The sequence below is a fragment of the Nelumbo nucifera genome, chromosome 4 (assembly GCF_055504915.1).
Source record: "Nelumbo nucifera cultivar China Antique chromosome 4, China Antique-T2T, whole genome shotgun sequence".
NCBI lineage: Eukaryota > Viridiplantae > Streptophyta > Magnoliopsida > Proteales > Nelumbonaceae > Nelumbo > Nelumbo nucifera.
Genome location: NC_142652.1, coordinates 93114486 through 93258664, shown reverse-complemented (window position 1 = coordinate 93258664; position 144179 = coordinate 93114486). Strand labels below are relative to the sequence as shown.

The 144179-nt window shown below is 37.3% G+C and overlaps 3 protein-coding genes, 5 long non-coding RNA genes, 1 other non-coding gene and 1 pseudogene across 14 annotated transcripts; 5 read left to right on the top strand and 5 right to left on the bottom strand.

Moving 5' to 3' along the window:
* The first annotated feature begins 23655 nt into the window (after positions 1 to 23655).
* LOC104586537 (uncharacterized) lies at positions 23656 to 25448 on the top strand. Its single transcript, XM_010243805.3, has one exon. It carries the CDS (start codon positions 24191 to 24193, stop codon positions 25076 to 25078), a length of 888 nt encoding a protein of 295 aa, XP_010242107.2. The 5' UTR covers positions 23656 to 24190; the 3' UTR covers positions 25079 to 25448.
* Positions 25449 to 34024: 8576 nt separating this feature from the next.
* On the bottom strand, positions 34025 to 36806 carry LOC104610790 (glycerol-3-phosphate acyltransferase 1-like). Its single transcript, XM_010277580.3, has 2 exons — positions 35378 to 36806; positions 34025 to 35106 (listed from the first exon to the last, which is right to left on the bottom strand). Exons 1-2 carry the CDS (start codon positions 36089 to 36091, stop codon positions 34168 to 34170), a joined length of 1653 nt encoding a protein of 550 aa, XP_010275882.1. The 5' UTR covers positions 36092 to 36806; the 3' UTR covers positions 34025 to 34167.
* A 5007-nt stretch (positions 36807 to 41813) lies between these two features.
* On the bottom strand, positions 41814 to 41919 carry LOC148800862 (small nucleolar RNA R71). The gene has a single exon (XR_016071080.1). It is a non-coding gene; the product is annotated as a small nucleolar RNA R71 (small nucleolar RNA).
* An 880-nt stretch (positions 41920 to 42799) lies between these two features.
* LOC109115953 (uncharacterized) lies at positions 42800 to 50696 on the top strand. Its single transcript, XM_088903853.1, has 10 exons — positions 42800 to 43099; positions 43297 to 43602; positions 43686 to 43944; positions 44336 to 44434; positions 44583 to 44641; positions 45045 to 45284; positions 45327 to 45456; positions 45686 to 45752; positions 45831 to 46123; positions 50422 to 50696. Exons 1-10 carry the CDS (start codon positions 42800 to 42802, stop codon positions 50694 to 50696), a joined length of 2028 nt encoding a protein of 675 aa, XP_088759979.1.
* Positions 50697 to 62646: 11950 nt separating this feature from the next.
* LOC148800861 (uncharacterized) lies at positions 62647 to 69366 on the bottom strand. Of its 2 annotated transcripts, none has more exons than XR_016085833.1 (3): positions 69016 to 69366; positions 65829 to 65922; positions 62647 to 63495 (listed from the first exon to the last, which is right to left on the bottom strand). It is a non-coding gene; the product is annotated as an uncharacterized LOC148800861 (long non-coding RNA). The 2 variants fall into 2 exon arrangements; XR_016085832.1 differs by having other exon boundaries at positions 62648 to 63636; positions 69016 to 69365.
* Positions 69367 to 72837: 3471 nt separating this feature from the next.
* Positions 72838 to 82340, top strand: LOC148800860 (uncharacterized). 2 transcript variants are annotated; one of them, XR_016085732.1, is made up of 7 exons: positions 72838 to 73049; positions 73216 to 73520; positions 74538 to 74700; positions 74957 to 75164; positions 75327 to 75393; positions 81484 to 81516; positions 81627 to 82340. It is a non-coding gene; the product is annotated as an uncharacterized LOC148800860 (long non-coding RNA). The 2 variants fall into 2 exon arrangements; XR_016085731.1 differs by having other exon boundaries at positions 81584 to 81722.
* A 479-nt stretch (positions 82341 to 82819) lies between these two features.
* On the bottom strand, positions 82820 to 89028 carry LOC148800859 (uncharacterized). Its single transcript, XR_016085730.1, has 4 exons — positions 88599 to 89028; positions 85091 to 85148; positions 84682 to 84997; positions 82820 to 84591 (listed from the first exon to the last, which is right to left on the bottom strand). It is a non-coding gene; the product is annotated as an uncharacterized LOC148800859 (long non-coding RNA).
* Positions 89029 to 89245: 217 nt separating this feature from the next.
* On the top strand, positions 89246 to 95098 carry LOC104610813 (uncharacterized). Its single transcript, XR_737501.2, has 2 exons — positions 89246 to 89495; positions 94489 to 95098. It is a non-coding gene; the product is annotated as an uncharacterized LOC104610813 (long non-coding RNA).
* A 21881-nt stretch (positions 95099 to 116979) lies between these two features.
* LOC104610817 (lycopene epsilon cyclase, chloroplastic-like) lies at positions 116980 to 128352 on the bottom strand (annotated as a pseudogene). Its single transcript, XR_016085678.1, has 7 exons — positions 128302 to 128352; positions 126810 to 126953; positions 126604 to 126711; positions 122283 to 122375; positions 122062 to 122193; positions 120720 to 120854; positions 116980 to 118077 (listed from the first exon to the last, which is right to left on the bottom strand). The product of XR_016085678.1 is annotated as a lycopene epsilon cyclase, chloroplastic-like (transcript).
* A 2578-nt stretch (positions 128353 to 130930) lies between these two features.
* Positions 130931 to 138989, top strand: LOC104610826 (uncharacterized). 3 transcript variants are annotated; one of them, XR_016086000.1, is made up of 4 exons: positions 130931 to 131260; positions 132575 to 132884; positions 137564 to 137636; positions 137713 to 138989. It is a non-coding gene; the product is annotated as an uncharacterized LOC104610826 (long non-coding RNA). The 3 variants fall into 3 exon arrangements; XR_737508.3 differs by lacking the exon at positions 130931 to 131260 and having other exon boundaries at positions 132411 to 132884; XR_737509.3 differs by lacking the exon at positions 130931 to 131260 and having other exon boundaries at positions 132412 to 132832.
* Positions 138990 to 144179: the final 5190 nt, after the last annotated feature.

The window sequence follows — 144179 nt, the reverse complement described above, 5'->3', positions numbered from 1 at the left end:
TCTGTATTGCAGTTTTCACAAAGATCACGGTCACAGTACGGAGAGTTGTAAAAATCTCCGCGACGAGATAGAGGAGCTCATCCGTCGCGGATATTTGAGAAACTTTGTACAAAATAATAATAACAGTAGTAATAGAGCAGGTCGGCAAGGGGAGCACGGTAAGGATGCTCCCGAGTCCAGCAGTAGGCCGGCCGAACAACCGCAGAGGCAGCCTCCGGAGGAGAGGCCAGTTCGGGGGATCATCCACATGATAGTGGGAGGTTCGATCGTTGCGGGTTGCACTTCAGTAGCAGCTCGGACGTCAGTTCGTGAGGCCACCCGGGAAGAGCAGAACCCCCCAAAGCGACCGAAGGCGGGAGACCTAATTTTCTTCACAGAAGACGATGCGCGAGGGGTCCACTATCCCCACGGTGATGCGCTCGTAATAAAGCTAAGAATCAACGACTTCGAGGTCAGGCGCGTACTCGTTGACTCATGCAGCTCAACCGACATCCTTTTCAAAGCTGCGTTCGACCAGCTTCAGTTCCAGAGAAGCGACCTGAGGCCTACAAACACTCCTTTGGTGGGCTTCAGCGGAGAAGAAGTCTGTCCCCTTGGGAAAATAACAGTACCTGTGGAGGTCGACACATGGCCTTGTGTGGTCAGATTCAAACACGACTTCCTGGTTGTCGCGACCCCCTCCCCCTACAATGCCATAATAGGTCGACCGATCACCCATGTCTTATGGGCGGTGGTCTCCACTTACCATTTGGCTATGAAGTTCCCGACAGACTATGGTGTGGGGGTAGCACGGGGCGACCAGCTCGAGTCTCGCAAGTGCTATGTTGCTGCCCTGAAGGGGAAAACCAAGGTGGCCGATGACCTTGAACTAGAGCGGCCCACGGAGCAAGGCAAAGAGCGAGCCGTGCCCACAGAAGAAACAATCGTGGTTCTGACCTCAGCAGCAGACCCAGCTCGGACGCTTCAGATCGGCACTTTCGTCCAAGAGCCCCTACGATCCGAACTGGTAAGCTTCTTACTTAAAAATTTAGATATTTTTGCATGGTCTGCGGCAGAGATGCCTGGTATAGACCCCGACCTTATAACTCACAAGCTGAATACTGACCCTGTAGTTAGGCCCATTAGGCAGAAGAAACACAACCTAGCCCCAGAGCGGTGGAATGCGGTCGATGAGGAGGTCGAGAAGCTCCTCGCAGCTGACTTCATAAGAGAAGTCCACTACCCGAGTTGGGTAGCCAACCCCGTCGTGGTAAAGAAGGCCAATGGCAAGTGGTGCATGTGCGTCGACTACACCGGCCTGAACCAGGCTTGCCCAAAAGACTGCTTCCCGCTCCCCAGAATCAACCGTTTGGTGGACGCGACCTTAGGGCATGAGTTGCTAAGTTTCTTGGACGCCTATTCGGGTTATAACCAAATCAAGATGGACCCCGCGGATGAATAAAAGACTGCCTTCATCACGGAATTTGGCCTGTATTGTTACAAGGTTATGCCCTTTCGGTTTGAAAAACACAGGGGCAACCTTTCAAAGTCTTGTAAATAAATTGTTTGTGCCGATAATCGGCAGAAAAGTAGAATGCTATGTAGACGACATGGTCATCAAAACTCAATTCTCACATGAATTAATACAAGACTTGCATTTTGTTTTTGAAAAGTTGCGTAAGTTTAATATGAGACTGAACCCAAACAAATGTGAATTTGGTGTGACCTCGGGCAAATTCCTAGGATACATCGTTAACCGATGCGGCATTGAAGCCAACCCGGATAAGATTAAGGCCATTTTAGATATGAGACCACCCCGTAAGTTGAAGGTGGTTTAGAGGTTGAATGGCCGCATAGCCGCCCTGAGCCGCTTCATGTCCAAATCGACGGACCGCTGCCTGCCGTTCTTTAAGGCAATCAAAAGCAAAGGGTTCGAGTGGACCCAAGACTGTCAGCTCGCGTTTGGCGAGCTCAAGAAATACCTCGCTAGTGTGTCGATCTTAACCCTGCCCGAGGATGGCGATGTTTTAGGACTGTACCTCTCGGCAAGCGACGAAGTGGTCAGTTTGGTACTAATAAAAGAGGTAGATCGGGTTCAATGACCCATCTATTATGTCAGTAAGGTATTGCAGGGAGCAGAGACGAGATACCAGAGATAGAAAAGCTTGCATACGCACTGGTAATTGCAGCTCGGAAGCTCCGCCCGTACTTCCAAGCTCACACTGTTATCGTTTCACCGACAAACCTTTGAGGCAAGTCTTACTTAAGCCTCTCTGGTCGGCTAACGAAGTGGGCCGTTGAGCTCAACGAGTATGATCTCCAGTACAAGCCACGAATTGCCATTAAGGCCCAAGCCTTAGCAGATTTCATCGCCGAGTGCACATTCAGCTCCAAAGCCCCCAGGCCGGTCGAGCACGAGGCTCCCAACTCGGGTGAGCCCGAAGCTCCCAGGCCGGTCGAGTCCAAGCCCCGTGAGGTAGCAACCAGTGTGGCATCTCTCCTAGTTCGGCCAAGCCCGAGCTGGGATGATGAGCCCTGGATCCTTCATGTAGATGGCTCCTCGAACCAGCAGGGCAGCGGAGCCGGAATAGTTCTACACGGCCCAAGTGGCATGAAACTGGAGTACGCGCTACGTTTCGAGTTCGCGACATCTAACAATGAAGCGGAGTACGAGGCGTTGATAGCTGTACTGGCTCTAGCTAGAGAAGTAAAATCCAAGCACATCGTTATCTGCAGCGACTCCCAGCTTGTGGTCAACCAGGTCACCGGCGAGTACGAAGCTCGCGAGCCAACCCTGATCGCCTACTTAGCCAAAGTCAAAGAGGCCCTGTTCAACTTCCAATCACACTTTATAAGGCAAATCCCAAGGTCGGAGAACGCTGAGGCCGATGCCCTGTCCAGATTAGCCAGTGCCAGCGACATCACCATGAGAACCATGTACATAGAGGACTTGCCTCGGCCTAGCAATCCCAGAGGGGCAGAGGAGGTCGCTCCCGTCATTCAAGCAGAGCCGAGCTGGATTGACCCGCTTGCGAGCTTCTTGCTACACGGGACCCGCTTGCGGCTATACCGGAGATCTTACACGCTCCCCTACCTGCGTTGCTTGTGACCCACCGAAGTCGAGCTTGTACTCCGTGACAGTCATGAGGGGTTGTGCGGCGAACACTTGGGGGGCAGAGTCCTCGCCCAGAAGGCATTTCGACAGGGGTATTATTGGCCAACAATGAAAGCATATGCTATTGAGCTTGTTAGAAAATGCGACAAATGCCAGAGGCATGCCAATATTCACCACCAACCCGCTACCAACCTCAAGTATCTCACCAGCCCGTGGCCCTTTGCAAAATGGGGCATCGATCTACTCGGGCCATTCCCGCCAGCAACGGGTGGGAGGAAGTTCTTAGTAGTAGCAGTGGACTACTTCACCAAGTGGGTAGAAGCTGAACCCCTTGTAACGATCACAACCCGGAACATCCAAAACTTCTTTTGGAAGAAAATCGTGTGCCATTTCGGGTTACCTTGGGTATTGATTTCTGACAACGGCAAGCAGTTCGAGGACATTAAATTCCAAGACTGATCCCAAGACATGGGAATCCAACAGAATTTTACTTTAGTCGCACACCCTCAAGCAAACGGTCAGGCAGAAGTCACGAACAGAGCCATCCTCCGCGGACCGAAGGCTCGGCTGGACCGAGCTAAAGGGTTGTGGGCAGATGAGCTACCCAACGTTCTATGGGCATACCGGACCATGGAGAAGACCGCCACGGGATAAACACCCTTCAATCTCACCTACGGCACCGAAGCAGTGATCCCTTCAGAGATCGAAGTACCTACGCTACGATTAGAAGCATACAATGATCAGACAAACGAAGATGAGCTACGTACCAACCTCGATCTACTCGACGAAGTAAGGGACTTCGCGTACATCAGGATTGCAGCCTACCAGTAGAGAGTAGCTCGGTACTATAACGCCAGGGTCAGGAGGCGGAACCTCCGCGTTGGCGACCTGGTCATTCGTAAAGTTATGGTACTTGAGCCCGGCGCTGGCAAGCTCGGGTCCAACTAGGAAGGTCCCTACCGAGTGAAGCGAGTGCTCGGGGAAGGAACTTACGAGCTCGAGTCCCTCGAAGGGAAACAAGTACCTCGGGCATGGAATATTGTCAACCTAAGACAATATTATCTGTGAGAATTGAGTAGGCCATGAGCCACTCTCAAAGCCTAAGGGCCAGAATACCGAGCTAATATGACCTCGGCACAACAGGACCCAGTTGTCTCTATGGCGTGGGCAGACTCCAAGAGTGGGCCACGAGCCACTCCTCTAGCCTAAGGGCTGAAACGCCAAGCCAATGAAGGAACCTCGACAGCATACAAAGTTAAGTTGCCCCATTAGCACGAACTAAGTACCTGCAGCACCTGAGGTGCAGGCGGCTCGGGCACGAACCTTACGACAAATAGCCTGCCCTGGCATGCGAAGTGTTAAACCCGTAAGGACAACTGACAGCAGGCTACCTCGGATGCAGACAGGTCGGGCATGCGCCCTACTATTTCCCTTACCCCGGCATACACAAGGCTACCCCTACTAAATAGTTCGGGGCCACGATGGCCGATTAAGGAACACCCACTTCGGAAGTTCAATACGGTAGGCTAACAGCTCGGAGTGAATGACCACTTCAACAAAATAAATTGCACAAACTTTTGGCAAAAAGAAAATATCTTTTCATTGCAGAAGATCCATTACATAAACTCCATTAAGGAACGTCTTGGTTACAAGAAAGAAAAAGGGGGAAGATTAAGTTTACAAATACGGGAGCAAACTACTTTGGAAGCTCGTCGCCTCTGTTAGGGACCTCCTTGGGGGCAGTAACTGGGCCGGCATCCTCTGCCTCATCTTCGACGTCCTCATCTTCAGAATCTGGATCATCTTTGGATTGACACACGATGTCATTTGTGATCCGCGAAGTGGTGATGTCGCTTGTATCCAGGTTAGGGTAGAGATGCCTGATCAGCCACCGACTAAGCTTGAAGCCCTTACGGTAGGCCTCCGTCATCACGTCGTCGAACCTTGAGGAATTGACGTAGTCAATGACGGCCTGAGTCTTGGCCTCCTCGAGAGCACCCTCGAAGATTGCAGTCTTCTCTCTTATGTCTTCCTGGAGGTACTCCACTTCATGTTCCAGCTTACCCTTCGCCTCCTTGAGGCCTTGCACTTCAAGCTTCAAGGCATCCCACTCAGCCTTGAGGCTGTCCACCTCGAGCCCTAAGGACTCCTGATCGACCTTGAGGCCGTTCACCTCGGCCCTTAGCTTGTCCTTGTCTCGGGCCAACTCCCCCTTCTCTGCCATTAACACCTCGATGAAGCTCTTTTGAGCCGAGGCGTCACTCTCCAGGCGGTGCACCTGGCAGCGAGCTGCCCTCAACTCGGTATGGGCTGCGCGAGATGACTCCTCAGCCTCAAGAGCCCACCTCAGGTGCCGATCTGATTGAAGAGTCAAGGCGCAAATGGCAGTGTTCACCTGCAAAATAAAAAAGAAAAGAAAAGAGACACTCACCACCATAGTATGAGTGGCAGCTCGGGCACCGAGCTGACCAGGAGTGAGTTGGGCCCACTCGCTGACCTCCCGCGGGTATGTAGCCAGCTTGCTCTTACCCAGGCTGCACTGGGGGTTCAGAACAGTTTGACTCCCCTGGCCCTCTGAGCTGGATGCCGTCATCTCCACGTCGTGAGTGAAACTCTCAGAGGCCTCGGCGGCCACCTCGGCAGGACAAGCCCTAATAGCAGCCTCTGCAGCACAAGCCTCGGCAGCGCTCTCGGCAGCAGGCTCAGTAGGCTTGGTAGCAGGTTCGGTGGGCATAGCAGAAGGCTCCGCTACCACCTCGGGCCCCCGAGGCACTGCCTCTCCTTCCAAATCGATGACAGGCTTCGCTGCCACCTCGGGCCCCGGAGCTGAAGTCTGTGGAGGTTGGGCCTCGGCTGAAGCTCACGAGGACTCAACGCGTGCCTTCTTGGCTACAAGTTTCTTTCTCTTCATCTGGTGGAAGAGCTTCTGGTTGTCTATTCTCTCTGCCTCCATGGGACCTGCAGCAAAACATGACATCAGTAACCTGAAGTAAACATACGAACAGAAAGCCGAAGTGAAGGAAAACCTACCCGGGCTCAAGCTCGCCTGGACGAGCTTCTCCTTAGAAGTGAAATCTTTATAATCCAACCCAAGTTGAGCTAGTGACTGGAGCACCTTCTTGGTCTTCCCGTCTAGGATGACACCAGGGTCTTGAACGGCTATCCTCCAATCGGTGGGGAAGGGCCACCTCGTACTGCTCCGGACTATGAAGTAGTCCCGCTTCCAAGTTGGAACTTTGCTCGGGAGCTTGTGCATGAGTTTAAAACCCGGGCGGGGGGACAGGTAGTAGAATCGCCTATGCCCGGGGAAAGCACCCGAAGCGCTCTTCTTTATGGCCAAAATGGTGCTGAGAATATCTAAATCTAGGGAGAGGGAACGGTCAAAACAAAGAGAGATGGACCCCACCACATTCCATATGGAGTTTGGGTGGAGTTGGTCCAGGTTAATGTTGAAGTGTACCAACACCTCAACGATCAAAGGGTGAAGAGGAAGTTAGAGCTCGGCTATCAATTGCTCCCTGAAGATCACGTTCTCGTTAGGACCGTGCTCCCATGGGAAGTTGCCTGTGGGAAGGCTATACGAATATTCCTTAGGGAGGCGGAACCTCTGTATGAGGTCCTGAAGCCTCTCCGAGGTCATTGTGGAAGGGCCAAACTGATCTGGCTCCCGACCTCGGTGGGAGGCGGACGCCAGATGATCCGAAGCCACCCAAACTTCGGATGGCTGAGCAGCAAAGGAGCCACCTCGAGCCGAGGTGCCTACCTCGGGCTCGTCGATAAGGTTGTCTACGCTAGACGACATAGCAGACTAGAGGGAAGAAACAAATTGAAAAAGGGAAGGAAGCTCGGGAGGACTCACCAAAAGAAACGCAACCGAACTAGGAGAAGAAGACGAATTGGAAGACCCGAGCTATGAGACCCCCGACGCGAGCTCAAACACTGATGACAAGAACTTTGTGGCAAAGAAAATGGCCAAGGGTCTCCCTATTTATAGCCATAGCTGTGGGTTCCTCGAGGCGAAAGCGGTTTAGCGCATTTTTGACGTCCGTGAAGTCCAAATCACGTGAGATCCGCGCGTAATCTAGGCGCGACTCGGGACCTTTTTTGGTCAAACCGGGCACTAAACCGGTCTAGTTGGACGGAGCGCGCGACAAAGAGGCATGAAGACCAACGCCAAATCCACCCTGCGTGTCATGACTTCCCCGCGCTGGGTCATCGCCGCCAGCGTAGGGAGTGGGGGACAATTGATGGAGGGTGATTTGGCCCGACCTCGCAGCAGGGGTACACGTGGGCGTGACCTTGCTCAAACAGTGACTCAGCATGATAGCGCAACGAGCATGAACACAACTCGGAGGGAAAGTCCCACCAAGTACAGCTCGGCAACTCGGCGAGTAAACTACTCGCTGGGAGCCGCCTTACCCACACCTCCTCCCCGGGGTTAAGGCACTTCGGGACATCCCGAGTTTGGGACGTCCTGACCTCTCTTAAGGCTCGAGCTCCCCCCAATGGACCTCGGGCCACTCCCAAGCAAGAACGCACCGATCCATCTCTGGACACCCCGAGGCATGGACACCTCGGGTCAGCCAGGTCGGCATAACCTGCTACAGGTAGCTCGTCACTCAATAGACAGCCCAACTCAGGGTGATTCGCGGAAGGGCAGTTTGGTATACCACAGGAAAGCTTCCTGCTCGACCGCCGTACCCGACAAATATGTGGATAGCAAACATGTCCCTCGTCAGATAGCGTCACGCCTGTCACCATCAGAAAGGTGTCTCACGCCTGACAGGCACGTACCCTGCAACGATGGCCCCGCGCGTGCCACCTCAGCCTTGCCTGTAACGGCTGTGGCAGGCTGACAGTGGCGGTTACACCTGCCCTGTCAGAAGTCAGAGGGCCTGAAGCAATGGAATTCGGTTATAAGGGAAACATTCTCTAGGAACAAGGTATCTTGGAATCACTTGCGCAACTTTCACTCTTAGCCTTCCGTTTCCCTTCTCTTCTTGCACACAGTATTGACTTAATCATCGGAGTGTTCCCGCCGAAAAACCCCCCGGGAGTTCTTCCTCTTTCCTCCCATCTCAAATACCTCTCAGGAGCCACACGAGTGCTAGATAGGAGTGATCGGATTGCGCTACATCAAATTCCAATCAACAATGAAAACAAAACAAAACTGACATGGAAAGTTTGATATCTAGACATTTAAATCTAAGTCCTAAAAAAGACATAGCTTGATGAAAGACAAAGGAAAATATGCATTAAAGAATAAAGAATACCTGTATAAATGGATACTTTTGCAAATACTCTCTTGTATTTATGAGATGCTGGGAATTGAGGTCCACAAAAGAGCACACGGGTCATTTGGTTGTCACTCTTCTCAACCTTCCTTAACTGTTGTTTCCTGTATACATAATACTTTGTGATGTCAGGTTCATGCGTCAAAATCCCATGAATTAATTCAGTATTAATAAGGGATTTTATTAGGAAAAAGATCTATGAATCAAGTGATTATCAATTTCCAAGTATTTTAGATGAAACCAAGTGAAACAGCACTTTTGCAACAGTTACTTAGGGGGTGTTTGCCAATGCATATATAACTGTTTTTGAAGCTTCTAAGTGACATCTCCTCGGAGTGAAATGATGGAATGTAGTTTAATACAACCATTAAAGTCAAAGTCATTAAGTGGCACCCACAGATTTGATTAAAAGTTAGGTGAAGCAACAATACTAATTCTGTTATGTGGGTTGGGCTGGAATGTTTGAACCTACATGTGTTTCATCATTGGATGCCATACAATTTGACAGGTTCCCAATCCTAATCTAACATAGGCTCATTGCAACAAACTTTACCCGGTCCTATTTTGCATACAACAACCATTTTTTTTTGGGAGAGGCAGTGGTGCAACTGTGCTAAAGCTCCTATTATTGTTTTCCTACCCCAAAATTTATCCCCCCATTCTAAATTTACTTCCTTTTATTGATTCATTCAATAAAGAGAAGATGGTAATGATGGTGAAATAGAATTTAGAGAGATGGTAATTTTTCAAGCATTATAATTTACAAATCTCTCTGTTTGGATGTTCATCATCATACCAACCAATGGCCTTAACCAAGGGTGAAATCCATATCAGATTGACTAGGGAACTTGATGGTAAACAAGAAGAATAAAAATGGTGGCTAGGAAATAAATAAAAATAGCTGAACCATAAAGTACAAGACTACCATTTGCAGATTTTCATATATAAAATAAATAGGAAAAGTTGAACCATAATCAAACAAAAAGAATCCAACTTAAAAACAGCTAAAAATCTGATATGATTCTTTGTTAATTTAAGCATGGCTTAAGAGAGCTCAAAGAAGGGATACCTGGTTCACAATCTTTGTCATCTTGTTCAACTGGTGGTTCATGCAATTTTGAAGGGTCCCTTCCATAGAAAACTCTCTCCCTCTCTTTGTTGTAGAGGGGTTCCAAGCTGAAAACAATAAAAAGATTAGAAAAAAAAATAGAAAAAACAAAAAAAGACACTTGAATATGAGATGGATAAGTTGAGAATTACCTGTTTTTCTAAGCTTCTCAACTTATGCAAGCATCCAATAATTACAACAAATAATTTAAGAATATCTAATTGCCAAATCAACAAAACTAAGACAATCCAATTAAAAAAGAATGCCAATTGTAAGTATATGTAGTTCATTATCACTGGGACTATGATGGAGATGTTTAAAGAAAAATGGAGATATCCTGAATGGGACACCTTTGTAATGGCACGACGATACTATCAAAGTAATGTAAGGCCCACACATATGCGATGAGCACAGACTATCATCCGACACTTGCGATGAGCATGAAGTGCCATCCAAGACCTACGATGAACATAAAACACCTCCCTAGACTTGTGATAAGCAATCAACGTCACTTGAGACTTGTGATGAACATAAAATGATATCGCAAGTCCGAAATAAGCCCACTGCATTATAAACACTTTGCGAAGAGCATGAAATAACAACTCCCGTTGTAAGGAACGGAGGATAGACCCTAAGGCCAGTGACACACGCCTATGGGAGATTGGCATTCCTTCTATTCAAAGCCAATCATGATGAGGCGCCTCAAAGGCAGAACACTCGCACACACCAGTCAAATCTAGGTCTTGCTCTTGACACCTATCAACAGAGAAACCTGTAAGGGGATGTAGTCTACATGTGCCATGCAAGAATCCTTAGGAGGATGGAAACTTTGTCTTTAAAGAATCTCGTTGGACACGTAGCGAAATCCCAATGATGATCCCTTAATAGCTGACATAAAGATAAAGATCCCCTTTCCTAATAGGAAATGCCTCCTTTTAGATCCTTCTTTTTATAACCTTGGGGTCCTCTCTATAAAAAGGAGAATAACTCTCCCCCACGTCAGAATACAATGAAACCCTGACCTAAGGCTTCTCATAGGAGATCTCTCACACACTCTCTTTCTTCCTTCTCTTATCTTCTCCCACCGTCCTCTGCAATCAATATTCCTCCTAACATTCTTTCTTTCCTATTGTTTTCTTCAGAGACTTGACCAACCTCCATCGCCTTACTACCGCACCAACACTAACTAAATTTCCAACTACTAGAAAAAAGGGTTAACAAACCATCAAATAAATTCAATAGTTCAAAAAAAGTAATAAGTTTAATAGTTTGATCCACTTATCAATCAATAGTTCATTCTTCAACTTTTAACCATAAAACAACTCAAAAAATCCATAACCTAAATATTCTCATACTTGAAACCACATCTAATGATTAACACGACCACATATCCTTGACTTGGCATCAAAACAATCTACCTAAATTTAGAAGAGTCATTAAGAAATGGGTAAAATTATCTCAATTTGCTTTTTGTTCACCTACAAATATGCAAAAGTACTAGAATTAAATCATTGATAAACAAATCAAAGCATAAATAACAAGAGTACCACTAAGCAATAATAAATAGAAGTTAAGTGTAATATACCTTTTGTTTTTTCTTCATCCCATGAAGAACACGAATCCAATCCCCTCCAAAAATAAGAGCTTGAACAGTTTTTGGAGCTAAAGATGCACGATAAGGATCAATTACCCTACCACCAGCACTAAATTTAGATTCTGAAGGTACTATGGATATTGGAATGGCTTGAACAATTTTATCCTCACAAATATATACACCCTCACAAGGTACATATCCAACTTTGATTTTGGTGAGGGAATGGTCTGAACTTTCTTCACATAATTCATCAATTTTGGCCATCTCAAACATGTTTATAATTGAGAGTTGGAACTAGAACTTGAAGAAGATTTGTTGCTACCATTCCCTTGAGTGGAGGATTGCTCACTACTAGCATTATAAGTAGCTACATACTCATCATAAAGTTGATATAAAGCCCCTTGAACCTGCTCACTGTTATTTCTAGCTTCAGCTTCTGAATATATTTCTGGAAAACACATATCAACCAGTCTTAGTTTGCACCTTGGGTTCAAGACGGAAGCCACAATCATTAATAGATTGCATTCACCCCAATACTTATCAAACTTCCCTTTCATCGTTCTAACCATCCCTTTAATGAAATCATTTTCATCCATTAATTTCAATTTCAAAATTTACTTCACCCTATATATTTCATTGAGGTACACATTAGAAGTAGGATAGTCACTAATAGAGATAATGTTCGTGACTACATTGAAAACTTCAAGTTTACATACTCTCTCCACCTTTTCCCATTCTTCAGGAGTTGGCAAGTAGTCATAGTTTGGTTCTCTTTCTTAAAATATTGAAAATACATCTTTGAATTTTAAAGCGTATGACAACATCTCAAATATTGAATTCCAACAAATAGGATAATCAATAACCAACTTCTTTGTACCAAGTTGTAATTGGTGTACAATTTTAAAAAATGTTTGTTTCCTAGCCTTAAATTGATTAGTATGTTTAACACTTTCACGCACATTTTAAATGATGCAACCAATCTCACTAAGACCATCTTGAACTAACAAGTTCAAAAAATATGTGCACAACATGCATATAAAACAATTTTCCATCACAAAGCAACTTCTTATTTCTAGAAAAATCTCTCTCAGAAACCTCAAACATGAATTATTATATGATGCATTATCTATTGGAACTGTAAACACCTTATTCTTGAGGCCCACTCCTTCAAACACTTATAAATAGCATCTACGATATCAACCCACGACGAAGTGGAGGAACATGGACAAAATTGAGAACACGCTTCTATAACCTCCAATTAGCATCTACAAAGTGACCAGTTATCACCATATACTCTATCCTTTGGTTTGTGACTTTCAAAGGTTAATGGTTACGCTAATATTTGAAACACTCTTTAAAATATTCATCAATTCCTTCTTTTGATAATCATACACAGCCATACAATCATTTTTTGTTGTCTTCTAAGAGTTCTTCTCAAAAACAGGATTACACATTTTCATCATGAAATTAAAGACTTCCTCTTCCACTATAGTAAATGGATGCTCATGTATAAGCACCCAATGAGCAATTGCTTCGCTCATTTTAGAATGATTATACTTTGTAGCAATAGTAGGATCTAAAAGAGGGGCCTACAATGTCTATATCAACATTAGAATCCACAGGTTGGAAATTCAAGGTCATTTGCTTCTTACGCTATTTCTCAACTTTCTGAAAGAGGGGCCTACAAGGTCATTTGCTTCTATACATGTTTTTAAATGTTGGCCCAATGACTTGTTGCCCCAGTAGACTGTATAGATAATTTACTCTTGCAATGGAGACACTGCATCTTGTTCATTCCATCAGCAAATTCAACCTCTTTGAATTACTTCCATACATTTGAAGTTTTTTGTCTTTTTGACTTTGGTATTGGACCATCTTCTTTAATAGGGCTTGAGATCCAATTTGAGTACCATCTATGGTAGAAGGAGAGGCAATGAGATTGCTTGCATTATTTGTCATTTGACTTATCTCATTTGGGGAGGAGTCATCAGCAATGTTAACCATAATTATCGGGGAAGGACCAGACACAGAATGAGAGGGTGGGGGTCCTATAGAGGCTGAGGGAACATTTGTTGATAAAATATTGTGATCATGGATGGGGGATGATGGCATTCCTACATAAATGGAAACCTTGTGATCTGTTAAATTGTTAAATAAGAGATATATTACACTACATATTAGTATGCTCCCCCAATGGTCAAATCACCTATTAAACATCTAAACAAGTAAGACTCACCAATAAGTTAACAAGAACTTACAATAAGTTTAGGTTAAAAATCAAATAAAAAAGGAAAACTATAAACAAGAAATGTTGAAGATACTACACTTATTAACAGATTTAGATAGAAAATGCATGACTAAGAAATGTTGAAGACACCACTTGTTGGAGAGTAGGAAATATTAATTCCTGTTTTCTTTCTGTGCCTTAGTTTGGACTGCAAGGCTATCTTTCTAGGGAGGGTGGGGGGCGGGGGGTAAACATGCGTTAAGGGTAAAGATAATCTAGTAGTAGTTAGTCGAAAGGAATGCTGCAATCCCAAGTAGAGCACTACTATTTTATATCTAGAATTGTGCCTAATCATGGCTTTCTTGATAAGGAACAGAGATGTGTCCCGGAAAACATAGGCTAGTGATGCTACTATATTTGTGTTATGGCAATCCATTCAATGGCAGCCACCATGTTCTGATCCCTTGTCATGGTGACTCATTATACAATTCTTCAAAAATGTTCAAAGCAATGCTCCATGTAACTAGTGATTAGTGGTGGCAATTAGACCTGTTCATGGGCCAGGTGGCCCTACGGGCCGGCCCGGCCCGGCCCGACCCCTGGACGGGCTTGAATAGGCTTTTTGGCGCGCGGGCTTGACCTCGGGCCAAAAGGCCCGGTCCACATAAAATTCGAGCCAGGCTCGGGCTTTGCCAAAATAGCCCGACCCGAGCCTGGCCCAACCCCTAGACGGGCTTGAACAGGCTTTTTGGCGCGTGGGCTTAACCTTGGGCCAAAAGGCCCGGTCCACATAAAATTCGAGCCGGGCTCGGGCTTTGCCAAAATAGCCCGGCCCGACCTATAATTAAACCTAAGTAAAAACCCTATGTGATGTCCATTTGAATAAATTTTTTGATTTGAGAAGGTTGTTGATTCACTTGTAGGCCCATTGTTCATTTAAATAGGGGAAAAAAGCATCTGAATTAAAATAGATAATGTCTATTTGAATAGGGAAAAATTTGAATTTCTTTTATTAGGTCGGGCTTCGGGCTTTTTATCAGGGCCGGGCTCGGGCCTAACATTTTTCTGTTAATAAAGAGTCAAAGCCCGACCCGAGCCCGACCCATGAACAGGTCTAGTGGCAATTGGGCGGGTTGGGTTGGGTTTGGCTTGGGTTGAGTTTCAACTCAACTCATTTAACCCACCAATCTCTTAATGACCCAATTATGTAAAATTAAATGGGTTGGGTTCAACCCAAACCCGGTTTAATCCAATCCAACCCGCCCAAACCCATTAGTCTTATATTTATGTACTTAAAACAAAAAACTAACTCCATCCTAATAAATAAGTTGGTTATAGCTTGGTGGTAATAGTAGTTGTTATTTACACAAGTGGCGAAGGTTTAAATCACATTACATGTATTATTTTTATACAAGCAGCAAAGCCATTTAACTATGTTCGGGCTTCGGACGAACCACTTAGGTTCAAACCGGTCAGATCAACTTGAACTATCTAATTGGATTAACTTTGAGCTAATCACATCAAGTGTGGTTGAACCGTTTAGATCTGGACCAGTCCAGCCGGACCAGGTCCCGACTGAACCAATTCGGACCGGTCGGACCAGACCCAAACAGATCGGATTCAGGAGCCGGTTCAGCTCGGTCGGGCCAAACCCTGGTCGGATCGGTTCACTTCGGTCAGACCGGACCGAGCCAGATTCGGGTCAGTCCCAGGCCAAAGGCTCCAAAGGATCTAGGTCAGCTAGCATTGTTGACCCGGACCGGATTCGGGTCGGGTTGTATGGATACGAGCTGAACCAATGATCCGAACCAGGCAAAGCAAGTGGGGTGGTTTAGTGTCTGGACTTCACCCAGTCCGACCCACTTCGGATTTGGGTCAACCCGAATCAGCTTGTGCTGGGTCGGCCAGGTTGTGTGAATAATATTTGGACCGGACGACCCAAATCGGGCAAAGCAAGCGATACCGAGCCATCCCGTTTGAGGTCTATTTCAAATTCGAGTTGACCCGGATCAGTATATATTGGATCGGGTCAGACTGCGCTGAACTGAACTGGACTTGGGTGAAATTGATTTGGATTTATGTTGGGTGAAGTGTGTTGATTCAAGACAAAACTAAATTTAGCCAACAATTAATAGAAAATTAATGCATTTATTATAAATTATTTAATTGAAATGAAGAAAATAAAAAAAAAGCTAAGGAATTAATACTTATATTTGTAATGGTTAACCCAACGGTTATCTACAACCCAACCCATAAATGGGTGGATTGGGTGATGGGTTGAGTTAATCACACAACCCGCCAAGTAAATGGGCAGGTTAGATTCTGGGTGGGTTGGGCGGGCTAAGCAGATTGGGTGAAAAATTGCCACCCCTACTAATGATCATGTTCTTGACACTACTGCCTTTGATGTTTTATGCAAAGTATTAAATTTTTGGCCTATTCCAAGTAATTAAAAACGAACCAACTAAATATCGGTTGGCCCCATTGAACCAAATTAACACAGCAGCTTATGTTTTATGTGGTATTTTAATCTATTATGCAATTATTATATTTGTTTGCCAAAATGATCTCAACACTTTAGGCTGTGTTTGGTTTGATAGAAAATAAGAGACAAACAGAAAATTGAGGGAAGTTTGTTAAGGAGTTTCATCACAAAGTTACTTAAAATCTTTTCCTTAACTTTCTTTTTTCTCTATTATTTTTTATCGAACCATACATAGCCTTACAGTCTTTCATAGACATAAAATTAGTTTAGCTAGTGATTCTTTGCGAAGTCAAAGAAATTTTATGTAGTACAAAATCTAGCAAGAATTTAAATCCATATAGCTGATTTTATCATTCTTAATAAGTTCCTCATGTCATAAAACAATTTCCAATTAATTCATTTTACATTTATAATTCTAAATTTATTATTTAGCTTTCACCAGAAGTTCTATTGAAGTATAGCTAATGTGTTAATTCTTTGTCATTAATAATTGTGTTTGTGGTTTGCAGTTATTTTTATTTTCATGGTTTGTCTATTAGTTAAGTAACTAATGAAACTAATTAATCATACTATTTTAATTATATTCCCAATCATCTTTTTTTTTTTTTAATTCTTCATTACATTCTAATGCAGACAAAGAGGGCAAGAAGCCAAGAAGGAAGAACTAACACAAGGTCCAAAATAACTACTCTAATAAAGTAATAATTAATAAATTTTAGGCATTAAACCAAGCCCTATAATCAAATCAAAGCTTCTTAGTTCTTGTTACAATCCTTTAGCTACATATGTTTAACTGATAATAGGTATTTATGTGCATTTTGGTGGCAATGCGCTTGTGTTGTAGTGGTCTTGCGAATGTGAGATTTTGATTTAGGCATTACCTTTGAATGTGAGGATTCGATTTATTCACCCTTAATGGGGGCAATGCCACAGTGGTCTTTGTCAATAGGAATCAGTCCTTCCAAGTCCCAACTGTAGAAAGGACAAAGCCAACCGTAGAAGAGTAGAACGAAAACATTCGGCCGTTGGGCGTCGACTGTGAGAGCACTTCTGAGAGGTGAGAGCTGAGACCGTCGACCGGTGACTGCCGTCTATATCTTTGTGAGAGACTGAGAGTTGAGAGCTCAAGACTTGAAACTTTGAGACTGAGAGGCTAAGGCTGGGAGCCTAAGACGGTGAGAATGAACTCTGAAAGTGAAAGTGAAAGGGTTGAGGTTTTGATCGAAGAGGGTTTTTTTTTTATTCCCGATTTCCCCTCTTTAATCTCTTTTACAAATGAACAAGTATACTATATCTAGGGACCATGCGAGCTTAATGAACTGGACTTTAAAATGTTCGAATTCGGTTTGATTAACACATGAGCCATACATAAGGCTTGAATTCAGTTCAAAGCTTGAGTTGGGTTGAACTGAGCCGAGCTCAAATAGCTCATGAAAAGCACGGTTCATGTCCACCCCTGGATACAAGTACCATTAAAACTAGTAACAACTTAGGATTTGATAGTATGATAGAAACAAGATATGTACAACGGGCTACAGCTTCTATCAGGGGCAAATACCTTAGTTATGTGCATCTGATTATTGCATTTTTGACAAAGCCCATTGGGGTTAGTGATTTTAAAAGGCACGTGGTGTCAATGGGATTGAGAAGCAACCAAACATCTTGGGCCTAACTGGCCAAGTGGGAGATATTGGAACGGGTGGCCATAGGCCCTCGATTTGGAATCCTCAACGTGTAGGAGAATCCACTGGCCATGTGAAAAGCCACACATTGATGGAGTAGCTTAATGATATCATCTCTGTGAACACAATACAACACACACCAATTATAATTTTTGTTATATGTTATTATTTCTTTTCTAAAAAAAAAAATCTGTTTTCTGTAAACTGTTTTTGACTTGTTCACAGGGTGGTTATTGGGTCTAAATCGGATCAATTTCAGCTTTTGAGTAAGTCAGCAAGAGGATGTTTGGCTTAGAATGGGTTGAGTGATCATGTGGTTTAAAACCATGATCATTGAGACATTTGTCTCAATCCGAAGGGGTAGAACAAGATAAGTGTTGGTGAGTAAATCTTTTGCAATGGCTCTTATCTCCCTTTTCATAGGAGAGACGTTGTGGCAATCGCCTATAAAAGGGAATGTGCAGAAGTCACAAAGCTCTACCCAACAAAGTTATTCACTTTATTGGAAAGCTATCAAAACCTCCAACAAGGTTCTGCCCAATTCGGATTGTATCATCAGCTTTGTGAAGTCCAAGGTTGTGTTCGAGTGTTGGATCCATCAAGAAGAAGTGGAGTTACTCTTTATTTGCAGCTTTTTATTTGCACTTTATTTTGTCCCTATTCTGTTATAGTTTTTCATTGGTATCAGAGCTTTGTTATCTATGGTGTGCATGTGCATGTGCTACACCATATCAGTCCTTTAAAGTAAAAGGGATGTGGGCAAGTAAAAAGAAAGAGCAAAAGTGGTTCGGCAACTTTCTTTTTAGACCCCAAAAAGGGAGTTTTCTCTTCTTCACTACTCTTACACATTTGTCTTCCCAAAAGAAAATATTTGTTATCAATAAGAACAAAGCTTACCCTATTTGATTTACGACTCCAACATCCGGTCTACTGAAACGGCATCGAGATTCGGTGAAAGCATAAAAGGTTTGAGATCTCTATTATAGAGATCTATCCGGGTATTTTCTAAACTTTTTCTTTACATTTAGGGTTTCAACCCTTTTTTGAGAAAACATTCAGGTAGTGTTTAATAATTTCTTTTTCTTTTCTTCCTGAATACTTGTTGCTTGGTATGATTGATATCTCTACCGAAGTCTATTCTGCACTATTGTGTGCTAAGCGTTTATTTTGTGCTTCTATAAATTTTCTTGGCTTTATCTTGGGTAAAATATTAATCTCATTCTTACGGAGCAAAATTTAAGAAAGCTGATTTCTTTTTTATGATTTTCAGTTAACTGTTAATCATAGTTAATCATAGTTAGATCTCACCAATTTTCTTGACTGAAAATAGTTGCTTGCTCATATTAGCTTACCATTACACTATAAATTTCATTTTATTTTTGCTTGCAGCCTCCTTGTTTATTCATAGACATAATGGTTGGATCTGCAATAGCAAATGAATTAACCAAAACTGAAAAACTTAACGGTAGTAATTTTCCTCTCTGGAAACGTAGGATCAGACTTATACTAGATCAAGAAGATGTTGAATACATATTAGAACAAGATGTTCCCTCTGTTCCTGATGATGATGCATCGTTGGCTGTTAGAAAAGCCTATAAGAAATACCTAAAAGATAATAAAACAGCCTGCTCTTGTTTGTTAACTTTTATGGAACCAGACATTGAAGTTTTGTTTGAAGAATATGGGAATGCTAAACAATTATTTGATGCAGTTAAAGAAGCTTATCGAAAGGTAACTGAATCTTATGTTCAAATGTTAATAGAAAAATATTATGCTTGTAAGATGAAAGATGGGGATTCAGTAATAAATCATATTAATAAGATGAATGTTATTGCAAAAGAATTAGCAGCAACTGAGAATCCCATCCCCGAAAAGATTCAGGTGTCTACTATATTGCATAGTCTTCCAGACTCTTGGGATAATGTGATTGTTGCCTTAAATCTTTTTGGAAGAGACATTAATATGAAAAATCTACCAACTTTGCTAGGCGTAGAAGCTGAACGACAAAGCAAAAAGGCTCAATCATCATCATTGATAGTTGCCACTAGTCCAATTGAAACTAATAAAACTACTGAAAAAACTGAGAACTATAAAAGTAAAGGAAAGAAGTATCATAATAAACCTAATTTTTCAAAGAAATTCAAGAAAACTAAAGGCAAATATTTTATTTGTGGGAAACCAGGCCATACCAAATATAATTGTTATCAAAACAAGAAGAATAAAGATAACAATCATAATAAATCAGTAAAGAAATATATCATTTGTGTGGTTTCTGAATCATTACTTACTGATATTGATTATGTTGATTGGTGCATTGATTCGGGTTCTTCTCGCCATGTATGCAAATCCAAGGAACTATTTATGGAGATGAAGGAAATGAAGCCTGGCGAACATAGGATCTTCATGGGAAACAATACCTATTGTGATGTACTAGGTGTTGGGAAAGTGAAAATAGTCATCAATGAAAATACAAATCTTATCTTAAATGATGTAATGTATGCGCCTAGTGTTAGGCATAATCTTTTGTCTGTACCCCTTTTGGATGAAAAGGGTTTTGAAGTTCGTTTTAGGGGAGGAAAAGTGTCAATTGGAAAACATGGGAGAGTCTTATTGTTTGGAACTAAGTCTGATGGTCTGTATCATTTATCTATTAATAAAGTGAATGTTTCTTCTGCTTATTTTGATTGTGTATATAATGTGGATGAAAATGCCTATATATGGCACATGAGACTTTGTCATATTAATAAAGACAAAATGATGAGGATGTCTTCAAGTGGCTTAATACCTAAGATGGAAATTAACTTTAAATACTGTGAACCATGTCTTAGTGGAAAATTATCCAGATTACCATTTAATAAAGGAAGAAAATCAGAAGAATTGTTAGATATCGTACACTCAGATATTTGTGGTCCACTAAATGTCAAGACACAAGGGAATGGAATACTTTGTGACATTTATTGATGATAGCTCTAGATATGGATATGTTTATTTGATTAAAAGAAAATCTGAGGTATTAGAAAAATTTATAGAATACAAGTTAGAGGTAGAAAACCAATTAGGAAGAAAAATAAAGATATTAAGAAGTGACAGAGGTGGTGAGTATATATCTAATCTATTTAATGATTTTTGTATACAAAATGGGATAAAACATCAATTAACCATGAGTTATACTCCACAACAGAATGGAGTTGCTGAACGTAGGAATAGAACTCTACTTGACATGGTAAGGTCAATGTTATCACACTCCAATCTAGGAACACATTTCTGGGGTGAAGCATTAACTACATCAATTTATATTCTAAACAAAATACCAACTAAAGTGGATAAATTGACACCTCATGAAATCTGGACTGGTAGAAAACCATACCTATATAATATTAAAATTTGGGGTTCTAGTGCCTATGTTAGAACTCCTAGTCAACTAAGAAACAAACTAGATAACAAAAGCATAAGATGCACCTTTATAGGATATTCTGAAAACAACAAAGGTTACAAATTCATAAATTATAAATCTGATGGATCTATTGAATTCATAGAAAGTCGGGATGTCGTGTTCTTAGAAGACCAAATAAAAGATGAAAATGATAGTGTCTTGATTCAATTATTTGAAATAGAAAAGGAAGATATACAAAAAGAAACATATACAACAAAGAATGATACATTAGGAAAAATTCAAAGAGAAAGGTTTCCCTCTTCCAAATTGAAAGATTATTATACCTTCTTAAATGAAGAATCAATAGATGATCCAATAAGCTATTCGGAGGCTATGAAAGCACCCGATAAAGAAAAATGGAAAGAATCCATAAATGAAGAACTAAATTCAATAAATAAAAATCAAGTGTGAGAATTGATAGATTTGCCTAGTAATAGAAGACCAATTGGAAGCAAATGGATCTTCAAAAAGAAATTAAAAGTAAATGGTTCTATAGAAAAATACAAAGCTAGGCTTGTAGCAAAGGGATATACACAAGTTGAAGGTATAGATTATGATGAAACTTACTCACCGGTAGCAAGATTTACTTCCATTAGAATTTTAATGTCCTTAGTTGCACATTTTGATTTAGAGTTATGTCAGATGGATGTAAAAACCGCTTTCTTAAATGAAAAGCTAAATGAAGAAATTTATATGACACAACCAGAAGGATACATAAGAGAAGGGCAGGAAAATAAAGTATATAAATTGAACAAGTCTCTATATGGACTAAAGCAATCCTCTAGGATGTGGTATTACACATTTCATAATTCCATCACAAAACTTGGGTTTATCCCAAATCCATTCGATCACTATGTTTACTCAATGAATAGTGGGAGTTCATTTATTATACTCTCCTTATATGTTGATGATATTCTAATAGCTAGTAATAATATATCTATGATAAATGAAACAAAACATTGGTTAAGTACTAATTTTGAAATGAAAGACATGGGAGATGCTAGCTATGTATTTGGAATAAAAATAGAATGAGACAGAAAATATAAGACATTATCTCTTTCACAAGAAAATTATTTACAAATGATACTTAAAAGGTTTAACATGATAGATTGTAATGGAATCGATACTCCTATTTGCAAAGGAACTAAAATGTCTAAGGACATGTCACCTAGAAATGAAAGAGAAGTAAGTTACATAAAGAATGTTCCTTATGCACAAGCAGTTGGTAGTTTAATGTATGCAATGTTATGTACAAGACCTGATTTGTCTTATGTTGTTAGTCTTGTTAGTAGATACCAAAATAATCCAGGAACTGCACATTGGTTAGCCATTAAAAGTATTCTAAGATATTTACAACAAACCAAGGATTATAGACTAACATACTCTTGTGATCAATTAGAATTGATGGGTTACTGTGATGCTGATTTTGCAGGAGACCCGGATGATAGAAAATCTACTACCGGGTTCATCTTCCTTCTGGGAGGAGGAGCCATTTCTTGGGCAAGCAAAAAGCAAGGCTGTGTAGCCAAATATACTATGGAAGCTGAGTTCATAGCTGGCAGCACAACAACATCAGAAGGAATTTGGATAAAAAGGTTCTTGGAAGAATTAAAAATACCAGGTGCACCTAAAGGAGCTATCAGAATGTTCAATGATAATGAAGTGGCCATCAAGACGATAAAAAATGGAGAAATTGGTCCAAAATGAAAGCACATTGACTTGCAATACTGGTATCTTCATGATATCTACCAACGGAATGAGATCCTGGTAGAGCACGTGCCGACAAATGATATGGTTGTTGATCCATTGACAAAGCCCATTGGGGTTAGTGATTTTAAAAGGCACATGGTGTCAATGGGATTGAAAAGCAACCAAACATCTCGGGCCTAACTGGCCAAGTGGGAGATGTTGGAACGGGTGGCCATAGGCCCTCGATTTGGAATCCTCAATGTGTAGGAGAATCCACTGGACATGTGAAAAGCCACACGTTGATGGAGTAGCTTAATGATATCATCTTTGTGAACACAATACAACACACACCAATTATAATTTTTGTTATATGTTATTATTTATTTTCTAAAAAAAAATCTGTTTTCTGTAAACTGTTTTTGACTTGTTCACAGGGTGGTTATTGGGTCTAAATTGGATCCATTTCAGCTTTTGAGTAAGTCAGCAAGAGGATGTTTGGCTTAGAATGGGCTGAGTGATCATGTGGTTTAAAACCATGATCATTGAGACACTTGTCTCAATCCGAAGGGGTAGAACAAGATAAGTGTTGGTGAGTAAATCTTTTGCAACGGCTCTTATCTCCCTTTTCATAGGAGAGACGTTGTGGCAATCGCCTATAAAAGGGAATGTGCAGAAGTCACAAAGCTCTACCCAACAAAGTTATTCACTTTATTGGAAAGCTATCAAAACCTCCAACAAGGTTCTGCCCAATTCGGATTGTATCATCAGCTTTGTGAAGTCCAAGGTTGTGTTCAAGTGTTGTTGGATCCATCAAGAAGAAGTGGAGTTACTCTTTATTTGCAGCTTTTTATTTGCACTTTATTTTGTCCCTATTCTGTTATAGTTTTTCAGTTATCTGGGTAAGTTTTTCCTGGGAAACACTTACCCGTGTAAGTGCATTACCCATGTTCTTTTATTTCTCATGTAAATAAGGTAATGATTATTTTAGCCATAAAAATCCATTATTAAAAATGGCATTTTTGTCTCATTCAAGTGTTTCTCCTAGGTGAGAAAGTTATTTATCCACCTACTCGGGAAAATAAAGTCCCCACATAAATCTGAAAAAACAACAATGAATTCTTGGTCAATGAAAACCAAAATCCCATTAACCAATTTTCCCCCTCTCAAAATCCAAAAAAATAACCCCCCTAGATGTTTTCAAATCCACCCCAGATGTTGAACTGAAAAACTGCTCGGATCATGGGTTGAACAGTTGAATCAGGTAATTGATCCGGTTTAACAATTAAACCCACCAAAAACCAAGGACCTTGTTTTTGTATGTTTTCTTCTTATTATTAATTTAGCTTAGGCCCATTGATTGGTGGATGGTGGGTAGTTAATCTCACATCTCTGCTCTTATGGCATGTGAATGGTCCTTTTGTATATATGAAATCAGTTATTTGAAACTGAATTTAAAAATATCAACTTGGAATTATAAACTATAAAATTTGCAAGTGGGGCCTCACTGTCTCAATTATTTGGAGAGCCCCTTCACAGGATTTAACTTCTCTGGGCCCAATCTTCCAATTTCCAGCTCGTCTCTACATGCCTCAAGGAGTGATGGAGGATCCTCACCTCCTCCGGCCTCTCATCTCCACCGTCACCACGACTACCATCTCCGCCGAGGATGAAGATATTGCTGCCGCCTCGTCCAGTTATCCGATCATACCCCGTCTGGTTCTACTCTTTCTCATTGGCCTTATCTCAATATGGGCAAATTATGAAGCCTCAAAAGGCTTCGAGATCATTATCATCAACGAAGCTGGAGATACTCCGGCAGGACGTCGGTTTGAACTCTTCTTCGTCTCGAATGACAAGGTAACTCGAATTATCCTCAACACAAGTGAGTTTGCTCAAAGGGTTCTCTATCCTGATGATGACCACCACCTCCCCAAGAAGAAAGTTGACCGTGTCACCGTTAGGCTTGCCAGCCGGAAACTACCGCACGCGGTGGTTGTGGAGTGTAGTAACAGAGATGAGTTCGTTCTTCACATCAGCCCCTCAGTGATGGAGGAGGCTAACGTGGAGAAGGCAATGGAATCGGCGGTGCAGCATGGCATGGCTCGTGTATGGCTTTGGGACAGCGAGAAGAGTGTACCCACGTCTCTTCTAGATGGTATGGTCGAGTACATAAGCATTGCAGCAGGGTTCACCCGCTCACCAGATTCCGGCAATGGGTTGCGGTTGCCGTCACCGGAGTCTAACACTACTTGCTGGGATGATGACAAGGACAGCGTTGCCATGGCACACCTGTTGAATTATTGTGAGGGGCTGAGTGGGGGGTTCATCAGACGGCTAAATCAAGCCATGCAGGGCCCATGGCACAATCGGATGGTGGAGGATGCATTAGGATTGCCAGCTCAGACAGTCTGCTCATCCTATTACTCTTCAGCTTTTGAGCTTTCAAACACAATGGAATCCACTTCAGTCTGATAAGTCATCATCTAGTTGGCCTTCACCATCACAACCAACAACGCCGTTGATGACGCAGTGCGCCCTTGAGTTGTTGACGTAATGGGCCCCCAATAAGAGAGATAAGGTTGGGCTAACGCTTCCTCAACTACAAATTGATAGATGGGCATTGTATGTGGAAGATGATAGAGGCTGATCCACAGAACAATAGATTGTAATTTTTTAGGTTGTGTTTGGAAATGATGCAAATAAGTGTGAATGCAAATATGTAGAGTGTAAAATTGTTTAAATAAATTGTAAAATTGGGTTAGTTTTATACTGACAAATTTATCTTTTTACCAAATAGACTTTTAGCTGTAATGGATGCAAACATGAATTTCAATAAAGCATATGCTTTTTTTTTTAATCAAAAGCCCACTTGAATGCAAATTTACTTCTTTTTTATTGATGTACTTTTATATCTTATTATCAATGTAAATATGCATTGATCTGTCATTTGTCAATGCATAAATGTAATATTACAAACCAGAGGCAAAAATGAACATAATGCAAATTTACCCTGAACCAGGATTTACACTCCATTTGCATCGTTTCAAAACGCAGTCTTAATAATTTGTGTAGAAATCCCATTACTCTATCAAGGAATGGTTATTTTACGTTTTTACAGTTCTCTTGTGATATTGCTAGGGTTGTTTTATGATATTGCTAGAGCAAAAGTTTGGCATACATCAATGAATAAAATCAAGAGAGAGTTTCTATTGTATTGCATTAGGTTCTCATAAAGTGGTGCTAAGACCCTGTTTGTTTGATCAATTGATCTCATTTCTACTGGTTTCATATTTGACTTTGGTTTGTAAGAAGTAATATAAAAAGCAAAATGTCGTTCCCACCTTATATGAAAAGAACAGAAATAGAAGGGTTATTTGTTTAATTGTTTTGGAATGAGATAGGAAGCATGATGACCTGGTCCCATTTTATTAAAGAGAGGAAGGTGGTGCAAATGAGACAAAAAGTATATATTTTGTATCAGGCAATAGTGCAAATCAATGTTACAAACAAATGAATTTGATTTGCATTGCAAATTCAGTTTGAAAGGAATATAAATACAGTTATATAGAGTGCAAAACCTTGTATTTTGTATATATTTATACTGTATATATCTGTATTTGTACTCTATCCGAACTGAACTGAGTGCAATTTTAAACAGTATTATTTAATTATCAACAACATAGTATTTAACGGTCTGGATACTTTAAGTTTGGTTAAAATGGCTAGCCCAGCCCCGGATGGAGTTGGGCTCCAATTGGGTCGTAGGTTTGTTGCTGGATTAGCCTGATCCATTAGTAAACCCAAAAGTTGCTCTATTATGGGCCAACATATAGGGCCTCGCAATGTATGTGGGGCGGGGCACTGGTTGATTCCGGGTTTCAATTATTTTGTTTGGTTTTCTGAATCAATTGTTTCTCTTTTTTTTTTTTTTCGATGGCTGAAGTCCTTTCAAATTGAGTGCCCATTTGGGAGGGTTTTCATATAGGGCTTCTGGTCTTAAATGACGTAAGAACTGGAATGTAAAAGTCATGTTTAGTCAAAAACCAGAAAGCGAGAAATACACTTACATGAACATGAACGTGAACAGATAAGTCAACTTTCCAATGAAACTATCTTAGCCTTTCCAAATTGGTTTAAGCAAAGCAGCTCGCTCAATCAACGAAGAAGCCCTCCCAAACGGGGCTTGAAACTTGGATGATTCCGCAAGTCAATTTATTGGGTGTCAATGGAAAATAAATTACAAAATCCATAGAACAAGAGGGCTTCTCTCCAAATGGATCGAATTAGATATAGGTAGATCCAAATTTGATTTGTCTATATTATCCATTATATTTATATTGAATTTAAATCAAATTTGGGTCACCATAAGATATTGAATAGTATAAATAAATTAAACTATTATATATTATTCGTCTAATTCGCAGTGTTAGATAGTGTATGCCCTTAGCTCAAATCATATTGATGTATAGATATATTTATTGTAAATGAATAAAAGTATATTATTGTTTCATGTTGATATTAGCATGTTTTTGTGAAATTACCCCTTAAATTGGACACTTATGAAACTCGTATTAGTTTAAAATATTCTTAGCTGTTGGACAGACTTGGAGAGTTTATCCTGCCAAGGCTGACATTGATGTGCTACCAAAGAAGTTGAGGCAGTTTGTCTCAGTTGCTAAGGTTAGACCTAAAGAACATGCAGAGTGTGTTTGGATGAAACAATGAATCCGAACTATCATTTTCCAGTTATGCATTGGACTTTGGAAATTGATGGACAAAACTGAAAATTACACATAACCCCTAGATTTGATTATGGTACTACACTAGATATGTAGAGGCAGTCTGAGAATTCGCCTAAGTGGGTGATCATAGTGATAGGATCGACCCCTATGTCGGACAAAGTGAATGATAAGGTTTACACTCTCTCTAATGGAAACTTGAACTGTAGGCAATTAATTTCAACAGTGTTTTGAAATTTGATTTTGCAATATATATATATATATATATATATATATATTAATGTTTTATGAAAATGTTTTAATTCCGAAGATCCATCCGAAATGCACCTTGCAGCCAGGGGAGAGGTCATTCCCTGTCGGGTAGCATTTGATTATTATGGGCTAAGATGTTAAGTGTAAGTGACCATTAAGGGTTGATTATTTGATGGGATCTATCTTACTTTAATTCATTATCCTTGGATTTTCATAGGATGACTGAATTCAATGATCATTTAATTATAAATGTTGGGCCCATAGTAATGTACTCAAGGGTTCACTGCGTTTAACAGTGAATTCGGCCAAGCCTTTTCATAGAGGCTGGGCTGAACCCATATGGACTTATGTGAGGTCATTGTGGGGTCCCACGCCATACAAATCAAGCATAAGTGGGCTAAGCAACACTCTGGAATCGTGAGCCTTATAGTTGATGGGCCTAAGGCCCATAATCAAGATAAGGTATATCTTTACTTAGAGTTTATATCTGATTTAGATTTGGATTATCTCCTAATTAGATTAGGAGATAGCTTTATAAGAGATTACAAAAGAAGATGAGGTGGACCAGTCCAAGACAGTTTTATATTTTTGCAGTTTTTTGTTCTCTCTGCACCCTTTTGTCTCTCAGTTTTTTCCCAGTTCAATATCAACTATCAAGGACTGATAGAGATCAATTTTCTTCTGATTTTTTCAAGAAAAATTCATAGGAATTTCATACTCACCTTCCCTAGTTCGATCCAAGCAGTTGGGTTGTAGTTTTGCTTAAAACTGTGTTATTGAATCAGCTTCACCTATACACTACGCCATGTTCAGTGAAGCATGGTTTTAGGATTGATTTGGGCATGAACTTTCACCTTGGGATCTGGATTTGTGGTATCCGTATTAGGTACACATATCCCTCTAAGTTTGGTTTCAAGTCTGCCCGATTCAGTGAACGAACGACCCGAAAAAAATGTAGTTTTTTAAAACATAGGGAATTCAATTCTTAAAAGGATTAAAAAAATTTTTGAAAATTTGCCCAGCCATCTAGCATGGTTTGGCCATCCATATGATAGACCCTAACCCTTCCAACATGCGACCCAACTTAGTCCAAGGCTCGACCCACGGACCAACCCAACCCGTAGCACAGCTCAGGCCGTGGGCTGTGCCAAGCCAACCCCCAAAGTATCCTAGGGGATGGAAGTATGACCCACACTTTTCACAAGCCACATCGATGTCAATTACAACATACACAACATACTTAACTTATTCAACATCGATGTCGATCGAAACAAATAAAATCCATTTTTTACTTGAGATTGATGTAAAAACAGCACCATGATACTAACAAAGCTAGATTAAAAAAAAGATTATCCTCTTCTTTATCTCAAGATTGTTACCAAAGTAACAACAATTACAATTACTACTACTACTAATTAAAACTACAACTCGATTGAAGAATCTAAGTTTCGATGGAGGTGGATCATCTAACCATGTTATTAGGGGTGTTCACGGGTCGAGTTGGGTCGGTTTCTTGGGATTTTCTCAACCGACCCGACCTGGTCGGGTTAGCTAAGGTGGGAACCGAAACCGACCCACTGACAGGCCAAACCGACCTGATCGGTTTGAGTCGGGTTGGGTCGGTTTTGGTTTTGCTCCTGTACAAAGCCAAATAAAATCTGAATTAGTTGATAATTTGATATTCAAGAGTCCAAGATAAATCTAAATTTAATTTAGGTAAAGAATAAAAACAATAAATTCTTCATGTAAAAACAAGTGTCAATAATGGGCCTTATAGAGTAAAAAACTAGGTAAATCTAGGTAGGTAAATCAATAAAATAAAAATTTAGAAACCTTCTAAATTCTAATCTAGGTAAAAAACTAAAAAAGGACACTTAATTGAATTCTAATTGTAATTGCCTAATGGGTCTTCTAGAGTTTTAGTTCTATAAAAGTCTAAAAGTAGAAGACTATTAGGAATTAGGAAACTACTCAAACTAGGAAGTAAGAACTACCAAACTAATAGAATATTAGTTCGGTTAGGGTCGGGTCAGGTTAGTTTTGGTTTTCATGCAAGAAAACCGAAACCGACCCAAGATTTCGGTTTATGTATGTACCCAATTCGAAACCGACCAGTACGGATGAAAACCCGGCTGACTCAGATTGGATCGGTCCGGTTTAATCGTTTTGATCGGATTGGGCATTCTTATGAACAACCCTACATGTTATCTAGTTTATTAACTAATATGCGAAAACTCGCATGTTTGGCAAGAAATAACTTAATCCACAGACCTTTTTTCTAGATGTCAGTGTGTAAGGGCCACATCTACAGGTTCATCATTAATTTAGCATTACATTTATCCTCTTTTTTTTTGGTGCTACACAAGCCTGGGGTAGCACGTCCCCATTACACTTATCCTCTAAAACTTGGAAACGATAGTTAAGGTCTTGTATACGTTTTTTTGTCTCTCATCCTCTAGTAATTGGACACGCTATAAAAGATCTTTTATATAATCTATACGCATTATTTCTTTGTTATCCTCTACCTGATTTATCTCTTACTCTGTGTCCTTGGTGTCAATATTTTTCCATATCTTTATATTCTCGCATAGAATCAACATTTACAACATAATAAAGTTATGAACACACTATATGATCAACATTTATAACATATTCCAGATATTTAACATACTCAACATCGATATAAATATATGAATACAATATAAGATCAACATACACAAAGAAGCCCTCCCAAACATACAATATAATACCAACATACAAGCAAAGCAGCTCAATCAACAAAGAAGCCCTCCCAAATAGGGCTTGAAACCTGGATGATTTCTTAATAAAGTCAATTTACTGGAAATTGGATTTGGTCCTTATATCATTCGTACAGTCTCGTGAACATGATCTTGTGAGCATTGAAGCCGATCCCTTAATTTCTTGAGGGTCACTAAATGGAAAATAAATTACACAATCTATAGAACAGTAGGACTTCTGCTTCAAAAGGATCGAATTAGATATAGGTAGATCCAAATTTGATTTTCTTCATATTCAAATCCAAATTAGATCTTATCCACCAGATTTATGTTGAATTCAAATCAATTTTGGATTGAATAATATAAATAAATCAAACTAAAATGATAGAAGTATTATATATTATTTAATAAAATGGTTTAAAAATGACTTTGCCACCAATAAAATCAATTGAGAATAACTTGTATGAAACTTGAACCTTTGACACTTAAGTAAAAATACAAAATTCAAATTATCTTTACTAATTTGTGCATTACATGGATCGAATTCGTATCACCCTTAACTAGATTGAATTCAAATTTAAATTCGGATGAACAGATGCCATTTGTAGGTTTCACACCAACTGTTGGATTTAATTATAGGGGTTTTTATAGTTCAGTCCACCTCTAGAGTGGAGAGCTAAGATTTCTAGGGGTGGACTGAATCCTGCCCGTGGAGTGATGCCAAATTCATGGGCGGGATGCGGTTTATGGGAGGGTGGCGGCTACTAGTAGACTAGGAGGGGGCTGCAACTTCAGATTTCTGAGGTGGACTGCAGTCCACATTATCCCTTAATTTACAATAGTCAATGTTTTCAACCTGTAGTTGACTGGCTGATTATACGACTGACCTAGTATCAATCCCGGTTTGGATCAACCTTTAACTCACTGTATTACGAAATTGTTGACTCAATCAGTGATCCATCCGATCTTAACAATTGAATCAGACCCGTCTGCTCCATTGGATAGGATTTCGGGTTTACATTCTTTTAATTGTTTTAGATATTTTTATATTGATGATATTTTGGTAAAGTTCATCTAAAGCGATGATATTGTCAAAGCCCAAATACTGTTTTTACTTTTTAGTATGTGTATGGATATGAAGAATTAATCTAAAGAAATAATTGGACTACCCAAACAGTTTGCCAAACAAGCCATGTTATTCCTTAAGAACAAGAAATAGAATTCATGTTCCGAAACAGGAATTTCCTCAAGAACAGAAGTAGTCAAGAATGATGTTAAACCAGGCCATAATAGCTACAAATGAGAGTAGGCTTCCCCAAGAATCTAGACAAAGTCAATTTGGTGAAATTTTTATAGGCTGCCTTTGTGGGTTAAACAACTTCAGCAGTTATGAAATTGCCCCTAAACATGCTAAGGAACGAAATTGGTGTAAAATCTATTACTTAGGCAACAAACACATATTCGACGTATGAAAATCTATTACTTGGCAGCAAGTTTGTTACTTGATTTGTTTATCTGTGATCATTTTGCTATTGAGGCAGTCAGTTGAAGATGATCTTCGAGTCTCCTTCAATCTGATGGACAACCTCTCTTTGCAACCTACGCTTTGTCCAGCTACATTTACCCTACTAATTCCTAAAAATTTAGATCAATGTTTTAGGATTTGATCAAAGGCTGTTTTTGAATAAGATGTAAATATTTATTGATGTAAAAGTATATCAATAAAGTTCAACACCGATCGATTTAAAGTTGTGAATCGTTATAAAAATGAAAAGTGTGATTATCAATGTAAACATTTAGGCTCAGTTTGGAAAAAAGTACAAATGCAAACACATACAAAATATGAGGTTTTGCACTCTACATATTTATATTTGCACTTCTTTCAAATTGAGCCTTACATCACTTTTGTCAATGTTGCATTTATATCAATTATCAATATAAAACTCTACCCTGAGAAGAATTCTATATCAATTTTCGGTGTAAAACTATACTCCATCCAAACCCTATAAATGCAAATGAGAATGTTTAATTACATCGCTCAGAATTTACACTTCTTGCAGTTCTCTCATCTTCACACTTGACCCATCAAAATTAATTTTATGGTGTTATGATTTGGTGGTTTCGATTTGACCCAACACCATTTGGTGTTTTCAATTTGACTTAGCACATATTTTGTGCTGAATTGATCAAAAGCATATTCCAAGCTGTATCTATTACCTGAAGAGTGGCGCACATTGTTAAATGAGTTTACTTTTCTGCTTTTCCTGGAGAAGAAAAACAATCTATATTCTATTGTATGAATCTTTTCATCATTCAGATAAGGAGCAATCTTCTGCAGTTGGCCCTAGAAAAGGCCATTCCCCAATCGTGGTGCCAGCTATCTGGGGTCTTCTATTCCACCATTCTCTTGGCCCTAAGCAATGAAGAATTAATCGTGTATCAAAATTTTTTTGGTGAAATCATATTGAGGTGATTATTAATTGTCTTCACCATGTTTTACAAACAAACACAATCTATAATACTCATGTTTAGTTCTCTTTCTACTTAGACATTGTTTGGTTGGATCTCTCCTTTTGAATAAACCACAATATATTATGTTATATATATATATTGCAACCCCCCCACGTGCCCCACAGTACATCACTCCCGTGCATTGAGAACATCTCCCATATCATACATGTCATAGGGAGATGTTCCCAATGCACAGTGGTGATGCACTTCTGTGGGCGCCCATGCAAATATGTTTATAAGCAATGTTTGGTGAAAAATGGAGAAAACCAAAAAATTCGGCTGAAGCTTCTCTTAATTAGTAACTTCTTCTCCAAAGCAGTTCAGTGAAAGTGAAAGCATTCAAACATAGCTATGGCCCTCCCAAACAGGCCCTTGGCCATCTAAGCAAACTCAAAAAATGCTTGGATCAAGGTAATGGTAGAACACACTAGAACTAACAAAATTGACAAAAAAATACAATAAATAATGAGTGAAGGAAAGAGAGAACTTGCCAATAATTGTGGAAAGATGAAAGGCTGATATTAGCATCAGACTCAAGGGCTCAGCTGCATGCTGGTTACCAACGTCCTTAACATGATTTAATGCATCACTAAATGCCTGCATTAACGTGCCATTAATTAAAACATGGAAAAAAAATCCCCACATCCTACATACATCGATGCAAGGAGGGGAAGAGAAACTATACATGGGTCATGGGTGGTGGAGAGAATGCGCATTAACTAGATGTCGCTTTAGTGTCCCCACATCAAATATTCTTCATTTCCCCATTTTTTATGCTTGAAGTAATCCATGAGCCCAACATCTATAACACAAAATAGCTCATTCAGACCTTCTCTCATTTCTCATATATGTGGTTTTTTTAATTTAAATTAAATACAGGAAATCACAAAATAACCCTCTTAGCCTTGGTTCTTAATTTAACCATCTCTTATGAAATAGGGATATGAATTAATTAGGTAGATTGGGTTAAGGGTTAACACAAAATCAACCCTATATATAGACCTTGCTATAGACCCAACCTGACCAAATTTCTATTGGACAACATGAATTGCATGGGTTTATTACTAGAAGAACTAAAAGTGGTTGGGCAGAGTCATTTATGAGAAGTTGTACTAGTTTATATTATTAACTGATTTACATGCAGAAATAACATCAATCACAACTTAGTGGACCAAGGATACAAAATAAATAAATAAATAAACAAATAAATAAAAGTAACAATCAAAACCCATTAATAAACAGTAGTAACTGGTAAATATATTAGACCCCAAATAAAACCAGACAAAAACTACATCACAAAAAGTTTAAAATGTGTTTTTATTTATTTCTCTTTCTGTTCTCTTTCATGCAGTGTTGATATTATGTGCTTTAAACGAGGCCTTTTACTGCTGTCATACACCACCCCTTCATTGCCGGCTAGCATCATGTATTTGTCTCTCCTTGTAAGTGTTGTACACTCAAACCCCAAAGCATCTGCTATCTGCCTTTGAATGTGATTAGCTACATCATAGCTAGATCTTCCTCCGGCGCATGTTAGCTGTCGGGAAACCTTCCCAAGAAACTGAACCTGGTAACTAGGGTTTGGGTTCATGAAGAAGAAGATGGGGTCCAAGAACTTGAACCCACTTGCTGTCGTCCCATAGAACATGCTCACATGAACAGCCATTGCTACAGGAACAATTTCATCAGTCAATTCAGCAAACAGAGAGCTGAACCTCAGTAGGAATGGCTCCCTACATGTGGTTCCTTCAGGGCAAACCACCAGATCACCTTCAGTCAACAGCCTTTCCATGGTCTTCCCATCTTGTTGTCTATCTCTTATCAGCCTTACTGTTCTTATAGGGGCAATTATCTCAGACATCCTGCTTAGGCTGTATGTTACGGCAGTGACTGGCTTGCATAGAGCAGTACTGAGGAATACAGGATCTAAGAGGGTTCTATGGTTGCAAACATAGAGAACCCCTTGTTTCTTGCCTGACCTTATTGATGGGTCCGACCCCTTAACCCTTAGGTTAACACCACTCCAACAACCTAATAAAATGGATAGCTTGTAAGGCAGCAAGATACCCACAACCAATCTAAAGATGGCTAGAGTTATTCCTAGTGGAAGCCACAAGAACATAGTAAGAGTTGCAAATGGAGTTGGAAAGAAAGTCAGTCTTCCATCATGAAATACTAGAGGTTTGGGGTATTTCTCTTTTGGCACCACCGAACTTGCACTACTGCTCTTGCCATCTTCCTTGTTTATCACATAGGATTCCTGCCAAAAACATGCATCAACAGATACTTAGATACATCGGTACAAACATCTATCCCTACATTAATATACATACAAAATCCAAAGAAAACCAATATAAGCAAACTTTTGCTCTCTCTCTCTCTCCCCATTTTGTGGGGGGGAGGCTTTTGTAATACTTTTTTTATAAATCTATCATACCCATTATTCTGCAGTCTCTATATGTATCTTTTTATATATTTTTCTTATCATGATTGACTTGAATTATATTTGAAAAAGGTCAAAGCAAGCTTACCTTGCAAAGGGAGATGAAGAGATGATCACGCAAACTTGAACTCCCAAGGCCAATATCAGGCTTTTCATCTCCAAAGAACTCTTTGAGTGCCCTATGCTTCACAAGCAACCCAGACTCAGAAAGAAAGCCAGTGAAGTAGCCACCAACACTATGCAACTCAGTGCCCAAAACATCACTAACCCCCAAGTAATCTTTGAGAAACCATTCAACCATTACTCTGGGAACACTAGTGAAAACAACTCTTCTCCCAGTTGAAGCTAAAACATTATAAGCCTGAAGGTTGAGATTCTCAAGGAAAAACTTGGGCAAAACAGCCCTTCCCACAGTCTCCATGTCCTTCATCCTAAGACCACAGAAGGAGATGAACACCATGACCCTCAACTTGAGTTCATAGTCCAGAACCCACAAAAGAGGACATGAAAGAAGCAACAAAAAGGCTCTAAAAATGCTACCACCTTCAAAAGCAACCAACATGAAATAAGGAAAGAAAGACTGGGTCCTTAATAAGGTACCATGAATGTCACAGACCAAAGTCCCAGAACCCCTACGCTCCAAACTACACCTGGTAATACTAGGGAACATTCCATGTTGTGATGATCTAAACGATTGATTTCTCAAGAAGAAGCCATAGTTTCTGATCTTCCTAGCTGCTCTGTAATACGAGTTTCCCAAGAGCTGGTACAAGAGCCTGTCTGCAAGCTTGAGAAGAACCATAGTGAGGACCTTTTGCCTTATTTTGCCTGTTAGAGAAATATTGACGGAGCAGCAGCTACTGGTGGGGTTGGCGGTGACTGTACTGTGCCAGAGAAGTGGAGATGAAGAGGAGTTATATAGGGTTATAGGGTAAATAAGTAAATGAAACGACGCGGAGGAAGTTTGACCAGGGCATCTGGTTATCCACGCTGTCGGTATTAACTGCACCTCGTCATAATTTTGCACTTTTGCTACTTCCGAGCTTAGGGAGGGTGGTGAGGAGTATGATAATTAACCGCGCTTCAGATTTTGGGCGCATTGAAAAATGGGTCTCTTCGGTGAGCTTTGAAATATTAACGGCAGTGAGATATGTAGGTAATCAATTGAAGTCTTTTGTCTTTCCTCGACAGTCAAACACTGAGTGATTATTTAGAAGAGGATACGCAAATAGACGTGTTCTTGGGCCGGGTAATCCGATGAGTAAGCCCAGTTCAGTGAGATATGTAAGCATGTCTCTCCTTGAGAAATTATTTATCTATTTTTTTAATTTTTTTAATTTTTTTGTTTTAAAATATAAAAAAGTAATCATTGTATATTTTGATTGAATCAATAAAGCTCCACAGAGGCCTTTGGATTTTCTAAGGCCTCTTATTTTAATGTATGTTATTATTAGAGACCTATGAGTTTTCCAAAGCCACTTATTTTAATGCATGTTATTATTACATTTAAGAGAGAGAGAGGGAGAATAGTAATAACATAAATCAAATAATATAAGTAGGTTGAGGTTAAATAATAAAAAAATTATTAATTTAAAAATCCATTAAACTTTCAATAAAATAAATATTAACAAAACTTACTAAATATTAAAAATGTGTTTCAATTCCAGTATTCCACTTAAAAATAAAACTTAATAAATGCTAATAAAAATAAGAAATTTAAATATAAAAATATTAATTCATATTTTTAATAATATTATTAGATAACTTATGAGTTGAGACCTTTATTGTGGATATATAATGAAATCATTAAAAATGATGGAAATTAATGAAAATTTAAAATGCAGAACCCATTTTACTAAATAAGAAAGTTAAATATAAAAATATTAATTGATAGTTTTAATAATATTATTAGATAATTTTGTATTAATACATTTTTAAGTAATTAATAGTTTTTATGAGATGAGACTTTATTGTGCATAATGAACTCATTAAAAATGATAAATTAAATGAAAATTTAAAATGTAGAACTAGTTTTATTAATAGTGTTTTATTGCAAAAATTACTGAAAAATAATGAAAAAATACCAACAATTAATTAAAAATCCAGAAAATTCTAATAAACCTAAACATATTAAAATACTAAAAATAATTAAAAATATTGAAAATTAACAATATTTTATATTAATAAGGGTATTTATTGAAAATAATTAAAAAGTACATTTAATAGTATTTTTTTATTAAAAATTACTAAAAAAAATTATTAAAAAATATCCAAGCCAAAAATTATTGAAAAATATTGAAAATTAGTTGTATTTTTTATTAACTATGGTATTTATTTAGTTATTTAATTTATTTTTACTAAAAGCAAATGCAAATTTATTTTGTAGTGAATAATATGCAAAAATAAATGCTGAAAATACTGAAAATTATTGAAAAATACTCACATGCAAAAATTACTGAATAATAATGAAAAAAAACCAAAAATTAATGAAAAATCCAAAAAATCTGAAAAACCTAAAGCTTAATTAAAATACTAAAAATAATTAAAAAATTAAATTAATTGTATTTTATTGCAAAAAATACTGAATAATAATAAAAAAATAATGTATTTTATTTATTAATAGTAATATAATTAACAACACTTATTTTTAAACTATAATCAATAATAATTACAATTTAAGCTATAAATAGTAGAAAATTACATTTAATTACTAAAAAGTTATATTTAATTACCAAAAATTTACATTTAATTGGTTTTAGCAAAGAAATTAGCCATACTTCTAAAAATATGATAATTTCCAGAAGTTAATGTGTTTTAAATAAATACAATAATTTAATAATTACAATATTTTAATAGCTAACAATATTTTAATACTTGATAAAAAGTAACAAATGTTTATAACTTAATAATCAGATTTGATGCTGCGCAATCCGGGCACTCCTAACTGGCTGCTGACTGGCTCCTAGCTGGCAACGGACGGTACCTGAGAAGAAGACGGCGAAGAATTCCCGGGGGATTTGCTCGGTGGGAATACTCTGATGCTTAAGTTAGAACGCTGGAGAAAATAGTGAAGAGTGTAAAGAAGGCTAAGAGTGTAGGTCGCGCTAAATCACTGAGTGCTCGAGATTAGCTCGAGAGCAAGTTCAAGTAAGATAAGATTCAAGATACAAGGTGCAAGATACCTCCTCCCCTTCGACTAAGGGGCTCTTAAATATGGGCGTTCTTGTCAAATCGGGCATAACCGCCACTGGGCCTCTATCGCAGCCGTTATCTGCCAAGGTTGCGCAGGTAACTGTTGCAGGGTACTACCCAATCGGATGAGTGACACGTCCCGGGAGGACAGGCACACCACCATCTGTCAAGAGACGTGAGTGCAGTCTGTCGAATTGGCAGGGACTGCACCGTCAGCTAGGAGACGTGGCGCAGTCTGACGGGTACGGTCTTGTCAGATAGAAGCTTCTTGAAAACATCGCATCTCTCAGTCGCGAGCTACCTTGTAGCGAACTCCTAGGGGTACTTCGAGGTGATTCCTCTTAAGGTTGCCTTTGGGGCAGTTTTTCTGCCTAAGTATTGGAGCAAGTTGGTTGCCCTAGCTCGCGAGCTGGGATAGACTTGTCTTGGAGTATTCCCTTTCAGTATATTGGTGGTCCTCGAGCTCGCGCTGTAGCGAGCTGTCCTGCGAGCTCGTTACTTAGTCACGGTTAGGCTGTGGTGTTGAGTTGTTACTTGTGTTGAGTCGTGTCAACGTGTCACCATCTCAAGGGGTCGGGTCAAATCACCCTCCATCAAGATTCAAAGTAATCTAATTGGGTATCAAACTTTTGGAGTCCAATGATGGCTTTAGCAAATAGGGCCCAAGCTAAACAACCCCTAATAAGCTCAACTTGAAAATCATATGCATATATGTTAAATGTTATTATATAACATTTAAATAAAAAATTATATTAATATATATAAGAATGCTATATATTTTTTTATACTAGACTATTTGTAAAGAATCACAGTTTTATAATTAACACGAGCTTCTTTATCAATAGAAAATGTGTAAGCCCGAGCCTAGCCCAACCATTGGGCCTAGATCTTAAGCCTGAGCCCAGCCCTTATATAAAGCCCGAAGCCCGATCTGTACACAAAATGCCTTATTTTCAGTATACTTTTATAACCTAATATTATATTAATTTAGTAACAATTTAATAAATTAATAAAATAATTTATATTTCCTGATAGTAAATTGATATTTACTAATAATTAAAGAAGCATATATATATATATATATATATATATATATATATATATATTATTTATCATATATAACATAAGTACTTTTTATATATGTAAGTATTGGATCGGACTCGGGCCCAGTCTGGGCTTATTTGAGAAAGCCCAAACTCAAGCCCATGGACCTGAAATGTTGTCTAAGCCTAAAAAATAACAGGTCAGGACGGGTCGGGCTGTTGGGCTACCCGGCTCATGAATAGGTCTAATTGTATATATAAACAACTGTATACATCAAAGATCATATGAAATAAAAATGTAAACATCTTTTTTATTTTTTTAAAATGGACTTCTCATAGGTTGGCCTAGCCTGGCCTAGCCCATGACCAGCCAGGCCCACGGCACGGCTGGCGGAAGCATGAAAATGTATATTTAAAGTGTACTCAACAATTGATATTTGTAAAATAAAGAGTTTAAAAGTAATATTTTTCCATAATAATTTTATAAATGTCAATTTTATTATTTGTGCAATATTTAGGGCTGAAATAATTAATAATTGAATGGAGGAAAGCCCAAACATAGGTCCAAGAAACCCAAACCCAAGTTCCATGGCCCAAGTATGAGTGTTGATTCGTTTCCCGTTTTACTCTGTCAGAGTCCAGTATTTTGGGCATATCTTTCTTTATAGATGTTGAAATTCGGTGATTCTTAAGGCTATGAACATCTAAAAGATAGAGCTACAATTCACTTGTTGATAGATTTCTCTAAATCAATCTCTATGTAAGCGAAAATTGAGGGATAAGACGTGGATTCGGGCTGAGAAGATTGAGGAGCCTGACAACACAATAAAAAGGAAAAATCTAACCTAAAAGGTGGATGACTTCCAGAGGTTACTTTGGTATTATTTTCTCAGTCTTTCACATAAGAGAATAGGGGAGAATGGCATCCAAGCATGGCCAAAGCTTCAACAAGGCTAAGGAGGATCTTGATCGATGAGTTTTACTTGTTATTTTACTTTGATTCCTTGAGAGATTTCAATGTTTAATTTTGTTATTGAGAGATTTATTTTATCATTTTGATAAACCCTGAAGTTATATTCTTCAATTTCCCTATAAGATTAGTCATACTCTTTTTATATGCAATTTGTTAGAAAATAATTGATTGGGTAGATTTATTTTATGAGTTGATCATTGACTGTAATACTGTCAATCTGATATGTTGTCGTTCTTGGGTAGCTTGTAAGAATAGATCATTCTGTTCTTTATCAAAAATTAATTCTCTCAGAACAAATACTTTTGTTCTTGTCGTTGGTTTCAATGTTATATTTTCCGATTGTTTGTTTAGGATGTGAAACTTGCAATTGAGTAATAAATAGGAATCAAAGTTGAAACCAGTTAAGCAAATCGATCAAGTGAATCTCGAATCCTTATTCATCACAATACTACTTTTCATCTTCTAATCATCGTTACTTTTATTCAAATATTTTTGTTCTTCTTTTTATTTTTAGAAAATCATTTTTCTATGTTATTCACTCTTAGTGATAACTCCTTTTGTTGGTTTAATCAGCTTCTCTATGGATTCGACACCTAAAGCTACGCTTCAACAACCGCTTAGCCAAAGGTTAATAATTTTGGGCGAGACAAAAATTGGCACCGTTATCGGGGAAGCCAAACCAACAACTGAGTTTGAACATTCTTTACTTCTCTTTTATTTCCTTTATTTGTTTCATTTTCTTTAGTTGTATTTTATTTTCTTAATCTTATTTTCCTTTTCTTTTTTTTGTAAGCCCAAAAAAAAAGAGTTGAGGGTGTATGAATAGACCAAGGGACAAAAGAGGGAGATTTGCTAGACAAATACAAATAGACTCACTACCACTCCTTGAAGAAGTAGCATCTACTTCACCTAGTTCATCCTCTGATTCTAAAACCATGAGTCAACACGAGGACAACCCTGCCAGGCCTTTGAAAGACTACCTGCACCCCACCCGAATAGACACACCATCATGCATTATGTTTCCTCTGAATACACCACAATTTGAATTCAAACTTGGAATGATCCAACTCTTGCCTAATTTCCATGGTTTAGACAGTGAGAGTCTATATGTGCACATTAGGGAATTTGAAGAGGTAATGGCCACCTTTCATAACCGAGTTGATATTGCAGACATTGTTAGGCTGAAATTTTTTCCTTTTTCCCTGAAAGAGAGAGCTAAGAGTTGGCTATATTCTTTAAGACCGAGATCCATAGGTACATGGGCGGAGATGACCCAAACTTTCTTTAACAAGTACTTCCCGCACCATAAGACCAACAACCTTAAGAGACAGATCTCAACCTTTTGTAAAAAGGATAGTGAAACCTTATACTATGCCTGAGAGAGATTCAAAGAGCTACAGAACCTGTGTCCCACCATCGGTATGAAAGTTGGAGGCTATTTAGTTACTTTTATGAGGGATTAATCAGCAGGGAGCGCCAATTCATAGAGATGATGTGTAATGGGGAGTTTTTGCAAAAGGATCCTAAAGAAGTCATAGATTACCTGAATGAGTTAGATGAGAAAGCCCACACGTGGACTGGACCTAGTGCTACTGATAGTACTAATAGGTCACGCCCAACTAGGATTTACCATCTTAAAGAGCAAGACACCTCAAAGCCTAATTAGAAGTTGTAACTAGGAAACTTGAGGCCTTAAAGATGAAAAATAATAAAGTCACCCACACGGTTGCCAGGGTAAAAACTCGAACTTCATCTTTTGTCTGTGGGGGATTGGATCACTTAACTCAGGATTGCCCAACCTATGGTCAAATGAGAGAGGTTTATGAAGAACAGTGTAATGCCTTAGGAATGTAAAGGAAACCTTTCTCACCCTATTCAGAGACCTATAACCCTAGTTGAAGGAACCATCCCAATTTTAGTTGGAAGGATCAAAACCAACCCACATCATCCAACAACAATTGGAGTGTAAAGGCACAACCATCCAAATTTCATCCTGCACCCTAATACAATGCTCGACCGAATAGGAATCCTTTAGAGGGAACACTTCAAGCATTTATAGCGGTACATAATAAGACTAACCAAAAGTTTGAATATGTTATTGCGCAGGTGGTTGAATAGAACAAGGATATTAAGAATCAGATAACTAAACTTACCAATGCTCTTACTATACAAGAGAGAGGCAAAATTCTATCTCAGCCTCAGACCAATCCAAAGGGGCCACATATGGTACAGGGATCCAACTCTGATTTGGAAAACATTAAGGGGGTCCATGCCATCACTACTCACGGTGGTAAGGTTTTAGATGGGCCTTTGCCAAACCCATCTCACAAATGTCACCACTTCGAGCAGAAATGAAAATGTCCCCTCAAAAGAGCCAGAAAAGGAGGTTACGATTCAAGTGCCCTTTCCCCAAGCTCTCAGATCTAGAGGAAAAATTTCAGACAACCAATGTGAGATTTTAGAACATTTGAAAGAATTTAAGATTAATCTACTTTTGTTGCATGCGATTAAGCAAGTACCAGCTTATGCCAAGGTGATTAAGGATCTATGTACCATGAAAAGGAGACACCATGTCATGAAAACTGCATTTATGATAGAACAGGTAAGTGCGGTGATTGAGCAGAGAGCACCGCCAAAGTACAAAGCTCTCTTGGACCTTGGAGCAAGTGTAAATTTAATGCCTTATTCAGTTTACTTGCAATTAGGTCTTGGAGAGATAAAACCCACGTCCGTGGTGTTATAGTTGGCTGACCATTCTATTTGGAAACCAGGGGGATAGTGGAAGATGTTTTGCTTCAGATTGATAAATTCTATTATCCTGTTGATTTTCTGGCTTTAGATACCCAATCTGTAGCTGACAGTGAGTCGAAGATTCTGCTTATTTTAGAAAGACCATTCCTTGCTACAGCCAATGCTCTTATTAATTGTATGAATGGTTTGATGAAACTTTCATTTGGGAATATGACTCTTGAGGTGAACATTTTTCATGTTAGGAAGCAGCCCCGAGACGAGGACGAGTGCTATCATACCTACATGACAGACTCTCTCATTACAGAGGAAGTAGATGAAAGGGAAAATTCTGAATCTTTAAAATATCTCTCCTCTGTAATTCTGATTTGAATTATGAATTTTTGTTTTATCCTATTAATGATGTTTCTAATGTTTCCTTTATTTCTAATCACACGCAGGATAAGCAAAAGAAGTTTTGGAAACTACGCTTTGAGGAATTGCCACGTGAGAGAGACCAACCGAAGCCATCTTCTATGGAGACACCTAAAGTGGAGTTATCCCCACTACCTAAAGGATTGAAACATGCATTTTTGGGACCAGGTGATACCTTTCCTGTTATAATATCTTCTAAACTTAGTGTTGAGCAGGATGAGAAATTGATAAATCTGTTAAGAGAACATAAGGCTGCACTAGGTTATACCATAGCTGACATTAAAGGTAAAAGCCCACTGATATGTTCCCATAGGATTCATTTAGAAGAAGGAACTATCCCACATCGAGACCCCCAAAGAAGACTGAACCTAATAATGAAAGTTGTTAAAAAGGAGGTCTTAAAACTGTTAGGCGCAGGAATCATATATCTTATATCTGATAGTAAATGGGTTAGTCCTACAAAGGTTGTGCCAAAGAAATCAGGGGTCACAGTAGTTGAAAATTAAGAAGGAGTTCTTGTTCCTACTAGGGTAGTAATTGGGTGGCACATGTGCATTGATTATAGGAAATTAAACGTAGCCACTTGGAAAGACCATTTTCTATTGCCATTTATTGACCAAATCTTAGAACATGTGGCTGGCCCATCCTTTCTATTGCTTTCTTGATGGTTATTCAGGCTATTATCAAATTGAGATAGCTTTAGAAGATCAGGATAATACTACTTTTACATGTCCTTTTAGTACTTATGCTTTCCGTAGGATGCCATTTGGTTTATGTAATGCCCCATCTACTTTTCAACGTTGCATGCTTAGTGTGTTTTCTGATGTGGTTGAAAAATGCATGGAATTCTTTATACATGATTTGACTGTTTTTGGTGATTCTTTTGATTCATGCTTAATTAATTTGAAAACGGTTTTGACTAGGTATGAAGAAAAAGAGCTTGTGCTTAACTGGGAAAAATGCCATTTCATGGTGTCTTCAGGTATAGTTTTGGGACACATTGTGTCTGAAAGATGAATAGAGGTTGACAAGGCCAAAATAGAGTTGATCTCTAAATTGCACCAACCATGTAATCACCATATTGGAATCTTCCATTTGAGATTATGTGTGATGCTAGTAACTATGCAATGGAAGCTGTTTTAGGACAACGAAGGGAGGGGAAGCCCTTTGTTATTTATTATGATAGTAGAACTCTTAATAATGCTCAAAGGAATTATTCTACAACTGAAAATGAGCTACTAGCTATTGTTTTTGCTTTAGATAAATTCCATGCTTATCACATTGGTTCACCTATTACTGTGTTTGCTGACAATGCAGCCCTTAAGCACCTTCTTTCTAAGAAGGACGCTAAGGCTCGCTTGATTAGGTGGATTTTGCTTTTGTAGGAATTTGATCTAACGATCAAGGATAAGAAGGGTGTTGAAAATGTGGTGGCTGATCATTTGTCCCGATTAGAGTTCAATAATTCTACTGATGGTGACCCATCCATTTGGGATGATTTCCCCAATGAGCATTTGTTCACCGTTAGCCAAGTGCCATGGTATGCCCACATCGTTAACTATTTGGTTTCAGGTGAAGTTCCATCGAACTGGAGTGCACAAGATAAGTGTAAGTTCTTGGTTGAGGTAAGAATTTTTTTTTTTTTGGATGATACCTACTTGTTTCAGTATTGCCCTGACCAAATCATGAGGCGTTGTATTCCAGAAAGTGAGATTAATAGTGTCCTTAATTTCTGTCATTCTGAAGCTTGTGGTGGCCATTTTTCTCTGAAGAAGACTGCTGCAAAGGTTTTGCAAAGTGCTCTTTAGTGGCCTACTTTGTTTAAGGATACTAATGCCTTTTATCGTTCTTGTGATATGTGCCAAAGGTTAGGTACATTAACTCGTCGTCACATGATGCCCCTTAACCCCATCTTGTTTATTGAGATTTTTTACTGTTGGGGTATTGATTTCATGGGGCCAATTTTGCCTTATTTTGGTTATCTTTATATTCTGCTTGTTGTTGACTGTGTCTAAATGAGTTGAAGTTGTGTCATGTCGTACTAATGATAACAAAGTTGTTGTTAAGTTCTTAAAAGAAAATGTGTTATCTTGGTATGGTACGCCATGTGTGATCATTAGTGATCAAGGGGCACATTTTTGTAATCGTTCTTTTGAAGCTTTGATACACAGGTACGATGTTATTCACAAGGTGCCAACTGTTTACCATCCACAAACCAATGGGCAAGCTGAGTTAGCTAATAGAGAGGTCAAGAAAATTTTGGAAAAGACGGTCAACCTGAACCGTAAAGATTGCCCTTTACGCCTTTCTAATGCACTTTGGGTGTACCGCACTGCTTACAAAACTATCCTTGGAATGTCACCATACCGAATCATTTATGGGAAAGCATGTCATTTACCTGTAAAGCTTGAGCATAAAGCTTATTGGGTTGTTAAAGCACTTAATTTTGATTTAAATGCTGCAAGTATTTAAAGGGAAGTTACAGTTGTTAGAGATAAAAGAACTGAGGAATGATGCATATGATAATTCTAGGATCTACAAAGGTGACATCCCAAGATACAAAGCGGGTGCCACGAACTGGATCAAAACAACATAACCCTTTTGTATAGAGGCATATCCCAGAAACACACACTTATGATCCTTAGGTTCAAATTTATGCTTTTGGTGACTATGAATATGCACATAACAAATACACCCAAATACACGGAGAGGGAGAGAAGAGATCCTCATCCGGGAAGAGAAGACTGAAGGGGGTTTTAAAGCCAAGGACCCTGAGGGCATAAGGTTGATTAGGTAGGTAGCAATATGAACAGCATCTCCCCAAAACTTTACAGGAACATGGGATGCAAATAAAAGGGATCCGGCAACCTCAACCACATGTCTGTTCTTTCTTTCCGCCACCTCGTTTTGTTGTGGAGTGTAGGAATATGAACTTTGATGAATAACCCCAAAAGTTTCAAGATAGGTGGAGAGATTTCTCTCAAAATACTCCTTAGCATTGTCATAATGGAATATTTTGAAACGAGTATTAAACTGGGTGATGATGAGTTCATGAAAATTTTTCACAATATTGGGTACTTCATCCCGAGATTTCATGAGATAAATTTAAGTATAACGAGAATAATCATCAATAAAAAGGATAAAATACCTGTAGCCCCCCATGGTTGGCATGTGATATGGCCCCCCCACATCAGAGTGAACAATATGGAAACGAGAAAGTGATCTTTTATTACTGATTGAATAGGAATGTCTACAATGTTTTGCTAGCTCACATGACTCACAATGAAGACTAGATAAAGACACTCCTTTAAACATAACTGGGAACAGATGACTTAAAGAAGAAAAAGACAAATGACCGAACCGAAAATGACATAACAAAATTTTGTTAACAGACTCTGACACAATTGACTCGAAAGCAACTCCATAAGGTGGTCCAAAGGCTTGATCCGGTGTGTCCAACAGGTATATCCCGTTCGCCTCATGGCCACTCCCAATCATCCTTTGAGACTGCAGGTCCTGGAAAACACAATGAGTGGGAAAGAAAGTTATGTTGCAGTTCATGTACTTTGTTAAGCTACTAACAGATAAAAGATTTGTGTTAAGCTTAGAAACATGGAGAACAGAAGATAAGAATAGGGTGTCAGAGGTCTTTATATCTCCTTTACCAGAGATGGGAGCAAAGGACCCATCGGCAAGGGATGTTTTCTCTTTCCCAGAGAGGAGATGATATGAACAAAAAAGGTTAGATAGGCTGGTCATATGGTCTGATGCACCGGAATCTATAATCCAAGGGATTTTATGATTACCTGATATTGAAGAATGATTTGTTGAGGCATATGTACCTGAGTGGGCAAAAGCCGATGAAGATGATGCATTGTTGGAAGGGTGGGCTGAAGAAACTATAGCTTCCAAGTGATTTAGGAGCCTCTCATACTTTTCAAAGTCTAATTTCATTGCAGCCAACTGCTCAATTGTTGATTTTTCCTCTCTCCTAACTTCCCCCTTCAGGTACTGTAGCAACATTAGCAGTCTTGGGTTTTCCCACTTGACTGCCCATCTTAGGGTTGTTCTTAAACCTCTCAAGGAGTAGTCCAGGATGAAGTTTCCAGTATGTGTCCTTGGTATGACGTGGTTTCTTGCAATATTCACACACCTGCTCCCTTTTTTCAGTAGGCCCCTTAGATTTCATTCCCGCATGTGCAAGGTGTTCTGTAGGTGGACTCTACAACTGGACCTGTCGTCTACTATCCTCACTACTTATCATGGCATATGCCTGTGATAGAGTAACCTCATCTCTGGCCAAAATATTCTGTTTGATAATATCAAACTCAGGGTTGAGCCCAACATCCTTTTTACTCTCCCATACCACAGTTTCCATAACATCAATTTCCTGCCATAGGGATTTTAGTATAGAGTAATAGATTGCTACACTCTTCTCCCCCTGTCTCAGGTTCTTCACATCACTTTTCAATTTGTATGCTCGGGCTACATTCAGTTTCTGTGAATAAGTCTCAGTTACACTGTCCCATATCTCCTTAGCAGAAAACATCCAGAAATAGTGTTGGCTTATATGAGGTTGCATAGAGTTAACTAACCATCCTATAACGGTATAGTTCTCTTGCATTCATCTCTCAAATTCAGGATCTGTTTCCTCAGGTTTCACCTTACTGCCTGTGAGATGCCCGAGTTTTCCTCTAGTACAAATATAAATTTTTATAGACTGTGCCCAGGCAAGATAGTTCGTCCCATCTAGCTTAATCGTGGTAACACCAGTCAAAACGGAATCTACTGGAGCATTTTCAGAAACTGACACCTGCTTGAACTCACTTCCGTATGTCTCCATTAATCAAACGGAAATCAAAGAACTGCAAAAAATAACTATGCAAACTTACTTGGAGTCAAACTAGAACTAGGGTGCTTGAAAACTAAGGTTTTGCTCCATCCAGCGGATGGGAGGAAGAGAGAAGATGGTGCCGCACCAACTAGACTGACCCAAACTCTTCCAAACTTGAACCGCCCTCCTTTAGCAGTCACAAGACAACTTCCAAGCACAGAGCGCCACACCCAAGCTTCACCTTTCCTGATAACCTCGAAAATCTCTAGTTTGTTAGGGTTTCGGGCAACAGCAAAACAACATCACTTCTTGGCAATATTCGGCCAGAACTTAAATCTCCAAACCCTTCTACCAACTAGGCAAGTGATTCTCCATACACTCTTGATTTTATAGTGTACAGGAACGAAGAAAAGGAAGAAAGCAGAACTGTACCCGCTCTGATACCAAGATGTAAATCAATCCTCTAATATCAGATTTAAAAACAATGATTAACAGAACAAATCAGAGCTGAATAATAGTGCAAGAGCTGTGTATGTCGAAGAGAAGAGGTAAGAGGAGTCAAATAATACACCCTTCTACCCTAACCCTATTTATTAATCTCCAAAAATTAATGATGACAAGTATGCCTTTAAGTGGGCGGCCAGCTTGGCAATTACATAAAGAAAATAAAACAAAAATAAATAACAGGCCCATTAAGTGAGGCCCATCAACATAAAATAAAAGATAAAAAAAAAGGATATCACACAAGAGGCTGTTAGGGCCCATTCGGCCTAGTCTCTTTACACTGAGGTAACAGGTCAGCCTTCTACTAACCCATCTCTGACTGTCCCAGACCTTGACCTTCCTATTGCTCTCCGCAAAGCAAGCGGAAGTGTACAGCCCATTGTATCTCCAAACACTTGTCTTACAGCCTTCTCTCTCCTTCATACTACTCCTTTCTTGCCTCTGTTTCTTCCCATGTGATACCCAAGTCAGTACCGAAAGCATTATCTCAAGCTGAATGAAGGGATGCTATGATGGCCGAACTAGATGCATTGCATAAGAACCATACCTGGGATATTGTTAACTTGCCGGAAGGGAATGAACCAAATGGGTTGTAAATGGGTGTTTACCATTAAATATCACTCTGATGGCTCTGTTGAGAGGTTTAAGGCTCGGTTGGTTGCTAAGGGCTACACTCAAATGTATGGCATTGACTATCTTGAGACATTTGCTCATGTAGCTAAGATGAGCTCAGTCAGGGTTTTGCTATCTCTATCTGCTAATTTTGACTGGCCCCTACACCAGTTTGATGTTAAAAATGCCTTCTTGAATGGAGACCTGTACGAAGAGGTCTATATGTCTCTACCTCCAAGAGTATATGGAAAAGAAATGAAAGGCAAGGTGTGTAAACTACACAAATCTATTTATGGTCTCAAACAGTCTCATCGGGCTTGGTTTGAAAGGTTTAGGGTTGTTCTTGTCTCCTTTGGCTATACTCAAACTCAATCTGATCATACTCTGTTTTTAAAGAGAAATGACTCTCTGGGGACCTTCTTGATTGTTTATATTGATGATATTGTGGTCACGGGTAATGACACTGAAGAGGTTAATAAACTAAAAGGATTTCTCAACTCTGAATTTGAAATCAAGGATTTGGGAGACCTTCGATATTTCCTAAGCATTGAAGTTGCTCGATGTAAGGATGGTATCTTCATTTTTTAGCGTAAATGTCCATGATCTCCTTGCTAAAACTGGTAAACTTGGAGCTAAACCCATCTCCACTCCTTTTGATCCTAATCATAAGCTTTCTGCTACAGATGGTGAATTTTTGTCTGATAAGGGAGTGTTTCAGAAACTGCTTGGGAAGTTGTTATACCTTTGCATGACTCGGCCAGATATTTCCTATGCAGTAAGTGTTATTAGTCAATTTATGCATTTTCCCAAAGATACTTATTTAGCTGCTGCAGAAAGGGTTTTGTGCTACTTGAAAGGTACCCCAGGGAAAGGTATTCTATTTGCTAAACATGGTCACATGAAGCTAGAAGTTTTCACTGATGCCAATTGGGCAGGATGTATTGATGATAGGAGATCCACCTCTAGTTATTATGCTCTGGTTGCTGGGAATATTGTGTCATGGAGTAAGAAACAGTTTGTAGTTGCTAGATCCTCAACTGAAGCAGAACACAGGGCAATGGCACATGGTGTGTCAGAATTACTGTAGCTACGTTCCCTTCTAGAAGAATTGAGGGTGGACTACGAGAAACCAATGATGCTCTATTGTGACAACCAAGCAGCTATCGACATTGCACATAATCCTATTCAACATGACAGAACCAAGCACATTGAGGTTGATAAGCATTTTATAAGGAAAAGAGTTTCCTCGGGAGAAGTTTGGTTATCATTCATCACATCAGAAGAGCAACTGGCTGATATCTTGACCAAGGGAGTTCCAAGAGGGAAAATGAGAAACTATATAAGCAAGCTGGGCATGATTGACATCTATGCTCAGCTTGAGGGGGAGTGTAAAAAGACTGGGCCGAATGGGCCCTAGCATTTCTCTTGTAATATCTTTTATTTTATTGTTGATGGGCCACACTTAATGGGTATGTTATTTCTCCTTGTTTTATTCTCTTTATGTAACTGCCAAGCTGGCTGCCCACTTAAGGGTATTCTTGTCATCATCTAATTTTTAGATCTTAATAAAATAGGGTTAGAGGAGAATGGAGAATTATTCGATTCCTTCCCTTACCTCCTCTTTTCGCCATCTTCTTCTCTTGTATTGTTGTTCATACTTTTCCTTTGTTTCTTCTAATCCCTAAATTTGTTCTTAATATTTGAGGACTGATTTGCATCTAACAAAAAGAAGAGAAAGAGAGAGAGAGAGAGAGAGAGAGAGAGAATTGGGCACATGCTATGAATAGAAGACTTACAACTAAAAACCTTGATTATGTGATACATAGTACACAATATTGAAGAAGTAAACTAATGATGGTGACTGCTATAAGTGAAAGGTTTCTCCATCTGCTAATTATTGGTGGTCAACAGCTTCATTGGTTCTAGTTATATGCACAGGCTCTTCAATATTGGAAGAAGCTGCATAATTTTACAGCCATCCTACTACCACTTGAGAATCTCTTTCAATTAAAAGATATTCCACCCCAAGTTGGTTGGCAAGCTGGATCCGTTGAACAAAAGCTAGTAACTCAGCTCTTGTGGAGTCTCCGACTCCCACTAGTCTTGAGAACAAGAAATAATGTTGTTGTCATTATTCCTTAGCACACCCCCTACACCTGAAGGGCCAAGGTTACTGATAAGCCTATATTTGTACATATTTTCATTCCTCTAACTTGATGATTTTGGTAATAATGTTTTTAGAATTAGCAATGGTATTGCACTAATTATGACGAAATTGTCTTGCAAGATGATTTAGAGCTTAATTGTGCAATTTTAAGGAGGAGTTCAATCTAATTGATCAAGATGGTTGGCGAGTGCTGGTTAGTATTGGAAAATTTTTAATTGGTTCTACCTGGTTTGGCTAGAATCAGTTTTCTAGTATTTGATTGAATGGTTTGATTAACCATAGCGATAATCGATGTTTGCCAGATGGATTTATCTATGTTGAGTTGGTTTCATTAGTATCTGGAACGGTTGGTTTGAAAGTGAGTCCTCAAAAATTGTTTGCATCTTCTTTTAGCTTTGTTGTCTTTAATTTGGCATTATCTTGACAGGTTACATTTGTTTGGATACTCTTGGATTGTTTTAAGTTGATTTCAGCTACGTTTTGCATAGACGGTCTTCTTTAGTTAATGTCTTGATTGTTTAGTTTGGATTTGTTATATAATGTGATAGATTTTTACCAGGCTTCTATTATAACTCTAGGTGGGTGAATTTATCTTATCAAGATATGATGGGTTCATCTAAAGTAGAATAGTGACTTTTGAGTTGAAATACACCTGACTCTTATCGATTGAATTGATTATGTCAGGTTTCTTCTTTGAGTTGTTTAGTTTCTTTAAGTGGTGGGATTGTTTTGATTGATATTTGCAACCCAAGCACAAAGAAACAAACTCTCACTTGAACCCTACATCTTAGAATTTAGGGTTAAGACCCTTTCTTGGTTTCTAAAAACCAAGAAAAGGTACTAACCCAAATATGGCCATATTGGGAAAAAAAATGTCACATGGCCATTAGTGTCAAGGTATGCATCATTTGGATTATTAACCCAAACGAATAGAGAGAAATTATCATCACTTGTCCCCTAAATCTTATAGTTAGGTCCGAGATCCTTTCTCGGTTTCTGAAAACCAAGAAAAGTTGTTGAAGCAAAAGGTGACCAAATTAGAAAAAAATAATTGTCACATTGGCCATTAGTATCAAGGTATGCATCATATGGATTATAAACCCAAATGAGTAGAAAGACTAAAAACCAAGAAAATTTACAGGACCCATATGAGGCTAAGTTGGACTAATTTTTCATCAATCTGGCCATCGTTGTCGAAATTTAAATGACCCGGATTAGTAACTCAAGCAGAAAGAAAGAAACTCCCACTTGAACCGTACATCTTAGGATTTTGGGTTCAAAACTTTTATTGGTTTCTAAAAACAGAGAAAAGTTACTGAACCCAAATGCGGTCAAATTAGAGAATAAAAGTCTCCTTGGCCATTAGTGTCAACGTATGCATCATATGGAATATTAACTCAAATGAGTAGAGAGAAATTGTCACTTGTCCCCTGTATCTTATGGTAGGGTTGAGAACTTTCTCGATTTCTGAAACCAAGAAAATTTAAGGGACCCATATGAGTCCAAATTAGATTCATTTTTCATCAATCTGGCCACTAGTGTCGAAGTTTATGTCAACCGTATTAGTAACCAAAACACAAAGAAAAAAACACTCACTTGGCCCTTACATCTTAGGGTTTAGGGTTCAGAACCTTTTTTAGTTTTTGAGACCAAGAAAAGTTACTAAACCTAAATGTGGCCAAATTAGAAAAACAAAAATGTCTCCTTGGGCATTAGTGTCAAAGTATGCATCATATGGATTATTATCTCAAATTAGTAGAGATAAATTTTCACTTGTCCCTTAGATCTGATAGTTAGGGCTGAGAACTTTTCCTGGTTTCTTAAAACCAAGTAAATTTAAGGAATCCATACAGTGCCAAGTTAGACTAATTTTTCATCAATTTGGCCACCGGTGTTGAAGTTTACATTGTTGTATTAATAACCCAATAAGAGAGAAAGAAAGTCTCACTTGGCCCTACATCTTAGGATTTAAGGCTCAAAACCTTTCTTGGTTTCCGAAAACCAAGAAAAGTTACTAAATCCACTTGTGGCCAAATTAGAAAAAAAAAATTGTCACCTTCGCCATTAGTGTCAAATTGTGCATCATATGGAAAGTAACTCAAACGAGTAGAGAGAAATTGTCACTTGTCCCCAAGATCTTATGGTTAGGGCTCAGAAGCATTCTCAGTTTCTAAAAACCAAGAAAGTTTAAGGGCCCATATGAGGCCAAGTTAGACTATTTTGTCATTGATCTAACCACCAGTGTCGATGTTTACATCAACCATATTAGCAATTTAAGCACAAAGAAAGAAACTCTCACTCGGCCCCTACATCTTAGGATTTAGGTTTTAGAACTTTTCTTGGTTTTCACACAAAGAAAATTTGTTGCACCCTAATGTAGCCAAATTAGAAAAAAAAATCTCCTTGGCCATTAGTGTCAAGGTAAGCATCATATGGATTAATAACCCAAAATAGTAGAGAGAAATGGTCACTTGTCCCTTAGATCTTATGGTTAGGGCAGAGACCTTTTCTCAATTTCTGAAAACATAAAAAATTTACAAAATCCATATGAGGCCAAATTAGACTAACTTTTCATCAATCTAGCCACTAGTGTCAAAATTTACATCACTCGTATTTTGACCCAAGCAAAAAGAAAGAAACTCTCACTTGACCCCTACATCTTAGGATTTAGGGTTTAAAACATTTCTTAGTTTCTAAAAACCAAGAAAAGTTACTGAACCCAAATGTGGCTGTATTAGAAAAAAAAATTGTCACATTGGCTATTAGTGTCAAGTTATGCATCATATTATTATTAACCCAAATGAGTAGAGAGACATTGTCACTTTCCCCCTAGATCTTAGGGTTAGGGCTGAGAAGCATTTTCAATTTCTAACAACCAAGAAAATTTACGAGCCCATATGAGGCTAAATTAGACTATTTTTTCATCGATCTGGCCAGTAGTGTCAAAATTTACAATAACCGTATTAGTAACATAAACACAAAGAAAGAAACTCTCACTCGGCCCCAACATCTTAGGATTTAGGGTTCAGAACCTTTTATGCTTTTTCAAATCCAAGAAATGTTGTAGCATCCAAATGTGGCCAAATTAGAAAAAAAAAATTCTCCTAGGCCATTAGTGTCAAGGTATTTATCATATAGATTTTAACCCAAATGAGTAGAGAGAAATTTTCATCACTTATCCCCTAGATCTTATGGTTATGGCTAAGAACCTTTGTCGGTTTCTAAAAACCAAGAAAATTTACAGAACCCATACGAAGCCAAGTTAGACTAATTTTTAATCAATCTGGCCACCGGTGTCCAAGTTTACATCACCCGGATTAATAACCCAAGTACGAAGAAATGAACGGTCACTTGGCCCCTACATCTTAGGATTTAAGGTTCAGAAATTTTCTCGGTATCTAAAAGCCAAGAAAATTTATGGGAACCATATGAGGTCAAGTAAGACTAATTTTTCATCAATTTGGCCACCGGTGTCAAAGTTTACATCACCTGGAATAGTAACCCAAGCAGAAAGAAAGAAACTCTCATTTGCCCCCTATATCTTAAGATTTAGGGTTCAGAACTTTTCATGGTTTCTGAAAACCAATAAACGTTATTGAACCCAAATGTAGTGAAATTAGAAAAAATTTGTCTCCTTGGCCATTAGTGTCAAGGTATGCATCATATGGATTATTAACCCAAATGAGTAGAGAGAAATTGTCACTTGTCCCTTAAATCTTATGGTTAGGACTATTAACCTTCATTTATGAAAACCAACAAAACTTATGGAAGCCATTTGAGGCCAAGTTAGACTAATTTTTCATCAATTTGGGCACCGGTATCGAAGTTTACATCAGCCGTATTAGTAACTCAAGCATAAAGAAAGAAACTCACTTGGCCCCCACATCTTAGGATTTATGGTTCAGAAACTTTCTTTGTTTCTGAAAACCAAGAAAAGTTACTGAAACAAAATGTGGCAATATTAGAAAATAATTTAACCTTGGCCAAATTTACGGGACACATATGAGGCCGAATTAGACTAATTTTTCATCAATCTGACCACTAGTGTCGAATGTTAAATGACCTGGATTTGTAACCCAACCACAAAGAAAGAAACTCCCACTTGGCCCCTACATCTTAGGATCTAGGGTACAGAACCTTTCTTAGTTTCTGAAAACCATGAAAAATTACTGGACCCAAATGTAGCCAAGTTAAAATAAAAAAAAAAAATTGTCTCCTTGGCCATTAATGTCAACGTATGCATCATATGGATTATTATCCCAAATTTGTAGAGAGAAATTGTCACTTGTCCCTTAGATCTTATGGTTAGGGATTAGAACATTTTCCCGGTTTCTGAAAACCAAGAAAAGTTATTTGTAGAGAGAAATTGTCACTTGTGACTTGTCCAAATATTTCATCAATCTAGCCACCGATGTCCATGTTTACAACACCCAGATTAATAATCCAAGAACAAAGAAAGAAACAATCACTTGGACCATACATCTTATGATTTATGGTTCAAAACCTTTCTTGATTTCTGTAAACCAAGAAAAGTTACCAATCCCAAATGTGACCAAATTAGAAAAACAATTGTCACCTTGGCCATTAATGTCAAGGTATGCATCATATGGATTATTAACCCAAATGAGTAGAGAGAAATTGTCACTTGTTCCCTAAATCTTATGGTTAGGGCTGAGAAGATTTCTCGATTTCTGAAAACCAAGAAAATTTATGGGACCCACATTAGGCCAAGTTAGACTAATTTTTCATCAATCTTGCCACCAGTTTCGAAGTTTAAATGACCTGGATTTGTAACCCAAGCACAAATAAACAAACTCTTACTTGGCCCCTACATCTTAGGATTTAGGGTTTAGACCCTTTCTTGGTTTCTGAAAACCAAGAAAAGGTTTTGGACGCAAATGTGGCCATATTGGGAAAAAATTGTCACCTTGAACATTAGTGTCAAGGTATGCATCGTTTGGATTGTTAACCCAAACGAGTAGAGAGAAATTGCCATCACTTGTCACCTAGATCTTATGGTTAGGTCTGAGAACCTTTCACGATTTCCGAAAACCAAGAAAATTTACGACATCTATAGGAGGCCAAGTTAGGCTAATTTTTCATCAATCTGGCCACCGATGTCCAATTTTGCATCACCTAGATTAGTAATCGAAGCACAAAGAAAGAAACGGCCACTTGGCACCTACATCTTAGGATTTAGGGTTCAAACCCTTTCTTGGTTTCTGAAAACTAAGAAAAGGTTTTGGACGCAAATGTGGCAATATTGGAAAAAAATTGTCACCTTGAACATTAGTGTCAAGGTATGCATCATTTGGATTGTTAACCCAAACGAGTAGAGAGAAATTGTTATCACTTGTCCCCTAAATCTTATGGTTAGGTCTGAGAACCTTTCTTGATTTCTAAAAACCAAGAAAATTTACGGCATCCATAGGAGGCCAAGTTAGGCTAATTTTTCATCAATCTGGCCATCAGTGTCCAATTTTACCTCACCTAGATTAGTAATCGAAGCACAAAGATAGAAACGGTCACTTGACCCCTACATCTTAGGATTTAAGGTTCAGAAACTTTCTCGATTTCTGAAAACCAAGAAAAGTTATTGAACCAAAATGTGACCAAATTAGAAAAAAAAAATTGTCACCATGGCCATTAGTGTCAAAGTGTGCATCATATGGATTATAAACCCAAATGAGTAGAAAGAAATTGTCGCATGTCTCTTAGATCTTGGATTTAGGGTTGTGAACCTTTCTTGGTTTCTGAAAACCAAGAAAATTTACAAAACCCATATGTGGCCAAATAAAACTAATTTTTCATCAATCTAGCCACCGGTGGCGAAGTTTACATCATCCGGATTAGTCAACCAATCACAAAGAAAGAAACTCACTTGGCCGCCACATCTTAGGATTTAGGGTTCAGAGCCTTTCTTTGTTTATGAAAACAAGAAAAGTTACTAAACCCAAATGTGGCAAAATTAGAAAAAATTTGTCTCCTTGTCCATTAGTGTCAAGGTATGCATCATATGGATTATTAACCTAAATGAGTAGAGAGAAATTGTCACTTGTCCCTTGTATCTTATGGTTAGGGCTAAGCAATTTTTCGGTTCTTGAAAGCCAAGAAAACTTATGGAACACATATGAGTCCAAATTAATTCATTTTTCATCAATCTGGCCACCGGTGTCGAAATTTATGTCAACTGTATTATTAATCGAAGTACAAAGAAAGAAGCATTCGGCCCCTACATCTTAGGATTTTGGGTTCAGAACCTTTCTTGGTTTTTGAAATCTAAGAAAAATTACTAAACCTAAATGTGGCCAAATTAGAAAAAAAAGATGTCTCATTGGCCATTAATCTCAAGGTATACATCATATGGATTATTAACCCAAATGAGTAGAGATAAATTTTCACTTGTCCTTTAGATCTGATGGTTAGGGCTGAGAACCTTCCTTAGCCATTGGTGTCGAAGTTTACATCGCCATATTAATAACCCAGTAGAGAGAAAGAAACTCTCACTTGGCCCTACATCATAGTATTTATGGTTTAGAAACTTTTCTTGGTTTTTGAAACCAAGAAAACTTATTGAACCCAAATGAGGCCATATTAGAAGAAAATTGTCACCTTGGCCATTAGTGTCAAGGTATGTGTCATATGCATTATTAATCCAAATGCATAGGGAGAATTTGTCATCAATTGTCCCCTAGATCTTATGGTTAGGGCTGAAAGGACTTCTCGGTTTCTAAAAACCAAGAAAATTTATGGAACCCATATGAGGCTAAGTTAGACTAATTTTCCATCAATCTGGCCACCAGTGTCGAAGTTTAAATGACTCAGACTAGTAACCCAAGCACAAAGAAAGGCACTCCCATCTGGCCCCTACATCTTAGGATTTAGGGTTCAGAAACTTTATTGGTTTCTGTAAACCAAGAAAAGCTACTGAACCCAAATGACGCCATATTAGGAAAAATAATTGTCACATTGGCCATTAGTGACAAAGTTTTCATAATATGGATTATTAACCCAAACGAGTAAAGAGAAATTGTCATCACTTGTCCCCTAGATCTTATGGTTAGGGCTAAGAACCTTTTTCGGTTTCTAATAACCAAGAAAAATTACAGAACCCAGATGAGGCCAAGTTAGACTTATTTTTCACCAATCGGGCCTCCGGGGTTCAAGTTTACATCACCCGGATTAGTAACTCAAGCACAAAGAAATGAATGATCACTTGGCCCCTACATCTTAGGATATAAGGTTCACAACCTTACTCGGTTTCTGAAACCAATAAAAGTTACTGAACCCAAATGTGACCAATTTAGAAAAAAAATTGTCACCTTGGCCATTAGTGCCAATGTATGCATCCTATGGATTTTTAATCCAAATGAGTAGATAGAAATTGTCACTTGTCTCCTAAATCTTGGGTTTAGGACTGATAGAAATGAGTAGATAGAAATTGTCAATTTGGCACCGGTGTCAAAGTTTTCATCACTTGGATTAGTAACCCAAGCACAAAGAAAGAAATCTCACTTGCCCCTACATCTGAGGATTTAGGATTCAAAACCTTTCTTGGTTAGGTATGCTCCCTATGGATTATTAACCCAAATGAGTAGAGAGAAATTGCCACTTGTCCCTTAGATCTTATGCTTAGGGCTAAGAACCTTTCTTGGCTTCTAAATACCAAGAAAACTTATGGAATCCATATGAGGTTAGACTAATTTTTCATCAATTTGGCCACCGGTGTCGAAGTTTACATCAACCATATTAGTAACCCAAGCAGAAAGAAAGAAACTCCCACTTAGTCCCTACATGCTAGGATTTACGGTTCAGAAAACTTCTTGGTTTCTGAAAACCAAGAAAAGTTAATGAATCCAAATGTGGCCATATTAGAAAAAAAAATTGTCACCTTGGCCATTAGTGTCATGGTATGCTTCATATGGAATTTTAACCCAAATGAGTAGAGGGAAATTCTCATCACTTGTCCCCCAGATCTTATGGTTATGGTTAAGAAGCTTTCTCGGTTTCTAAAAACCAAGAAAATTTATGAGACTCATATGAGGCCAAGTTAGACTAACTTTCATCAATTTGGCCACTAGTGTCGAAACTTAAATGACCCGGATTAGTAACCCAAGCACAAAGAAGGAAACTCCCACTTGACCCCTACATTTTAGAATTCAGGATTCAGAACCTTTCTCGGTTTCTGAAAACCAAGAAAAGTTACTGAATCAACATGTGGCCAAATAAGAAAAAAATTGTCTCCTTGGCCATTAGTGTCATGGTATGCATCATATGGATTATTAGCCCAAATCAGTAGACAGAAATTGTCACTTGTCTCCTAAATCTTGGGTTTAGGGCTGAGAATCTTTCTCGGTTTCTAAAATTAAGAAATTCCCTCTTGGAACCTATATCTTAGGATTTAGGGTTCAGACCCTTTTGTTGGTTTTTAAAAACCAAGAAAAGTTATTGAACCCAAATGTAGCCTTATTAGGAAAAAATTGTCACCTTGGCCATTAGGGTCAATGTATGCATCATATGGATTTTTAACCCAAACAAGTAGATAGAAATTGTCACCACTTGTCCTCTATATATTATGGTTTGGCCTGAGAATCTTTCTTGGTTTCTGAAATGCAAGAAAAAGTTATTGAACCCAAATGTGGCCAAATTGGAAAAAAAAAATTGTCTCCTTGTTCATTAGTGTCAAGGTATGCATCATATGGATTATTAACCTAAAATACTAGAGAGAAATTGTCATTTGTTCTTTACATCTTATGGTTAGGGAAGAGACCTTTTCTTGGTTTCTGAAAACCAAGAAAAATTACGGAATCAAGTTGAGGCCAAGCAAAACTAATTTTTCATCAATTTGTTCCCCGATGTCAAAAATAAATGATTAGAGAGAAATGTGGCCAAATTAGAAAAAAAAAATAGTCTCTTTGGCCATTAGTGTCAAGGTATACATCATATGGATTATTAACCCAAATGGTCAGAGAGAAATTGTCACTTGTTTCCTACATCTTGGGTTTAGGACTGAGAACCTTTCTCGGTTTCTAAAAACCAAGAAAATTTACAGGACCCACATTAGACCAAGTTAGACTAATTTTTCATCAATCTGGCCACCAGTGTTAAAGTTTAAATGGCCCGGATTTGTAACACAAGCATAAATAAAGAAACTCTCACTTGGCCTCTACATCTCAGGAATTAGGGTTCAGAACCTTTCTTGGTTTCTAAAAACAAAGTAAAGTTACTGAACCCAAATGTGGCCATATTAGAAAAAAATTGTCACATTGGCCATTAGTGTCAAAGTATGAATCATATGGATATTAACCCAAATGAGTAGAGAGAAATTGTCTCTTCTCCCTTAGATCTTATGGTTAGGGTGGAGACCCATAAGAGTCCAAATTAGACTATTTTTTCATCGATCTGGACACCGGTGTCAAAGCTTTCATCAACCGTATTAGTAACCTAAGCACAAAAAAAGAAACTCTCACTTGGCCCTAACATCTTAGGATTTAGGGTTTAGAACTTTTCTTGGTTTTTCAAAACGAAGAAAAGTTGTTGCACCCAAATGTGGCCAAATTAGAAAAAAAAAAGTTATCTCCTTGGCCATTACTGTCGAGGAATGTATCATACGGATTATTAACCCAAATGAGAAGATAGAAATTGTCATTTGTCCCTTAGATCTTATGGTTAGGGCAGAGACCCTTTTTCGATTTCTAAAAACCAAGAAAATTTACGGGACCCATATGAGGCCATGTTAGACTAATTTTTCATCAATCTAGCCACCGGTGTCGAAGTTTAAATGACTTGGATTTTCATCGATCTGGCCACCGCTACACCCAAATGTGGCCAAATTAGAAAAAAAAAAATATCTCCTTGGCCATTAGTGTCAAGGAATGCATCGTATAGATTATTAAGCCAAATGAGTTGAGAGAAAGGGTTTGAACTTTTCTCGATTCCTGAAAAGTAAGAAAACTTACTAGACCCATATGAGGCCAAGTTTGACTAATTTTTCATCAATTTGGCCTCCGGTGTCGAAGTTTAAATGACATGGATTTCTAACCAAGCACAAAAAACAAACTCACACTTGACACCTACATCTTAGGATTTAGGGTTCAAACCCTTGGTATTTGAAACCAAGAAAAGTTACTGAACCCAAATGTGGCCATATTAGGAAAAAAATTGTCACCTTGGCCATTAGTGTCAAGGTATATATCATACAGATTATTGACCCAGAGAGAAGTTGTCATCACATGTCCCCTAGATCTTATTGTTAGGGATAAGAGGCTTTCTCAGTTTCTGAAAACTAAGAAATTTTATGGGACCCATATAAAGTCAAGTTAGACTAATTTTTCGTCAATCTAGCCACCGGTGTGGAGGTTTAAATGATCCGGATTAGTAACCCAAGCACAAAGAAAGAAACTTCCACTTGGCTCCAACATCTTAGGATTTAGGGTTCAGACCCTTGCTTGGTTTCTGAAAACGAAGAAAAGTTACAGAATCCAAATGTGGTCATATTAGGGAAAAAATTGTCACATTGGCCATTAGTGTCAAGGTATGCATCATATGGATTATTAACCAAAACGAGTAGAGAGAAATTTCCATCACTTGCCCCCTAGATCTTATGGTTAGGAATTTTGGCTTCAATTTTGAGCTTGGTTCCAAATGACATTTAAAACCTGTGTGGGCATTGTTTATTAGGTGAGATAATGATCCATTTTCTGTCCACTTGTTTAACTGAGAAAATCCAACAGTTTCTCCATCCAGTTCCTTACTCTACATATATGATCAAAATATTTTAAATGTGTTATAAATATTTTAAGTTAAAAAGTTCATTCATGCACGAAAACCAAGATTTTACCATGTTTATCCAACTAATACCAAAAAAAAAATTTGTATTAATTATGACTTCATGAGTTTTTTTTTTTTTTTTTTTGAAGAAGGTAAAGTATTTTATTGATTAAACTATGCAAAAGAAAGCACATTAACCCATGTACAATGAGAACCTATAAATTGAGAATATGCAAAAAAGAAAACTCAACCAAAAAAAGGTCCAGCTTGCAAAAAAGAACTTAGTTGGACACCCTGAAATATTCTTTATACACCCATCCAGGAACAAAGCAGGCCTATAAGATAACTTTGAATTTCCTCCATGTCAGAATTTGTTACCAAAGAAAACGATGATTTCTTTCCTTCCAAATTAACCAGATGATAGCAACCGGAAAAGTATTCCATAATAGTTACCCCACCTGTTTAGTCCTTTAGTTGCCCAACCTTGCAGAAGGTGAATTACTAATTCTGGAAAGCAAAAATGGAAGTGAAAGCAGGAAACTGCCATTACCCACAGCTGGTATGAAATATGAATTTTTACAATGGATGAAGAGATAATTTGGGGACTCTAGGACCTCTTGGAATAAGGAGCATAAAGCATTTGACAGGGGCAACCCTTTTCTGAATAACTTGTCTTTAGTTAAGCATCTTCCATGAGCTGCTGCTCAAGGACTCCAAAACAAGGAAGGCTATTTTTTATTGAATGTGGGAACACCTTATTCTGGCACAAGGGAAAATGTTTTCCGGCATGAGGGATAGGTTGCTATAGAATGACTGGACTAAGAACTCACCTGATTTTTCCCAGGACCAGAAAGAAGGGCTATAAAGTAGCCCCAAAAGTCTTTACAGTATACTGCACAGTATACCCAAAATAGCCTCCCAATAACAGGCCAAGAGAGACCACACGAAGCTGCAAGCATCCACTGACACATTGAGGAAGTCTTGAACTCATTTATAAGTGTTAAAATCTTGCATCACTAAAGTCAAATTCATAAGGAAGGTATGAGCATCCACAGATCACAAAGGAAACCATTGCCAAAAACATTGTCCCCTGATAGCCAATAGGACAAATAGGTCTAAACAAAAGAGAATAAACGAACATACATCAGACAAACAAACCCAAACGGTAGAAAAAGAGGCAAAGAAGTCCCAGAAAGCTGTAAGTGATAAAATAACAAAGAAGTGAACCATGAATTCCATTGCCTCTTTACGAAAGACAGACCTATTGAGAATCATGGTTTCAAATGTCGCAAAATTTCGCTAATGTCACTCGACATATGTCGATGTCGAGGCTCAGTGACATGAAAATGAATGGTAATATAAAAATTACATTATTCCGGTCAACATTTCCTATATTTTGGAAATGTCGACCAAATCAGTCCAAATAACAAAAAAGAAAAAGACAGTTTTTCCTATTATGTCGATAGGATGTCGACAAGATGTCAACTAATGTACATTAATAATATAAATATATTAGTATATTATATTTGTATAATACAGTATATTAATATAAATTATTCCATTAATAATTTCTATTTAATATTTGAAATAAAATATTTATAAAAAAGAATTAACAAAAAATAAAAACAAAAGAATAAATTCATCACTTTATAATATAAAACATAAAATATTTTTCAAGTACTAAAATATTAACTAATTAGTATTCTTAAAATATTTATTAAATTTTGTAATAAATCATATTCTAAATTTAATATAAAAAATGAGAATAAATTTATTAAATTTTATACTAAACCATAATTTATTATAAATTTAGTATTAAAAATCATAATAAATTCATTAAGTTTTATAAGAAATCAGAATTTATCATAACCTTAATACTACAAAAAGGAGAATCAGTTTATTAAATTTATAATAAAACATAATGTATTATAACTTTAATATTTAAAAAATCAGAATAAATGTATTTCTATCTACTAGTGTGAAATAAATATATTAGAATTTATAATAAATCAGAATTAAAAATAAGAAAATAAAATATCGGATAACCTTATAAAAACATCAAAATGCATAATAAATCAGTCGTCATTTACTAATTTGTTATAGATCTTAGTTTCTTAGCGTTATATAATGGTTGGGAATAAGATAATAGTCTAGAAATATGTATTAATGCCTCTTTTATCATTTTACAAAATATCATTGCATATTTCCACAATGTCTCTAATTTTTACAATATTTCCCCTCGATATTTCCAACATATGTCCTATATTTTGGTAAGCGACATTTCCATCGACATCGACATTTTAAACCTTGTTGAGAACTGATATGTCTCTGCTGATAAGGTGGCTGATGGTGAGGATTTTTTATCCAGGAAAAACAACCACATGGAAACTAAAGACTTGGAAATATACAAAGTTTAGCCCTTGTGTAAGTTTAAATATGATATATAAATACATAGAGAGAGAGATGGATAGACAAATTGCCCCAACAAAAAGAAATATAGATTACTGAAAATTAAAACAAAGATATAGGTAGATATAATAAATTCCAATTAATTGTCAATCAAAAAAACAGATATATAGGTAGGTATGAACTTCATTCTAGCACAACACAAGATCAACTTGTGAACATAGCACATGCATATATCTAGATACCCAACACATTGAGGAAGAAATAAACAGAAGCAGTTGCATCCTCTAGTTTCACACATACACTTGGACCCCAACATGTATGGTCTTCCCAGTATATATATATATATTTGGGCCCACAACTCTCCACTATACATGTTCATACACTCACATGGTGATGCATGCAGTCAGACATACACTGACATCTTTGATCAAAAAATATACATGTGAAAACATGAATACAACATGATCAGGCCTATGAAAAACCATAAGGACAAGCATATGTAATGTGCACCAACATCATGCACTCCATGGATGCAGAGAAAAATAGATGAAACCTGAGTGTTAGCCCTTAGGTCATTTAATCAAAGGATAGAAAACGAAACCCTTAGAATTATGTGTCATACCCTGATCTTAGAAACTTCAAATGTAAGACATGATAATTACTTATCCAATAATCAAGTACAGATAGTTTCAGAATAATCTTTCATTTTTTAAGTGCACATGGATGGTATAAATCTATCAACTAGCATGTGAAAATTGATACCAACGGACAAAGAAAATAGTATGCAACACTTAATGACCATCACGAGGCTTGCTCCTTTGCTAGGTTGACAAATAAATATTAGACCTCATTAAAACTAAACCAACTACTTACCATCTCCTTTATTGATGGAGGGGCAAGCAGCTTTTGAGAACGAACGGACCAGAATGGTAGAGTCAGTTCGGAATATATTTGGAGCAATCCTTAACTGTAAAACACATAAAGCATATAAAATCAAATTCCAAATGTAATAATACAGAGCATAGTTAAAAATAAGAAGAATGGCAAAGATATACCAAGAACTAAAAAGGATGAATTAAGTAGTTAAAGAAACATACTAGAAAATTTTCTGAATGCAAAAAAGTGGACCAAGTGCCAAATATTAATGGCCAGAAAAAGGAAATAAGGTAAACAAAAATAGGGACAACCCTTAAAAATCATTAAAAGGACTGCTTATAGTATATTATAAAAGAGGTCCAAGAGGAACCTCGACCAATGGTCCCTTAAACAAATCTAATATACTGGAAGTCCTCAAAATGCAACCATTTCTCTCCTTCTAAATGGACCATCAAAGGGGAAATCCAAGTCATTCCTAAAATTACCAACTTATCATACCTATATTCCCACCAGACAAGCAATGAGCAAATACATGCTCTTTTAGACAATGTTTTTGAAATTGGTAAAGCTTAAAACATGAACAAAAAATTGTATGATGGATGTAACTATGTGAATACCAATTTTATCAATTTACTTTTTAGGAAGTCAAAGCTCAAACTTTGAAAACATTGGGAAATGAAACAAGAAGAACATTTGAATACAAAATTTGAAATTAAAGCTGTCAAACTAAGAAAGTTGGATTCCTTGTAAACTACAATAACTATACTGGCACTTTTATGGCTGATGGATTTCTTAACTCTTCTTTTTTTTCCTGATCTACATCAACGAGTGTAATGTATTAATGTATAAAATTAAATGTAACAAAAATGTATTTTGATGAATAAATGTAACAAAATGTAATTATGTAAGTACAAGTTGGTTGAAGAAATAGAGTAGGTTTGTGAAAAAATAGGCATATTATGAGGAAAAACAACAAGTTTGTTGAACAGCTACAATTTGTTCATAGATGGACTCCAAGGCCAGCCAACTTTTTGGCTGATGGACTGGCAAAACAGGGAGCAACAAGAAGTCATTTGTATTGAAGCTTGATACTCCAAGGATCTCTGTAATTATGTAAAAATGGAGCTAGCTTATGGGTGATCATTTCTAGTTTGGATTAAAAATATTATATATACTAAACATAATGTATTTAAAGTCAATAGGCCCAAAGCCCAATTCAGGTCAGGACATGCTTGAGCCTGGGATATAACCCTTATTATAGGTGCTAAGCCCAGCCCAACCAAGCATGGCCCATCAGCAACTAAAAGGGGTGCTGGGCATACTTACTGGCTTACTGCGCTACATTGTGTCTAAAATTTTAACAAAGCACTGTAATTGTTACTGATTAAAAGATGTAAGCATTAGCTCCCACAACTTGGAAAAAAAAAATCTCTTGCAGTCAAATGGGTGCTGGGCATACTTATTGTATTACATTCTTTCAAAATATTTTGATAATGCACTTTGATGGTTAAGGATCAAAAAATTATAATTTTATTACTTTCACAAAAAAAATTATAATCGTATCATAATCATAAATCATAAGGAAAATTGAATCTAGCCAAATCAAATGATGAATTTTATCATAAACTGTAAGATCGCTTGTGTATTTTGGAAATCTATAAAAAATTAAGAACATGAGTGCTGAAACCTAAATATGTACCATACATGTACTTTATAGTTAATATAATGGAGTTTACTGCTTATGTACTAGAAGCATTAAGATGATATAATTTAAGTTTAACCTTTAAGTCAATTAACCCACATAAAATGGCTCTTTAACCACGTATGATGGAAAGTAAACTCACTAAGGTTTCTAAACAGGTACCGAATAATCTAAAAAAAATCTTAAAACTAGTAAGGATTTTAAAACAAGTGTCCTTGAAAAAAATACAAAACACAAGGAAATGACAAAGTAGAGAACCATTCCTCAATTAAAGTGATTTAAAACACATTAGTTGTATATATTTAAGATTCAATCAATAATAGTAAAAGTTTCTAAGAAACGAACTTGAAATCCCTAGGATTCACTATTCAACTCATAGATTGTATAATAAATCGAAACATTTTGACAAATCTATTCTCCAGTTCAACTAAATCTGCCCCAATCCATAATCCAACCTGTAAAATATTGTGCATCTCCCTCTATGAGCCAGGGCTTTGGAAATGATAACAACTTGTGTATCTTTTTATCTCCCTCTATGTTTTATTCAGTCAGTAGGCAATTTTAATCAATCAAAAGTCCTTGGTAGGCAACATTCACGATGTTAGAATATGGACAATGGATACAATGCTGGAAAAAACCATCAAGAATGAGTTCCTATATTCCAATACTACATAAATGATATTCTGATTATCGATAGACTTTCATTTATTGTTGTTTGAGGTAAAAAAAAGGTAACCGTACAAATTATACTATATGGTAACTCCTACCCCATTCCTTGCATAATGGCATAGCTTGAGACAAACTGATAAAGCAACCTTTAACATCCGACATCGAGCTAAAACTTGATGTTGGAGATAATAATAAGTTCAAAAATCAGGGGGAAAAAAGAATGTTTCAGATGTTTAGATGTACCCGGTTAACTTTTTTGTTATCCCCTTTCAGAAGTGCTGCTCAGTGCCTGACTACTCCGAGTTAGTAAGTAGCCAAGTGCATCAGTGCTCCTAAGTCCTAATCTAAAAATGCATCCGCGGTGGAAATTATCAAATCAATCAGGTAAAGTTGAAAACACATTATTCCGGCACACTTGGAGGCTAGTAATACAACTAAACAAAAGGATCCTTGTGTGTCGAGAATCGGGTTCCGGCACTACTCGTACTCTGGATTAGACACAGCATGAAGAGAGTATCATAGTACGGCTCATAACTTAAATGGTTTCTGGGTGAAAGCATTCTCATTGAATTACACAGTTCGAGCTCAAAGTTATCAGAGAAGTAATTTCTCTACATCAATAATTAAAAAAAAATGAACATGCAAGAAACCACAGTAAATAAGAAAAAATAAATCAATTGAATTACACAGTTCGAGCTCAAAGTTATCAGAGAAGTAATATCTCCACATCAATAATTTAAAAAAAAAAAGAAATGAACACGCAATAAATCGCAATAAATAAGAAGAAATAAATGAATTGAAGGATGTTAGTACCTTCTTGGATTGACTCAGTAGGTGAGATGTATAAGTCATGATTTTAGTCTACAATAAAAAACAACAGAGGAATCGAAGATAACAGGAACCTTCACCGGCTGTTATTGGCCGAAGAAAAGATTATCAGAGACAGAAGCCCAAACTTTTTGTTCAATTGATTCGGGCTCGGAACCTTGAATCTTAGGTAGATCAAAGACGTTCCTACCTAACCAAAGAAAGGAGAGGCTTCAGCCGTTTCACTTGATTTGCCGATCAGCAGTTACATTTTGACCGATTTTTTTCTTTTTCCTCGATCCCTATTTTGTCCTGTTTGGACCATTCCTTAGTCATGTCAGATCACTCCGGATAGTTTTTCCTCTTTTGGTTAAGCAAGCAATGTGAGACATGTACCTTTTGGCGGGCAACACCTTATGGACCTGTTCAGGGGCCGGGTAGCCCGACGGCCCGGCCCGACTTTTAGGTTAAATAAAAACCCTAAATATCGTAAGTTCCTAACCCCTTTCTTTTCATTCATTTCTTTTTAGCCGAACCTCTCATCTCACTAGTGGAACACTCACCGGCGCAACCGCACACTCTCAGGTAGATAGAAGTCACCAATGCAACTGATGAGGACAAATTTGGCCCTCTAGTGAAATTATGACACCTGGCACTTCATGACAATCAAGGAGATCGGCAGCTCTCCAAAGAGCTCACCAAGGAGCTCGATAGCTCACCAAGGAACTCGCCACCAGGCAGCTCGGAGCTCACCACCAAGGAGCTAGGCAGCTCTCTAAGGAGCTCGCCAAGGAGCTCGCCACCAGGTAGCTCAGAGCTCATCACCAAGGAGCTCGTTCGAGGCCTCACGAGAAGCATTCCGTCTAACAGCCGTACCAAAAGACTGTACCCATGCCCCTCACCTGACGGCACCGTACCTGCCAGCTCTGGTGGTTGTCTACTGCCTGACAGGACCGTACCCTGCAATGGTTACCTGCGCCCACTAGCTCAGCCCTAGCAAATAACGGTTGCGGCAGAGAATCAGAGGTGGTTACATGTCAGATCACCAGTATATAAAGACCTCACCCCCCTAGGGAAAGAGGGATGGAAAAAAATGGAGGTAATCCCTACTCTCTATCTCTCTCATTTCTCTAATATCATCTTCAAGCTCTCTACAATCAGAGTGCTAACTTAAGCATCGGAGAGTCCCCACCGAGTAAACACCCTCGGGTCCTCTGATTCAGTTCTTGCAGGTTCCTCAGCTCCCGCCGTCTATAAAGAGGAGAAGATCACCTCATGCAGAGGGCAGTCGGGTGCACTCCACCAGGGAGCTCACCACCAAGGCAGCACACCCAGCAGCTCATCAAGGTAGCTCACACCAGGGAGCTCGCCACCAAGTAGCTCACCACTAGGGAGTTTGCCACCAGGGAGCTCCACTTCGGCCCCTGAGTCACAGGCCATTTGGGAGCAGACATCACCAACGAGGTACTTAGACAAAAAAAAAAAAGATTGGTATGTGACCAGAACCAGTTACATCAATTGGCGCCGTCTGTGGGAATACGCTACAAAAAGCTAAGTTCTCATCCTACAAAAAGATAAGTTCTCATCCTACAAAAGCTAAGTTCTCATCCTACAAAAAGCTAAGTCCTCTTCTCCTAGAAATCTAAGTCCTCACTTTTTAGAAACTGAAGCTCTCGCTTTATAGTTTCCATTTTTTATGAACTCAAAGACTATGCAGAGAGGTAGCAGACTAAGCAGCTCTACTAACTTTACTTTCAATTCAGATAAAACCTCATCAGTCCTCTTCGCAAAGTCCCCTTTACAAAGATGAGCTCTTCGTGGCTTCCACGGGAGTTGGCGGCCAACAGACTACATAGGCACCCTTGCTGGTCGAGCCTTCCAAGGTTCCCGTGTGAGCTGGTGACCTAAAGTTAGTAGTGCTGCCCCTCGAAGGTTGAGCTCTTAGTAGCTTCTTGTAGGAGTGGGTGACCGGCATTACGAGGCTAATGCAGTGCAATCACAGGCAGCTCGGCACCTGGTCAGCTCGGCACCTCACATGTAGCTCGGCACCCGGTCAGCCCGACACCTCACAGGTAGCTCGGGACCTGGTCAGCTCGGCACCTCACAGGCAGCTCGGCACCTCACAGGCAGCTCGACACCTAGTCAGCTCGGCACCTCACAGGTAGCTCAGCACCCGGTCAGCCCGACACCTCACAGGTAGCTTGGCACCTGGTCATCTCGGCACCTCACAGGCAGCTTGGCACCTAGTCAGCTCGGCACCTCACAGGTAGCTCGACACCCGGTCAGCCCGACACCTCACAGGTAGCTCGGCACCTCACAAGCAAAGCCTATGGGCCATGTTACTACTTAAGACCCAATCGCCTCTTTGGCATGGGCAAAGTCAAGAAGAGTGGACTACGAGTCGCTCCTAAAGCCTACGGGCCACATTACTGCTTAAGACCCAATCGCCTCTTCGGCATGGGCAAAGTCAAGAAGAGTGGACTATGAGTCGCTCCCAAAGCCTACGAGCCACAGTACTGCTAAAAACCCAGTCACTTCTTCAGCTTGGGCAAAATCAGCAAAAGTGAACTATAAGTTGCCCCCATAGCCTAAGGGCTACAGTACTGAACTGGCGGAGACCTCCTCACCTTACAGGCGGCTTGCCACTTACAAGCAGCTCGCCACTTACAGGCGGCTTGCCACTTACAGGTAGCTCCCAGAGCCTAAGAAATTAGATCAGCGCTTACTAGCTCGTCGACTTACGGGCCTAAAGGAGAAATCTACTCCCTTCGCCGAATTACTCTCAACTCGGGAGTGGGGGGCAAATGATGAGGGCAGATTTGGCCCTCTAGTGAAATTTTGACACTTGGCACTTCATGACAACCAAGGAGCTCAGTAGCTCTCCAAGGAGCTCGGCAGCTCACCAAGGAGCTCGGAGCTCATCAAGGTAGCTCACCACCAGGGAGCTCGCCACCAAGTAACTCACCAACAGGGAGTTCGCCACCAAATAGCTCACCACCGTTTGCCACCAGGGAGCTCCACTTCAGCCCCTGAGTCACAGGCCATTTGGGAGCAGATGCCACAGACGAGATACTTTAAATATTGAGTGGTTGAAAGTGTCATTTGGTGTATGCTGTGGGTTACACTTTGAATCATATAGGAACACATCATACTCTCGCTAACATATGTGGAGAGATTAAATGGCTCGTTATGTTTTTATAATAAAATTTTACATTAAAAATAAATTCAAAGTAAAAAAACAACAACTTCGGAATTATAAGAGATTAAACAAAGAAGGGAACTCTTGCAAAAAGGTTTCGAAAGGGGTAAAAATTCTATTTTATATTGCCAAGTAATCCCGAAAAGCATCAAACAGAGCCCTAATCGAATAGCTTTTCACTTTACCCCCTATTTTGTCATTCGTGGTCAGTTTTATCTGTAATGCCTTTGATTTTAATAAATGTTCAGTCCACCTCCAGATAAATTCTAAATAAGTGTCCACTTGAATTTAGAATTCTGAAGTGGAAAAAACTTTTGATCTATTTTTTATCGTTCTTACCAAAATAAGTTTCAATTACCAAGAATTTTGTTATTTCTGTCTTATTAATTCATAAAGTTTCTTTGGGGGATTTCTGTTTGGAAACTTCTAGAAAAAACCCGCATGAATTTTCTTTCAAGAATCAAGGTGTTGCCAACTTTTTACAGTTACACATAAAGAGCCTCGTGCGGCCGTGCGTGGTGAGAACCATCATTTGAGCATGAGAATATCAACCGTTGGATTCGCAGAAAGGAATGATTCCGTGTATCTTAAAAATTGGATAAAAAGGAAACGCAAGGTCATCTGGGCCAGTGAACTAGGGGCCACGGCCTGTTACCATCCAGACCCGAAATCAGTGTGGGGTACGCACTCATCGTAGTTTAGAGGTTAGAACGTGGAAGTAAGGAAGAAAACATATATATTTACAGAGTAACGGATTGGTGGCCATTGTCGTCGTGTTTTGGAACGTCATTTTATTCTCTCTTCTTGCTTTCTCTCCACTTGGGACCTTCGGTAGTCTCTGGTCTGTCTCTTCCTTTCTCTCTCACGCACATTCTTTTCTTTTCCTTCTGAGCTTTCAGTGATACAGAAAGACGCAGACCTCGATCTTCGTCTCTGAACTATTTGAATTTATAATATACTCTTTTCTTCTCTTTCTGGTCTTTCTCTCTCACGCACACTCTTTTCAGTGATCTTCGTCGGGACTCGGGAGTAAGACAGAAGAGAGGGTGAGAAGAACCTGGGCGTCGTCATGCCGGGTTTCTGATCTTGATTTTGGGCGTCGTCTTCTTGCCGCCGGCGGTTGTGTTTCTGGATTTCCGAAGAACCTGAAGCTCGAAAAAGCCTTTATGGTGGACCAGAGAGTTGAGTTGATTGAGCTTAGAACTCGTGACAGGGTAAGGCACTGCTGAATCTTGCAGGGTGGGATCGTCTATTTTTCCCGTCGAGGGTGCCTACAATCCTTATACAATTTTAAGCTCTGGATTTAATTGAGGTTGGCGTTTAGCTTCCGCGTCTTGTTTCTTTAATTCGTTTTATTTTGCTCCTTAATTTTCTCTTATTGGCTTCCGGTCTGGTTATTTTGTAATTTATATAGATGGGTTTTTTGATATTCTTTGCTTCTTTACTGTTTTCCTTTTCTTTGTTTAATGGGTTCTGGATTTGATGGTTCTTGATGTTCTGAGGTTTCTTAGTTTGTAATGGCAGCTATGTGGGTCTACTATTCTTTTTCTTTTGATGCTTTTAATATAGTTCAAAGATGGGTTTTCGAAGATGTTGATTCTTCTTCTCTATTTGTTTATTTTCTTCGGCTTTTGATCTCTTTAAAACTCTACTGGGTGGGGATTTATAGGTGTCCAACAGCGCAAGTGCTTCTCTTTTTCTTTCTTCCTGGTATTTTATTATAAGGGTTTTGACACATTTGTTTTTCTTTGAACGAGACTATTCTAGGGACTCCTCCAAAAGAATTCTATATTCAAATTGACACCGGAAGTGATGTCTTGTGGGTCACCTGCAATGCCTGCAGTGGGTGCCCCAAATATAGCAGTAAATAGAAAGAAAGCTTGACATTCAGGCCGCTATATTTGGGGCAACCACTGCAGGCATTGCAGGTGACCCACAAGACATCACTTCCAGTGTCGATTTGAACATAGAATTCTTTTGGAGGAGTCCCCGATTTCACTCTCGTAAAATAGAGTCTCGTTCAAAGAAAAACAAATGTGTCAAAGGACACCTATAAATCCCAAAACATGCTATATCATCTCATCCTGTCTAAACATCAGTTTATCTTAAAGCATTCGTACATCTTTTATTCTACATGAGGTATCCTATCATAGATGGCAATCATTGTGTGCTAAACATCCAATGTTAGACAAGTTTGTTATTATAGATAGTCATCTCTTTTTCAGTTTCATTGCTACTGTTGTTTATGTGCATAAGAAAATTCAAATTTAGTTCATTTTAATTCTGGTTCCTCATTGGGTTTGATTCCTTTTTGTCTCAAAATTTTCAGGCATCATTATAATTTGTACCTGCAGAGCATTGTTGTCAATGGGCAAATTCTGCCCATTGATCCAGCAGTTTTTGTTACTTCAAGCAATAGAGGAACCATAATTGATTCTGGAATAACTTTGGCATACCTCAAAGCAGAAGCATATGATCCACTTGAAAATGCTGTAAGTTACAGGAACACATTTTTTTAACAATTTAATTGATGCGAAACACTTTGTAACAGGCTATGGAGAGGATTATAAACCCACACCTTTTATTTTTAAAAGATTGAAGTTAATCAACTGACTACTTCATTTTCATTGTTGGGGAAGGAAATAACCATGACCTCTGAAGTTCATTTCTTCCAATTTTCTTTAATGTTGTTTCACTATCTGCTTGTTCATTTCTTTCTAACGGAATTCAATGTGATCAAATCACCAGCAGGTACCATTGTAATACAACATCCTACCTTAATGGATGCTAGACTTTAAAAAGGTCCATCATCAGATCCTTAATTTAATATTTCAAATGCATATGTCCTTTGCATTCAGTGTTGATGGAGATATTCCCTACAGTCAGCTTAAACTTTTCTGGTAGTGCATCCATGATATTAAGTGCCATGGAGTACCTCATAAAATAGGGTGGTGTTGTAAGTTTTTTAACTTGTGATTTTTATGAAATATACATATAATGTACTTGTAGGGATGGTTTTGTTCTTTTTTCTTTTTCATTTTTTTGGGTAGTAGAGTGAATGAAGTATTGCTATTATGCCGCCAAAAGGTTTCATACAAACTTTTAACTTTTCTCCCAGGATGGGGAATAATTGTGGTGCATTGGCTTCCAAAGAATTCAGGACCAAGGGATGACCATTTTACGAGGTTTTGAATCCTGACTTCAATTTTTCTCCATTGTATGCTCTATTCCAAAAGGCAGTGGATGAGTATTGGTTAGATGCTAGCTTTTGCATTTATGTCATGTGTGCATATCCTTGCGGTTTCTAGCTTACATTATAAAATATAAACATATGTTTATATTTAGATGTATTAATGTAAATATATTATGTATATATTTGTATACATTTCTAGACATGTATGTGTCTGTATCTTTTTCATAAAATCCATTGTAAAAAGGTTTTATAGATAATTATGATGTATACATGAAAGCATTATTCTGCTTAAAGTAATCACCCATTAAATTATTATTCTTGATGGCATGTAAAACTAAGAAATGAAACATATTTAACAAAATAAGGAAATTCTTATATATGTTAACAGTTGACATTGCTATCATTTTTTGAAGTCAAAATAGAAATTTTATTAAATAGAAAAAATTAAGTTAGATGCAATAGGTGACAAGATGGCACCTAGCTTACAAAACAGAGCAGAGTGAACTAAGGCGCAATCCAAACTAAGATTGATACAATTTACATCAACTGAATCTCAGGCATGCTCTAGAAATTTTCCCCCATATCTGATCTGCTCACTTGATCAAAATCTAGTAACACCCGTACCCAATCTGCAATTAGCTTCCCCACCAGAGCCACCAGAACTTATGTGTTCTTGAATTTGTCTTCATAGATCCCCTTGTTCCTTTTGTTCCATAATATCCAACACACAACAAAGGGGATGCAGCTCCATACTATCCTTGCTTTCCTACTTCCCCCAAATCTTGGCCAGACGGAGAAAATTTCTGCTGTTGAACTTGGCTGAATAGTTCTTTTCCCGAATAAAGATGTGTAATAACTCCACATGATTCTTGAAGTCTTGCAGGTGGTAAATAAATGTAAAACAGATTTTTCATCCGAACTACACATGCCACAAATGTTTGCCATATAAAATCCTCTACTCTTCAAATGATCAGTTGTTAGGATGCTGTCCATGGCAACCCTCCTATTACTTTTCCCAAGGCCCCATACGTTCCAGCTCAGTACTCTCATCCTTCCTTCCCTCTTCCACTCCTTAGAGCAACTCTTTCTGAATTCTCACATATCCTCTTCTAGCAATTCCTCTTTGCCCCCTTCCTCATCCCACTCTTTGTTCGACCCACTTAGTTCCTTTGTCTTACCCTTCTCCTCCCTCTTGTCCTTTTCAAATTGTGCGAAGGCACTTCTTGCAACTTCCTTCTCCCCCTAGAAAAAATATCCCAGGGACTTGCCTATCGATACTTCCCTCTCAGTGAGTTTGTCAATCTCTACTACACCTTTTTGAGCACTCTCCAAACCACCCGGCTTCTCACCCCTTCTCCCTTGCTCCTCCCTCTCCTTTCTTTGATCCTCATGCTCCTCTTCCTTATCTTTTCCCCCCTACTCTCCTTCTTCAATATCTAGGCTGCCTCCCTCCAACCTTCTCTTTTTGTTGTACACTTTCCTTGGTTCTTCTTCCCTCCCCCTTCTATAGAAAACTTTCTTTTTCTTCCCCGACTCCTTCTTCTTCTTCCCCTTACCCCATCTTCTTCTCTTCCTCCCTTTATTGATTCCCTTCGACGTGGAGACTAAAGGAATTGAGATTTCAGAAATTCGTACCTCTTCCTCTATTTGGGTCTCCTGGAACGAAGTTGAGCCTTCTCAACTCTCAAGATTCCTCTATCTAGTTGTTGCCGCACTAGACTCACCTTTTGGGCTCACCTTTCTTCAGACCACCAGCCCATCAGTCACCGACTTTGGACGTTGGTCTTGGTTCTATGTGTAGTCACCTTCCTGGTTTTGTATCTCATGATTAGAGACCGATATAACATGGTTTTCTATGAGTGGTGGCTTTCTAGATATGCCAGTATCTTCTTTAACCTCATGCATTCTAGTTCTGACGCCTTCAGCTGTGCTTGTAGTGTGTTCTTAGAAACAATTGCTTTCTTATCTCCTTCAAAACGAGCAACCACCCAAACCCATTCGTCTTCCTGAGCTCTTGAGTTCTTGCTCTTTAGTCTATTTTAGCTTAGTCTTTTAATTGTCCGTTTCTGGATCAAGCTCTTTCCCCTCCTTATTTCCAAACTATCTGTATGGTGGCCCGATTTGTTTTTGTCCGGTTCGACATCCTTAAAGTGGCCCCATTTGAATTCGAGCCTCCCCCCCACTTCGCCCACCTCTTGGCTAAGTCCTCTTTTTCTTATACCATAGGGCCTGTAGACATTGCCCTCATAGACTATATTCTATGATATTGTAAGGACCAATTGTTGTGATTTGCATAATTGCCATCTCAAACTACCTTAGAGATAGATGATAGTTGGGATTTCCCTATAAATAATGTAGAGAGTACACATATCTAAAAAGGCCATTATCTAATGGTGGCCCCTACTACTATCTGGGGTATTGGGAGAGGTAGATTGGATAGTCCTAACTCTTAACCATTGGTATTCTCTTTTGCACAAAGTGGCTGCTCTCACTCTCACAATATGAGGGTGCACATATTTTTCATCTAGAAATAGTATTCGGAGAACTTTTAAGCAGTTTATTTCTATCCAACCCATGCCTGACACTTCATTGTGAAAAGTTGTTTATTAAATATGGTTGTTGCATAACTTGTGCCCACTTTCTGAATGTTTTGACAACTAAGCTTTTATGCAGTGGATAAATAGTGATGATACCTTGAAATGTTTTTTACATTGCAAATGCACTTATGTATTTCTTCTTTGTTATATCTCTCTATTGGATATGGTGTCATGCCTTGATTTATTTCAATGTATTTAGGAGTTTGTGTACACACTAAACAGATTACATTTGAAAATGAGTTTACTGATGACATTTCATGTAGCAAAAAAAGTGGAGAATTACCAACAAAATCACAAATCATAAATACAAATTAGGAAAAACAAAAACTCAATTATACTTCACATTTGCACAGCCTCCAAGACCCAAAATCCAATAGATCAAGGGTGGGTGGCACAAGAAAAGTTAGGGTTAGACCAAAAAGGGCATGAGTACAAGTACTAAGAAATGGTTTAGGCATTAATAATTTAGTAGTGGATATGGCTTTATATTGAATGGATTGACGAAACAAGATTCATGTAGCCAACCTCAAATAGCTAGAATAAGACATGAATGATAATGATGATGGCATATTAGGGATGATTGTTTATGACCTGACTCGGCCTGCCTGACTTGCAAATTTCTGGGCCCAGGCAGCCACATTTCTCCTAGGTGCGACCTAGCTTGAACCCACATTAAGCCTAAAAAAAATGCAGATCGGTGATGTTCTGCTATACTAGGATAAACTTGATATTAGTTGTAACCTCATGATGGCTTTCAGCCTTCAGCCATTAATTGTGACCTCAAAATGGACTTTCAGTCAAATTTTTATCTCGATATAACTGATGTGATTGCAGATCTATAGTTAGAATTGTCTTGAGAAACCCTACAACTTGTTTGTGATGTTTGGGCACACATTAGACTTTAATATCTTAGTATTTATTATTATTTTATGAATATATAATCATTTTATTAGTACATTGTTGTTATTATTTTATTAGTTTTTAATAATTAATATCTTAGTATTTATAATGAATTTATGAATATTTTATTAAAAATTATTATTTTATTATCATTTATTATTAATGTGCTATTATTTTTGTTTATTATTTTAACATTAATTTATCATTATTTAATAAATAACATGTTAGTATTTTATTATTACTTTAATTATAACATATCAACATTTTATTTGTACCTAATTGTTATTTTATCATTATTATTCAATAAATTAGTATCTTTGCTTTTTTATTGCTAACTTATTAATACTTTGCTATATTATTATTAGTTAATAAATATTTTACCAATGCTTTATTATTATTTAATTATTAATATACTCTTATACTTTATTATTATTATTATGACATTTTTAGTTTTATAATATTTTATTATTTAATTATTAATCCTTTTTTATTATTTTATGATTATTTTAATTATATTGCATTAATATTTTATTATTATATTTAATAATTAATATCTTCTTGTTATTATTAAATTACTAATATTTTGTTATAGAACTATTATTTTATCATTATTTTGTTAATAATGTATTAATATTTTATTATGATTATTATTATTCTATTATTAATTTAATAATATTTTATTAAAACTAAGATATTGAAGTCTAATGTGTGCCCAAACATCACAAACAAGTTGTAGGATTTCTCAAGACAATTCTAACTACAGATCTGCAATCACATCAGTTATATCGAGATAAAAATTTGACTGAAAGTCCATTTTGAGCTCACAATTAATGGCTGAAGGCTGAAAGTCCATCATTAGGTTACGACTAATATCAAGTTTATCCTAGTATAGCAAAACATCATCGATCTGCATTTTTTGCAGGCTTAATGTGGGTTAAGGTTGTGCCACCTAGGAGAAATGTGGCTACCTAGGCCCAAAAATTTACAAGGCAGGCTGGCCGAGTCAAGTCATATACAATCATCCCTAATATGCCATCATCATTATCATTCATGCCTTATTCTAGCTATTTGAGGTCGGTTACATGAATCTTGTTTCGTCAATCCATTCAATACAAAGTCATATCCATTATTAAATTATTAGTGCCTAAATCATTTCTTAGTACTTGTACCCATGCCCTTTTTGGTCTAACCCTAGCTCTTCTTGTGTCACCCATCCTTGATCTATTGGATTTTAGGTCTTGGAGGCTATGTAAATGTGAAGTATAATTGAGTTTTTGTTTTTCCTAATTTTGTATTTCATGATTTGTGGTTTTGTTGGTAATTCTCCACTTTTTTTGGCTACATGAAATGTCATTAATAAACTCATTTTCAAATGTAATCTTTTTAGTGTGTACACAAACTCCTAAATACATTGAAATTAATCAGGGCATGACACCATATCCAATGGAGAGATATTATAAAGAAGAATTTCATAAGTGCATTTGCAACAAACATTTCAAGGTATCTCCACTATTTTATCCACTACATAGAAGCTTAGTTGTCAAAACATTCAGAAAGTGGGCACAAGTTATGCAATAACCATATTTAATAAACAACTTTTCACAATGAAATGTCAGGCATGGGTTGGATAGAAGTAAGCTGCTTAAAAGTTCTCCGAATACTATTTCTGGATGAAAAATATGTGTACCCTCATATTGTGAGAGTGAGAGCAGCCACTTTGTGCAAAAGAGAATGCCAAAGGATAAGAGTTAGGACTATCCAATCTACCTCTTCCAAAACCCTAGATGGTAGTAGGGGCTACCATTGGATAATGGTCTTTTTATATATGTGCACTCTCTACATTATTTACAGGGAAGTCCCAACTATCGTTTATCATAGGTAGTTTGAGATGCAATTATGCAAATCACAATAGCTGGTCCTTACAATATCATAGAATATAGTCCGTTAGAGCGGTGTGAACTGTTTACATATATAAGAACTTCCTTATTTTATATCGAGATAAAAGATAATACACAACAACTAATCAAGTTATATCAAGATAAAAATTTGAAAGTCCATTGTGAGGTTTAGCTACTTCTGCCAACTCTGACTTCTCCAACAATCTTTTTTCTCATCAGTAATTGTTTTATCATTAAACTTCATTTTTTTAATCAACAATGGATTTCCTACATTGTTTTAGATTCTCTAAAACCTTTTTATTTTAAGACATTGGAAATGCTTTCATTTTTATGAAATGTTAAATTGTTGCATAGCAGTTCTGTTGTCTGAAAGAAAATCATGGTATTGGCAACCCCATTTTGAATGACGTGGATGCAATGTCAATACCAGTAATCTTGCGTGTATATTTTGCTTCAATTGGTATATGAGTTATTAAAGTTGTAAGTTGTTAAGCCTGACTAAAGAGAAGAAAACTAACATTTTTATTTCTTGGTAGACCCTGTTCTAAGAGATTTTCTTTTTTTTTTAATGATCTGGCAAATCAATCCATTGGATGGGCTAATTATGACTGTAAGTTAAACAGACAATGCAAGTCCTTCAAGTTTTCTGTGAATAATGTTGATAAAGTTTTACATTTTAATTTTCAGGTTCATTGTCTGTAAATATCTCCACAATTTCTGGTAAGGATGAAGTTGTCAACACTGGACAACTAAGTGTGAGCAGTTCATGACAGATTGTTCCTTGCAGATTGATATCAAGCAGTACAATGGCTATGGTGTTTCAATTGCAGGTGCATCTTTGTATGGAGGTTCATCTCTGACCCGATTACCCCTTGTCTTCAGAGGCGACCGTACGCAGGATTTAAGTAATGTTGGCCACAAGATTGTTGCGTGCAAATGCACGTGTAGCTATAACAGTAAATTTTTAGGAGATCACAACATTGATCTCCAGTATGTCCTGTGGTGAACGAAGGATCAACAAAGTTGTTTAGCAACTTCAACATCATATACGGAACCTCCATGGCTTGTCCTCGTGTGGTGGGAGTGGCAGCACTTCTGTAAGCAGTCCATCCTGAATGGAGCCCAGTGGCCATTCAATCTGCCATGACAACCACAGCAGATTCACTCGATACCACTATCAAATCCATCACAGAATTCTTAAACGATTAGCAACCCACGAGTCCTCTAGCCACGGGAGTGGGTCACCTCAATCCTAAAGGCGCTTGACCCCTGGACTTGTATATGATGCAAATACGGAGGACTACGAGATGCATCTCTACGTTCTGAATTACACTGAGAAGGAATCAAGAAGATAACAAGGTCGTCCTCTGACTAGTTAGCCTGTGAAGCGCAAACGTTTGGTGATGCCTCTTCAACCTTCAATCCAAGAGCTCTTCCTTATGATCGTAGTGTAATTGTATCTAGTGATCTATGGGGACGTGCTACCCCCTGTCTTGTGTAGCCCCTTCCAATATTATGAAAAATAAAAAAAAGTTTGTGTTTCACTGGAGGTCGCAAGCAAGGTTCAAAGTATTGATACACCTGTGTATCGGTAAACTAAACCTTGCACTTTTTATATTTTATTTTGTTGTTGCTTTACTTACAAGAAAAAAATTAGTCCTGGTACAATTACTTTAAGATGGATGATTAGGACATAGGCCGCACCTCCTTGTTTTGGTGAAAATTTTCTAATAATGAATGATGTGGCTTTAGCAACCACTATGAAAAGGTTATTGTACCTGTAACTATGGGTGCAAATATTCAATTTGAGTAGGCTTGGGTTGAGATTTTTTTTCAAAACTCGAATGGTCCTGGTCTGAAGGCCCAAACATGGTTTTCGAGCCACCATGGTTTTCTCTGTGTTGTTGATGGATCTTTGCATTATGCATGTCCAATATGAGTCTGAAAATGATGAAAAATTTGGCAATATACCTCTGTTTGAGGTTTGGTGGTAAGTTTTTTCAAGTATGCTGTTATCCAATCAGTGACTAACTGACTCAGCTGTTTGTTATTTACTTCCATGGGGTTAATTCCAATTTGGGCTGTAAGTAGATGGCCCTCATAGAGAAACACTGAAAGAAGAGATGCTGCCATGATTCTATAGCAGCATTACATAAAGTGCAGAGTTTTTCTGTTTCCTGTAAAAAACGGAGTTTGTCTCTTGTTTTCAGTCCACCCCACCATGCCTTGCACACGAATATTTGAAACCTGAAGAGCACTTCTGTTTTCTGGATGAGATTTCAGTTCTCATGTGGTCCTGAGGAGGATGATAGCTGATGTATAAAGAATTTGTAGCCTGTTTTGACACTGTTTGTTGCTTTTCCTGAACACTTCCATAGAAGTTTGTCTGGGTCTGTGCATGGAATTCTGTTCAGTTCTATTATGTGGTTTATTGTTTCTTCCTCAAATAGCTGCTGTAGTAGGGGAATGTTCTAATGCCCTTCTTGGTTCCTTGGCTCACTGACCCTTTCTATATGTAGTCGGTTGGCCTTGGAGGTTAGATTTGAGTGTTGGGTTGCCTTTACTATGGATGGAACCCAAGGGTCAAGTGGGTGAATGGATTTTTCCATCTTTCAGTTGCCAAAATGGATTCCCTTTCAGCTGGTCCATTAAAAATACTACTTGCTTCCACCACCAAAAGTGTCTTGGGTTTTTTTTAGCTTGAAGATAGACTTGGATTTGATATACTTTTGTTTGATGATTTTGGCCCAGAGTTCTGATTTGGCTGTGAAGAGTCTGTATATCTGTTTTGAGAAGAGAGCCTTGTTGAATCCTCAATTTTCTTGAAGCCTAGACCTTGATTTTGGTTTTACAAATATGGAACCATGGTATTGTGTGTAAACTTTGTTTGTGTTGTTTCCTTCCCATCAGAACCTCTTCTGCATTCTTTCTATTTCTTTAATTGTTTTTTTCTGTAATAATGAGTGGGACATTAAGTAGATGGGTAAGGCTTCTAACACTGTTTTCACTGGTGTAGTTCTCCCTGCTTGTGACAACAATTTTGCCTTCCAAGTAGCCAGCCAGTCTAGTGTTCATTTTATACACAATTTCCCAATGGTCATTGTTTTGTTTACCTTGGAAACATAACGTGGCTCCCAGATATTTTTCTTGAATCTTCGTGTGTTTCATTCTGGGAAATCTGAAAGACTATTTTTTCCTTTCTTATATGTATTCCTCTACCGAACTGAGCCCCTGTTTTTGTCAAGTTAATTTTTTCTCCCAACCAACTTTTAAACGTTGCCAGTATTTCTTTGACCTTCCTTAACCGATCAGGTTCAGCCTTACAGATTATAACAATCATCTGCAAGTAGCAGATGTGATATTAATGGACCATTTCTACATAATCTTATACCGTGCAGTTCCTTATTGTCTTCAGCTTTCTGGAAGAGGCTAGACAGTGCTTGCATCCCTATAATGAAGAGGTATGGTGAAAGTGGATCACCTTGTCTTATATGCCTTTAACATGTCTATCTTCAGCATGGCCCATCCTCTGCACTATTTCTTCATTTTGTTTGCTATCTCTTGTGCTATGATGATACTATCAACACCTTGCCTGCCCTTAATGACTGCAGCCTGTTTTAGATCTATTAGTTTTTCTAGTTTTTGCTGCATCCTTAACACATATTTTACAAAGTTACATACTTGGACCAAAGACCAGCACCAAGAAGCATACAGTTTTAACTCAGCAAAGAACGTCACGTCTTCACCATGAGAAACCTCATCACCTTCTTTCTTCAGCTATCGTGCAATGCTACCCTGTCATAAGACAATTACTTAGTAATGACAATACAGGATCCTTTTTCAGTTTCAATGTCCACATCATAACAAAATTGAACCTGTGCATACCTCTGCACTGTAGGAGAGAGAGAAGGCATTCCAATCTCTTGAACCTGTGCATACCTCTGCATTGTAGGAGAGAGAGAAGGCATTCCCATCTCTTGGATATAATAGATATACAGATGCTCCAGAAAATATAAACAACGGATATACTGAGAATTTAATGGCTATAGAGATGAGGTCTGTTGTGTGTACCAATCAGCAATAGACAGCTATTTCATCTGGACTCCTGTGTGGAGAGCTTAAAGCCTCCAGAGCTCCACTTTCTTTCTTCACCAGGAGAAACCGTATTACCTTCTTTCTTCAGCTATCATGCAATGTTACCCTATCATAATACAATTATTATTTAGTAATGACAATACAGGATCCTTTGTCAGTCTCAATGTCAACATCATAACAAAACTGAACCCATGCATACCTCTGACATTGTAGCAGAGAAAGAGAAGGCATTCAAATCTCTTGGTGTGGAGGAAGCTCTACAACCACATTCCATACAAAAAGTAGTATTATGGGTTATAAACTCAGTGCACTCTGGGAAAAACAACTAAACACAAAATCAACATCATAAGGAAAGGAAAACATGCATTTTTGGCAAACCAATTTTAAGAAGCATATGATGGACGCATACAGATGCTCCAGAAAATCTAAAGCATGGATATACTTAGAATTTAATAGATATAGAGATCTGCTGTTGAGTGCACCAATCAGCAATAGACAACTGTTTCATCTGGACTCCTGTATGGAGGGCTTAAAGCCTCCAGAGCTCCACTTGACCTGTGCACAGGCCAAAACCATAACGCATGGGATGGATAGCTAGCCATCTGTAATTAGTGTGCACAGAAACATATCCAAACTATCTTGAGATATCCTAAGGTTGGAATATTTATATCTAGCAGACAAATAGCCATCAATTGTTTCTTCTGGTTCTGCACTTTCAGATGGATCCCTAGGGAGTTGAATCGGATTGCTGGGCTTTCTATTCTTCCCGTTTCAATCTACCAAGGAAAAGAGGGAAGATCATCTGGGGATGCACGAGGAGAGCAATATTATGGACTATGGAGGAAGAGATAAAAGGACAGACTCTTGAATGGCAAGGCTCCGTCTAGAAGTGCAAACAATTGAGAGCTATTCTCTTTTGATGGTATCATAATAATTGGATGGTATTAGGTGGCTGGTAATTAGGTCCTACAGTCCAAGGAAATGCAAGGGCATAATAAATTACAGTGCTACACAGTTTGAGGCTGGCAATGTCTCTCAACTATCGAATTTTGGTAGTGGAAGGAGATTCAAAAGTGGTGGTGAGCTGGCTTGAAAATGACGGTCTGGTCCCATGGTAGTACAAAAACATTATGAGGGTGATAAAATCAGATTATCAGAGTGATGAATAGGTATAAAGTTATCAATCAACAGATAAGCCAATGATTTGGCAGATGAAATTGCAAAACAAGGGGTGAACAGAGGACATCTATTTTGGGGGCTTCTGTGGAACATGTAATGTAAAAGGAGCCATGTAGTTAAGAGTTAAATGGAAGTTAGGGTGACTTGGCAGAAGCCAACCTAAGGAGGGGTTTACCTGGCATCATTGCATATACAATTCATTCTTTATTCCTTTGAATAAACCATCTCTTACAAATGGACTGTATATAATGTGCACCATGGAAGGATAGCCCACCTGAACCTGCTGGGAAACATAACACTACACGAGTAGTTTTTAATCACATATGCAAGGATAATCTTGTTAAAAACCATTAATTCATCAGGGGCACTAAACCAGCAGGATTACTAAATTCAAATCCCTTCTAATATTAGGTATGTCTTCCTTTCATACTAACATCTAACATCTTTCTACCATGACTCTAGAATGCATCCAAAATAAATTCCAAATTCTCTTGCTAATCTCCTGCTATTTATATTTGGTATCTCAGACCATTTCTTTTTCCGTCTTTTCAGGTGAACAGCCCCTAGGGACATTGATAGATAATTTAGGCCATCATACAGGAGACGCCTATGTAATCAAGTACTAAAGTTCAAGAATGAAATCTTGCATAATGCCAGTTCTTTTAGAACTTTTAATACATACAGGAGACTTTGTGGATTGCTAAATGGACCATGGCCTAGTTCACATTGTTCCCATACTCTACTTGTTGAGCATAAAGCCTCAAGTGAAGCCTAACCAACAAATTTGAGGTATGATGGAATAGAATTTATTGTTGGGCTCACCCACATGATAAAACCACAAAGCATTTGAATGAAATAGCAACCAAGAGAATTCAATAGCAACACTAGAAGAAAAAAGAATCTACTCTTACATCAAGAGCACCTCTCCAACCGCTATTTTTTTTCTTCTCCAACAAGAAAAAAGCCAAACTTCTAAACCCTACATATAAAAGAAATCCTTTAGATGTAAAACCCAACTTAACCTAAAGGAGGGACCACACCAACTATTAGATTACAGTCTGATTTAATGGTTGAAAAATATGACACAATCCCAACATTTATGCTTGAGACTTGACAAGTTGCTAAACTTGATTGTCAAGCTTATCATCTTAGTCTTAAAACAAGTAAGAAATATTTAAGAATCAAACAAGCTAATAAGGGCTAGCTCATGCAAAAAAAGTTGGGGAGCACTAGCAAAAGAGAGAAGGGTTTTCACCATCCAAACCAATGATGGTAAGGAAAGGGATTTTTATTTTCTTTTTACCAATAACCAACTATTTTATTAATAGGAATTTAATGCACAAGTATATATACAGTTATACACCCATTAGGGAGGTAAATCTTTTATCTCCCCTTTCAATCTTTTCTTACAATTGTGCTCAGAAAATTTGATCTCTCTTCACCCCTTGTTTGACTAATACATTTTCCATGCTGTTTGCTAACCTTTGTACCCACTGAAATCTTTCATCTCTCTAGTCAGTCATCTAAATTTTTTAATTAATTTATGTACTGCCAAAGAGATGCCTCTTCATTCTGCGTCCACTCCACCATTTTGAATCTTCTTTAATGATTAGTTTTTTGAAGTTCATCATTGTTGCCCTTTGTACACCTTCCATGACAGCCATGACCTCAGCTCTTAGAGAGTCCCCTACTCCAATCAGACATGAAAATAAAGCCACTATATGACCTTCCTCATCCCTAAAGATGCCTCCTTCAAGGACTTAAAATGAAAGTGATTCATTGGAATCTCCTTTTTGGTAATGCAAACACCAAATGAATAGTTTCTTATTTTTAAATATTCCTGATACTTCACCCTTAGTTCTCCTTTTTGGAAATAATTAGTCATGAAGAAAACTTTGCAGGCCTGGAGGAATTTAACTCAGACAAGAGCAAATGTCAAGAGCAATTTGATATTTATAAGGAATGCAAGAAGGAGGAGGTAAAACCCATCATGAGTCATTTAGTTTCTTTTATTCAAAAGCCAAACATGAATCATTTAGTTTCTTCTATTATTGAGATCAAACACAAGGAAGACCAGAAATGTCTTTTGTATGCTTTTATATATATATATATAATCTTTGATGAAAAACTGAATTCCAAAACCCAAGGAATTCATGGAATTTTCTTCTTGGATTTAAAAAACAATGAATCTCCTTTATTCCTTTGCAAAAAACCTGCCTTTTTTTCTGGTAGTTTTGGAAATTGTCCTAACTCCTAATGGTCTTGATTCTTCGAAGGATGCCTACTGCTGAAAATGTGAACCATGCTAGGATAGCCCACCTGAACCTGCTGGAAAACACAACACTACACGAGTAGTTTTTAATCACATCTTCAAACATAATCTTGTTTAAAACCATTAATTCATCAAGGGCACTAAACCAGCAGGATTACTAAATTCAAATCCCTTCTATATTAGGTATAGAAATCTTCCTTTCATACTAAAATGTAACCTCTTTCTACCATGACTCTAGAAATTCAGGAGCACTAACCTCTTTCTATCAGAAGGTGGCAGCATATATCTTCTTCTTCAGAATGACATTCCAGTAGCCCTTAAGTCTTGGTCCTGTCGAAAATGCCATTAAGCTGTAGTAAAGGTAATTCATGAAGTTCAGGAATTGGTGACACCTTTAAAGAGTCAAGGTGAAATATCAATGGGTTAATGACTGATAAGAGCTGAATCCCTATCATAATTTCAAGGGCTGATATTGGGTACCCTCTAGGGTAGAGCAATTTTCATGAGAAGGGAAAATCTCAGCTGGTAATTATATGGATGCAAGGAGACAGTCTGGACCATTGCAGTACGGAGTACAGAAACATTATTAAGCAGGCTAGATACTTGGAATCATCATGAATTCTATTTTTAGATGTGTTCAGAGGTTAACATGTCAGCAAATTCCTTGACAGATCAGCCAGTGAGGGTGATGGGATGTACTGGGGGGTCGAACCACTTGTGCTAAAAACCTATGGATATGTTATTGGGGCCATACGCTTATCAGCTTTAATAGCAATTAAAGTTACATACTTCATATAATAACTAAAATAAGGCAACTTTTTTTAACAAATATAAAAAAAGAGCAGCGGGAATACCGTATGAGATACAATTCGTATATCCTTTTCTTAGGACAAAATTGCCCCTTTATTAAGTTTAACAAAATCTACCCATGCTCTTTCTCTCTTGCGAATGTTTTCTTCTCTCTCTCTCGTATCCATCTCTTCTCTACTCTCTAATCGCTCAAATCTTCCAGCATCTCTCGTTCTCTTAAGTCTTCAATCTTTTTCTCATTCTCTGTAATCACTTAAGTCTCCCTGCATCGTTATCAGTTCATTGGAATGAAGCTCTACGTCTCTCTGCATCTTCTAGTTCTTACTCACTTGTTCGAGTGAAGGTCTGGACATTTTGGTTCTTTGCTTGGGAGTTTCTCTTCATCTCTACCTGGGAAGATATTTATTTATTCCCTTTTATTAGTTTCTTTCTCTGCCTCTCTTCCCTACTTTTCTGGATTTCTTTTCCTTGCTTTCAACTGCTAGGGATTTTTCATTCCAATGCATTCAGTAATAATGGTTAAGATAATTGTGACCAAGTATACGAATTGTCTCCATTCAAGACTCAATAAGTTGTTTGTTCCTTTCTTTTTTTCCCATCTCTAAGGAAATTGAAAACTCTACGAAATATAATGATAGTTCACTGCCTTATTCTTTTATTTGGATCTCCGTTATTTAGTTTCAAATGGGTTTACTTTTGAAATTACTATAAATATAATACTATGTAAAAATATATATACACAATCGATGAGATCATTCTATTCCCTTTTCTTAATTAGGTTTTATGTCAACTGGGTTTTCTTTAGATTAAATTGTCTCCTTTCCTTCTCCTTTCTAACTTGAAAGTTACACAGTGATTCTTATAAGACTAAAACAAGATGGCAAATATTTAGCAAAAAGAGAAAAAGAGATTCACAAGATAAAAGTCCTCTCTTCTAAAGTTTGACTCCAAGTGCTTTATCATTAGAATTACCGATAATGGTAGCTTTACAGTTTTACACATTAGTTTGGTTAAGTTTGCTACATCTGAATCGACTCAAACACTTCAGGAAGGTAACAATGTTTTTCTTCTCTCCTTCAATCTAGACATATGTTTCAGTAACATCTCTCTTTTACAGCTAGGGATAGTCATATTATTTATTTTCTGAGTTCTTCAAGAATGCCGATATCTCTATTTTTCTCACAGTTAGGGCTAATCATATAATTTATTTTTTGAGTTCTTCAATAATGTCGACATCTTTGTTTTTCTCACAAGTAGGGCTAATTATATAACTTATTCTTTGAGTTCTTCAAGAATTCCGATATCTCTGTTTTTCTCACAACTAGGGCTAATAATATAATTTATTTTTTGAGTTCTTCAAGAATATCATATACTTTCACTTATTTCTCTGAAATCATTCACAACTTTTTGGGTGTTTTGATAAAACTATTGGAAGAAATAGTGAATAAGTTGCTTTGGAGGGGGCGGGGAGAGGATTGCTTAGTCCTCTTAGTTTAGGTAGCCTAACATGATGGTGGTGCATAGATTTAAGATGGTGAAAAGGATGTTTTGATGGGGGCATTATTGACATTAAGACATATTAAAAGTGATGATAGGATAACCAATTAACCATCAACGTTGCCATTGTTGATTGGGAGAGGAAGTACATAGTGGTTACTAAAAAAACATTAAGGGATTGGAGGAGAATTGCAGATGGTGTGATAAAAGGCTTAAGGTTGAAATCCACCATGATATTAGCCCCTTTCGAGAAGTGGCTAATATTAAATCCTTTTGGGTTTGGTAACTTTTGTTCCATTGCTTTCTATATGCAAGGCTTAATTGGATGGTTTCTTCATGAAAGTCGTGCACGAATTAAAAAGGAGAGAGATTTGGCTACCTAGAAGGCTTAATTGGATGGTTTCTTCGTGAAATTCTTGCACTCACTTACAAGGAGAGAGATTTGGTTACCTATAAGGCTTAATTGGATGGTTCCTTCATAAAAGTCTTGCACTCACTAACAATGAGAGAAATTTGGCTACCGCCAGTGATCGTATTCTTAATAGAAATTTGATGAATGGCTCAGGTTTGTTTTCACAATTTTTCATTAATGATATAGGGAGGAATTGGGCATTAGTTGCAAAAATCTCTACTTGGAGGGATTAGCGTGCATTTGATAGGAGGTTCCATGAAGAAAGTTTTACCAAGTTAAACCTTGATAGATGCAACTTAGTCAATCTAGAAGCATATGATATTGGCTTGTGTTTATAAACCTTGATAGATGCAACTTAGTCAATCTAGAAGCATATGATATTGGCTTGTGTTTATAAATTCAGGTCTAACTCCTGCTTTATCCTCGGACCCCTTGGGGACGTTGTTAGTTTCGAAGTCCACACATTATAAATGGGGATAGAACTATCTATAGAGATAGGTTTCAATGTAATACTAATTGTTGCAGGCACATGCAATAGGAGTGGGGAGAAATGTAAAGTCTTCCATTTCTTTCTTGCCTTTTGAAAACCAAAAAAATTTAATAATCCCATATCTTTCATTATTGAAAAATTAGACTATAAACCATAATCAATCTAATCACTAATGCCCAAATATACATCACCTGGGTTTGTAACCCAAGCACAAAAAAAAGAAAATGTCACTTGGCCCCTACATCTCAGGATTTATTATTCTAGCCTAGACCCACATTAAGCGCACAAAAAATGCAGATTTGTGATGTTTGGCTATATCATGTTGATATTAGTTGTAACCTCAAAATGGACTTTCAACCTTCATTCATTAATTGTAACCTTAGAATGGACTTTCAATCAAATTTTTATGCTAATATAATTGATGTGATTGTAGATATGTAGATTTAGAATTGTCTTAAGAAATCTTATAACTTGTCTATGATATTTGGGCACACATTAGACTTCAATATCTTAGTATTCATTATTATTTTATGAATATATAATTATTATTTTTTAGTACATTGTCATTATTATTTTATTAGTTTTTAATAATTAGTATCTTTGTATTTATCATTAATTTATGAAAATTTTCTTAAAAATTATTATTTTATTATATTTACTTTTATTTTCATATTAGTTTATTGTTATGCTATTATTTTTGTTTATTAATTTATTATTATTTAATAAATAATTTGCTAGTATTTTATTATTATTTTAATTATAATATATTAACATTTTATTTCTAATGAATTATTATTAAGATTATTATTTACTAAATTAATATCTTTTCTTTTTGTTATTAATTTATTAATGTTTTATTATAGTATTATTATTTAATGAATATTTTATTTTTATTTTTATTATTTTATTTATTAATAAACTTGTATTTTATTATTGTTTTTATTATCTAATTATTACTTTTTATAATATTTAATTATATTGCATTAGTATTTTATTAATATTTTATTATTATATTTAATAATTAAAATCTTTTTTGTAATTAGTGTCTTAATATTTTATTATAGTAATGTTATTTTATTATTATTTTACTAATATTTTATTAATAGTTTATTAACATTTTATTATTAGTATATTATTTTATTTATTGTTATTATCTTATTGTTAATTTAATAATATTTTATAAATACTAAGATATTGAACTCCAATGTTTGCCCAAACATCACAAACAAGCTATAGGAGTTCTCAAGGCAATTCTAACTACAGATCTACAATCACATAAAAAATATCAGGATAAAAATTTGATTGAAAGTCCATTATGAGGTCACAATTAATGGTTGAAGGTTGAAAGTCTATTATGAGGTTACAACTAATATTATCGTATTTTAACGAAACATCACATATCCACATTTCTTGTAGGTTTAATGCGGGTCTGGGTTGGGCTAGGCCTAGGAGAAATGTGGCTACTTGGGCCTGGAAATTTGCATGCCAGGCAAGTCGGTCAGGTCATAAAGAAACCATCCCTAATATGTCATCATCATTATCATTCATGACTTGTCCTAACTATATTAGGTTGGCTACATGAGTCCCGTTTCCCTAATCCATTCAATTTAAAGCCATATCCATTGTTTAATTATTAGTGTCTAAATCATTTCTTACTGTTTCTATCCATGTTCTTTTTGGTCTATCCCTAGCTCTCTTCCTATGTCGCCCGTCATTGATCTCTTGAATTTTAGGTCTTGGAGGTTGTGTAAGTGTGAAATATAACCGACTTTTTGTTTTTCCTAATTTCCTGTTTCATGATTGGTGGTTTCATTGGTATTTCTCCACTTTCTTGGCTACATGAAATGTCATTATTAAACTCATTTTCAACTGTAATCTGTGTAGTATGTACATAAACTCCTAAATATATTTTAATACATTAGGGCATAACACCATATCCGATAGAGAGATATATAGCGAAGAAGAATTTCATAAAGGTATTTGCAATGTAGAAAACATTTAATGGTATCTCCACTATTTATTAACTGCATAAAAGCTTAATTGACAAAACCTTCAAAAAGTGGGTGTAAGTATGTAACAACCGTATCTAATACACAACTTTTCATAATGAGCTGTTAGGCATGGGGTGGATAGAAGTAAACTACCTTAAAAGTTCCCTGAATACTATTTTTGGATGCTCTATGTGCACTTTCATATTGTGAGAGTGAGAGCAGCCACTTTGTGCAAAAGAAAATGCCAAAGTAGCAGGGGCCACCATTGGATAATGGCCTTTTTAGATATGTGCACTCTCTACATTGTTTGTAGGGAAATTCCAACTATTGTCTATTTTAAGTAGTTTGAGATGCAATTATGCAAATCACAATAATTGGTTCTTGCAATGCCATGGAATATATTCCATGAGAGCAATGTCAACTATTAACATATATAAGAACTTACTTGTTTTATATAGAGATAAAAGATAACCTGCACCAACTAATATAGTTAAATATTAAGATAAAAAATTTGACAGAAAGTCCATTCTGAGGTTTAGCTAGTTCTGCCAACTCTGACTTCAACAATCTTCTTTCTCATCAGCAATTGTTTTATCATTAAACTTCGTACATTTTTTTAATCCTCAACAGACGTATTACATTGATTCAGATTCTCTAAAACTTTTCTACTTTAAGGCATTGGAAATGCTTCCTTTCAAACTGTTGCATGGCTGTTATGCTGTCTGAAACAAAATCATGACATCGGCAACCACATTTTGAATGATATGGATGCAATGTCTTTACCAGTAAACTTATGTGTATATTTGCCTGAGTTGGTATATGAGTTATTAAAGTTGTAAGTTGGTAAGCCTGACTAAAGAGAAGAAAACTAATATATATATATTTACTTTTTTCTTTGCAGACCCTGTTCTAAGTGTTATTTTTTTTTTTTTTGTTTATGATCTAGCTAATCAATGCGCTGGATGGGCTAATTATGACTATAAGTTAAACAGACCATGCAAGTCCTTCAAGTTTTCAGTGTAGAATGTTGATGTACATTTACTTTTCAGCTTCATTGTCTGTAAATGTCTCCACAATTTCTTGTTACGATGAATTTATCAGCACAGGACAGCTAAGTGTGAGCAGCTCATCGGAGATTGTTCCATGTGGATTGATATCAAGTAGTACAGTGGCTATGGTGTTTCAATTGCAGGTGCATCTTTGTATGGAGGTTCGTTGCTGACCCGAGTATCCCTCGTCTTCATATGAAACTGTACGCAAGATTTTAGTAATGTTGGTCACAAGATTGTTGTGGCTGAATGCAAGAGTAGCTATAACAATAAATTTATAGGAGACCACAACATTGATCTCCAGTAAGTCCTGTGGTGAGCGAAGGACTAACAAAGTTGTTTAGCAACTTCAACATCATATGCGGAACCTCCATGGCTTGTCCTCGTATGGTGGGAATGCAGCACTTCTGAAAGCAGTCCATCCTGAATGGAGCCCAATAGCCATTCTATCTGCCATGATGACCACAGAAGATTCACTTGATACCACTCTCAAACCCATCACAGAAATCTTAGATGACGAGCAATCCACAAGTCCTCTAGCCACAGGAGAGCGGGTCACCTCAATCCTAACAAGTCGCTTGATCCTGGACTTGTATATGATGCAAATACAGAGGACTACGAGAAGCTTCTCTGCGGTCTGAATTACACTAACAAGGAACCAAGAAGATGACAAGGTTGTTTCTGACTAGTTAGCCCAGGAAGTGCAAAAGTTTGGTGATGCCTCTTCAGCCTTCAATCCAAGAGCTCTTCCTTATGATCTTAGTGTAATTGTGTGTAATGATCTGTTGGGATGTGCTACCCCCGTCTTGTGTAGCCCCTTCCGATATTATCAAAAAAAAATTGTTTGTGTATCATTAGAGGTTGCAAGCAAGGTTCAAAGTATTGATACACCTCTGTGTATCGGTAATTAAACCCTGTGCTTTTTATATTTTATTCAGTTGTTGATATATTTACAGGAAAAACTTTACGTTGGATGATAAGGTCATAGGCCACACCTCCTTGTTATGGTGAATTTTTTTTAATAATGAATGATGTGGCTTTAACATCCACTTTGAAAAAGTGGTTATTGCCTATAATTACGGGTACAAATGATCAATTTGAGTAGGCTTGGGTTGAGATTTTTTTCAAAATTCGAATGGGTCTAGCCTGACGGCCCAAGGCCAAAGCAGTGTATAAAATGCTAATTGGACAAACCTGAGCTACACCCCTACCTAATTTAATAGAATCCAAAATTTTCTCTACATACAATGCATTACTCATAATTTCTATCATTTTTTTATCAAATGCCCTTTACGGACATTTTTTTTTTCAAAAGAGCAAAACTGCATTACTTAAGTAAAACCTTCAATACAGGCTAATATACTACTGCCCTTATTTTGTATAACTATATTATATTGTATTGAGAGTTCTAGAAACATACTTGATATATATAGTATCAAAAAAAAAGTCAAAAGGTTAGTGGCCGCTTCCTTTGAGGTGTATCATTTGCCAGCAAAGTTTAAAATGTCGATGTCAATGAAAATGTCACTTATCAAAATATAGGACACATGTCGGAAATGTCGAGGGGAAATATTGTAAAAATTAGAGACATTGTGGAAATATGCAAAGATATTTTGTAAAATGATAAAAGAAGCATTAATACATATTTCTAGACTATTATCTTATTCCCAACCATTATATAAAGCTAAGAAACTAAGATCAATAACAAATTAGTAAATGATGATTTACAGATTTATTATGCATTTTGATGTTTTTACAAGGTTATCTGATATTTTCTTTTCTTATTTTTCATTCTGATTTATTATAAAATCTAATATATTTATTTCACACTAGTAAATAGAAATACATTTATTCTGATTTTTTAAATATTAAAGTTATAATACATTATGTTTTATTATAAATTTAATAAACTGATTCTCCTCTTTGTAGTATTAAGATTATGATAAATTCTGATTTCTTATAAAACTTAATGAATTTATTATGATTTTTAATACTAAATTTATAATAAATTATGATTTAGTATAAAATTTATTAAATTTATTCTGATTTTTTTTATTAAATGTAGAACATGATTTATTATAAAATTTAATAAACATTTTCTGATTTTAATAAATATTTTAAAAGATACTAACTAGTTAATAATTTATTACTTGAAAAATATTTTATGTTTTATATTATAAAGTAATTAATTTGTTCTTTTGTTTGTATATTTTGTTAATTCTTTTTTATAAATATTTTTTTGAAATATTAAATAAAAATTATTAATGGAATAATCTATATTAATGTACTGTATTATATTAATATAATATACTAATATATTATATTTTTAATGTACATTAGTCGACATCCTGTCGACATAATAGGAAAAACTGTATTTTTTTTTTGTTATTTGGACCGATTTGGTTGATATTTCCGAAATATAGGAAATGCCGACTGACAGTGTAATTTTTATATTACCATCCATTTTCATGTTGGTGAGCCTCGACATCAACATATGTCAGGCGACATTAGCAACATTTGGCGGCATTTGAAACCACGTTTGCCAGTCGGTGCATCCTTCTTTTCCATCGATACTATTTACAATACTTTGGCGTCAGACAAAAGAGTTGCAGATTTTATTTTCATTGAGAGAGCTTTATCCAGTCCATGAATTACTACCCACCCATTCAGCTTGAAGACTTGAAGCAGCTCTGATCCTTCGACTATCTGTTGAATTCACATATTGATAATTATTTCGTAAGACAATACCTGTCCACGCTGTTCCCTTTGCTAGGTCGTATGAGCCATCCACATAAATATAGACATCTGTGTTCTGTTGAGAGTCTCCCCAGGCATTGTCTGATGCTTGTTCAGAGTTGTCAATGGGTTCTAGGTTCTATGTATGAATCAGCTTTATCTAGCAGCTGTGTGAGATCAAGTATGTGTTGTTGGTGGACCTTTGTATTACACATATCCCGTATGACTCTGAAAATGATGAAGAATTTGGCAGTATACCTCTGTTTGATGTTTGGTGATAAGTTTTTTAACTTTGCTGTTATCCAATCAGTGGCGAACTGACTCAGCTGTTTGTTATTTACTGCCATGATTATATAGCAGCATTACATAAAGGGCAGAGTTTTTCTGTTTCCTATTGAAAAAGGAGTTTGTCTCTAGTTTTCATTCAACCCCACCATTCCTAGCACATGAATATTTGAAACCTGAAGGGCAGTTTTGTTTTTCAGATGAGATTCCAGTTCTCATGTGGTCCTGAGGAGGATGGTTGCTGATCTATAAAGAATTTGTAGTCTGTTTTGACTCTGTATGTTGGTTTTTCTTGAACTCTTCCGTAGGAGTTTGTCTGAGTATGTGGATGGAATTCTGTTCAGTTGTATGATGTGGTTTATTGTTTCTTCCTCAAATAGATGCTGTAGTAGGGGGCCAGAACAGATTCCCTTTCAGCTGGTCAAATAAAACTACTACTTGCTTCCACCACCAAGAGTCCCTTGGTTTATTTGTTAGCTTTGAAGATAGATTGGATTTGATATACTTTTTTTTTTATGATTTTGCCCAGAGTTCTGATTTGACTGTGAAGAGTCTCCATATCTGTTTTGAGAAGAGAGCCTTGTTTTATTCCTCAATTTTCCTGAAGCCTATGCTTCCTTGATTGTTTTTTATTTCTTCCCTTCCGAACCTCTTCTAGATTATTTTTATTTCTTTAATTGTTTTTTCTGTAATAATGGGTGGGACATTAAGTAGGTGGGTAAGGCTTGTAACACTGTTTTCACCAGTGTAGTTCTCCCTGCGTGTGACAACAATTTTGCCTTCCAAGTAGCTAGTCTAGTGTTTATTTTATCCACAATTTTCCAATTGTCATTGTTTTGTTTACATTGGAAACATAGCTTGGCTCCCAGATATTTTTCTTGAATCATCATGCGTTTCATTCTGAAAATTTTGAGTATTTTTTCCTTTCTTCTGTGTATTCCTCTACTGAACTGTGCCCCTGCTTTTGTCTTTCTCCTGACCAGCATTCAAGCGTTGCCAGTATTTCTTTGACCTTCTTTAACTTATCTGGTTCATTCTTAAAGATTCTAACAGTCATCTGCAAATAGCAGATGTGGTATTGAAGGACCATTTCTACATAATCTTATACCTTGCAGCTCCTTATTATCTTCAGCTTTCAGGAAGAGACTAGACAGTGCTTGCATCCCTATGATGAATAGGTAAGGTGAAAGTGGATCACCTTGTCTTATTCCATTTAGATACCTGAAAAAAATTCTTTTAGAGTTCCATTTATTTTTATCAAGAACCTTGGTGTTTGAATACAAAAATTCACCATTTTGCACCATCTTTCTTGGCATCCCATTTTCTCCATCATTTTCGCTAAAAAAGCCCTTGGAATTCTATAATATGCCTTTAACATGTCTATCTTCAGCGTGGCCCATCCTTTTCCTCTGCCCTGTTTCTTCATTTTGTTTGCCATCTCTTGTGCTATGATGATACTATCAACACCTTGCCTGCCCTTAATGAATGCAACCTGGTTTTGAGCTATTAGTTTTTCTAATTTTTCTGCATCCTTAACACATATTTTACTAAGTTACAAATTTGGACTGTAGACCAGCAGAAAGAAGCCTACAGTTTCAACTTGGCAGAGAACTTCACCACGAGAAACCTACTCACCTTCTTTCTTGAGCCATCATGCAATGTTACCCTATCATAAGACAATTACTTAGTGCACTATGGGAAAAACAACAAAATGCTAAAAATCAACTTGGTGTGGAGGAAGCTTTGCAACCATGTTCCATACAAAAATTTGTATTATGGGTTACAAACTCAGTGCACTATGGGAAAAACAACAAAATGCTAAAAATCAACATTATAAGGAACGGTAAACATGCGTATTGGCAAATCAGTTTTAAGAAGCATATGATGGATGCATACAGATGCTCCAGAAAATCTAAACCATGGATATACTCAGAATTTAATAGATATAGAGAAGAGATCTGCTTAGTGCACGAATCAGCAATAGACAGCTATTTCATCAGGACTCCTGTATGGAGGGCTTAAAGCCTCCAGAGCTCCACTTGACCCCTGTGCATAGGCCAAAACCATAACGCATAGGATGGACAGCTGACCATCACTAATTAGTGTGCACAGAACAGATCCAAACGTATGCAGAAGGTTGGAACATTTATATCTAACAGACAAATAGTCATCAATTGTTTCTTCTTGTTCTGCACTTTCAGATGGATCCCTAGGGAGTTGAATCAGATTGCCGATAGCTTAGCTACATCTGGGTTGGGAAGGGATTTGTATAGTGTATTGCCATCTTTTTTATTATAAAAAGAAAATTTTACTAAAAGAAAAAAAAAAACAAGAATGCAAAGAAAAATACAATGCCAATTTTTTAGATTGGTTCATGTTCTTTTATGTGTATCCATGGCCCTTTCTTGTACATCCCTCCCCTGTTTGAAATTTTGAATTCAAGTTACCTTTTCTCGTAAAGAAAAAGTTTTCTTCTGGTTCTTCTGTACTTAGGCCACTAGTTATACCCTAGCATATGCACGTTATTATGAACAACTGAATTTCTTGGTAAGTTATTATTTATCTGCAAAAATCTTACAGATGGGATGACAGTTGAAGATGGAACAAACTCTTTTGTTGGGAAGTGCATCACCTGAAAGTAATACCTCTAAAAGTCTTCAGAGGAAAAGACCAGGCAGGTATCTATCTCCACAAATTTGTCTCTTGTAAACAGAGAAGCTACTTTCCCCTTGTTAATCTCCTGTCCTTTGTTATTGAAATTTGGGAATGGTTCTTTGCTCTATTGAGGTATTGGTGGACTCCAACATAATTGCTGGGCTTTCTATTCTTTCTATTTCAATCTACCAAGGAAAAGAGGGAAGATCATCTGGAGATGCACAAGGAAAGCAGTATTAAGGACTATGTAGGAAGAGAGAAAGAACAGACTCTTGAATGGAAAGGCTCGGTCTAGAACTGCAAACCATTGAGAACATCACACTGAAAGTAAAATGGTGAAGCTTTTTGGTCTATTCTCTTTAGATGACGTCATAATTGGATGGTATTAGAATGTAGGCTCCTCAACAGCCAGATAAATAGTCCCTTCACAACGGAGGCTCCCTCATATGAATACAATAAAACTACACTTTGATGATCACTGCCTTGCATTCAGGTAATCAGGTCCTACAGGCCAAGGAAAAGCAAGGGCATAATAAACTACAGCACTACTCAGTTTGAGGCTGGCAAGGTTTCTCAACTATAGAAAATTGGCAGTGGAAGGAGATTCAAAAGTGGTGGTGAGCTGGCTTAAAAATGACAGACTGGTCCCATGGTTGTACAGAAACATCATGAGGGTGATAAAATCAGATTATCAGAGTGATGGATAGGGATACAGTTATCAATCAACAGATAAGCCAATGATTTGGCAGATGAAATTGCAAAACAAGGGGTGAACAGAGGACATCTATTTTGGGGGCTTCTGTGGAACATGTAATGTAAAAGGAGCCATGTAGTTAAGAGTTAAATGGAAGTTAGGGTGACGTGGCAGAAGTCAACCTAAGGGGGGGGTTTACCTGGCATCATTGTATATATAATTCAATCTTTATTCCTTTGAATAAACCATCTCTTACCAATCAAAGCCTCAAAGGGAAAAAAAGGTTAAAGAAGAAATCTCTCTAGGATGTTTTCACTTAATACTGAACTTTCGAAGACAAGAAGGGTTAAAGAATTCAAATCACGTTAAGTATAGATAATGTGCACCATGGTAGGATAGCCCACCTGAACCTGCTGGAGAACACAACACTACACGAGTAGTGTTTAATCACATCTGCAAGCATAATATTGTTCAAAACAATAGAAATCTGTTGAATTAAAAAATATGAAAGAAAGTAGTTTCTTTAAGAGAGAAGGAGAAGAAGAGAAGAAGAGAAGTTGAAAGAAAAGAGAGCAAAGATTTGGCTGCCCCCTTCACTTATTATTTATAATAAAATAATAGAACAGTACAAAGACAAAGACAACTATGCCCTTATAGGGCGGCAAAACATAAAACAACATATATAACACTCAAAAAACATAATAAAATTTGGACTCACATAACTACTGTGGTCCCCACCTCCTATCTAACGACTAACATAAAACATCTACTTAGAAAAACATTATAAAACTAATTAATCTTCAACACTCCCCCTCAGGTTGGGAGTAAATGTCACACATTCCCAACTTGCGTAGATCATGTTCAAGCTTGTTCCTTGCCACCCCTTTAGTGAGAACATCAGCCAGCTGCAACTCTTAAGAGACATAAGGCAAACAAACTTATCTGGTTGTTACCCTTTCTCTTATAAGGTGTCTATCAACTTCAATGTGTTTTGTCCTATCATGCTGAATTGGATTGTGGGCAATATTGATTGCAGCTTGATTGTCATAGTATAACATCATAGGTTCCTCTGCTTACACCCCAATCTCAGTCAAAAGAGATCTAACCCAAAGAAGTTCTGAGACACCATGAGCCATGGATCTATACTCAGCCTCTGCACTTGACCTTGCCACAATCGCTAGCTTCATACTCTTCCAGGAGATCAAGTTTTCACCTACAAAGGTACACACTCCTGATGTAGACCTCCTGTCATCTAAGCATCCTGTCCAATCTGCATCTGTATAGGATTCTAGCTTTAGATTCTCATTATTTGAGAAAAGAATGCCTCTGCTAGGGTGTTTTTTAGATATGCAAGTATTCTCTCAATAGCTTCCCAGTGTTGAACCCGAGGTGCATGCATGTACTGACTCACAACACTGATAGCATAAGAAATATCTGGTCGTGTCATAAGTAGATACAGCAGTCGGCCCACCATTCTTTGATATCTCCCCACATCCTTTACCAATTCACCATCCACACCATTAATTCTGTGATTTAGATCAATAAGAGTGTCTGCTGGTTTGGTCCCCAGCTGCCCAATCTCTCGTAGTAGGTCAAGTACATACTTTCTCTGTGAAATGAAGATCCCATGCTCGGATCTTGCAACTTAAATCCCTAAGAAGTATTTGAGCTCACCAAGATCTTTGATCTCAAATTCTCACTGCAATGATTTTTTGAGATCATCAATCTCCTCCAGATCATTTCCTGTCACCACTATATCATCCACATACACAATTAGAATTGACACCAAAACATCTCTCCTCTTCACAAAGAGGGTGTGATCAGACCGTGTCTGTGTGTATCCAAAACAGATGAGTTTCTCTCTAAACCTATCAAACCAAGCCCTATGTGACTATTGTGGTCTATACAAAGATTTTCTGAGTCTGCACACCTTTCCTTTCCCAACATTTTCATAAAAAGCTTACTGGAATGTCCATATATACCTCCTCTTGTAAGTCACCATCGAGGAAAGCATTTTTGACATCAAGCTGGAACAAGGGCCATGAATAGGTGGCTGCTAGAGATAAAATGATACGAACTGAACTCATCTTAGCTACTGGTGCAAAGGTTTCCAGATAGTCAACACCATAAGTCTGAGTATACCCTTTTGCTACCAACCTTGCCTTGTACCTCTCTGTCTTGCCATTGACCTTATACTTCATTGTGAATACCCATCGACATCCGACTGTCTCCTTGTCTTGGGGGAGATCAACTATTTCCCAAGTTTGGTTTTTGACCAAAGCACCCATCTCATCTTGCATGGCTGTTTTCCACTCAGGTTTGGAGAGAGCCTCAGTAACATTCCTGGGTATAGACATAGAATCCAAGGAAGGAAAAAAAGCATGGTAGGAGGGTGATAAGGCACTGTAGGAAAGATGGTGTGAAATGCAGTGGGTTGTACACTTTCTCTTCCCCTTATGAAGTGCAATGAGAAGATCAAGGTCAGTGGGATCAACTGCAACAATGGTGTTAGGGACAGAAACATTATCATCAGAAAACATAACAGGCTCAAGAGGAATACTTGGAACTATATCTGCCGAATCTGGAGTTTCAGAAGGACTGACAGAGAGTGGTGTGGGTCGAGGATGTTTGGAGTCAACCATCATCTGTCGGCGCTGATATTGCTGTGAGGCTACCCGTAGTGTCTCAGGTAATGAAACTGGAGGTGCAGGTGGTGGCTGAATTGATGCTGGCTGAACTAATGGTACAGGTGGTGGCTGAACTGATGGAGGCACCACAGAAACAGGAAGAGGAACAGATTGTGAGTTCTCCTCCCCAAAACTCTCCCCTGAGGAGAACCACTCGAAAAGAAGGATGTGGATTCAAAAAAGGTAACATCCATAGTGACAAATCTACTCCTCGACACTGAGTCATAGCAATACCCCTTTTGGTTCTGAGCATACCCAAGAAAAATACATTTCTTGGCCTTAGGATCCAAGTTCTTGCGATGAGGGCCAAGAATGTGAACAAAAGAAACACAGCCAAAAACCCTCAGAGGTATATGAAATATCTCTCCATCTAGAAAAAGGAGGTTAAATGGCACCTTAAACCCCAAAGTCTGTAAAGGAACATGGTTAATCATATGTACGGCTATAAGAACTACATCTCCCCAGAACTGCATAGGAACTGAAGCACACCCCATAAGACTCCTTGCCACCTCCACAATGTGTCTGTTTTTCCTCTCAACAACTCCATTCTGTTGCAGTGTATATGCACAACTACTTTGATGAACTACACCATGTTCTAAGAGATACGTGGTTAGGTCCTTCTCAAAGTACTCTCTGGCATTATCTGATCTAAAAACCTTAGTTCTCACTCCAAATTGTGTGAGAACAATCTGGTGGAATTGTCGTACTAAGTTAGGAACCTTATCACATGATCTCATCAAATATATCCAAGAATGTCATGTATAATCATCCACAAACAAGAGAAAGTAATGGAATTCTCCCATGGAAGGGATTTGATATGACCCCCATACATCAGATGTGAACAGTATTAAAAGCAAAAGTACTTCTTTTATTACTTGGTTTAAAAGACTGTCTACAATGCTTTCCTAACTGACAATTCTCACACTCCAAAGTAGATAATTGAACAGACTCAAACAACTTTGGGAAAAGACATTTCAAAGAATTAAAAGAAAGATGTCCCAAGCGATTGTGCCAAAGCATAATCTGGTTTACTGACTCTGACCCACTACTACTACTACTGCTTACATGATGGCCCTGATGTCTCGGAATCTCATCTAGAAGGTAGATTCCATTCACCTCACGACCACTCCCAATCATCTTCTTTGACTCCAGATCCTGCAAAACACAATTACCAAGAAGAAATGTTAGAAAACAATTCAAATTTTTTGTCAAAGAACTAACAGATAGTAGGTTGGTATAAAGTCTAGGGACATGTAAAACAGAGGACAGAGTTATATCATTGGTCACTCTAACTGTCCCCTTCCTGGCAATGGGCATATGTGAACCATCTGCTGTAGAGACTGTCTCTAATAGAGCATTGATAGGAACTAAAAATGGTAGGGGCATTAGTCATATGCTCAGATGCTCCTGAGTCTATAATCCAGGGAGGTCCCTCCTTACCTGAAGTGGATGCAAGATTCATAATTGCATATGAACTACCTGTATGTGCAAAGGAAGTGGTGTAGTTGGCTCCTGCATTCTACTGTCCATCTGGAAAGCTAGAGCTAGGTGAACCTTTCTTACTCATAAGTTGTCCAAACCTCTTCAATTCTGTTCTCACTACTGCTACTGCAATGGATTCCCAATCAGTTTGGGAGAGAGGGGCTAAAGAGTCTCCTGTTGTGGCTACATTTGCATTTTCCTTCTTATTTCTTATCCAATCAGGCATAAGATTTGGATGAAGCTTCCAACAAGTGTCCCTGGTATGCTTAGGCTTCTTGCAATAATCACACACCAAGTCCTTCTTATCTTCCCTTCTAGTCTCACTACTCCCCTTGTCTCCATTCGGCTTTGGTTTTGTTGTACCAATCATAGCCGACTAGTCAATCCCAGGCTGTCTCAGCATTACATTGCTCGTACTCTCCTCTCTAGAGACAAAAGCATAGGCCTGAGAGAGTGGCACACCCTCCCTAGAAAGAATATGTTGCCTAGCAATGTCAAATTCAGGGTTCAACCTTGCCAAGAACTCAAAAACTCTATTCCTCTCTACCAGTTTGTGATAAGTTGTTGCATCATTTACACTTTCCCATACCACAGTTTCTAAGTGATTTATTTCCTGCCATAGGGTTTTCAGCATGGAGAAATACACAGCAAGAGGTTTTTCTCCCTGTTTCATACTTATCACCTGATTTCTTAATTGATAGGCTTTGGCTTCATTTTGCTTCTGAGAGTAGGTTTTGGTCACTCTATCCCAAATCTTCTTAACAGTATGAGCCCATAGAAAATTTTTTGCAATATGAGGTAACATAGAATTACACAGCCAAGACATTACCATGTAATTCTCTTGCACCCATCGGGAAGAGTCTGTATCAGGTTTATTCTCTTCCCTAGTGAGATACCCTAATTTTCCACAGGCACCAATAGCCATCTTAGCTGATTGTGCCCACTTCAAATAATTTGTACCATCAAGTTTTACTGTAGTAATGATCCCAGACCCAAAAATATCACTACTACCTCCAACACCCAATCCCACAGTATCGGTAGATTTCATTTCGGTATTCCAATTCTCCATTTTACTTCAAACAGTTCAATAGTAAGAAAAAAAATAAATTAGAGACCTTAAAAAAATAATTTAATACCACACACACAGAAACCAACCCTTTCGGAAGAAGAAAACCCTACATGGAGGGAAATCTCTCTCTTCCCCATGCCTTCCAACAGAGAGAAAAGTGAATCGATCACTCTAGGAGGCCTAGAAAATTTCAGAAACCAAACCGCCCTCTTCAGAAAATCAAAAGAAAACTAACAATACCTGGGCGCCCAAGATCAGATAAAAAACAAAGAGTCCAACTTTTCTGGAACTCTTCCCCATACTCCAGTTCTTCCTGATTTTGATGTCGAATAGTATATCACCTTCCTGATGCCTAGATCCCACCAAAAACTCCAAGAACTGCGCAATCTATAGCAGATCAATTAGCCCTTTACTACTTCATGCAGTCGGCTGATCTAGGGCTGCATGAGAATGCTTCAATTAACCCTAGCTGATGTTCTGATACCAAATCTGCTGAATTAAAAAATATGAAAGAAAATAGTTTCTTGAAGAGGGAAGGAAGAGAGAAGGAGAAGAAGAGAAGAAGAGAAGTTGAAAGAAAAGAGAGCAATGATCTAGCCGCCCCCTTCACTTATTATTTGTACTAAAATAATAGAACAGTACAAAGACAACTATGCCCTTATAGGGCGACAAAACATAAAACAACATATATAACACTCAAAAAATATAATAAAATTTGGACTCACATAACTATTGTGGTCCCCACCTCCTATCTAACGACTAACATAAAACATGTACTCAGAAAAACATCATAAAACTAGTTAATCTTCAACAAAAACCATTAATTCATCAGGGGCACTAAACCAGTAGGATTACTAAATTCAAATCCCTTCTAATATTAGGTATAGAAATCTTCCTTTCATACTAAAATGTAGCCTCTTTCTACCATGACTCTAGAATGCATCCAAAATAAATTCCAAATTCTCTTGCTAATCTCCTGCTATTTATATTTGGTATCTCAAACCATTTCTTTTTCTTTGTCTCTTTAGGTAAACAACCCCTAGGGACATTGACAGCTAATTTAGGCCATCATACAGGAGACAACTACGTAATCAAGTACTAAAGTTCAAGAATAAAATCTTGCATAATGCTAGTTCTTTTAGAACTTTTAATACATAGAATAGACTTTTTGGATTGCTAAATGGGCCATGGCCTAGTTCACATTGTTCCCATACTTTACTTGTTGAGCATAAAGCCTCAAGTGAAGCCTAAAGAACACATTTGAGGTATGATGGAACAGAATTTATTTTTGGGATCACCTACATGATAAACCCACAAAGCATTTGAATGAAATAGAAACCAAGAGAATTCAATAGCAACAAAAACAAAACAAATACTGATAAAAAATAGCAACAAAAACAAATGAAATTTAGGCAAACACAAGAAACAAACACCACTAAGAACACAAAGGGTTTACATGGTTCAGCCTTACTTCCTACTTCCATGGGAGAGATGACAACCATTTTTCACTATGAAATAAAGTGAAAAACAGTACACGCTACATTGTGGATTGCAACCCTTAACCTTTACACACCCTTTCTTTCTTTCCTCTCTCAACTAGAAGAACACTAGAAGAAAAAAGAATCTACTCTTACATCAAGATAACCTCTCCAACCTCTATTAATTTCTTCTCCAACAAGAAAAAAACCCAAACTTTTAAACCCTACATATAAAAGAAACCCTTTATATGTAAAACCCACCTTAACCTAAAGGAGGGAACACACCAACCATTAGATTACAATCTGATCTAATAGTTGAAAAATATGACACAATCCCAACAATTATGCTAGAGACTTGAGTTATTTTCTATTAGCATGATATAGAGAAAATATTTTTCTTTCATGCCTCAAGTTGCTAAACTTGATTGTCAAGCTTATCAGGCCTCAAGTTGCTAAAGAAAATATTTTTCTTTCATGCCCTGGACCTTGGAGATAGATGGGCAAAACTGGAAAGTTACACCTGACCCCTAGACTCGATTATGACACTTCACTAGGTGCTGAATCAGGCCGCCTTTGATATGCCAATCAGTGAGAGCCTTAGCGGGGATCAAAACCTGGGTATGTTGGGGCAGTTTGAGAATTCATCTGAGTGGGTGGTCATAGTGACAGAATCAGCCACTTTGTCGGACAAAGGGTAATGATCGGGAATGCACTCTCTCTGATGGAAACCAAACTGTCGGCAGTTGATTTCAATCGTTGGAATTTTTTTTTGCAAAATTAATATACTTATATTATATGTACGGTTTCAAAAATGTTTGCAAATGGTTTTAATTCCCGAGATCCATGTGAGAGGGAGGTGCGGCGCTGTTCCTTACAACCGAGGGAGAGGTCCTCTCTTGTCGGGCAGTGCTTGATCATTAAGGGCTGAGAGGTTAAGTGTAAGACCATTTAGGATAATACCTGATGGGCTAATCTTGCACCTACCCACAGTCCCTGGGTTTTTATAAGATGGCTTGGCCCAGGGACCACTTAATGTAAGTGTTGGGCCCATAGGGTCCATACGATGGACTCAAGGGGTTCATTGAGCTTTTCAGTGAATTCGGCTGGGTCTTGTTTTAAAGGCTGAGCCGAACCCATGTGGCTGGTGTGTAGATCAATGCTTGGGTCCCACGCCATACAAAGAAGCCCAACTGGGCAGCAGATTGGAAACTAATTAAACACTGAATACTTAATGGGCCAAAAGCCCATTTTGAACTGGGCTGATATGATCACCCAAAAGATGGGGCGAATCTGAGATTAATGTTAGTGAAAAGGATGGGGCTTTTAACCTTATCCACTCTGGGAGACCAAATTCAAATCAGATTTGAATCTGGTAACCTCCTGATAAGATCAGGAGTAAACTGATTTGGATTGGGATAACTCCTGATTAGGAGGTTTCTTAATCAAGAAGAAAAGAGGAGAAACCCTAAGAAAATACATAAGATTTCGAACCATCCTTTGGATACACAAGGGATACCTTCTGCGATTTTTTAGATTAGATCCCATACTCTCCAGAAAAGAAAAAAAAGCAGTTCAGCTTTTTGGTTTTGGTTCTCTCCTCCTGCCGCCGCCATCTGCCATTGCAAGATTGGATCTTTGCAAGAAAAGAAAGTCAAGAAATCTGTTCTTGACATCAGTCTTGCAAGAAAGACTGAAAAGGTTACAGTGTTTAGTTCTTCTAGAGGGTTCTTGTGAAGGATCCTGTGTGTAGGACGCACCCTACTGGTTCTGTTCCATCCACAGCTGTGTCATCTTCAGCAGGAACGGATCTTGGAGCGTTCTTTGGGCGTGAACACCAACTTTGGGAGATAGTGCTTCTCCGGATCAGGTATATTCCTCCCATTTACCTTTTGGTACAGATCTGGTTTGATTATGGTTCAAGTAGGATCCTTGAATAATATATTCTAAATTTAGGGAATATGATTCCCAGTTGGGAGAAGGTAGGAAATTTTTGAAATTCGCCCAGCCATTCCACAACCTTTATGGCGTCCATTGGATGGATCCTACCATTCTTTCAGCTTGGCTTGCTTGGCCTACAAATTTTTGGGCCGAGGTAGCCACATTTCTCTAAGGCCTGGCCTAGCTTAGACCCACAATAATCTTGCAAAAAATGTAAATATGTGATGCTTGGCTATATCAAGTTGATATTAGTTGTAACCTCATAATGGACTTTCAGCTTGCATCCGTTAATTGTAACCTTAGAATGGACTTTTAGTCAAATTTTTATCTCGATATAATTGATGTGATTACAGATCTATAGATTTAAAATTGTCTTAAGAAATCCTACTTGTCTGTGATGTTTGACACACATTAGACTTCAATATCTTAGTATTTATTATTATTATTATTATTATTTTATGAATATATAATTATTATTTTATTATTACCTGTTATTATTATTTTATTAGTTTTTAATTATTAATATTTTAGTATTTCTCATTAATTTATGAATATTTTATTAAAAATTATTATATTATTATATTATTATATTTTATTCTTATTTTCTTATTAGTTTATTAATATGCTATTATTTTTTTATAGTTTTAAAATTAATTTATTATTATATAATAAATTATATGTTAGTATTTTATTATTTAATAAATTAATATGTTTGTTTTTTATTATTAACTTATTAATGTTTTATTACGGTATTATTTTTTAAGGAATATTTTACTAATGTTTTATTAAAAAATTATTATATTTTATTCTTATTTTCTTATTAGTTTATTAATATGCTATTATTTTTTGTTTTTAATTTTAAAATTAATTTATTATTATTTAATAAATTATATGTTAGTATTTTATTATTTAATAAATTAATATGTTTGTTTTTTATTATTAACTTATTAATGTTTTATTATGGTATTATTTTTTAAGGAATATTTTACTAATGTTTTATTATTATTTTAATTATTAATATACTCTTATTTTATTATTGTTATCTTATTATTACTTTTATAATATTTTATTATTCAGTTATTAATGTTTATTATTATTTTATGATTATTTAATTATATTGCATTAATATTTTATTATAATATTTAATAATTAATTTATTGATATTTGTTATAGTACTATTATTTTATTATTATTTTACTAGTATTGTTAATAGTGTAATAATATTTTATTATTAATATATTATTCTTTTTATTATTATTATTATCTTATTATTTTAATAATATTTACTAAGATATTGAAGTCTAATGTGTGCCCAAACAACATAGACAAGCTGCAAGATTTCTTAAGACAATTCTAAATCTACAAATCTGCAATCACATCAATTATATCAGGATAAAAATTTGACTGAACGTCCATTCATTCTAAGGTTACAATTAACGGATGCAAGCTGAAAGTTCATTCTGAGGTTACAACTAGTATCAATTCGATATAGCTAAGCATCATAGATCTGCATTTTTTGCAGGCTTACTGTGGGTCTAGGCTGGGCCAGGGCTAGGAGAAATGTGGCTACCTCGGCCCTAAACTTTGCAAGCCAAGCAAGCCAGGAAACTTCATAAACAAGCATCCCTAGTATGTCATCATCATTATCAGCCATGTCTTATCCTAACTATACGAGGATGGCTACATGAATCCTGATTCGCTAATCCATTCAATTTAAAGCCATATCCATTGTTAAATTATTAGTGCCTAAATCATTTCTTACTACTTCTACCCATGTCCCTTTTGGTCTACCCCCTAGCTCTTCTTGTGTTATCGATTGATTTCTTGAATTTTAGGTCCTGGAGGCTGTGCAAATGTAAAGTATAAATGACTCTTTGTTTTTTCTAATTTTGTATTACATGATTTGTGGTTTTGTAGGTAATTCTCCACCTTCTTGGCTAAATGAAATGTCATTATTAAACTCGTTTTCAAATGTAATCTATGTAGTATGTACAGAAACTCATAAATACATTGCAATATATCAAGTCATGACACCATGTCCAATAAAGACAAATAACAAAGAAAATTTTCATAAATGTGTTTTTAACTTGAAAAACATTTAAATGTATCTCCAATATTTATCCATTGCATAGAAGCTTAGCTGCCAAAACATTCAAAAATTGGGCATAAGTTATTCAACAACCATATCTAATAAACAACTTTTTTTCACAATGAAGTGTTAGGCATGGGTTGGATAAAAATGAACTGCTTGAAAAGTTCCCTGAATACTATTTATGGATATGAAAAATATGTGCACCCTCGTATTGTGAAAGTGAGAGCAACCACTTTGGGCAAAAGAAAATGCCAAAGGTTAGGACTTAAGACTATCCAATTTACCCCTCCCAATACCCCAGGTAGTGTAGGGGCCACAATTGGATAATAACCTTTTTAGATATGTGCACCCTCTACATTGTTTACAGGGACATCCCAACTATTGTCTATTTTAAGTAATTCGAGATGCAATTGTGCAAGTCACAATGATTGGTCAAATTTGACTGAAAGTCCATTCTAAGGTTTAGTTAGTTCTGCCAATTCTTGACTTCTCCAGTAATCTTTTTTTTCATAAGTAATTGTTTTATCATTAAACTTCCTATATTTTTTTCAATCATCAGTAGACTTTCTACATTGTTTCAGTTTCTCTAAAACCTTTCTACTTTAAGACATTGGAAATGCTTCCTTTCATTTTAATGAAATGTCAAACTGTTGCATAGCAGTTCTGCTGTCTGAAACAAAAAATTTTGAATGATGTAGATGCATTGTCAATACCAATAATCTTGCGTGTATATTGGCCTCAATTGGTATATGAGTTATTAAAGCTTTGGTAAGCCTGACTAAATAGAAGAAAACTAATATCTTTTTTATCTCTGCAGACGTTGTTCTAAGACATAAATTTTTTTGTCTATGATCTAGCTAATCAATGCATTGGATGGGCTAATTATGACTGTAAGTTAAACGGACAATGCATGTCCTTCAAGTTTTCTATGAAGAATGTTGATTAAGTTGTACATTTACTTTTCAGGTTCATTGTTTGTAAATGTCTCCACAATTTCTGGTAAGGATGAATTTATCAACATAGGACAGCTAAGTATGAACAGTTCATCAGAGATTGTTCCATGCAGATTGATATCAAGCAATACAGTGGCTATGGTGTTTCAATTTCTGGTGCATCTTTTTAGGCGAAGGATTTGTGTAACGTTGGTCACAAGACTGTTGTGTGTGAATGCACGATTATCTATAACAGTAAATTTATAGGTGATCACAACATTGATCTAAAAATCCCCAAAGTTCATAACGTAGGTATCTGGAGCTATCTTCTCATTTCCAGCCATTCTCGTGGGTCAAACAATCCTGATACACGTACTGGAACAATCCTGAAGTAAGTACTGAATGAAAGCCATGATACAAGAGCAACTCTTGAATTTCCTAATACACGTATTGGAACAAAGCCAGCACCCAAAGTTGCTTTTTACAGCTCCAGAGGATCATCTGCAATTTGCCCCCATGTTCTAAAGCCTGACCTCATAGCCCCCGGCTCCTTTGTTCTTTTACATCTTGACCTCCAATAGGTCCTATGGTGAACGAAGGATCAACAAAATTGTTTAGCAACTTCAACATCATGTACGGAACCTCCGTTGCTTGTCCTCATGTGGTGGGAATGGCAGCACTTCTGAAAGCAGTCCATCCTGAATGGAGTCCAACGGCTATTCGATCTGCCATGATGACCACAGAAGATTCACTAATACCACTCTCAAACCCATCACAGAATTCTTAGATGGCGAGCAACCCACCAGTCCTCTAGCCACGGGAGCGGTTCACCTCAATCTTAACAAGGCGCTTGACCCTGGACTTGTATATGATGCAAATACAGAGGACTAAGAGAGGCTTCTCTGCGCTTTGAATTACACTAAGAAGGAATCAAGAAGATAACAAGGTCGTCCTCGGACTAGTTAGCCCATGAAGTGCAAACGTTTGGTGATGCCTCTTCAAGCTTCAACCCAAGAGCTCTTCCTTATGATCTTAGTGTAATTGTGTCTAGTGATTTGTGGGGACGTGCTACCCCCCCGTCTTGTGTAGCCCCTTCCAATATTTTATCAAAAAGAAAGTTTGTTTCATTGGAGGTCACAAGCAAGGTTCAGAGTATTGATACACCTCCTTGTTTTTGTAGTTGATATACTTACAGGAAAAAGAATCAGTTTTGGTACAAGTACTTTAAGATGGATGATAAGTACTTTAACATCCACTTTGAATAAGTTATTGTAGCTATAACTGTGGGTGCAAATGTACACTTTGAGTAGGCTAGGGTTGAGATTTTTTTCAAAATTCGAATGGGCCTTGCCTGAAGGCCCAAGGCCAAAGCAGTGTATAAAATGCTAATTTTTGCATCCCTACCTAATTTAATGGGATTCAAAATTTTTTCTACATGCAACACATTAGTCACGATTTCTGTCATTTTTTTTATCAAATGCCCTTAATGGACTTTTTTTTTCAAAAGAACAAAACTGCATTACCTTCTCTACATGCTGAGATACTCATTTTGGATAACTATATTATATTTACCGGCATTATATGCTCATGGGCAATTGTATTAAGAGTTCTACAAACATACTTGATATATATAATATTAAAAAAAGTCAAAAGGTTAGTGGCTGCTTCCTTGTGGTGTATCACTTGCCAGTCGGTGCATTCTACTTTTCCATTGATACTATTTACAATACTTTGGGTATCAGACAAAAGAGTTGCAGATTTGATTTTCATTGAGATGCTTTTTGCAGTCCATGGATTATTACCCACCCTTCAGCTTGAAGACTTGAAGCATCTCTGTTGAAATCATAGATCGATAATTATTTAGTAAGACAATACCTGTCCCTGCTGTTGCCCTTGCTGGGTCATATGAGCCATCCACATAAATATAGATATCTGTGTTCTGTTGAGAGTCTCCCCAAGCATTGTCTGCTGCTTGTTCAGAGTTTGTCAATGGGTTCTGGGTTCTAGGTTCTATGTATGAATCAGCTTTCTCTATCAAATGTATGAGATCAAGTATGTCTTGTTGATGGATCTTTGCATTATACATGTCCCATATGAGTCTGAAAATGATGAAAATTTTGGCAATATACCTCTGTTTGAGGTTTGGTGGTAAGTTTTTTAACTTTTCTGTTATCCTATCAGTGACGAACTGATTCAGCTGTTTGTTATTTACTTCCTCGGGGTTCATTCCATTATGGGTTGTAAGCCAGATGGCCCTCACAGAGAAACACTGAAAGAAGAGATGCAGCCATGATTCTATAGCAGCATCGCATAAAGTGCAGAGTCTTTATGTTTCCTGGAAAAAAAGGAGTGTGTCTCTGGTTTTTACTCCACCCCACCATGCCTTATACATGAATATTTGAAACCTGAAGGGCACTTTTGTTTTCCAGATTCCAGTTCTTATGTGGTCCAGAGGAGGATGATAGCTGATCTATAAATAATTTGTAGCCTGTTTTGACACTGTATAATGCTTTTCTTGAACTCTTCCGTAGGAGTTTGTCTGGGTCTGTGGATGGAATTCTGTTCAGTTGTATGATGTGGCTTATTGTTTCTTCCTCAAATAGCTCTTGTAGTGGTGGTGGGGGGGGGGGCGGGGTTCCAATGCCCTTCTTGGTTCCTTGGTTCACTGACCCTTTCTATTTGTAGTTGGCTTGGAGGTTAGGTTTGAGTGTTGGGGTGCCTTTTGTATGGATGGATTCCAAGGGTCAAGTGGGTGAACGGATTTTCCATCTTTTAGTTACCAAAACAAATTCCCTTTCAGCTGGTCTGATAAAACTACTACTTGCTTCCACCACCAAGAGTCCCTTGGTTTTTTGTTAGCTTGAAGATAGACTTGGATTTGATATACTTTTGCTTGATGATTTTGGCCCAGAATTCTGATTTGGCTGTGAAGAGTTTCATATCTGTTTTGAGAAGAGAGCCTTGTTGAATTCCTCAATTTTCCTGAAGCCCAGACCTCCTTGATTTTTGGTTTTACAGATACGGTGCCATGGGATTGTGCGTAAGCTTTGTCCGACCCATTGACATCCTTTGGACTTTATTTAAATTCAAATAAGTCATTGAATTAACTCATAATTACTGCAATTAACTCTCAATTTATAATTAATGCATTGACTTCTCAACTCATGCGCGACCCTTGTTAGCTCGAAACCCATCCTGTCTTCAACATCTAATCCAGTTCGGACCGATCCAACCAACCAATATATAGAATCAACTAGTCCAGACTCCAGTCCGATTAGTTTTCGGACCACTAACAAATCTGATTAGTCGGTTCAACCATAATTTGGTCCGGTAGGGTTTCAGACCATTAACAGGTCTAATTGGCTGGTTCAACTATGGTTAAATTCCCATTGTCCTTCCACTTAAATACAAAAGCATTAACCACAACCATCAGCTTTCATTAGGCTCAATTTGGGAAGTGTGTAAATAGAAATATGCACTTCAAAACCTTGTATACGGTATTTCTAAACTTTGTATTTGCACACATACAAACTGGGCTTTAAATATTAATCCAAATGATTAATTCCACTTAAATTCTCTACGTAAAAACTATGTGCAAGTGATGTGATTTGAACAAAGAACACTTGTGTAAAAGACAAGTATTCTTATTATTAAGCCATATCTAACCGAGTTAAAAAATGACTTGGCTTTTACCTTTAAGCCATTTTCATAAAACTAAAGTTGTCACAAGGTTAATGGGTTGGACGGGTTGGGTTGAGTCAAGACAGGTTTGAATTGAACCCAATCAATTTAATTTTATTAAATGAATCATTAATGGGTTTTCGGTTTAGAAACCCAATCCACCCAATTGCCACCCCTAGCTCCAAAGCTGTCATTTGGTTATTTCTGATGCCTTGTGGTTTTGTACTCAACCACTCACAGTTACTCCATTTGACAACAAAATGGTATTGGTATTAACAACACCCAAAATGATCCATCAAGTGCATCTTCACTCATTCCTGAGATGGTAGGGAAAATATCTCTTCCATAATCCAGCCTGCTCTAGTTATTGGCTGGGATCACGTAAGAGAGCATCAACAGACAAGAAAGCTGTAGCAAGGGAAGTGAACAAAATGAGAGAAATTATCCAATGGGATAACAAAGAGGTATACAAGCCTACATACCAAGTGATGAATTTCCAGAATGAAGCAGGTGACAACAATTTAGAATCGATGGTGATGACCATTTGGATTATATTGGTACACCAGGAACTGTAAGCTAGATGGAAATTTTGGATGAAAAAATACCTATCAATTATTATGAATTGAAAATATAAGATTTCAGAATATACAAAGAAATGTATTATATACACAACCTTCAAATGATTCATACTTCTACGTTAGAGTAATAAAGTAGGATAGAACAAAATATGTGTTTAAACTTAATGCACTTGATGGATCGATTTTTGGTGGAGTGTGAATTATTTGTGCTAAGTACATCGTCATTTGGTTTGCTTCCAAGTGGTCGATGACTCAAGCCGAAGTGGAAACTTTGGCTGCCAAGCTGAGTTGAGCTGGGCAGGCTAGGTGGCAAGCTGACTATAGTGTCGAGCTGCCTATGAGGTGTCGAGCTGCCTGGGAGATGCCAAGCTGCCTGTGAGGTGCTGAGCTGCCTGTGAGGTGTTGAGCTGCCTGGTGACGAGCTAACTATGAGGTGTCGAGCTGCCTAGTGACGAGTTGGATTGATGAGCTTCGTTGCTCTTTAGAGACCTGCAAGGAACCAAATGTCAGAGGACCCGGGGTGGCCAACCCGGCAAGGTCGCTCCAATGCTTAAGTCAGTACTCTCATAGTAGACTGCAAGCTAAAAATCACGAAGTATGACAGCTAGAATTTGCTTACTTGCTTACTTGCCCCCCCTGTCATTGGGGTTGGTGCCTTTATATAGGCCTTGCTCACATACTGCCCCCGAGATCTCCGGGAGGTCGTGTCTAACTGATCCGAGATCCTCAGAGGTAACTGCCATGCACATTGACCATCTTTTGGAATGAGGGCCAACCTCCAAGGGCCGTGGGTTATGCATGCCGAATTTGTTGGTGAGCATGTCTCGTAGGTCGCCAGGTCAACGCCTGGGCCAGGCCAGGCCACCAGGTCGCGCTGGGCCAGGCCGCCAGGTTGGACACCATCAACTTGGGAAGTTGTTACTTGAGTGGTTCCGGGTGTCACCTAGTTGTTCTGAGGTGCCATGTGTCACAATGTCATTAGAGGACCAAATCCGCCCTCATCAGCACTCAAATTATAAAGTCATAAAAGTTCTCACCATAGTTGATCCAGTAGGATCAGAAAGAAGATGTCTAATTAGGCACATTCTCATGCTATTCGGTGCCATAACAAACATATAAAAAGCAAACACTATGAGGTCTGATGATGAAAGGGTAGAACCAAGAAAACCCTGCCACATCCTGCAAGAAAGACACCTCCATTTATCATTCTACCATAAGTAGAAAGGCAAACCAACGAGGACTTGCTCATTTGCAGATAGCTTGTAGCATTTGTTAAGAAAGCAGTTAATATTCATAAGCTATTATTGTTCCCCGTTTCACTTTGCAGACCTTTGTATTAGCAGCTTCGTTTTGTTACTATGGGTTCTTGCTCAGACTGCATGTCTCTTCCATGATTCTCAATTGTCAAATATAGGATTCAAATTAGGTGTATTATGCAGTCAAAACAACAAAAAAAAGGAAGAAAGAAAGAAAAAGTTTCCAAGGGAACACAGCAGTAGCTGTTTTCCCAAATTGGCTAAGCATAGAAATCCCAAACTCCAAGTGCCAACTGAACTGGTATCTTCTCCATACATTCACCCCCATTGTAACTAGAAGTATTATTATAAATAGTAAGTCCAGATTTACTATAAATAGTAATGTTGTTCTACTAAAAATAGGGATCTTGTGCCATTTGCTTTGTTATTCTTGAATTACATGTTTTTTAAGAACTTCTAGATAATTTTAGAGTAATTTTATATGCCTAGAAAAAGAGTTGTGTCTTAGTTAAGAGCCATGGGCTTCCATGAGTACCGCATTTGTATGAGATTTGAGCCACCACGAGTACCATCTAATTAATTGAAAACTTGTCTTGCCATGGGAGGAGCCGAAAGTATCACCCTGAGTACAATCAAGCTTATTGGATCCCTACAGGTGTGGTGTAAGAGCTAGTGCCAGCATGTTGAAATCCTCAAATTGACTTATTCAAGAAAATCTCTAGGGTATTGTTAGCTGGTACCAGCTTGACTGGAGTTTCTATGAGGAAGGGTTATTTTAGGAATAAAAATATATAGCCAAGGAAGAGAGATATCAACCTCACTGGGGGAATTACTTGTAATTCTGGATAATTTTAACATTATACAAAGAATCTCTCTAATTAGAGAGAGAGAGAGAGAGAGAGAGTTTGTACTCTTCTCTTTTTTCTTCTATTTTCTTCTTCTCTCACCTTATTCATAAAAAAGAATTAGTCTATACCTGTATTACAATTAACACAACAGAAGGTTACATGTCATGTTTTGTCATATGCATGTATTAGCTACACAACACTACATGAGTAGTTTTTAATCACATTTGCAGGCATAATCTTGATAAAAACCATTAATTCATCAGGGGCACTAAACCAGCAGGATTAGATTTAAATCCCTTCTATAGTAAGTTTAGAAATCTTCCTTTTATACTAAAATGTAACTACTATCTACTATGACTCTAGAATGCATCCAAAATAAATTCCAAATTCTCTTGCTAATCTCATGCTATTTATAGTTGGTATCTCATGCCATTTCTTTTTCTTTGTCTTTCAGGTGAACAGCCCCTAGGGACATTGACAGCTAATTAAGGCCATCATTTTCCTATTCCAAAAGAAATTGAGATGCACCAGAACAGCAGTCTTTTGGACAGTTTGGAATGAAAATGCAAGGTTTTTTTTTTCCTAGCAAGGAGCAAACAGAGACATAAATAGAATGATCAATGGTGCCTGTCTATTCAGAACTGGTGGGGGTTCAAATCAAAGCATTCTCTACAGATGAAATAATCAGAAGATGGCAGCATATATCTTCTTCTTCAGCAAGACATTCCAGTACCCCTCAAGCCCTGGTCCTTTTGAAAATGCCATTTAGCTGAATTTCAAATGGTTGCAGTAAAGGAAATTCAGGAAGTTCAGGAATTGGTGAAGCCTTTAAAGAGTCAAGGTGAAATTTTAATGGGCTAATGACTGATAAGAGCTGAATCCCTATCATTATTTCAAGGGCTGATATTGGGCACCCTCTAGGGTAGAGCAACTTTCAGGAGAAGAAAAAATCTCAGCTGGCAATTATATGGATGCAAGGAGACAGTCTGGACCACGGCAGTAGAGAGTACAGATACACTATTAGGGAGGCTAGATACTTGGAATCATCATGAATTCTATTTTTAGATGTGTTCAGAGGAAAAATGGTCAGCAAATTCCTTGACAGATAAGCCAGTGAGGGTGTTTAGCAGAAAAGAGATGTACTGGGGGGTCAAACCACTTGTGCTAAAGGTCTGTAAGGATATGTATTGGGTAACCCATCAGTTTGGAGAGGAGTAGCCATGGGGTTAGACGAAGGATTATATGAGGAGTGCTTGTGCACTAACTTCTTCTGTATATTTTCTTTTTCATCTGATTAATTGAGTTGCTTGATCAGCATCTCAAAACAAGTTTTATAGTTCATGAGGGGGTTAAAACTGAAGTACTTTAACACTTCAAGTTGTAAAAGAAAAATTATCCTCCCTTATTATATCCTCAACAACTACCAAGTCCCATTATTTTGTTTTGCAGATGGAATAGATCAAGATTTAAATGTCATTTAGTCTGCCAGAAGAAAAAAAGTCATTTGTTTCTTACGGAGAAACATGAACTTCCATGCTAGAGTTCATGTCTGTGTGTTTCTCAATCCAAGTCCTCGTGTCTTTGCACAAATGTAGACTCACATATAAAACTACACCGTGCATGCATCCAAACTTATATAGAAGATTACACTGCTGCATGCAATCATGTACACATGTTGTATGATTGTAAGAGTAAAAAGTTGGAGATTTGATCATACCAATTAGGTAAACGGAAGAAAGTGTGAAAGAATGTTCTGATGCCTTCAATATCCAATTGCAAAATTAATGCCAGTCCAAAGAGAAAAAAAATGATCTCTGACGTTTCCTTTCTTGTGGCCAAAGAGAACTCCAAGCTGATAATGAAAATGTAGTAAGAAGATTTTTACATCATGCATCCAGTAGTAGAACAATTTATGTCAGTTATACTGCACCAAATGGTGAAGACTACCCAGGGAAAGCAACATTGTTCTTGAGAGAGAAATATATACTTATGATGATTGTGTTGAACACCTACCACCTGGTTGTATTACTTTGGTTGATTGCTCATTTGCCCACTTATTTGACACTTAAAATAGTGCCTTTAATTCATATTCAATTTGAAGTTCCAATGCTAGGTAAGTATATCCAACTTAAAAATTTCTCAAAAAAATAGAACAAAACCAAGGATCAAAATTCCGCTATGTATCAGGCATATCATATCATTCCAATTACACCCCAACATGCTAACTACTCAAGGTTTTGGATTTTTTATATTTTTAGGGGGTAGTCAAGCCTAAGACTGACTCCCTGTAAAATTATAAAAAAAAAAAAAAAGAGCTGCACGCCTTTGTTTTACCCAAGATGCAAGTTTGTGCGTATCAATACTTTGAATCTTGGATAGAACAGTTTCAAACATATATATATATATATATATTAGAAAGTGTAGTGTTTTTTTCTTTTGCTTTTATTTAATGAGCTCCAGGCATTTCTGTTGTCATAATTCTGAAATGCAGGTCATATTGTATGGGTATTTATGTATCCCCTCCCCCCTTTTCTGATTAATAAAATAAATAGTGGCAACCCTCCGCCAGGAGTAAATTTTGGGGTTTGAAAAAATGTTTTATTGTTTTTAAAAGGTCCAGAAGATGAAAAAAGAACCTTGCATTTAGATACACACTTGTACATATACTTATAATAATATATCTAAATAAATTCCACCTTACCTCATAAAAATTTAAAATTAATCTAATGTTTGTTTCGTCATATTTTCCAGTTTATATCAACTATAAATGGTTTTTTCTGTCAGAAGTAACATATACATTAGACATAGGTATGCCCAAATAAGACCATGCATCTTCAACCTTTTTAATTGCTTCATTATTACACTTTTACCAATAAGGAATTATATTTGCAATTATTTAATTACAGGTAAAAATTTATCAGTAAAAGACCCTGGATATTGAAAACCAGCATTGGTTAATGGCCCTTCATGATGACGAATGGAGTACCAGTTATTCCTAACAGAATAAACAATGACTTTTTATCAGTATGACCATGGGTTGATATTAACCACATATGTACCTTGCATTGAAATATTTCCAATGTTCTTATCAGGAGTCATTACATGCTTGGAATCTATTCCTTGCTTCAACATATTTGCAATTACAGAAGCATATTTTGGAGCCTCTGATAAAGATCTCACAACTGAATAGCCTGTTTGGAAAAAGTAAAACAGAGGGGCACCAATTTAATACAAATAATTAGGAAAATAAGTGGATAATGATAATGTCATTGTTTTCTACCTGTAGCTGGATGCACCATGCTAGCTGCAGCACCAAATGCTTCTTTTGCTCTGTATGTGGTAATGATCCACCAACAGGTATATAGGACCACTCCTACACAAAAGACTCAATGGTTACATCTACATTCCAGGTAGTGCCCAGAAAAAATAATGATGTTCAAGCCTTTTTTTCCATATACATAGCGAACATGTCTGCTAGTCAGGTTAAATGACCCTGGAGTCTTCAATATGGGAATGTATTCGGGAGCTCAAAAGGGCTACTACATGTTCCTGTTGTTACCATAGGTTTATCATCACCATAATCATCATCATCTGAGCCTTGTCCCAACTATATGGGGTGGCTATGTGAACCCTGCTTTGCCATTCCATTCTGCTCAGTAACATATCCTTAGCACTTAAATCATTTCAGCTAAAAAACTTACTATGTGGCCAAGACAAGCCCTTATTTGGACACCATACTTAAATTAAAATGTTGAGACTTTGAACAGATTATTTAACTTTATGAAGAACACCAATACAATTGAAATAGGGCTGATATGGACTAGGGAAGTGATAAATGGCTGAACTAGATGTTTCCCTATCGAATGGATAAATCCTATCAACCACATGGCAGAAATAGGTAATAGGGTCATTTAGAAAAATTCCCTAGCTGACCTGCTTTTGGAAAATGTGTTTAACCATCAAGAGTATAGCTGCCCATTAGTACCTATTAGTTATGTTTTAATGTTTTTAAATTTTTTAATTGCATGATCAGTTAAAAATATAATCCTAGTTTCAAAATGTCAATAAATTAGAGTTTGAAAACTATAAATACAATAAAGAAAATTGTCAAATTTCTAGTCTTTCAAATCTTTGATATTCTAACACAATTTGCAATTGACTATCTTAAGATTTCCTATAAAATCTCTAACTGTAACAGAGACCAAAGGGCCATTAGCCAATGTTGGTGCCGGCTATCTGGGGTCTTGGGAGGGATAGACTGGACAAGGACCTATCATTTGGCAATTTTTGCACTAAGTGGCCATTCTTATGCATAAAAGAGGCCGGTTTGGTAAAATATTAAATGAAAAAAGTAGATAGTAATAAAAAACCATACATTCCAGAGAGAAATGTAGGACAAAGGACAAGCAGTCCAATGCTGACAAGCAAATTATATGTCTTTAAATATGATTTTGGTACTACAAGTCCATAACTGGACCAGGCATAACCCAATTCACAACATATATAATGATTTTAATATAAGATCATTGACATATATAAAAGATAAAAACTATAAATGAATAAAATGGCACTGTAAATAAGCAAGTCACTGAAATCAACACAACAACATCACATGATGAATATGTTGTGTCAAGCATAATAGCTTCTATACTTAGCTTGGGAAAAATAAAGACTTCACCACTATGATGTAAAAATGTTGATAATAGGAGTGAGCAATATAGCAATTTTTAGAGTTAAACACAAAACACATAGAGATAGAGAAGACACAAATAGAGATCAGTGGATCATATTGGGTTTATTAAAATATAGGGTTTCTTTCTTCATGTTTTCTTTATCTTTACCTTTTAAACATTTATTTCATGAGAGAGATAATATTTAGAATCAGAGTCACCGAAAATAAAATTTTATTTTTAATAAATATAATAATAAATAAATAAATAAGCAGGATTATATGCCTCCTTGAAACTTTAGAAGAAAACTGAGAATAAAGAGGTTGGATCATGTGCTTTCCTTAAATTAAGGACTGCAATGACCTTCTTTTTAGGTACTAAACCATAATTATCTTGTCATATTAAAGTTGACCATATTTATAACTTTTTTGAAGAGTAAATAATAAAAAAAGAAGTTAGAAATATAGTCAACTTACTAACTTCATGATAATCTAATACTTGTGGAGGGAGTGAACAAAGGATGATTGGGCAATTTTGAAAAGAACTGCACTGCAGGGATTAATTTGGAGGATAGAGAATTAGAGGCTATTGTGGAAAGGCTTGAGTGTTCCATCTCTAGTCGGCCTTTGACCTATCTGGGGCTTCCTTTAGGTGCAAATCCCAAGGAGAGTAGATTTTGTTCTCCAATATTAGAAAAGTGTGCAAAAAGGCTAGCAGTGTGGAAGAAGAATTACATATCCTTGGGTGGGAGGATTACTCTAATTAGATCAACCCTGGCAAACCTACCCTTATATTTTTTGTCAGCATTAAGGATTCCACAGAAGGAGGCTAGGAAGATTGAGAAGGTAATGAGGGACTTCCTATGGGAACCAGAGGATGAGAAAAAAGATCACTTGCTGAGATGGGAAATAGTGGTTAAAGATCCAAAATAGGGAACTTGATTTGGAGGTGGCCATTGGAGATGGACAGATTTTGGCATGAGGTGATAGCTAGCATTCATGGCAGGATGAACTCTGTATGGGATGCAGGAGTTTCTCAACGGGCTACTCTTACTTCACCATGGAAAGAAATTCACAGGATTCTTCACCAATTTCTCAATTTCGTCAATTTTTTTCTTTTCTTTTTTTTTTTTTTTTTTTTTGGGGGGGGGCAGTAAAGTTTTGGACCTTTGGGTTGGTTCTTCAACTCTTAAAGATTTGTTCCCTTCCCTTTACTCAATTTCATTGTACAAAAACAAGTGTGCTTCGGACTTTATCGCTCATCCTATCCTTCTTTTAAATCATAATTGTGATTTTGGTTTCTGAAGAGGGTTGAGGAATGCTGAAGTGGTAGAGTTGAATGGGTTACTACAACTTCTTGATTATGTTTGCTTGGATCCTACCAAACCAGATAGACATATCTAGGTTCCTCATCCAAAAGATCTTTTTTCTTGTGCTTCTCTTGTTAAGTCTCTTTGTTTGTCTTCTCCTCCTCAGCCTTTTCTTATTAAGGAAGTGTGGTGTTGGCCTATTCCTACCAAAATTTGGAGCCTTTTGTTGGGAGGTCCTACAGGAAGATCAACACCATGGACATGATACAAAAAAGAAGACCCTTCTTATGCTTATCCCCAAACTGATTCACTCTATGTAAATCCAATGAAAAAAATTGTTACCACTTACTAATATCTTGTCCTGTTTGTTGTAGATATTTGGGAGTGGCTTTTCTCTTTGCTTTGGTTGCAAGTGGTCCTTGCCAACAGGGGTAGATAAGCTTTTCTACCCTTCTACCTTTGTCTGGACTAAAAGGAGGGGAAGAATTATGTGGAGAAGTGTAGAGCAGCAATAGTATGTACTCTGTGGGAAGAAATAAATAATAGGATCTTCTCAAGAAAGGATAGATCCATAGAAGCAGTAAAAGATTGTGTTTTGGTGAGGGTGATACATTGTCTTAGGACCCCAAATTCTTTTTCATCTTGGTCCTTTGATGATATAGAGAGAAATTGGGAGTTAGTGGCCAGAAGTTCTTCCAAAAAGTAAAAGAAAAGATTCTTTGGGAACGCCCAGCTGAAGACTACGTTAAACTAAACTTTGATGGGAGTAGTCAAGGAAATCTGGGCCCTTCAGGCATAAGAGGGGTGCTGACAAACAAAGAAGGAAGTATCATTGCACTATTTTCTGGTCTTGTGGGAGTGGGAGATTCCATCAGGGCAGAATTACTTGCGGCTATGAGAGGGGTACAAATAGAAAGTGAGATGGGTCTAATAAATATGGAGATCGAAGGGGACTCAAAATTGATGATAGGGTGGTTGAAGATCCAGAGTCCATAATCTGGTGTTTTAGAGATGAGATGAAAAAGTTTAATTGGCTAACCAGAAATATGAACTTGAAAATCTGTTGGGTTAAGAGAACTGCTAATGTTATGGCAGATGGGCAAGCTAAACAAGGGTAATAGGGAGAGTTTGTATTGGGCTCAATTGCAATTGATTTTTGTTTCTATCCTATTAAAGTTTCTGTGTGAAAGGCAACACCTTGTGCCTCTCTGTGGGATGCTTATAATGCCTATTCTCATTGAGATTCAATAAATACTTTGTTTACTTATTAAAAAAAACAGCATTACAATCATAATTATAACTTCAACAATAAGGTCATAATAAAATCAATATTGGGTATCTACTTTGAAAAACTTTATGATTGCTATATCATAATTTTCTTAAAAGTTAAAATTTTGAAGGGTCCTATGGTAGAACATGAGTACCTATCAACTTCATAGGTCCCCCCCCCCCCAACACACACACACACAGGCTCTGCCCCGGAATATGGTCAGGCTCACCTATGAGACTTTCTCATCTGAGACACTGCAAGTAGATTGTCCAATACTCTAATGTAGTGATAGAAATGTCAAGCTTCATTGTAGCCAGTCAAAGAGATATTGTAATCCCATCTAAAGTATTACCTCTTCATAAGTTTTTATTATTCGAACACCCATGTTATCCAACCTTGACATCAATTTTTTCTTCAACAGATCAAAGGGCATGGCATCTCTTGAGGCCAAACAAGTCTCCTGCAATTAAAAATTTTCTAAGCATCTTAAAATGTTATTGAACTAACATAAAAATAAAATATATTTTGAAACCCAAAACTGTATTAAATCCAATAAACCTCAAAGAAAACTCTTGTTGGTGACATGGGCATGACATAAAGACATGTTGGATATTCTGCTTCCAAGCATTGAACTGCCGGTTTTGTGTAATCTCTATAGTCCATGAAAACCATTAAACTAGGATCATATGGATTGTTTTCCACCTGGGAGAATGCAGAAAGACAAAGCAAATTACAGGTTATGATAAAGTTGAATCTTCAAAGTGAACTTTTCACAAATTACCCATAAAATACTATCAAGAACAATAATTAATCAGTGAGAAAATAAATGGAAAAAAAAATCTTATAAAGTATCAGACTTTGTCTATAGAATTTTTTTTACATGCATAAAAAGAAAAAAAAAATCATGTTATGTTTTTTTAGAAAACTCAATCATTCACACAACAAACAGCATAGAAGTTCTATGTCAATAAATTTACTATTTGGTTATATTTATCACTTCCATTTCCACTCTCTCTCCCTTGCACAAAAAAAAATTAAAATAAGACCTATTCAGACTGACAACGTGAAATTAATAGTCAGCATAGTCAACAAAAGACATACAATTGTCACAGGATGAGAATCATAAGAGTATACACTTAAAGCTCAGATGTTATGCACAAAAAGGATAACCCTACAAGATTTTCTTCTCCATTTCTTTTAAAAACGAATGATAATTTAGCCTTATAAATTCCTTTAACTTGATCCCCATCTATATAGCATCCTTCCTATTTGCCAATCATCTTAACCACCACCTAGGATCTAGCATCTTCCTTCCCTCGGCTAGAGAGGAAACTATAATATTTTACCTCTTCTAGTGAAATCTCTAACTGGCCACTCCTGTAATAGCATAGAAATATCTTTAGGAATCACTCAAAGATATCCAAATAGAGGCAACCTCCTAAAATGTTGCACTTCTAAAGGGAGAATTACATAATGTCGCACCTTGCATCCCTATTTGGATGATTGTCTTGTAAAACTTTGATGTAATTCCTTCTCTTTCTTAATAAAACTTCATCATTTATCAAAAGAAAAAAGATGTAATAGCTGTTCTTTTACAGAAGAAATGGTCTTAGAAAATGGAGGAAGAAGATTTGTATTGTTGACACCCTAATATCCCTTGCTTAGACACATTATAAAAGTAAAATAGGAAAAGTCTGAGCTGGTTCTTATACATACTAGTAAACGTGTGCGTGCATTCACACATGGCAATTTCTCTAAGACAAAACTATTTATAATTCATGGGCAGTTTCTAAACAGTTATAACTTATAAGTGGGTAGTTTCTGAACAGTTGTGAGTGGGCAGTTTCTGAAGTGAGAGTAAAGGACATATATGCCCTCTTTATGCCCGCTGTGTGCTTAGACAAGAGGAGTAGAAAACGTCCAATGAAAATTCCAGAAAAAAAGGGGAATTTTCTCTTTTATAGGTAGTATAGATTTCAATAAAGTCCTGTACTCCTGTTTGGGAAGAAACATGGAACAGTCATCTTACATATTTTAGTAAATATCTTACCTCAACTTCTACCCCATAAGCTGCCCCCCCCCCCACTTCACTGCCTTGCATTCTGGTAATCAGGTCCTACAGGCCAAGGAAAAGCAAGGGCATAATAAACTACCGTACTACACAGTTTGAGGCTGGCAAGGTCTCTCAACTATAGAAAATTGGCAGTGGAAGGTGATTCAAAAGTGATGGTGAACTGGCTTAAAAATGACGGTCTTGTCCCATGGTTGTACAGAAACATCATGAGGGTGATAAAATCAGATTATCAGAGTGATGGATAAGGATACAGTTATCAATCCACAGATAAGTCAATGATATAATATAGTTTACTATGATGGTTCAATATTGAAAGGGGAATATGACTGCATGTGTGATCGTTGGTTGTTAGATGAAGTTTTTGGAGGTTGGGTGAATCCTGTTATTGTTGATCGATGTAGTAGTAGTTGTGGTGTATGCAGTGTATAAAACTCTTCAAAGTGTGCAGAAGTTTATAGACAAACACATTCTATTGACTAGAAAAAATCATATTGTTATTAGGTTCATACGGAAAAGTTGGAATATTCATATTCGTGAACCAATTGTCCTTTTTGTTGATTCTAAATCACTTATTACTCAGTTTAGCGTTTCATTATTTTTATGCAACTACTGCTTCATCATAATAATCATAATTAGACCTGTTCATGGGTCAGGTAGCCCGACGGTCTGGCCTGATCCATTATTAAGTTGGGCTTGGTCATAATTTTAGGTCCGTGGGTTCGGGTCCGGGCTTTCTCAAAAAAGACCAGTTTAAGCCCGAGCCCGACTTGATATTATATATTAAATAATAAAAATATATTTTATTTAATAATATATATACAATATTTTTTCTTTGTTATTCTTCTCATTTTTCCAAGTAATAGTGAAATGTTTATTATTTTTGAGTTTCGAAGGTTTTTAATATAAATAAACACTTTTTTATTGAATAAAAAAGAAATATTTTTCTGTTTTCAAATTTCTGGCTGGGTTGGGCTCAGGCTTCAAGCTTTATACGAGGGCCAGGATCGGGCTCAAAACTTAAGCCCAATGGTCGGGCCGAGCTCAGGCTCAGGCCTGAGTGTATTCTGTTGATACATATACAAAGCCCGGCCCATGAACAAGTCTAGTTATGATACAATCAACTAATAGTGAGTAAAGGTTTTGTCTTGAATTTAGTTCCTCTTGATGTAATTTCCTTCATATTTTAATGTTTTAACTTTATCATTCTACAAAAAAAGTAGTGGTAATTCTTTATTTGCTTGTTTGGGCGGATTTTTAAATTTAAAGAATAATGAAGGATAAAAGAGTCTTTTTATTGTTTCTATTAAATTTAATGGAATCTTGTTCTGACAAGGGAGGTTGAAATCCTATTAGAAATTAGAAGGGAGGTATTAGTATTTATTTTAAAATTAAGGGGAGGTTTAAGTCTTTTACCCAAAAAAAAACTAAGACACGTCTCTCTCTCTCTCTCTCTATCCGATCCATTTAACTAAAGTGATGTGGTTTATTGGATAGGGTATGGTTTGGTTTTCATTTATCTGACCTGGTTACCACCCATTTACATTGAATGGTATATTCCCTATTGTTTATAATTAATAATTTCATTTTAATTTATTATAACTCATACCAAATTTAATTAATTATTTTCAAGGTTAACTAAAAAATACCAAAATTCACTTAAAATATATTATTCATATCCATGATGAATTAAAAACTACCAAAATATATTATTTTTTTGTGATTAATATTAGTGATATATTAATAATTCATAATTAATTAATTAGTGATATATTACCAACAAATTAATTAATTAGCAGTAATACACAATTATTTTATTAATGTTAAAATTTGAAATTTAATAATTATTTTTATTAAGAATTAAATTAAGTATTTTAATATCAAGATTAATTAAAAACTCCCAAAACTTAATTAAAAATTTATTATTTATATATTCATCATTAAAGAAAAATTACCAAAATATATTACTGTTTTTAGTAATTAATATTAGAGATACATAACCAACAAATTAATCAATTACCAATAATAATTGATTATTTTATTAATATTAAAATTTAAAAATTAATAATCACTTTCACGAGTATTTAAATTAATTATTTTATTACTATTTTTAATAATTAATAATATTAGTTTTATTAATTAATAATATTACTGTTAATAACAATAGTATTTTTTAAATTAAGAATTATAAAATTTAAGAGTTATACTCATGGGTCCTCAAGTAGTTCAAGCTTAGCGTGACCAAATTTGAGCCCGTGCCAATAATTTGTGATATATATATCTACATATTATCAATATGTTCTACTTGGAAATTGGGTTATAAAGCTCAATACGCCCAAGCCCAAGTCTGACCCAAGATTAATAAAGATTAACAAATTCTAAACAACTCTATTTGAAATGTTAAACAGCAGTTAATGAGAGGTGGAGAGTCTCCTTTGGTGTGTGTTGGATTGCACTTTGAATCGTATAGGAACACATCATACTTGAGATGGGCACTTGGCTCACATGTGGGGAAATTAAATGGCTTGTTATGTCTTTATAATAAATTTTTTAAATTAAAAAGAAAGAAAAAGTGAAAAAATTGAATTTGGGAGTTATGAGCCAAACCCTAGAACTGGGTGAATGCCATTAATGAATAATGATTGCATGCCTCTCTTTCATCTTCAAGCTTTGGAAAGGGGTGGAAATTCTATTTTAAATTAAATTGCCAAGTAATCCCGGGAAGCCTCACTACTCCTTTTGTATAAGAGAAGGGCTGAAATAAAACCAAGCTCTAATCGAATAGCTTGGCGGTTCTACACTTCTACTATCCAGCGACGGGAAGATCTCGCATTCGCATGCTGTAATCCTCGGGGAAGCGCTTGCTCCGGAGGAAAAATGATCTGGTGTTCCCTAGTGAGAGTTCTCTCGCCGGGCTCTGGTTCCATTGACAATGTAGGTGAGCGTCAAAGAACAAAATTTGAGGTGTTCATTGAATATGGATATTCTTAATTTTGAATGTTGGTGTTTTTACATAGAATTCACTTTTTCTATTTTTATTAGAAAATCCAAGTTTTAATGCAATAAAAATAAATAAATGAGAGTGAATAGGGAAAAACTGAACCTGTATAATGGTCGGGTGGTCGTCGGTGATCTCCCTTCCCTTCTGTGTTTTGTATTGAAAAAAAAAGGATAAAAAATAACTTAGCAAAACATGTAAAGGATGCTAGAGAGGGACGGGGAGTACATCTGGTGTATTTGTCGGAGTGGTCATCTTTGACGGAGTTCTCGCCATTAGTTCGGATGGAGGAGTGCAAGGATTAAGAGATGAGGCTAGATCAAGAGTTGAGAGTAGCGGGAATTTGGAGCTAACGTCCGTCCTGTTAGCTTCACACGTGCTGACACTTGGCACCTTCCGATTATGTGGGGTGTTTGTGGAGCGTCCGGCTGTGGGGCGCACATTTGAACTCGAGGGCGCATATTCAGTCAGTGCAAAGCCAATTCAAACAATCATCATATTGCATTGGTAATATCTTCTCATAAAATAAAACATACAAGTATGGAGATGTTCTCGATCAAACGGGCCATACACTGATCGAAGCCGATCTCAAGGGCCAGAGGGTTCTAAGCCGAAGTTGGGGCTCATTTCGGGACTAACGGGACGAGCTAGCCTACACGCGGGAAGAACTCAACCATCCGGCTGAACAAATGGCGCACTCCCATTGTGTGGGACGTTGGTAGGGTGGAAGTCTATGGGGCGAAGATTTGAATTCGTATTTTTTTACGGTTACGAGTTCAGATCTGCGCCCCACAACGTCTCGCACATCTCCGCGTACACGGAGGGGATGTGCCGTAGGACGTTGTGGGGCGTCCCCTTGTGGGTGCGCAGATGTGAATTCGATAGCCCATCATTGAGAATATCAACCGTTGGATTCGAAGAAAGGAATGATTTCGTGTATCTTAAAAATTGGATAAAATGGATACATTCGGCCATCTAGGCCGGTGAACTGGGGGCCCACGGGCTGTTACCATCCAGACCCGAAACCAGTGTGGTGGGAGTGCGTTGTACGCATTCATCGTAATTTAGAGGTTAGAACTTAGAATGTGGAAGTAAGGAAGAAAACATATATATTTACATTTTACAGAGCAACCTAATCTGATTTTGAATCCTCTGTTGGTGAACGTTGTGGTGGTTTCGTGGAACGTCTTTTTTATTCTCTCTTCTTGCTTTCTTTCTCACGCACACTCTTTTCTTCTCTTCCTGAACTTTCAGTGGTATAGAAAGACACAGACCTCCAACTTCGCCTCTGAATTGTATGGGTTTACAATTTAAGAACCGTTTGTTTTATTGCTGTTGTCGGGAGAAGCAAATCAAAAGGAAATGTTGGCGTTTCGTCATGCTGGAATTGGTTTTGGGCACCGTCTTCTTGCCGGCGGTGGTGTTTTGTGGATTTCAAAGAGCCTGAAGCTCGAAAAGCGCCTTCGTGTGGACCAGAGAGTTGAGCTGAGTGAGCTTAGAGCTCGTGACAGGGTAAGGTACCGCCGAATCTTGCAGTATGGGATCGTCGATTTTCCCATCGAGGGTACCTATAATCCTTACACCATCTTGCCTTTAATTCTTTTTTGGTCCGTGGTTGATTTTAAGCTCTGGATTTAATTGATGATGGTGTTTGGCTTCAGCGTCTTGTTCTTGAATTCGCTTTATTTTGCTCCTTAATTTTCTCTTCTTGATGTAATTTATATTGATGTGCTTTTTGATATTCTTTGCTTCTTTACTGTTTTCCTTTTCTTTGTTTAATGGGTTCTGGATTCGGTGGTTCTTGATGTTCTGAGGTTCTTTAGTTTTTAAATTGACAGCTATGTGGGTCTATACTGTTCTTTCTCTTTTGATGCTTCTGATGTAGTTCATAGATGGGTTTCCGAAGATGTTGATTCTTCTTTTCTATTTGTTTATTTTCTTCGGTTTTTGATCTCTTTAGCGCTCTACTGGGTGGGGACCATGGGGTGACCATTTTCTTCGGCTTTTGATGCTTTTGATGTAGTTCATAGATATAGTTCAGGACCAAGGGATGACCATTTTAGGAGGTTTGAATCCCGACTTAGATGTTTCTCCATTGTATGCTCTAGTTCAAAACGCAGTGAATGAGTATTAGTTAGATGCAAGCCTTTGTATTTATGTTATGTGTGCATATACTCGTGGTTTCTAACATATATTGTTCACTGTAAAAAGGTTTTATAGATAATTATGATGTATACATGAAAGCATTATTCTACTTAAAATAATCGCCCATTAAATTATTATTCTTGATGGCATGTAAAACTAAGAACCTAAGCATATTTAACAAATTAAGAAGGTTCTTATATATGTTAACAACCGACACTGCTCTCATTTTTTGAATGGTAAAATAGAAATTTTATTAAATAGAAAAAATCAGTTATATGCAATAGGTGACAAGTTGGCACCTAGCTTACAAAACATAGCATACTGAACTAAGGCACAGTCCAAACTAAGACTGATACAATTTACATCAACTGAATCTCAAGCATGCTCTAAAAATTTTCCCCCAAATCTGATCTGCTCACTTGATCAAAAATCTGGTAACAACACCCATACCCAATCTGCAATTAACTTCCCCACCAGAGCCACCAGAACTTCTGTGTTCTTGAATTTGTCTCCAAAGGTCCGCTTGTTCCTTTCATTCCACAATATCCAACACACAACAAAGGGGATACTATCCTTGCTTTCCTACTTCCCCCAAATCTTGGCCAGGCAGAGAAAATTTCTGCTACTGAACTTGGCTGAATGGCTCTTTTCCCGAATAAAGAAGTGTAATAACTCCACATGATTCTTGCAGTCTTGCAGGTGGAAAATAAATGTAGAACAGATTCTTCGTCTGAATTTCACATGACACAAATGCTTGCCATATAAAATCCTCTACCCTTCAAATGATCAGTTGTTAGGATGCTGTCCATGGCAACCCTCCTATCACTTTCCCCAAGGCCCCTCACGTTCCAGCTCAGTACCTCATCCTTCCTTCCCTCTTCCATGCTCCTTAGAGCAGCTCTTTCTCAATTCTCACATATCCTCTTCTAGCATTTCTTGTTCGCCCCCTTCCTCATCCCACTCTTTGTTAAACCCACTTAGTTCCTTTCTCTTACCCTTCTCCCTCTTGTCCTTTTCAAATTGTCTGAAGGCTCTTCTTGCAAATTCCTCTCCCCCCCAGAAAAACAATCCTAGGGACTTACCTATGAGACTTCCCTTTCCGCGAGTTTGTCAATCACCACTACATCTTTTTGAGCACTCTCCAATCCACCTGGCTTCTCACCCCTTCTCCACTGCTCCTCCCTCTCCCTTCTTCGATCCTCTTGCTCCTCTTCCGTATCTTTTTCCCCTGACTCCTCTCCTTCTTTGATGCCTAGCTTGCCTCCTTCCAATCTTCTCTTTCAATTGTACACTTTTTCCACCTGACTCCTCCTTCCCTTCCCCTCGTCTTCTTCTCCTCCTCCCTCAATTGATGCTCTCCCACTGACTTGGAGACTAAAGGAATTTAAGATTTCAGGAATTCATATCTCTTCCTCTTGGGTTGCTTAGAATGAAGTGTACCATTCCTACTCTCAAGATTTCTCTGTTTGGTTGTTGCTGCACTAGACTCACCTTCTAGGCTCACCTTTCCTAAGACCAACAACCCTTTAGTCACTGGATTTGGACAATGGTCATGCTTTTGTGTCATTGTCACTTCCTGGTTCTGTATCTCATAAGACTAGTGTTTTACGATCAATAGTTTCCTAATTAAGCCAAACCCATTCATCTTCCTAAGCTCCTAAGTTCATGCTCTTCAGTCTATTCCAGCTCAACCTTTTGGTTGTTCGTTTCTGGATTGAGCCCTTTCCCCTCCTAATTTCCCAAACCTCTCATTTGGAGGCTCGATTTTGCTCTATCCGGTTCGACTTCCATAAAGTGGATCCCATTTGAATTCGTGCCTCCCCTACTTTGCCTACCTCTTGACTAAGTCCTCTTTCTTTTACCATAGGGCATGTCGACAGTGCTATCATGGACTATGATATTGTAAGGACCAATTATTGTGATTCGCGTAATTGCATCTCAAACTACCTTAAGATAGACAGTAGTTGGGATTTCCTTGTAAACATTGTAGAGTGTGTGAATATTTGAAAAGGGCATTATTCAATTTTGGCCCATGCTATCTGGGATCTTGGGAGGGGTAAATTGGATAGTCCTAACTCTTAACCTTTAGCATTTTCTTTTACCAATGTTTTATTTTTATTTTAATCATTAATATACTCTTATTTTATTATTATTATCTTATTATTAATTTTATAATATTTTATTATTCAATTATTATTGTTTTATTATTATTTTATGATTATTTAATTATATTGCATTAATATTCTATTATTATATTTAATAACTAATGTATTGATATTTTGTTATAGTATTATTATTTTAATAGTATTTTGTTAATAGTGTAATAATATTTTATTATTAATGTATTATTATTATCTTATTATTATTTTAATAATATTTACTAAGATATTGAAGTCTAATGTGTGCCCAAACAACATAGACAAGTTGTAGGATTTCTTAAGACAATTCTAAATCTACAGATCTACAATCACATCAATCATATCAAGATAAAAATTTGACTGAAAGTCCATTCATTCTAAGGTTACAATTAACCGATGCAAAGTGAAAGTTCATTCTAAGGTTACAACTAATATCAACTTGTTATAGCTATGCATCACAGACCTGTATTTTTTGCAGGCTTACTATGGATCTAGGTTGGGCTAGGCCTGGGAGAAATCCACCTGGGCCCAAAAATTTGCAGGCCAAGCAAGCCAGGCTACTTCATAAACAAGCATCCCTAGTATGCCATCATCATTATCATCCATGCCTTATCCTAGCTATATGGGGTTGGCTACATGAATCTTGATTTGCTAAACCATTAAATTTAAAGCCATATCATTGTTAAATTATTAGTGCCTAAATCAGTTCTGACTACTTCTAACCATGTCCCTTTTGGTCTACCCCCTAACTCTTCTTGTGTCACCCATTGATATCTTGAATTTCAGGCCTTGGAGGCTCTGTAAATGTGAAGTATAACTGGCTTTTTGTTTTTTTATGATTTGTGGTTTTGTTGGTAAAATCTTCACCTTCGTGGCTAAATGAAATGTCATTATTAAACTCGTTTTCAAATGTTATCTATGTAGTTTGTACACAAACTCAAACTCCTAAATACATTGCAATATATCAAGTCATGGCACCATATCCAATAAAGAGAAATAACAAAGAAGAATTTCATAAATACATTTGCAATTTGGAAAACATTTAAAGGTATGTCCACTATTTATCCATTGAATAGAAGCTTAGTTGTGAAAACATTCAGAATTTGGGCATAAGTTATGCAACAACCATATCTAATAAACAACTTTTCACAATTAAGCGTTAGGCATGGGTTGGATAAAAGCTAATTGCTTGAAATGTTCCCTAAATACTATTTCTAGGTGCTCTATGTGCACTCTCAAATCGTGGGAATGAGAGCAGCCGCATGGTGCAAAAGAAAATGACAAAGGTTAGTAGTTAGGACTATCCAATCTATCCCTCCCAAGACCCCACGTAGCAGGGGCCACCATTGGATAATGGCCTTTTTAGATATGTGCACTCTCTACATTGTTTACAGGGAAATCCCAACTATTGTCTATTTTAAGTAATTTGAGATGCAATTACTTAACATATATCATGGAATATAGTGTCAACTGTTAACATATATAAGAACTTCCTTATTTATCTGGAGATAAAAGATAATCTGCAACAACTAATCAATTTATATCAGGATAAAAATTTGGCTGAAAGTTCATTCTGAGGTTTAGTTAGTTCTGCCAACTCTTGACTTCTCCGACAATCTTTTTTTCATCAGCAATTGTTTTGTCATTAAACTTCCTATATTTTTTCAATCATCAGTAGACTTTCTACATTGTTTCAGATTCTCTAAAACCTTTCCACTTTAAGACATTGGAAATGCTTCCTTTCATTTTAATGAAATGTCAAACTGTTGCATAGCAGTTCTGCTGTCTGAAACAAAAACATGATATAGGCGACCACATTTTGAATGATGTAGATGCAATGTAAATATCAATAATCATGCATGTACATTGGCCTCAATTTGTATACGAGTTATTAAAGCTGTGATTTGGTAAGCCTGACTAAATAGAAGAAAACTAATATCTTTTTTTTTTATCACTGCAGACATTGTTCTAAGACAAAAATATTTTTGTCTATGATGTAGCTAATCAATGCATTGGTTGGGTTGATTATGACTGTAAGTTAAACGGACAATGCATGTCCTTCAAGTTTTCCAGGAAGAATGTTGATTAAGTTGTACATTTACTTTTCAGGTTCATTGTTTGTAAATGTCTCCACAATTTCTCGTAAGAATGAATTTATCAACACAGGACAGCTAAGTGTGAGCGGTTCATCAGAGATTGTTCCATGCAGATTGATATCAAGCAATACAGTGGCTATGGTGTTTCAATTGCAGGTGCATCTTTGTAGGCGAAGGATTTGTGTAATATTGGTCACAAGATAGTTGTGTGCGAATGCACGATTATCTATAACAGTAAATTTATAGGAGATCACAATATTGAGCTACAAATCCCCAATGTTCACAACGCAGGTAGCTGGAGCTATCTTCTTATACACAGGTAATTACATAGAACTTTACCTCCCCTTCTCATTTCCAGCCGTTCTTGTGGGTCAAACAACCCTGATACATGTATTGAAATAATCCTGAAGTAAGTACCTGAATAAAAGCCATGATCCAAGAGCAACTCTTGAATTTCCTACTACACATATTGGAACAAAGCCAGCACCCAAAGTTGCTTTTTACGGCTCCAGAGGATCATCTGCAATTTGCAACCATGTTCTAAAGCCTGACCTCATAGCCCCCGGCTCCTTTGTTCTTTTACATCTTGCCCTCTAATAAGTCCTATTGTGAATGAAGGATCAACAAAATTGTTTAGCAACTTCAACATCATGTACGGAACCTCCATGGCTTGTCCTCATGTGGTGGGAATGGCAGCACTTCTAAAAGCAGTCCATCCTGAACGGAGTCCAACGGCCATTCAATCTGTCATGATGATCATAGAAGATTCACTCAATACCACTCTCAAACCCATTACAGAACTCCTAGACGGCGAGCAACCCACCAGACCTCTAGCCATGGGAGCAGGTCACCTCAATCCTAACAAGGCGCTCAACTTTGGACTTGTATATGATGCAAATATAGTGGACTAAGAGAGGCTTCTCTGCGCTCTGAATTACACTAAGAAGGAATCAAGAAGATAACAAGATCGTCCTCGAACTAGTTAGCCCATGAAGCACAAACGTTTGGTGATTCCTCTTCAAACTTCAACCCAAGAGCTCTTCCTTATGATCTTGGTGTAATTCTGTCTAGTGATTTGTGGGGACGTGCTACCCCCCCTCTTGTGTAGCCCCTTCCAATATTATCAAAAAAATAGTGTGTTTCGTTGGAGGTCACAAGCAAGGTTCAAAGTATTGATACACCTCCCTGTATTGTTGTTGATATACTTACAAGAGAAAAAGTCAGTCCTGGTACAAGTACTTTAAGATGGATGATAAGGACGTAGGTCACACCTCCTTGTTTTGGTGAAAATTTTTTAATAATGAATGATGTGGCTTTAACATCCACTTTGAATAAGTTATTGTAGCTATAACTACGGGTGCAAATGTACAATTTGAGAAGGCTAGGGTTGAGATTTTTTTCAAAATTCTTATGGGCCTTGCCTGAAGGCCCAAGGCCAATGCAGTGTATAAAATGCTAAGTTTGGCACCCCCACCTAATTTAATGGGATCCAAAATTCTCTCTACATGCAACACATTAGTCATGATTTCTTTTTTTTTTTTTTTTGTCAAATGCTCTTAATGGACATTTTTTTCAAAAGAACAAAACTGCATTACCTTCTCTACATGCTGAGATACTACTGCCCTGATTTTGGTTAACCATATTATATTTACCGGCATTATATGCTAGCTCATGGGCAATTGTATTAAGAGTTCTACAAACATACTTGATATATATAGTATTAAAAAAGTCAAAAGGTTAGTGGCAGCTTCCTCGAGGTGTATCTCTTGCCAGTCTGTGCATTCTTCTTTTCCATTGATACTATTTACATTACTTAGGGTAATCAGACAAGAGTTGCAGATTTGATTTTCATTGAGATGCTTTTTCCAGTCCATGGATTATTGCCCACCCTTTAGCTTGAAGACTTGAAAGCAGCTCTGTTGAAATCATAGATCGATAATCATTTAGTAAGACGATACCTGTCCCTGCTGTTGCCTTGCTGGGTCGTATTAGCCATCCATATAATTATAGACATCTGTGTTCTGTTGAGAGTCTCCCCAGGCATTGTCTGCTGCTTGTTCAGAGTTGTCAATGGGTTCTCGGTTCTATGTATGAATCAGCTTTCTCTAGAAAATGTATGGGATCAAGTATGTGTTGTTGATGGATCTTTGCATTATACATGTCCCATATGATGAAAAATTTGGCAATATACCTCTGTTTGAGGTTTGGTGGCAAGATTTTTAACTTTGCTGTTATCCTATCAGTGACAAACTGACTCAGCTATTTGTTATTTACTTCCTCGGGGTTCATTCCAATTTGGGCTGTAAGCCAGATAGCCCTCACAGAGAAACACTGAAAGAAGAGATGCAGCCATGATTCTGTAGCAGCATCATATAAAGTGCAGAGTCCTATTTCCAGGAAAAAAAGGAGTATGTCTCTGGTTTTCACTCCACCCCACCATGACTTCTACATGAATATTTGAAACCTGAAGGGCACTTTTGTTTTCCAGATGAGATTCCAGTTCTCATGTGGTCCAGAGGTGGATGATAGCTGATCTATAAAGAATTTGTAGCCTATTTTGACACTGTATAATGCTTTTCTTGAACTCTTCCATAGGAGTTTGTCTGGGTCTGTGGATGAAATTCTGTAAGTTGTATGATGTGGTTTATTGTTTCTTCCTCAAATAGCTCCTGTAGTCGGGGGTGGTTCCAATGCCCTTCTTGGTTCCTTGGTTCACTGACCCTTTCTATATGTAGTTGGCCTTGGAGGTTAGCTTTGAGTGTTGGGGTGCCTTTTGTATGGATGGATTCCAAGGATCAAGTGGGTGAATGGATTTTTAATCTTTTAGTTGCCAAAACAGATTCCCTTTCAGCTGGTCTGAGAAAACTACTACTTGTATCCACCACCAAGAGTCCCTTGGTTTTTTTGTTAGCTTGAAGATAGACTTGGATTTGATATAATTTTGTTTGATGATTTTGGCCCAGAGTTCTGATTTGGCTGTGAAGAGTCTCCATATCTGTTTTGAGAAGAGAGCCTTGTTGAATTCCTCAATTTTCTTGATTTTTGGTTTTACAGATATGGTGCCACGGGATTGAGTGTAAGCTTTGTTTGTGTTGTTTCCTTCCCATCAGAACCTCTTCTGGATTCGTTCAATTTCTTTAATTGTTCTTTTCTGTAATAATGAGTGGGACATTAAGTAGGTGGGTAAGGCTTGTAACACTATTTTCACTAGTGTAGTTCTCCCTGCTTGTGACAACAATTTTGCCTTCCAAGTAGCCAGTCTAGTGTTCATTTAATCCACAATTTCCCAATGGTCATTTTGTTCACCTTGGAAACATAACTTGGCTCCCAGATATTTTTCTTGGATCTACATGTGTTTCATTCTGAGAATTTTGAGGAGTATTTTTTTCCTTTCTTCTATGTATTCATCTACTGAACTGAGCCCCTGCTTTTTTCCATGTTAATTTTTTTCTCCCGACCAGCTTCCCCAAGCGTTGCCAGTATTTCTTTGACCTTCCTTAACTGATCTGGTTCAGCCTTATAGATTATAAGACAGTCATCTGCAAATAACAGATGTGATATTGGAGGACCATTTCTACATAATCTTATACCTTGCAGCTCCTTATTGTCTTCAGCTTTCTATAAGAGGCCAGACAGTGCTTGCATTCCTATAATGAATAGGTAAGGTGAAAGTGGACCACCTTGTCTTATCCATTCCTAACCAGAAAAAGTTCTTTTAGGGTTCCATTTATTTTAATTGAGAACCTTGGTGTTTGAATACAAAAATTCACCATTTTGCACCATATTAGAATCCCGTCTTCTCCATCATTTTTACTAAAAATCCCTTTGAATTCTATCATATTCCTTTGACATGTCTATCTTCAGCATGGCCCTTCCTTTTCCTCTGCACTGTTTCTTCATTTTGTTTGCTATCTCTTGTGCTAAGATGATATTATCAACACCTTGCCTGCCCTTAATGAATGCAGCCTAGTTTGGAGCTATTAGTTTTTCTAGTTTTTAATGCATCCTTGACACATATTTTACAAAGTTTCAAACTTAAACTAAAGACCAGAAGCAAGAAGCCTACAGTTTCAACCTCGCAGAGAACTTCACCAGGAGAAACCTTATCACCTTCTTTCATCAGCTATCGTGCAATGCTACCCAGTCTTAAGAAAATTACTTAGTAATGACAATAAAGGATCCTTTTTCAGTGTCAATATCTACATCATAACAAAATTGAACCTGTGTACCTCTGCATTGTAGGAGAGAGAGAGAAGGCATTCCAATCACTTGGTGTGGAGGAAGCTCTGCAACCACATTCCATACAAAAACTAGTAGTATGGGTTACAAACTCAGTGCACTATGGGAAAAACATCAAAATGCTAAAAATCAACATTATAAGGAAAGGTAAACATGCATATTGGCAAATCAGTTTTAAGAAGCATATGATGGATGCATACAGATGCTCCAGAAAATCTAAACCATGGATATACTCAGAATTTAATAGATATAGAGATGAGATCTGCTGAGTGCGCCAATCAGCAATAGACAGCTATTTCTTCTGGACTCCAGAGCTCCACTTGACCCCTGTGCACAGGCCAAAACCATAACGCGTAGGATGGACAGCTGGCCATCACTAGTTAGTGTGCACAGAACAGATCCAAACGTATGCAGAAGGTTGGAATATTTATATCTAACAGACAAATAGCCATCAATTGTTTCTTCTTGTTCTGCACTTTCAGATGGACCCCTAGGGAGTTGAATCGGATTTCCGATAGTTTAGCTCAGGTTCTAATAAAAAATATATATCTAGACAAACATAAGAAGAAACCTCTCTAGGATGTTTTCACTTAATACAATAGATAAATATACTGAACTTTCAAAGCCAAAAAGGGTTAAAGGATTCAAATCACCTGAGTATAGATAATGTGAACCATGCTAGGACAGCCCACCTGGACCTGCTAAAAAACCTCTTTGCTGGCATGCTTGTGGACTGAAAAGGGATAAAGTAACCAAGCATTTATACATCTGAACATCAAGAGAAATATGATAAAATGCAAGAACTTGGCCATAACAAATCCTGAAAAGCCTTGGTTGAAAATTGATCCTGCCACAGGAATGCCCATTCTCACTGTTCTTGAAATTGGTCCTTTAAATCCTCCTACAGCACATGACTAAGCAAGAACACATATGATACTTAGAACTCTGATAAAAGACATTTCACACTTGGGAGAATATAAAATATATTTTAGTTGAGAAAAATCAACAATGAATGATGAAGTAGAGTTCAAGAGAATGCAATCACCATTGAGAAGTCAGGACACTCTGTTACACAACTGTAGTTTAACCTGTTGATTGTACTTGGAGTGCCTCCAATGAAAGAGTAGAAAGTCCCATCCTTCTTTCCAGGAAAAGAACCATGTCGACAACTCCTCATAATAATATCTGAAAAGATAGAGAAAAACTACTTAAAACAGACCAAACAATAGAAACAAGAACAACCAACACCCCAAGTCCAGATAGTGACAGACACCAAAAAGCCTATCCACTTGGAAAACTAAGCTGTGGAGCATAAGCAAATTACTTCTCTAATCATAACAAACACAACAGTAAGTACAAATTCATATTTATTAACATTTTATTAGTTGATAACTTTAGTTATGCAATTTGTTTTTCAAACAAATCTAATATACTAGAAGTCCTCAAAATGCAGCCATTTCTCTCCTTCTAAATGGACCATCAAAGGGAAATCCGAGTAATTCCTAAAATTACCAATTTATCATACCTATATTCCCACCGGACAAGCAATGAGCAAATGCTTGTTCTTTTAGACAATGTTTTTGAAATTGGTAAAACATAAAACATGCACAAAAAAAAAATTGTATGATGGATATAGCTATGTGAATACCAATTTTTATCAAATTACTTTTTTGGAAGTCAAAGCTCAAATTTTGAAAACATTGGGAAATGGGACAATACGAATATTTAAATAGAAAAATCATTTGAGCTGGGAACCAGTTAGGTCATCGATTCTGCTTTGGCCATGAAGTGCTATTTTACAAAAAAAAAAAAAAAGCGTTGAAATGGTCAAAGAACCTCTAACCAAGACGTTTTAACTATTAAAATGTTCAACTTAATTAATCGATCTCGGGTTGCTTTAAAACTAATTCCAAATTTTTTATTTATTTTAAAATAAAAATTTTAAAAAATAAACTTTCATATCTTGTAATCTTGTTCGATTATTCCTAATGGTCAAGATTAGTAAGGGTTTTTAGTTTTTCCAATTTGATTATGAGTTTTCTCATTTATGTGATTTCTTTTAAGTTGTAATAGCAAAACAATTGCAACTCCAATCAAGAAATCGAAAAATGGATGCAAGAGATGAAAGACTAAACACTGGTCTTATATAAGAAATTTGAGATACACCAATGAAGCAATTAATCTAGGATCTAAGAAGCGGCAAATGGTATTGTAGAGGTGGTGTTGATGAACATGGACATA

Coding starts and splice junctions, on each gene's coding strand:
- LOC104586537 (XM_010243805.3), top strand. CDS start 24,191: ATGCCTCAAGGAGTGATGGAGGATCCTCACCTCCTCCGGCCTCTCATC.
- LOC109115953 (XM_088903853.1), top strand. CDS start 42,800: ATGGGCCTTTGCCAAACCCATCTCACAAATGTCACCACTTCGAGCAGA. Junction 43,945..44,335: donor TACCATAGCTGACATTAAAG/GTAAAAGCCCAC, acceptor ATGGTTATTCAG/GCTATTATCAAATTGAGATA. Junction 46,124..50,421: donor TTTTGATTTAAATGCTGCAA/GTATTTAAAGGG, acceptor ATTTTCCCAAAG/ATACTTATTTAGCTGCTGCA.
- LOC104610790 (XM_010277580.3), bottom strand. CDS start 36,091: ATGGTTCTTCTCAAGCTTGCAGACAGGCTCTTGTACCAGCTCTTGGGA. Junction 35,107..35,377: donor TCTTCATCTCCCTTTGCAAG/GTAAGCTTGCTT, acceptor TGTTTTTGGCAG/GAATCCTATGTGATAAACAA.